The 144,179-nt window shown below is 34.8% G+C and overlaps 6 protein-coding genes across 8 annotated transcripts; 3 read left to right on the forward strand and 3 right to left on the reverse strand.

Moving 5' to 3' along the window:
* Window positions 1-10,879: 10,879 nt before the first annotated feature.
* Window positions 10,880-14,584, reverse strand: LOC131609646 (probable serine/threonine-protein kinase At1g01540). The gene is made up of 7 exons (XM_058881410.1): window positions 13,525-14,584; window positions 12,602-12,706; window positions 12,362-12,484; window positions 12,093-12,263; window positions 11,856-11,985; window positions 11,364-11,573; window positions 10,880-11,271 (listed from the first exon to the last, which is right to left on the reverse strand). Exons 1-7 carry the CDS (start codon window positions 14,115-14,117, stop codon window positions 11,110-11,112), a joined length of 1,494 nt encoding a protein of 497 aa, XP_058737393.1. The 5' UTR covers window positions 14,118-14,584; the 3' UTR covers window positions 10,880-11,109.
* An 8,990-nt stretch (window positions 14,585-23,574) lies between these two features.
* On the reverse strand, window positions 23,575-30,923 carry LOC131609647 (CAAX prenyl protease 1 homolog). Its single transcript, XM_058881412.1, has 14 exons — window positions 30,789-30,923; window positions 30,449-30,596; window positions 30,211-30,295; window positions 30,032-30,127; window positions 29,133-29,198; window positions 28,866-28,964; window positions 28,548-28,661; window positions 27,359-27,469; window positions 27,184-27,246; window positions 25,585-25,677; window positions 25,092-25,205; window positions 24,165-24,236; window positions 23,956-24,021; window positions 23,575-23,865 (listed from the first exon to the last, which is right to left on the reverse strand). The coding sequence occupies exons 1-14, from the start codon at window positions 30,817-30,819 to the stop codon at window positions 23,749-23,751; spliced, it is 1,275 nt and encodes a 424-aa protein (XP_058737395.1). The 5' UTR covers window positions 30,820-30,923; the 3' UTR covers window positions 23,575-23,748.
* A 3,305-nt stretch (window positions 30,924-34,228) lies between these two features.
* Window positions 34,229-36,359, reverse strand: LOC131612116 (large ribosomal subunit protein uL5c-like). Its single transcript, XM_058883937.1, has 3 exons — window positions 35,959-36,359; window positions 35,507-35,707; window positions 34,229-34,775 (listed from the first exon to the last, which is right to left on the reverse strand). Exons 1-3 carry the CDS (start codon window positions 36,220-36,222, stop codon window positions 34,428-34,430), a joined length of 813 nt encoding a protein of 270 aa, XP_058739920.1. The 5' UTR covers window positions 36,223-36,359; the 3' UTR covers window positions 34,229-34,427.
* A 17,668-nt stretch (window positions 36,360-54,027) lies between these two features.
* Window positions 54,028-69,169, forward strand: LOC131609648 (uncharacterized). Of its 3 annotated transcripts, none has more exons than XM_058881413.1 (10): window positions 54,028-54,965; window positions 55,075-55,173; window positions 55,283-55,485; window positions 55,684-55,877; window positions 56,077-56,182; window positions 64,372-64,607; window positions 65,687-66,100; window positions 66,269-66,350; window positions 66,545-68,104; window positions 68,852-69,169. In XM_058881413.1, the coding sequence occupies exons 1-10, from the start codon at window positions 54,904-54,906 to the stop codon at window positions 68,998-69,000; spliced, it is 3,105 nt and encodes a 1,034-aa protein (XP_058737396.1). In that variant the 5' UTR covers window positions 54,028-54,903; the 3' UTR covers window positions 69,001-69,169. The 3 variants fall into 3 exon arrangements, with proteins under 3 accessions (XP_058737396.1, XP_058737398.1, XP_058737397.1); XM_058881415.1 differs by having other exon boundaries at window positions 68,858-69,169; XM_058881414.1 differs by having other exon boundaries at window positions 66,272-66,350.
* Window positions 69,170-76,998: 7,829 nt separating this feature from the next.
* On the forward strand, window positions 76,999-79,866 carry LOC131612117 (F-box/kelch-repeat protein At3g23880-like). The gene is made up of 2 exons (XM_058883938.1): window positions 76,999-78,303; window positions 79,033-79,866. The coding sequence occupies exon 1, from the start codon at window positions 77,063-77,065 to the stop codon at window positions 78,299-78,301; it is 1,239 nt and encodes a 412-aa protein (XP_058739921.1). The 5' UTR covers window positions 76,999-77,062; the 3' UTR covers window positions 78,302-78,303; window positions 79,033-79,866.
* Window positions 79,867-83,411: 3,545 nt separating this feature from the next.
* On the forward strand, window positions 83,412-85,365 carry LOC131612118 (F-box/kelch-repeat protein At3g23880-like). The gene is made up of 2 exons (XM_058883939.1): window positions 83,412-84,722; window positions 85,150-85,365. Exon 1 carries the CDS (start codon window positions 83,425-83,427, stop codon window positions 84,718-84,720), a length of 1,296 nt encoding a protein of 431 aa, XP_058739922.1. The 5' UTR covers window positions 83,412-83,424; the 3' UTR covers window positions 84,721-84,722; window positions 85,150-85,365.
* Window positions 85,366-144,179: the final 58,814 nt, after the last annotated feature.

The following is a 144,179-nucleotide window of genomic DNA, read 5'->3' on the forward strand; positions in this document are numbered from 1 at the left end:
CCTTCAATCTAATATTATCAAAATTTTGTCAATAATAAATTAGCATTTATAATTTCAAGCTATTAAATATCTTTTCTTAATAATTAGAGTTATTATTATATATCTAAGTGTATATGACTTTTTAGAATGCACCTGAAGAGCAAAGATCCAGTACCAAACAAAAATCTATGAGGAAAAGATTTACGATTTGGAAATCTTGAAGAATTTAGAAGTTTCAATATAGAGTCATATGGATTAGATGCATTTCATTCTCCAATCTATAAAAACTCAACAACAAAAACATGTTAACTAATAAAATCATCTAAAATAAAGTAATTATGACTCAACTAATATTATTGTGTATATGGATATATAAGCTAATTAATTTAATCAGAAGCACCTGTGAAATAGATAAGTCATATTTGGTTGTCTTCTGCTTGTGAAGTAGATCTATAGTAATAACATAATACAACCAATTATGAAAACAAAGATAGTTAAATAATAAACATTAGAAAATGAAGAGCACAAATTTCATTGCAATTATGAAGTAGATCTATATTATTACGCTGTCTGAAATTTATTTGACCTTTTTCTAACCACGAGTTTATTTGATCTTGGATGACACAAATCTTATTTGATCTTGGTTGACACAAATCTTACTATATAAAGACTTGTTAGTATAGTATACCTTACTCTTTGTATTTGTACATATTAGTTGAGTATTTGTATTGTAGAGTAGCTTATGTACATATTTTGCCATGTCATCATTTGTAGATAAGGTATATAAACCAATTGTAACTATTGCAAATCTAAGAAGAAGAAGATGAATATTATCCATAACAGAATTCTGTTATGCGCTTCTTCCCCAACCTGTTGTTGTTATTGCACTTCACTACCTTCATTGCTTTCACCATGGATTCATGGCGTCACCATCAACATGGTATCAGAGCTTAACAAGCTCTGGTAGCCATCGTTTTCTCAGGTTTCTTCCGATTTCATTCTTGATTTCTTTTAATCCTCTTTGCTTGTTTCGATTCTTGATTTCCTTTTCAATCGATTCTTGGATTTTTCTGTTTCGATCGAATCTTTGCTCCATATTCTTTTCGATCGTTTACGCTCTCTGCGTTTCTCTGCAATCTTCCTTTTTTTTTGTGAATCGGATTTCTTGTTATTTCCACCATTGTTATGTTTTCTTTCATTGATGGCATACCAGAGTTTCACGGATTTTTCCACCATTTCCTCCAATCCTTACTACTTGCATCCCAATGAGAATCCATCTCTTGTTCTGGTCACTCCTCTTCTGGATGATAAGAACTATCATACATGGGCTCGATCAATGCACATTGCTTTGATCTCAAAGAACAAAGAAAGATTTATTGATGGCACACTCCCAAAGCCCCCTGTATCGGATGTTCTCTATGCTCCTTGGGTTCGTTGCAACACAATGGTATTGGCATGGATCCATCGTTCTATCTCTGAGTCCATAGTCAAATCTGTTCTTTGGATTGAGACAGCCGTTGATGTGTGGAGAAATCTGCAAACTAGATTTTCACAAGGTGACATTTTTCGTATTTCTGATATACAAGGAGACTTGTATAAATTCTGCCAAGGAAACCTTGATGTTTCCAATTATTTCACCCAAATGAAGGTCATGTGGGACGAACTTGAAGCATATCGACCAATCACTACATGTTCATGTTCCATTCCTTGTTCATGTGGTGCCCTTGGTTCTGTTAGAAAGTATAGGGATCAAGACTATGTGATCAGATTTTTGAAAGGATTGAGTGAGAAATTCACACAGGCCAAGACTCAGATCATGATGATGCATCCTTTGCCTAGTATTGATCAAGCCTTTTCCCTGATAATTCAACAGGAACGAGAACTCAATAGTTCTCAATCCACCATTTTTTCCAGTACTGGAACTGATGAATCAATAGCTCTCCACTTGAATGCAGCATCGGGTAACAATCATCCCAAGTCTAGCAGCAATCCCAACAAAGGCAAAAGCAATGGTTATGGAGGAAATAAAGGTCATAATAGAGTTTGTACTCACTGTGGCAGAACCAACCACACAGTTGAGACATGTTTTCTCAAACATGGTTATCCAACTGGTTTCAAAGGTAAGGGAAAAGTTCCCAATTCTAATGTTTCCTCTCAATCTGTAGCATCTGTTGAAACAGGTCAGGCATCTTCTGGGCAGCAATCCACTCAATCCAACTTTGGTTTTACTCAAGAGCAGTATCAAAGTATCCTGGAGCTAATTCAACAGTCAAATCCCAATGTCAAAGCCAATTCAGTATCTACTTCACCCTTTGTCTTAAACACTCATTCCACTCATGAAACTGGTAAGAACAAATCTCTGTGGATTTTTGATACTGGTGCCACTGATCACATATCTTTTGATCTTGCTAATTTCACTTCACACAAAACAATTGTTCCTATCCATGTTAGCCTACCTAATGGATCACATGTTATTGCCTCTATTTCTGGAACTGTTCCCATATCCTCAGCCCTAGTTTTACATAATGTTTTATACATTCCTAGTTTCCATGTCAATCTAATCTCTATTGCAAAACTTGTTCAAACTAATGACTGTATTGTACATTTCACTAATAACTCATGTACAATTCTGCAGAACCATTCCAAGGAAACGATTGGTTCAGCTAAACTGCACAGAGGTCTATATGTGCTTGATTCTTCTCATCTTAGCCATGCTTGTAATACTTCCATACAAGATCCTTCTTTACTTTGGCATTTAAGATTAGGACATCTCTCTTCTATAGGATTACAAAATGTATCAAAAATATTTCCTTTTATTCCTTCAAAGTGTAGCAATAAATTTCCATGTGATCCATGTCATTTTAGTAGACAAAGAAAACTTTCATTTCCTCATAGCAATACCATAAGTAATTCTCCTTTTGAGTTGTTACATGCTGATTTATGGGGACCTTTCTCCACCATTTCAATGTTAGGTCATAGATACTTTCTAACTCTTGTTGATGACCATAGTAGGTTTACTTGGGTTATTTTCTTAAAAACCAAGGATCAAACCAAGCAAAGTATAATTCAATTCATAGCCTACCTTGAAAATCAGTTTAACACTACCTTAAAATGTTTTAGGTCTGATAATGGAACAGAATTTCTTACATTATCTACATTTTTTCTGTCCAAAGGCATAGTCCATCAAAAGTCTTGTCCGTATACACCCCAACAGAATGGGGTGGTTGAAAGGAAGCATCAGCACATACTAAATGTTGCTAGATCCTTGTATTTCCATTCAAAAATTCCTCTTAATATGTGGAACTTCTGCATACAACATGCTGTCCATCTTATAAATAGACTCTCTTCTCCTTTAATCAACCTCAAAAGCCCTTATGAGCTGTTACACCACCAACCTCCCACTCTTATTCATCTTAAAGTCTTTGGTTGCTTGAGTTATGCTGTGTCTAACCTCACCCACAAAACAAAATTTGACCAAAGAGCAAGAAAAACTGTGTTTTTAGGCTTTAAGGATGGTACTAAAGGTTATATCCTCTATGATCTTCAATCCAACAATATTTTTGTTTCAAGACATGTGATATTCTATGAAAGTGTTTATCCTTTTAACTCTGTCACATCTTCTTCTGCCAAATCTCCCTCTCCTCCAAATCTCAATCTTTTTCCCACATATGAAGATCATATCTTACCACATCAAAATCCCAATTCTACTGACATATCTCAGTTCTTTGATGACACATCTTCCTCCCTTAGCCTACACCAACAACAGCTTACTAGCCATAGTCCCAGCACTAGTGAAAATGACAACTCAGCTCAACAGCTTTTTCATAATCCTGCTCCCTCTGATAGTGACAACTCAATGACAGAAAGAGCATTTGTTCTGCCTTCCCAGCCAGTCATCTCTGCACATCCTGTCAGTCCTTTAACCTCTCATGTGCCCTCAGGTCATTTTCAGGCCTCTGAACCTAATCACATTCCTAGCTCTTCTGATAACAACAATCCAATCAATTCTCCCTATTCTGATCATAATAGTCCAGCCAATTCTCATACTACACCCCAAGAAAATAACCTCATTCCTACCATTAGACATTCCACTAGAGTGTCAAACCCTCCTAGTTACTTATCAGAATATCATTGTTATCTTGCCACAAATTCCAATCCTTCATCTCATTTACCTTCCACTAATATTCCATATCCTTTATCATCTTTTCTCTCATATGATAAATGTTCCCTGCCTTACAAAACCTTTTGTTGTGCTATATCTTCCACAACTGAACCAACCACATATAAACAAGCCATAAAACATGACTGTTGGATTAAAGCTATGGATATGGAGCTTAAGGATCTTGCAGAAAATCAGACATGGACTATTGTGGATTTGCCACCTGGTAAGATACCTATTGGATGTCGTTGGGTTTACAAAGTCAAACATAAAGCTGATGGGTCCATTGAGAGATATAAGGCCAAACTAGTAGCCAAAGGCTACACTCAGCTAGAAGGCATTGATTACTTTGATACATTTTCCCCTGTGGCTAAGCTCACTACTGTTAGAGTGCTATTATCCATTGCAGCCATCAAAGGTTGGTATTTAGAACAGTTAGATGTCAACAATGCTTTCCTACATGGGGATTTAAATGAAGAAGTTTATATGCATCTCCCTCCTGGATTATCTGGTTATGACTCATCCAAAGTTTGCAAATTGCAAAAGTCATTATATGGCCTAAAACAGGCCAGCAGACAGTGGTATTCAAAGTTGTCTAATTTCTTGATCTCTCTTGGCTATAGACAATCTCAGGCAGACTATTCACTATATGTTAAAACTGACTCTGCTCATTTTACTGCTCTCCTTGTATATGTTGATGATGTTGTGCTGGCAGGTAACTCATTGACTGAGATCAAACATGTTAAGTCTCTCTTACACAATCAGTTCCAAATAAAGGATCTTGGCCAGCTCAGGTATTTTTTGGGTTTAGAAATTGCTAGGTCTACTGAAGGCATTTTCTTAAACCAAAGAAAATACACTCTTGAATTGTTACAAGATGCTAGAGTATTGGCAGCTAAACCTTCATCAGTTCCATTTGATCCCACTCTGAAATTATCTGTTCATGAAGGTGATTTGCTGGAAGATCCTTCTTCCTTTAGGAGACTGATTGGTAGACTAATATATTTGACAAATTCTAGGCCTGACATTTCTTATGCAGTACAACATCTTAGTCAGTTCATGTCACAGCCAAGACAACCACATTTTCAAGCTGCCATTCGTGTCCTCGGGTACTTGAAGTCTGTTCCCACCACTGGTATTCTTTTCTCTGTTTCAAGTGAGCTAAAATTGCTTGGATTTGCTAACTCTGATTGGGCAAGATGCCCTGACACTAGGAAGTCAATTACTGGCTATTGTGTGCTCTTAGGTTCTTCACTTCTATGCTGGAAATCAAAGAAACAGCATACAGCTTCTAGATCATCCACTGAGGCTGAATATAGGGCTTTGGCATCCCTTACTTGTGAGATCCAATGGCTGCAGTATCTCTTTAAGGACCTAACTGTTGAATTTCATCAGCCAGCTAATGTCTTCTGTGATAGCAAGTCAGCCATCTATCTGGCTCATAATCCAACATTTCACGAAAGGAGCAAACATATTGAGTTGGATTGTCATGTTGTTCGAGAGCGCCTTCAATCCAAACTCATTCATTTGCTACCTATTTCCACTTGTGACCAGCTTGCAGACATGTTAACTAAGCCTCTACACTCTCCAGCTCTAAGACATTCTTTGCTCAAGTTAGGCCTTTGCAACCTCCAAAGTTCAACTTGAGGGGGGTTGTTAGTATAGTATACCTTACTCTTTGTATTTGTACATATTAGTTGAGTATTTGTATTGTAGAGTAGCTTATGTACATATTTTGCCATGTCATCATTTGTAGATAAGGTATATAAACCAATTGTAACTATTGCAAATCTAAGAAGAAGAAGAAGATCAATATTATCCATAACAGAATTCTGTTATGCGCTTCTTCCCCAACCTGTTGTTGTTATTGCACTTCACTACCTTCATTGCTTTCACCATGGATTCATGGCGTCACCATCAACAAGACTTTTCAACAAAATGACATTGGTAGTTAGATTTTTTAGATATTAAATATAGTTAATTTGTTTTGTGTGTATATCATGACGTTAATAATACATTTACATATATTATTTTCTTTCTAATATATATATATATATATATATATATATATATATATATATATATATATATATATATATATATATATATATATAAAGATTGGCTAAATTATAAACTAATTAAAAATAAATCATAACTATGATCTACACTTATGCATCATCATTATCAAGATATTTAATTATTTTTAGTTAATTTTAATTATTATTTTTTAATTATATTACTTTGTGACACAAAAATGAATTACATATGTAGTTAATAAATTGTAGAAGTTATATAGCATTACGAGTGTTCACATTGTCATACTCCAAAATTTATTCTACCAAAAAAAATGCTCAAGTCATTAACCATCTCCTTCAAAAATATGGTTAGAATTATGGTCAACACATCAAACTAACTAAATGTAAGCTTTATGATGGTGGTATTTCTGGATCTAGGTTGAGACACATTGCAAATATATTTGGATTTACTGTAGGACATACACCATTTAACTATATTGGAATTCCTATATTCAAAGGTAATCCTAGAACTCATCGTCTCCATACCATAAAAAATAAAGTATTGGCCAAGCTAGCTACTTGAAAAGGACGCCTTCTTTCTATGATGTGTATGATTCAATTGGTCTGGTTGATCATACAAGGCATGCTTCTGTATATTCTTAGGATTTATGAATGGGAGTCAATCTTCTTAACAGACTAGATTCTTGCATTCGAAATTTTGTATGGACATCAGTGGCGGAGCCAGAAATTTTAGGCAGCCTGGGCAAAAACTTTACACCATTTATTATTTATCTGGTTTAATTTTCACACCTTATTTTTGCTAATTTTTCCCTTAATCTCATCCCTGATTTTATCTAAAAATCGACTATTACATTGGAGGAGTACAAAGAAAATAGGGGTTGAGCCCGGGCGCCTGCCCGGGCTGGCTGGGCCTTGGCTCCGCCCCTGATGGACATATAGCATAGACATTAGAAAGTTGATTACTACATTTTGGAAGGTTATTTGCTCACATTTGTCTAAAGAAGGTCTTGGTCGACTGAGAGATATTAAGACAATCAACCAGTCTGATTGTCTATCTCTTTGATGGAAGTTGTTGACTATAAATAACCAATGGTCTTTTGTGCCTTATTAGTAGATATTTCATGCACAAAAAACCAAAGCATGCATCCTATTTCTTCTTCAATATGGTATGACATTAAGCATTCCATTTTCTTTCTGGAGAAACATAGTAGATGTCAGGTTAGTAATTGAAATAACATTGATTTAAGGACTGACAATTGGTTGGGAATTGGGATACAAAATTAAAGATTTACACATAGTATTACTAGTGGATATTAAATTTATACAAACTCATAGCGTCAATTCAATTATCCAAGACATGAGTTGGAACATTCCTCGTGGATTATTCATTTTGGATTCTTAAATCATTAAAGATATTTTGAAGATTGGCTTGTCAGTTGATAATACTACTGTTGGTAAACTCATTTAGACAGAATCTGCAAATAGTTATCTATCTTTTAAAGATGCATGCAATTATATTAGGAGGGATCACATTGAGCCTTCTTTGACAAAGTTTATTTGGCATCCCTACATACCATTTGCTAAGTCATTAGTGACTTAGAAACTAACGCATAATGTTATGGCTATAAAAGACAGCCTAATTCGAAGAGGAATGCATATGATTTCGAGGTGCTATCTTTGCAATTATGATGTGGAAACCGCAGACCACGTATTTCTTAGATGCAGGTACAGTTTACTTTTCTAGAAGTAAGCTCTCAAATTCATAATCTGATCATGACTATTATCATAATAATTCTTTGAAAACCTTGGGACACAAGAAATAATATCAGGTTTCAAAATGGTAACATTGACTTTGATCGAGACATTCTTCATGTTAAACATTTGGTCTATATGGCATCTACTTATTTCAAGGGGCACATGTATCCTTCAAAATTCACGAGTTTACAATTATTAAATGTTTTGACATCAAATGTCGACCTCCTCCCGCATCTAGAATCATACAAGTTAATTTGTATTTTTTCTAATCATAATTGGATTATGTGCAACATGAATGGAGCTTTAAGAGGAAATCCTAGAATATCAATTTGTGGTGGCATATTTATGGATAATTTAAGAACATTCTTGGGAGCTTTCTCAGCTAAGGTTGAAGTTTACATATTCTTTCGAGCTCAATTTTATGGAGTCATGCTTGTTATTGAATATGCTAATAGGAATAATTGGAGAAATTTTTTGCTTGAAACTGACTCAATGATGATCATTTGTGTATTTTCTTATTTGAATATTGTCTCTTGGTATCTTTTAAATAAATGGAAGAAAATTTTGTACACTATATGTTCTTTTAGATTTAAGATATATCACATCTTTCGTGAAAAAAATGTCTGTGCAGATAGATTAGTCAATATAAATTTTTTTTTATTATGACACTTTATAAAATTCACTTTTTATTTGTGCTTTTGAAAAAAAATTGAGAGATAGATTTAGCATGTCCAACTATTATTTTTGCTAATTTTCTTATGGGTTAGGTTTTAAGTCACCTCGTTCATTTTTATTTTCTTTTTTATTCAATAAATTATTTTATTAAATAAATTATATTATATCGATGGAATATTTGAATACTATTATATTATTTAATTACAATTTGTAACTTCCCGAGCCAAAATATCAGTCTAAATTAAAGTTAATATCTTGTTTTCTATCACTATGGCTACACGTTACAAGAAGTGATCAAATTGGAATTGATACTAGAGCCCAATAATAAAAATATCTCAACAACCCTGGAAAATCTAATGGCAGAAAACTAAGAGGACATAAGTTAACCTTACTACACAACCTTAAAATTAGAGCATCTCATATAGAAGCTTCCAACTTGATTCTCCATATGGTATGATATCGTTTGACATACAATACAAACAAATTACTTAGATAATAATAGAGTTGTGTTATTTAGTATGATAATTCTTTAAAATATTAACTAACAAAGAAAACACATGGAAGATAAATACAAAATTACATTTTGTATCAAATAACATTAAGATTAAGAATAACATAAGTACTCATTGAAGCATCTCACATATTTATTGTGTGATACTCATATTTACATATACAGAGTCTTCCTCGTATACAATTTCATCTGCAACTATACATAACCACAATTGATACTAGCTATAGTAATCAAAAAATATTTTACAACCTGGTGCTACAAAACTCCGCTACTGAGAGGTCAATGAAAGGATTGGACCTAAGTCCATAAAATAAGTCATATATATCAATTCTGCATAAACTATAAGATTTTTATTTTATTTTTAAAAAAAATCAATATTGTTTTATCACACACTTTTGTAATATTTGGACTGAGTAAATAGCAGAGTTCCATTGTTTTGAAACTTGACTTCAATGCCTAAAAAATAGTTAGGTATCATTCAGCTCTTTCCGATCCTTCGCACTCCCTAACTCTGCATCTAGATTTCATCTCCTTTCTCTATGCATGCATAGTTGAGTTTTCACACAATCGGTACCACAAAGCTCATTATTGGACTCAACACAAAATCAAGCATCTGTGGTCAAAGATTCAGTGCAATCACAAGAAATCTCGAAAACGATTGCTTCATCTAAAACCAGACTCTGATACTATGTTGAAAATGAATTTCATAGTTCATCTTCTTCTGTTAAAGCAGTTAGATGAGAGATAGAAGCTCAAGAGTGAAATAAAAAGAATGGTATATTGATTTTGTTATGAATTTACAGTAATGCAAGTCTTATATTATCAGAACACTTACAAGTTAAGTGATACCGTTAGTCAACCACTAACAGCCATCTAACCAAGTGTTAACTATCAGTGTTACAAAAGAAAAACAAATGTGAAAAAAAAGTCTAAAGTAATTCTATCTCTAACATTCAAAAGTTCAGTGAGATCTCTATAATTGAAATCAAAGAAAAATGCTATGCACACCAAAATATTTTCTCGAAATTTTCGATAAAACTCATGAAAATTTCTAAAAATCCAGTATTTTTTCGAAATTTTTGGTACACCCCCAATTTCCAATAAAAACGCATATTTTTTAGAAATTAGTGACTTGAGTCAAAGGTATAATGGTAAAAACATACGGCCCTTAATGGGTGGCAGGGATAATTTGAAGGGTGGCAACTTAATTCCTCCCATAAGAGTCAACCTTAACTAGTTGGACTAAGGTAATGTTTTTATTTTTTTTTAAAGACATTTAAATTAGTCCTGAGGAGAAGGTAATTGAATATTGAAAGAAAATAATAGTAAGAAAAAGTGTGTGTAACTAACTATAGTGTAGAGTGTACGGTTTGTAACATTATGAGAATAGAACATATGCATTCTCGCATCAAAATCAACACAAAACAGAACAAAAAATACATGTGGAGTTAGCAATGATGTTGTTGCTTTCTCTCAAAATAGCTGGAAGATGGGTCTGTTGCTCAACGAGCATCCTAATTGGGACCAAGGAAAAAATCTCATATTATAGTCTAAATATTCCAAACACATGTGCAACATCATAAACAGTCTGTCTTTAGACTGAACCAAGATGTAATATGCTAAAGTCAAAATGTATAAACTGTAGGGAACTGATTCTATTTTAGTTAACACTTGGAAAAGTGTCAAGAAACAAAGGAAAACAAGAACTGAAAGAAGTGCTTAACAACACTAATGAAAGTTACATAGTATTCAATTACAAAAAGCTAATTATAATAGACTTTTTTATTTTACAATAACAAATCACAGTATACACTTGACTATGAATCCCAAATTGGGGTTGGTTACAACAGGGGTAAAATTTGTGTAATGAGAAAAACAAATAAACAGATACAGATTTCATTTTATAAATTGAGATTAAAATAAATAACGGCAAACTAATAAATATAAATAAAAAAACTAAAATACATAATTCTATATAATTTATCACACTATTTTCATCTCTCCCTAGTAGGTTGATGATTACTTCTACCACTACCATGCTCACTTTCAACACTGATTCCTTCATCTGTTGTTCTCTTGTCCAAACTCGAGTTCTCGTGCTCTTGTTGAAAATCGTGAAGGGAGGATCGTGAAGACTCTCCTCCAGTTTTGCGATCCTATAATCAAGATGGACAGAAAAAGATTGGTGAGTCTCAGATTACACAATTATATCGAGAATGTAATTTTTAACAAGGTAAGAAGAACATACATTGTGGAATAATAGGTCGTCTGCCTCGAGCATGTGAATGACATGTCCCATTTTAGGCCTTTTTGTTGCATCTGGATCAACACATCGAAGAGCGATTAGTAGAGCGCGTTTAAGAGCCTTTGATGATGGCAACTCGGGTAGTTTAGGATCAACTACTTCTTCAGCTTTTCGATTACCAACCATGGTCTTCAACCACTCTATTAAATTAACCTGTAATCACTCCAACAAACATAGTTAGACCAAATAATAGAGAAGACTGCATCAATAAGTGTGGTAGGAACCGTCTATAGACCTATAGACCTATGCAGCACCGACATTTCAAATTGAAGGTGTATCTGGTGGTGTTTGACACCGACACGACACCGATAAGGTGGTTACGTCCAATAATTTACATTTTCTCAAACTATTATGGGTGCCAACGTGTTAGTGTCGTATCAGGTGTCTTTGTGTCGGTGTTTCATAGCTCTAAATTGTTTAGTGGTCGTCTCTAACCTCTCCTTGGGGTCTAGCATAATCAACGGGACTTCTCCCAGTAATTATCTCCATGATAAGTATCCCAAAGCTATAAACATCACTCTTCTCAGTCAGCATTCCAGTGCAAGCGTATTCTGGTGCAACATAACTACAAAAAGAACAAAGAGAATCACGATCTTTTGACCTTCAAACACTTGAGAGTAATATTGAAACAACAACAAGGAATAGCTTAGCTTAATCATACTAACTACTAACCCAAATGTCCCCATTACTCGAGTCGTGACATAACTATTCTCAGAACACAAAAGCTTGGCAAGCCCGAAATCAGAAACCTTGGAATTCCATTGACGATCAATGAGGATGTTGCTTGATTTCACATCTCGGTGAACAACCTTCGGTTCAAGACCCTCGTGAAGATAGGCCAAGCTGAAAAGATACCAAAAAAATAAAATAAGCACGGTGATCAAAACATTCATGAATCAACATGAATTGCAATGTGTGTAGAAAAATCACAAATATGATACCCTCTAGCTGTTCCCAATATAACGTTCATGCGTATTTCCCATGTCAAAGGGCTTACAGGTCCAACATCTCCATGCAACCACTGTTCTAGATTGCCATTGTTGACGTATTCATACACAAGCATCCTGCAAAACAATGTCATACCTCAAATCATGCATTTCTTCAAAAATCAAAACAAAACAAAACAAAATTGGTAGCATCAATTTTTCTCTTCCAACTTATAAGAAAAACTTATTAAGTACCTGTAGGCCCCTTCAACACAGTATCCAAGCAACCTAACAAGATTTTTGTGACGTACTCGACCAATTGCTTCTACCTCGACTTTGAATTCTTTTTCAGCTTGGCCCCTGAGAAGAAGTTAAACATGAACTACTTATACTGATTTCTAGATAAAAGACAATGCAAGACCCTACCAAAGAACCTTCAATAACCGCAATTTGAAGCAATTAAAAGGTAAAAACTCCAGCCATGCGCTAACCAAAAGCCGAAAAGAAACTTAACTACTTTCCTCACTTGGATCCCCCACTTAAATGATAACTCATAAGAGTGTAAGATAAGAATAGCACAAAAATAAAAGATAGTTACAAAGTGGAACCACTAGTTAAAGTAAAAAAGAAAATACTGGCCTACATCAAAAAAGTCGACATCGCTGCCCAATCCATATACTGCCCAGAATATATCTTGTTAGTTGCCAGCCAACAAGAAAATAATTGAAGATTTAAAGACAGCAAAGAACACAACTATATGTCTTGGATAATTTAAATAATAGAAGACACAATTATTTAAGAATTTCACAGAAACATTTTCACACAAACATCCATTTATCTTTCGTCACGGTGCGTGATTTGAGCAAAAACTTAGTTAAGCATTTCAGAACCAAACAAAAACATAAAATTCATTTGTTTTGTCCTTCCATGTAACAACAATGGCAAAATTATTGAAGACTTTAAAGACAACAAAGAACTTAATAACCATACTGAGATAGTGAAAAACATGTTAACAGAAACATTTTCACACAAATAAGAAACTGAAAGATCACAGCTATGAACAAAAGACATAATATTAAATAACAGACACAAACATAGAAACATGTTTTTTATTCAGTGTACAGAGACAAAAACACAAATAAGAAACTGAAATGAAAAATCTGAAAAAGAAGACATACTTGTTATTCAAGAGGTTTTTGACAGCAACTTTAGTACCATCAGTGAGTACTCCATGATAAACAATTCCATAGCCACCTTCACCAAGAACATTTTCTGGACACAACCCACCAGTAGCATCTTCAAGCTCTCTCAGAGTGTACCATCTTCCCCAACCAAGATGTGACACCTCAGGTCCAATTCCACCGACGCTACCACTTCCAAACGACGACGTCGTATCGCACCCACTTCCCGCTGTTCCTCTACTCTCACCACTTGAAACTTTATCCGATTTAACCACCACTCTGTGTTCTTGCCTCCCGATGTCTACGTGGATCTCCGGTACTTTGGCCGGAGCTGGTCGCCGGAGCATGTGGGGACCGGGAATGTGCACGATCTGTTGGATTTCCTTTGCGGGAGTGGTGCCGGTGATTTTGTAGTCGCCAGTACGGCGGTGGTTGCGGCGGCGGGAAACTACACAGAGGGAGATGAGGAAGAGGATGAAAACGATGGCGACCCCGATTAAGATTCCGATGACGACCCATAAACGGAGACCGAAGATCGATGTGTGTTTGGAGAGCTGTGTGTTGATGAAAGCTCCATCGAAGATCGACATTGTTATTAAGCAAGATATACGTAAAATGCACTGAGAGTGAGTTTCTTTGAAATGGGTCGCCGGAAAATCCAAAAAAGTTGGTTTTTTTGGTTGAATGAGGCTCTCGGAGTGATGTTCTGTAAACAGGGTCGTATTGGATTCGCCGGAATAATAGAAAAGATAAGATTTTCCGGCGAGGGAGGATCTAACAGTGCGATTCTAAGATATGGGTCGCATTGATTTTGCCCAAAAAAAAGTAAAAAAGAGTAGGATATTTTCTCCGGCGAACTAGTGAAGCTGTGAATTCGCCGGGAATTCAGAGAAGAGTTCACTTGGGCGGCGAAGGTATTGGCTAATTATAAGGTTGAAATTCAGAGGAAACAGTGAAGAAAAAAATTGAAGAAAGTAGAGAGAGAAGGATCAGAAAGAGAGGTGGTGAGAGAGAAAGTGGGGTGTAATAAGAAAGAAGTGAGAGAGAAAAGGTAGGTGGTTAAAGCCAGCTAGGAGTTTTAAATATTTAAAAAGTAAAAACCTATTTAGAAGGTTTCTTTTTTAAATCAGTTTCTCTAAATAATTTTAAAGTTAAAACAGGGTGTTTTGATTCTCAATTTAGCTTTTGACTTTTAAAAAGAGTTACTAATTGTAATCAGGGCCGGCCCTGTGCATGTGCAGGAAGTGCTACAGCACAGGGCCCCCAAATTTTAGGGGCCCCCAAATTTTAAAAGGTTTAATTTTTTTCCATAAATATTAATTGAAATAAATAAAATATTATGATAAAAATTCAATAAATCAAAAAATGCTATAATAAAAATTCAATACATATAAAAATTGAGATAGATCAAAATTCAAAATAATTTTAATTAAATATATTATTGATTAATACATAAATATAATTTTTGTGTGTCTTTTTAAATTATTATAATTGTATTTATATTTTAAATTTGGGCCCATTTTTAAAATTAGAACGGGGCCTCTGTGTTGATTGGGCCGGCCCTGATTGTAATTCTTAGCTGAAATTTCCTTTATTCTAAATAATATATTTCATTTTTATTTGCGGATATTATATGCACATACCAAAAATGTAACTTTTTGTTTATATGTAATCTTACTCACATGAAATTTTTGACTAAATAACACACTTTCAAATAAATATTCAAACTAACTCATTTTTTTTTTGTATTTTTTAAATTAATCTAATTTAAACAATAAAAAAATTTAACACAAATTCACGGCATCGTATAACATATTAGAGAAGTTGTCAATTGAATTGACAACTTCTCTTATATATTATGCATTCTCAGTATTTAAATTAGCATCTCTTTTATATTAAAATTTCTTTGTTTGAAAATAAATTAATTTGAGATATACATTAAAAAATAGATTAGTTTGGATATTTATTTGAAAAAGTAATTTATTTGAATAATCTTCACATAACATAACCTCACTAATGTAATTGTTATAATTTTTTAATTAGATCATATTAATTTGTGTTTTAAAAATATAAATTTCAAAAATTAAATTATAATTTTACCAATTTTAATATTTTTATATATGTTATAATAAATAACTAAAACAACTTTTATTATCATCTGTTAAATGTTAATATTTTTCTTTTTTATTTAATAATTTATAAAAAAAATAACTAAAATAACTCTTAAAGGCAAAATCTAGCATTAACACTTCATCATTTTAAAAAATAATAATAATATAACTTTTGTTGGTCTAGAAAATACACCTTAATAAATATTAAATTAAATATATTCAAATTCTGTTTTAGTTTTGCTATTTATAAAATTAAGTTTTTCTTAGTTCTTTTTCTTTAGCTAGTAGTATTTAATTTTGATAATTTATAGAAACTAAAATACTATGTCATCATTGAAGAACTAAAAATGGACTTTTTTTTATAAATTTGATAAACACTAAAAACACATTGAATATTAGAAAATATAGATAAACTCAAAATCATATTCAATTACCCAAACTTTGAAAACTGACAAAATACACACCAACCAAAATTATTTCTTAGCTAATGTTTTGAGAGCATTTATTAGTATTTCTAAAACAAAATATTTATAGAAAAAAATAAAAGGTACAGCATTGCAATGATCACACACAGTGGATAAACATGTTTTTAATATATAAAAGTATATATTAAAAGGATGAGAAAATTCCAACAAGATTTGAAAGCGAAAGAAAAAAAACAGACAGAAGAGAATTAGCAACGTTCGAATTCTGAATTGTTGAATCCGGCAGCGTGCACATGGCAACGTTTGGAAGCATCTGATGCTACGTTGAAAAATATTATTATTTCTTGAATATGGCGCGGGGGGTTATTTATACTAACTTATTTGCTCTTGGCACACATTTTTAACAATTTATTTGTTTTCTTTAATTTTATGTGATGTTTATTTTATAAATAATAGATAAAGTTATTTTTTGCAACCAAAAAAAATCTTTCAAGTAGTTTATTTTCCGCTGCTTTTTTTTATATTATTGTATTTAGGATTTAAATATTCTAGCATATTAAGAATAACATTTTTAAAAATTAAGCAAAATATTCCTTTTGGTCCCTTAAGTATATCTCTTGGTTCAATTGGGTCCATCAATTAATTTTTGTGTCATTTTGGTCTTTTAAATTTCATAGTGTTTCAAATAAGTTCATTTTGTCATGTTGCCTCAAACGTCTAATTTGTATATCTAGCAGGTGAGTTGTCATGGTGTCACCTTCTTCTTTATATTAGGGTTGTTCTCCATCGCTTCCATCTCCTTCTTCTTTATAGTAGACAAAGTTATTTTATGCACCCAAAAAAAAATATTTCAAGTAGTTTATTTTCTGCTGTTTTTTTTATAATATTGTGTTTAGAATTTACATATTATAGCATATTAAGAATAACATTTTTTAAAATTAAACAAAATACTCTTTATTTTCCCTTAAGTATATCTCTTGGTTCAATTTGGTCCCTCAATTAATTTTTGTGTCATTTTGGTCTTTTAAATTTCAAAGTGTTTCAAATAAGTTCATTATGTCATGTTGCCTCAAACGTCCGTCTAATTTGTCTACCTAGCAGGTGAGCTGTCATGGTGTCACCTTCTTCTTTATATTAGAGTTGTTCTCCATCGCTTCCATCTCCTTCAATATTGTTGAGTTACCATCGTTCATACTTTTCACCGTTTCCACAATCCCACCATCGTTCTCTTCTTCTTCATACCTGTTGTTTCTGGATTCTCTACCATTTTCGTACGTATTGTTCCATCAACGATGAAGGTCAGTCATGGTTCTGAGTTTTTGAAGGAGATCAAATCTGAAAGTGGTGAGTCGTATGTTCTCAGTAGGGCATGAGCTATTCCAATTGTCATTGTGGAGATGAAGTTGTGCTTCGTAAGGAAAACACTGAGAAGAATTTCAGAAATAAATTTTGGGATTGTCACAATTATAAGGTAAGCCCTAATTTTGGGTTAGTATGTTAAACTAAGGTAAAGAGCATGTGGTGTTGATCCAAATTTTTTTGCTGCAGGGGTCATTGCAAAGAGGATGTGGTTTTTTCAAGTGGTTCCATGAGGAATTTGCAGAAGACAAATGTCAAGATTTGTTGAATAAATTGGAAAGCTTATCAAAGGATTTTGAAAAAATGAAGAATAGAAATGAAGAATTAGGGAATGCTGTGACTGAAATTCAAGTTTAATTGAACAAGATGTGCAAGTGGAAGATTATGTGTTTTGTAATGTTATGTGATTGGTTTTGTAGGATGTTTTAAAAGTGGCTATAAATTATTTGAATGTGTACTTGTAACACAGTTTATGAATGAAATGAGTATTATCTTTTGGCATATTTTTTGCTAGCAACATATTATTTTGTTGCTTATTTGGTTTATAAATATTTGGCTCAAAGACATATGAATATGACACAACAAACCCAGTATAACAAATCAGACTAACACAAACTGACATTAATTGATAATGTTGATAGACATAGGGACATTTCCACATTGTTCCAAAATGCATTTGACAGGTTACATAGACATGTTCAAAATGACTTCAAAATATTGTAGGATGTTTACCATAAACCAAATTGTTCAAAATGACTTCAACAAACAGTACAAAAACCATAAACTAAATTGTTCAAAATGACTTCAAAATACAGTACAAAAACTAATTAAGACTACGTGGTTTTCTTTGATGGGAGCCTCTTTGTTGGTGTAGTCCTTCTGGTTGTAGGGACAATCACATTCTTTGAAGAAGATAATCTTGTTGTTGGTCCTGGTGCTATAAATGGCCTTCAACATTATTTGAGGCAATATTAGCATTACCACCATTCAGCCCAACTTCTCCTTCCACAACAATATTTCTTCCATTTATCTCAGCATCTCCTTCTTCCACATCAACATTTTCACCATTCATCCCAGCTTCTCCTTATTCCATAAACATTAGCATTATCACCATTCAGCCCAGCTTCTCCTTCTTCCACAGCAACATTAGCATCATTCATCTTATCCAATTTATCAACTATTTCATCATGTAACTTATAAAGAAACTCTTCAACCTCATCTACACGCTCAACAACAACATCATCCACTAGTCCATCACAATAATCAGGTTGAGACAATGTGTGTTGAATTAAAAAGTCAACAGTTTGGTGCATCATGTAAAGGTCTGCAATTTCTAAGGCACTTGTGTCATCAACTAGGGCATTCATCCCAAATTGTGGATCCTTGTAATACATTTTCTCAAAGTCCTTATAACCTAATTCCTTCAGAACACCTACTAACTCAAAATAACTCCACTTATCAACATCTACTTTCAACTTATCTGCCACGCCTCCTTCATACATACCAAGTTCAAAATCAACGAATTGACCTCTATGGTGAATTTTGAGCTCCAAAATTTCGCCCATGCTCACCTAACACAGTTCAATAACAATATTTCAAACCCATCAATCTACCAAAATCTAAACCTACATAAATCCTTAAAACTAACAAAACCCTAAATATTGTTGAACCCTAAATTATAACAAACCCTAATAACGTGCAGAAATTACTTATCTGGTATTGTGTCTTTGTCTTCAATCGATTGTCTTCTTTTTCTTTGCAGTCGTTCCTTCTTCGCAGTCGCATTCTCTTCTTCTTCTTCTTTGCAGTCGCCTTCTCTTGCTCTTATTTCAGACTTAGATGTTTTTACGTTTTGATACTACTTAATGAGGATAACTCTTACATTAGGGTGTACACATACGCATTTCACTGCCATCTATAATCCACTTGCCCGCGTCATTAAACAAAATGCCAGCTGGACACTTTTTTTGAACTTTGACTAACGATTCACTAACGGAGAGACAAACGTGGATATTATAAGAAACTTAAAGGACCAAAATGGCACGAAAATTAATTGAGGGACGAAAGTGAACCAAGGGGTATACTTAAGGGACCAAAAAGGGTATTTTTCCTAAAAATTATTACATTAGATGAAGTTTGTTTCTCACAAATTTATTTAATTCATCTTATATCGTAAGATATCAATGTTCGTCCAAGAGAGTATCATCAATTTTCTTAGATTCAATTTGGGAAACAAAAATTCATAGAGTTATATATATATATATATATATATATATATATATATATATATATATATATATATATATATATATATTGAGAATGTTGATTCGTGACCCTGTTAGAAATATCCTTAAAAATGTTTTGGATTGGATAGGATGTGTAAGGGCGGAGGGAATTGGATGCATTAATAGATATATTACGTTGTATAGTGATTAGGACTTACTCACGATGGCGAGAAGCCTTGTACGGTAGTGTTTTACGGTAGTTTTATGAGTCTTACACACGTGGGATGAAAGGCTCTGTATATGGATGTTGCGCTCAAGTATAAGCGTATGAGGGGTGATTTGTAATGCCCTAAAGTGCTTTTAGGATTACCGATTGACCACACAAACTAACACGGGTCTTTTCAGGATTAACTATGGAGTTCTTATTGAATATGCTACCGAAAAGAAGATGCATCTTGTTGGTATAGGTAGTATCCATCAATCCTTATAAGCTTTCTTTCAAGTGTTTTTTGTAAATCCATATTGTCTCTCCTTAGTGAATTTATCAAGTGTGCTTTGTAAATCCATATTGTCACTTTTCAAAACATCACATTGATCACACTTGATGGATTCATCTAATAATTTGTGATGAGGGAAAAATATTTTAGTTAAAACATTTTGCCTTTCTTTAATATTTTCTATTTCTTCCAAAAGGTTTTATTTTCAAATTCGATGGAAGAAATAGTGTTTTTAGGAGTGGAGACAATGTGTTTTTACTTACTTGTATCTTTATTTAACTTCTTGCAAAAGGAAAATATATCATAATAGAAGAAATGTGAATTTACCTCGTTTTATTCATAATCTTCCATGAGACATATGTTACCTTATTCATCATCTGAAGATTCCATGTCATTGTCATCTCATACGATGTATGCTTTTTCTTCTTCTTTTTGAAGTTTCTTGAAATTTCTCTAATTCTGGTTTCTTCTTTGGTTTTAACTTTTAAAGGCAATTTGATCTTATGTTCCCTTTATTTCCGCATTAAAAAGTATGTAGGAATGAATGACGACCTTCCTTCATATTTTTGTTGATCATCTTGTTCTTTTTTAAATTATGCGTTTGTTTTTCGTGCCTCAAAAACTCTTTAAATTTTTGAAACATGAAGTTCATGTCTTCATCACTTTTTCTTTGTTGGTCTTCATCTTTTGACTCCATATTTTTTTTACATTTATAGATTTTAGAGGAATACTTTTCTTTTTCTTCTTGTCACATTCTTCAACATCGGGTAGCCTCTTCAACTATATATCGTGTTCATGCAGTTACCAAAAAGAATATCCAAGTCCATGGATGAAAGATCCCTAGATTCAAAAATCAGAATGACTTTAAGTTGTCAAGTATGGTTTATCTAAGGACTTTTATAGCTAAGTCCTCATTTTAAAAAACTTTTCCAAGAGTTTTCATGTGATTTACAATGTAGATAAAAAGTTTATGCATATCATAAATGTTTTCTTTATGTTTGATTATGACGAGTTCACATTCTTTAATTAGTAAATTCATACAATGACCTTTAACCGCAGTTCTACTTTTCTGGACAACTTGAAAGGTGTCGCACAATTCTTTGGTCAAATCATCTTCCTCTTTGTTTACCATAACACTATTAACTTGGTTATGGAATCAAAAAGATCATTCTTTAGAGATTCCCAAATATCAAAATTGTCCCTTATAAAGATTTCCAGCTTCTCTATTAAAAAATATTGGTCTAATTTTAATCTATGTAGCATAAGTCGTAGGTCCATATTATTTAACCTTGAAAAAAAAAATCAAAATAAATGAATAATTCCAATATGTAATATATATTAATTAATATTTTTAATTATACTCCTTAATTAATAAATCTTTTTATCTATACAATTTTTTAAATATGTGTAAAATGATCAATTTTTTCACTCGTTGTGAGCTGGAGTGAATATTCCTTACTATCCAATTGAGTGATTATTAAATGTTAATATTAAATGGCTTTACCTATCATTTATTGTTATATATTTTTGGGTATAAAACCAATATGATTAGAATTTTTATTTTAAAGCTTCATGTGACTTTACCTCTGGAAGAAGATTTGTGTAGTCCTAAGATTTGAACACAATGTTTATATTTAAGTTTGTGACCAACTAAGTATTATATTTGCTAATCTGTAAAATTCTATTATAAAAACCAAATTGCCTGTTCACTCAAGATAAATATTATTTATATATATATATATATATATATATATATATATATATATATATATATATATATATATATATATATATATATATATATATATATATATATATATATATATATATATATATATATATAGCTGGAGCATTTTAATATTAAAGAATATAATCTTTCATTTTTTTTTAATTATTACTGTACAAATATAGGTGAAGTCAATGATGGGACCAAATTGAATCTCACTTTTTTTCTATGCATGCCTATGTATGCTCTATGTATGTATGAGTGATATTAAAGATACTTAAATAATAAACTTCCTCCCCCTTTCCCTCATTATTAGTGGATAATGTGAGAGAACCAATACATATTATAACTTCGCCAAGAAGAATAGTACTTTTTTGGTTTACTTTTCGACTAAGAAATAAGAATGCATGATAAGGTGAAGAAAAAAAATACAAGAACACTATGATTGTAAAAACACTTGCTTTTCTGTCACTGAAAAATATAAAGTGGCCAAGAATCAAGAATGTACAGAATCTTAACAAACCACTAAAATGTAATAATAAATAAAATAAAGCACTTAGCATATAGTAATATGAACACCACCATGAAAAGGCATTTAATTTGTTTTGTTGTTTTGTGTAGGGATAGTTAGCATTTCTTAAAGTACATGAGTTGAGAATTGTTTACTCTATCCCATTACTTCCACTTATTTCTAAATTAGTTATGAATTAATTCGTTGGATACAAAGCATAGGATATGTATGAAGCCGTTAGTTTTTTAATTATTGCAACTACATTTTGACTTAAGTGTGCATATTATCAACAGGAAGTGGATTGGAGAAAATTTATACAAGTAACAAAAGAAGACAAAAATGGATTAATTAGGGAGCACACAAGTGGTGTAGGGTATGTCTTTGGGTTGAATTTTGTATAGTTAGGTTTTGAAAATAGAATATTGTTTTATAGTAATTACAGGGTCAGTCATGTGCAAGTGTGTGCTACAGTAGTACATGACCTCAAATTTTAGGAGCTCCAAATTTTAAAAAGTTCAATAATTTTTTTAAGAAATATTATTTAGGTATAACAGTATTTAATTTTAAGAAAGGTCCAAATATCACCACCATATTGAAATTCTATATGACAAGATAACACCTTATTTATAGGTCCTACTTAAGAATTTTCATTGCCAGAATAAGAAAATGACTCAACTAACCATTTGAGTATATATCATTGTTGCAATTTTTGTTCCAAATTCACTAATATTTTTTTGAACACATCTTTTTTTAAATAAGTCTAATTTAATTATAATCTTGTTCCTCAAAAGATCACATTCTATAAAAAAAAAAATTAAAAAAATTAAGCTTTACGCTTCTAAAACAGCAATCATTATGTTTTTCTCCATTAAGAAAAATATTTTGATTTTGTGTGAAAGATTTATTCATGAAATTTAAACTGCATTCAATTTTTCCCTTATGTTAAAATCTATAATTCATTTCTTAAAGTAAATATTACTATTATAAATGTTATCTTAATACAATATACAGTTTTATCCATTTAAATTGATTAACAATAGTTAGATTAATAGTAGAAAAAAAGTTGTTGCTTAAAACAACGAAATATTTGTATTTTGTAGAGTTGTAATTGAAAAGTTTTCATATCAAATTCAAAAACCAAATCAAATAAAGGATTTAAAAGAAAAGCCTTATACAATATATTACTACTCATATGATAATGTAATGCATATTGTATTGTATTAAGTTATAATCCGGTGAGGCTTAACTGGGTGTGTGCAAAACAAACAACTAAACACAAATGTGATATTATAGCATTCAAATCATTGCAAGTTGCAGTACAATCATACAACGATTTTTGGCTACTCATTGTCTATAGTTTGCTTGCACTAGTCTGACTTCTTATCTGATAAGTCAAGTGCAGCCAATCTTTCAACAAGGGGAGGATGAGAATAGTGATAAGCAGAGTACCATGGATCTGTATTCATGGATGAGAGATTCTCCTCCTATAACACAGCACAATGAATAACGTTATTATAGAACTAAACCAAGATAACTATAGTATTATAGGCAAAGCACAGATTTTGAAATGTTACCTGTAGTCTCACAAGACCAGCTCGCAGCGAAGATGAATATCCAAGCTTATTAGCGAAGGCATCAGCCTGCATAGGATGATACAAATAAACAAAGTCAAATGGAGAAGGAAGTCCATGCTTGGCTTTGGTTGAAATAAAAAGAATACCGTGAAAAAGGGCAATGTAATCGGATTGTATAACATGAAAACTTGAATGAAAAGAATTGTAACCTGAAACTCGAATGATCTGCTCACAAGGTTCATACCAAAGCTGACTAATTGCTGGACCGGGATTACCGTATGCTGCAAATAAGTAAGAGAAGAGGATTTTAAAGCTTTTGAAATAAAATCTTCCATGATGAATGAAATTAAAGGAATACTGGCATGGAGGTTCAAACTTTGAGCCTCCTGCAAGCTGGCTGCAGAAATGAAACACTCCTGGTATTCATGAAACTAGTGTACTAATATTAGGGGATACCCGATAGCATCATAACAAGTATTTACAGTTGTGATGCTCTCTAGAAACAGTCAATGCCACAAGTGCAATAGCAAGGATTTATATGAAGACTGCAATACTACTATCTATTGAAAAAAAAGAAAAGACTGGAACACATTCAGCATTTGCACTTGCTGCCCTTAATGGAGATTCCATTTTTACCAGGCAGCTCAATATATACAACTTGTCAAATAAGCTGAGGATTATAAGTACAATGGTTCTATTGGAGACTTTAACCTAGTGGGGTTAAAGTATAACCATCATATGTCCAATATATGTTGCCTTCTATAGTGTCAAAAACCACAAGTGCATATAAACCAATTGTGTGTGTGTCTATAATAAGAAACTTAGACAATAAATTAGTGTGTATAAATCAGCATTTACACTGCAGTTTTTGACAGTATAGTAACTATGAAAGAGAGCAGGCAAAAAAATGCATCTTTGTAACCTGCATAATCTTTGTGGCATTAAAATTCGAATGCTTAAACATTATATAAATTATGTCAAAAGGAAAAAAACAACATCATTGGAATGTTAGCACACAAATTTGACAGTGTATCTCAGTCATATCATATGCTATAGTAAGATGTTTATTGAAATAGAAATCAGGAAAACATTTTTTCCTTTCATATAGATAGGTAAACCATAATGTTAAAATGTACCTGGAATAGGATGAGTCCAATGAGAACTGGCTGTGAATCAAACCCAAAACTTTGGAACAGATCAGTTGAATTCCTCACTATTGTGTATCCTCCAAATTGCAAGAGGGTAAGAATCTACATCAGATTTTAAGAAAAATATGCGACACAAACATCAATAAATTAAATGATTAAACATTATCTCGTAACCAAATATTGCAATGCCCTTTCCTTTAATATTAACTCTTCTTGACATGACGAAAAAAGACTAGAGCAAAGGCTATGTGTTTGACAGAGACAGAAAACAAGAGAGGGGGACCATCATTGAATTTATAAGTTCATAGCACAACCTGGCCTAGCCATATAAATTGTTTAGAGTTATATCAAATGCAATCGTAACGAGTCGTATAAACTGTTTACGGTTAGTTGCGCAAAGTGAACAGCACAATTTATTTATCATGGCTAATGGCTAATCATTAAGTTTTCATTTTCAATTCATGAATACTATTATACAAACCTGCATAGCAATGAAGGTGAACACAGTATGGTTGAGCTTCCAGTGTCCAAGCTCATGGGCAATAACAGCAACAATTTCCTCATCGTCTTTGCACTGCATAACAGCAATTTTAATGTAAAGATCAATTGTATCTAAAAAAATAGACATGTGCATAAGAACATGTGCACAATAATTTCCTGGAAAACAACCATATATATTAACTAGCTTTTCCCCTTTGGTGATACTTTGATAGCTCCATTCTTATAGATTAAAAGAGAACCATTGTGCATATTAAGAATCAATACATAATATATCAGAAAACAATAGGCAAGACAGTATTTTATTGCCTATTAGGAGTACAAACATCCAGTTAGGTATAGAAAAACAAATTTGGACACCAAATATTGAATTTAAGATAGGATTTGAGTAAACAATGTATTAAACCAACGTTGCCCAGCATTCATAATTGGAGTGATAAAATATAGGTATTCATTTTGTAAGATTTAGTAGAAAGATAATACAACATTCACAAAGAACCAGCCCACTATAGCGGCGGTGGAGCATAGCGGAACCGAACCTCACCACGACGCTTTTGGGCTGCTAAGCCCTATCCCCGATAGCGTGAATAGCAGCCGCTATTTGTGTAGTCATGGCGGAGCAATCGCAGTTTTGTAGCAGTTTGTAGACCGCTATTGTGAAGATGAGGGTAAATTTGTAAACTCAGATTTTTTTAAGGGCAACTTTGTATTTTTCACCCTTTTATTTGACCTAGTATAAAAGCACAAGTGATAGCTATAGGACATTTCACATGTTTTTCTGCCTTTTCCCTCTTCACTCGCGTGTTCACGATTTAGAAAACCATCTTCTTCGCACAACTTCGACATTCTTCGTTGCAAATCAGCAAGTCACCTATCATTCTTCCAAAATCATCACTGTTCTTCACATATTCATCTATTTCTTCACCTTTCTCATCAATTCACAACTGATTTCTTCTCTGTTTTGCTCTATGCCTTCTCCTTTGTTTTGCTCTGTGCCTTCTCCTCTGTTTTCCTTTCTTTTGCTGTGATGTTGTCTCCTTTTATTAGCAACCATGGCATCATCGTCTGGAAGTGTGACACACTTTCAAGTTCAACAGCAAAGGTTTTTCAAACTATTGGTGACAATATTGATATAGGTTGGCAGTGGAACTCCTATAAAGAGTTTGAATAAGTGATGAGGAAAATGATATTAATGTGGTGGAACTTAGAAGTGAAGATGAGGCAGACTGGGATGTGATTTAGTCATTTTGTTTACGTTTAAAACTTGGTTTAATCATTTTGAGTACATTTATAATTTGATTTTAATGGGAACTTATATTGATGGTGTTGGAATTTATGAATGTTGTTGGAACTTACTTTAAGTATTTATGTATTCATGTTAAGTATTTGCCCTGGTTTTTAACGCTCACAATAGCGGTCATCCCGCTATCGGCTATGCCACTATAGATTTTGGGGGTCCGGTGCTACGCGCCGCTATCCGAGATTAACAACCTAGGAACCACTACTCTTCTAAAACTCTAAACAGTATAATAGTCTGAAAGATGAAACAAATGTCAGTAGTGACTAGTGAGTATTTTCTAACCTGTTGAACTAATGTGTCATAGAGCACGATCCTCTTGTTCTTGAAGAATCCATACATATAGGCCTGCAGAGTATTTATAGAAATAGAGAAGCAAAGAATGAACATTTAAGCTATATATGAGTGAGAGCATATTTTAGAATAAAGTATAAATATTGGATCTGAATTTATTCCTTACATTGCTGTGACTTGATCTAGTGGATCCATCAACAACAAACAACTTCTTTAATGGAAACTTGAGGGAGGAAGCAAGTTTCTCAATTTTCTCCCTGAGTGGACCATCTGGAAGCTGTTTACGAGAAAACCATATGAGGGAATAGATAACAAATTAAATCAATCAAAAGACACATTAATTACAATCAACTCTGTTAATTTCAATGTTTACTCAATACAGTTACACCATCCTAGCTTCAAAATTTACAATCAACAGTTAATTTCAAAAATTACATATGCAAACATGTGAATTTCGTTTTGTATTTTTTAGTTTTATAAAAAAAAAGTAAAAGACTTTTGTTCCTTTGCACCTCGGCATCTCCCAGAACCTCCCTGACCCACCGTCCCAAATTCCCACCCTCTCTGTTGCTTAAACATCTCGTGCAACAATATACAGCACAGAAATTCCCGATATAAAAACAACATTGCCCCCTAACGTTAGATGAATCAGACCCACGTCATCTACCCAAAAAGGTCATAATGATTTCCCAGCAACAAGCATAAAACAGAATTTCAAAACCAAGCACCAGCATTCCATCGGAAACAACCACTCTAACCAACCCCGGCGGGTCACTGGTCTTTGCCAATGCTGAGAACTGCGTGCCATCAAGCCAAAGGATTACTGTCTGTTCTCAACTCTTTATGTATATAAAAAACCCTTCAAATTGAACTAGGTGCCTTACTGCAAGACAAGTGTGCCATAATTTTCAGACTCCTAAAAAGTGTTATTCCTAATCTTACAATTGAAAACATAAGCTCCCCATATCCTCCAAACTCATGACTCAAGACTAAAGACCATTGTGCTACACAATTAATCCATCAATCCAAAATTGGTACACCACCTCTATAAGTCAACACAAACTCCACCTAAACCAAACGGAAACCTTTTGCAACGGATGAGAGTGAGAGTGTCTGGTGTGTGTTTTTATGATGGGCTAAAATAGACATTTCACTCAAATGACCAAGTATTCCTAATGTCTATTTTAAGGTGGTGTGCGTGAGTAATTATTCAATCACGGAGGGTTGAGTGTAACTTCGATGAGAGTTAAATGTAATAAACCATATATCATAATCGCAATATAAGCAAATAAAGAACATGCAATATTATATATCATTCTTTTGTCAAAAAAAATTGAAAGTTTAGCAATTCTCACAGGAGTGAACTTATTGAAGAGTGGAGCAATTATAATTGGATAAATAGTCAGCATCACAAGAGAAAGAACAAACATAAATGCCCAGAGATAGATGGCCAAGTATGGACCTCCTTTCTGCAAAAATACAAACGAGCGTTAGAAGAGAATACAAAGATTCCAGGATGACTAATAAATTGAAGAACGAACACACAACAGAAAGTAGTAAATATCATGACAAGGGTAACTGTAAATAAAGAAGAGCTAAGACAGACAAAGTAAATTAGTTAAAGCTCGGCATTCGAGTAGGTGACAATTAATTTCATAAGCGTGGAATTTTACCTGTACTATTACAATGATTGCAGCCACAATAGGAGGGCCAATAATTATGGAAAGAAAAATGCCTTTTATCATGTCCCTGAAGAATAACCATGGTGTTTGCTGTAGGAAAGATGATAAAAATGTAAGGTTGCAAACAAATATGAATTTTACAACAGATAAACTTATCAATATCAGGAAAAAGGAGATATTAAATCAAGTCAAATGTAGTTAACTTGAAAGATAGATGAGATCATAGATAGAAAGTAGATTTGAAAGAAGGATGTGAACCTTATTAAAACCATGACGGGCCTCAATCACAAAAGTTTTGTACAGAGAAAAGGGCAAATCAGTTATCTGCACAAAAGGTAGAAGAGCACAATAAATTTCTTTGAAAAAATATATTAAGATTGATAATGATAATGATTTCCAATGGACAGTTATCACAAGCACCAGAAAACTAGTCTGTAGCCATCCATCCATGAACACTTCCATGGAACACTCTATCCTCCAAAACACAAAATTTAGTAAAACAGGAGAACATCAAGTAGAGGAATATTGGATAACAGAGCATCCAAATATTCCTGGTGAAGCTGAGAATATCAAGTACAGGAATATTGGATTACAGAGCATCCAAATAGTCCTGGTGAAGCTGAACATGTAGTAAAACCGGTAATCTCCATTACAAATGATAGACCAGTTTAGAATTTGAGTTAGGTCTAGAAGCTAAGCTAAGCTAACTCAAGGGGTCAAATTGCTCAAGTTTTGTAACAACTTCTTAAACTATAACTCTAGTCAATGTGGGACCAAAAGACACCAGCTCACGCCTAAGATTAGATATCAGGAGCATGGATAGAAGTGGTGGTCCAATACCAGAGATCTCAACATAGTACTAACTCATACCTAGAGGCGTGGAAAAAAGTGGGTGGTTAAATAACAAATTTAAAATAGGTTTTGATGCCATCTTAGAATGTGTTAAACACTAACTGAATCCTAAAAGCAAAGTTAAGGGGAGAGAATTCTCAAGCTCTATAAGGACTACTTCAACTATATCTTTAGTCGATTTAAAATCTAAAATCTCAACACCAACCTCATGCCCAGAATTGGATTTGGAAATGTAACCCAATAACATATATGTCATTAAACCCAGAGTCACTTTAGTCTAACAATAAGAAATGTCAAAAACGTACCTGTGACCAGATCATCAAACCAGCTAAAAAGCCAAGGGTGTGAAGTATTTCATTTTCAGCATCGAGACCGGTTAGTGTCACAAAATCTCCTGATTTCTGCAATCAATAGAAATCAAACAGAAATTATACATTGAGAACATATGAGTTCATACTTCACAAACACCGCACCAAATCCTCACCTTCCAAAGCCATGGTAACACTTTAAAGTACAAAATCGTAGAATCTGTCACTATTGTCACAAACGAGTGAACAAAATGAAACCGGCTGCAAGAATACAGAAACAACCGTGTAACAACACTAATAAAAAACACAGTAACAGAAATTTGCAATTGTGAGAAAGCTCCTAATAGAAACTTCAAGATTAAACCACGATACCATCACCCAATGAATAAAACTCATACGCGAAAACGAACAAACCTCTTATCAAGACTATAGGCTCTAGATTTCTCAAACTTCTCTTGGCTGATAACTCCTTCTAAAGACTTAGGAAGAGAAGGAAGTTTATGCGCAGAGTGTTGTCGCAAATCCAAGTAAGTTTCAAAAATGTACATAAACACCATAAACCCTGAAAACAAAACAGCACATCAGATACACAATCACAATTGAAATTCCAATTTAAAACCCTATTCAGAAGCTAGATAAACCCTAAACTCTAAATTATTGCAAAGTGAAACCATTTTGAAGAAAGATAGAAACTTTATTGGCAAATAACATGACCCAGATTGAAAAACGGAAAGCATGAAACGAAGATGCTTACCAACAACAGCTTCCATGTAGGGAAACGCCATGGCTGACAGAGTCGGTAATGTACTCAGCTTAGCTATTAAGAAAACGAGAATGGGAAAATTGAGAAAACAGACTGAGAAATCGCTTATATATAAAACTAAATCAATTTTTTTTTATTTGTTCAAATTAGTAGTACTATAAAAATAGAATATATACATTTTTATTTTTATTTTTATTTTAAAAAAGTGAAAGAATAAAATATTTATTAGTATATTAAGCTAAGAATAGATGAAAGTTTATTAAAAAACTGGTATTAAGGGAAGAATAGATTAAACAATATAGAAACAAAGACTCACAAGTAAAACCACAAGACATAAAAACCCATAGATACACTATTGGGTTACAACACACTTTTATCTTAAATTTTATTTTATAATATACTACCCTTAAATCTATAAAATAAGAAAACAAATATATTTGAAAAACTCATTTTGTCTTTTGTTTTAAATTCGGCACTTATTAAAATGAGGATTAAATTGTGTTCAAATATTACTTTTTGTAATTAAATTCTGACATGGTCCAACTGTAACTATTGATTTTTAAAAGTTGTTTATCGTTTCCCTTTTGGCCTTGTAACTACTTATCTTTTTCATTTGTAAATAGTTGTTGATCATGATTTTTGGCAATTGCTTTTGTTTCTTTTGGTTGTTTGTTTTATGTTTGAGTACAAACAAGTCTAGGTTGGGAAAAGTTTGATGAGTGCTAAATTGTTGTGAATTTGAGTATGAATAATTAGCACTCTTCGGCTTAATTCATTTGTTTTTCGTCAATAAACCTCAACTTTAGTGTATATTTGGTATAATATATGTTATAGTGTATATATTGCCTTATCATGTAAATATCATTGAGTTTGATTCTTCTTCCATCTTCTATTTATATTCTCTATTGTTGAATTTTGTATGTAAGTTTACTCTGATTATATGTATTTATTGATCATGGTGTTGTATAATATCTATTTTACGAAGTTGGAGCTGCATCAATCGTCCTGACACCGCGAGAGATGTTTGATTCTTCTTCCCTCTTCTATTTGTATTCTCTATTGTTGGATTTTCTATGTAAGTTTACTCTGATTATATGTATATTTATTGATCATCAGGGGCGGAGCCAAGGCCCAGCTAGCCCGGGCAGGCGCCCGGGCTCAACCTCTATTTTCTTTGTACTCCCCCCAATTTAATAGTCGATTTTTTAGACAAAATCAGGGGCAAAATTAGGGGAAAAATTAGTAAAAATAAGGTGTGGAAATTAAAATAGATGAATAATCAATGGTGTAAAGTTTTTGCCCAGGCTGTCTAAAATTCCCGGCTCCGCCACTGTTGATCATGGTGTTGTATAATATTTATTTTACAAATCTATATCGACGTTATCCTTAGTTATTTGCTTTATGTTTGGATTTGAGTTGCTATAGACATATACTATTAGATTAGATGAGAGTTTTATTTAACTTAGAAATACTAGCATTTAATTTTCACGTTAAATGACACTACTTATTAGGTTAAGATGGTTTACACAATAGTGTCCCTCTATATCTCTTGTCAAATGACATTACTTATTAGGTTAACATGGTTTACACAATAGCGTCACTCTATATCTCTCAAATTTTCATAGTTGAAAATTTTCTACCATCTCTCTAACTCATTAAAATTTAACACCGCAATTATTTCTTCATATCACTCAAACAAGACAACTTAAAACTAACAATAATCATCATGTTTTTCTTTTTCTTTGACTTCTTTCTTTTTCTAATGCTTCTACTTCTTCTCTATTTAATTTCTTTTATTTTTTATTTATATTAAAATGTGGCTATTTATTTATTTACTGAACTATTGATAATATAGATTTGATATGAAGTTAGTATAGATTTGATATGAAGTTAATAGTACTAAATTTTTAATTTTTATTGATTTGTGTTGAAATTTTGTTTATTACAACATAAAAGTAGGTTATTCAAAAACTTGCAAATTCGCACCCTTCGAAACCTGATCAAATCAAATGAGAAAATAGGAAGAACTGGACTAGGACTAGTGCATAACCACCCATGGTTGGAGTTGGACTGATGTTTTAAACTTGAACTACATGAATCGGCCCGTTGTCCATTCCTATATACATTAATATCACTTTGTTTAAATTATTGATGCGTTAGAAAAGTCAAAAAGTCATATTCTTCTTATACACGATTATTAAATAACTTATATATCCAAAATGTATTCATACAATAGAGTTAAAAAAACTACGCCAAAAATTATTTCTACAACAGGAATCAAATTTAGATTCTCTCAGACTATTCGTTTTAGCGGAATTTATTAACCACTTGAGCTCAAGTATTTGGTTTACTCCCTTGATTTTATTGTAAAATGTTTTAGACTTTTCACACATATTAAAAAATGTAATTAACCGTTAGATGCAAAAGAGAAATTATAAAAAAAAAATTATAAAATTATTTTTCATTAATAATATGCAAAGATAGAATGTTAATACTAACATATAAAGCATGTTAAGAATTAAATGTAGTAAATTTGTTTTATTATATCTAATAATAAATATTTAAAAGTATAATATAAATAACATTATTAATTCTTCAATATTGTAAAATGACTTATATTTTAATATAATTTTTTTACTCAAAGCCACTTATAGAAAACGGATGATTTTTATTAAAAAAAACTTCTTTTCTTATGGCAATGCAACTACAACTTCTTGCATAATTTTACCAATTTTGGCATAAAATTTTAATTCAGAAATAGATAGTAAAAACTGCAATTTGTAGAAGAATTAATAGAAAATAAACAGAAAAAATAGTAGACCACTAAGCCAAATTAAAAATAAATAAAAATTAGTAGGGTGGTAAAATGGATATATCATAGATAAAATAAATTTAGATTTGGATAATAATAATATCTCAAACAATCTATTAATTTATTACAAACTATTTAAAAAATTATAAAAATATATAATCAAACTCATATATTAATCATTAAAATGACTCAATCTATTCATTAGTATATCTGCAATGGATTTACATTGATCCAATTTATCTAGAAATATTTATGTAAAATTATATTTTATAATAAACAATATCTTTTAAAGAGTAAATTTTAATAGAATTATGTATTGAATGATAAATATATATTTTTGAATAGATTAAATTAAATTTAAAAAAATAAGGGAAATACAGAAAATAAATTTAATTATATTTTATGAATAAAGAATAAAATGTCAAAGCAGAGCTCTAATGTTGATAATCATCCTTATTAAATTATAAATTAAATTAAGTATTCTTTTTCATTTTTTTATTATAAAATTGGATCTTTAAAATAAGTTGAATTTATTTTAAAATGATGAATTATTCAATCTATTATGTAATTTATATTTAATATATAGATTAATTAATTGATCAAATTCAATCCTTGGGGCTTAGTAAGCAAGCATAATCTGCATGCCCATAATACATACAACCTTGTAATATCATGACAATATGAAAACATTGATATCTCTTACAAAAAGAATCAATAATCTTCCATTACATCTAAACAAAACAAGTGGTACAACATAGTCTCTTCTGGTTACAACCTTAGATCACGATTCCTCTGATTTTGCATTCATAAAAATGATTTTACTTCCTTGCTCTATCTCCTCTACCCTTTGATTTTGCATCAAAATGATGAGACTTCAACTTCTTTTTGCGAACTATTTGAGTAGCTTCAACTGCCTCTCTGAAGGGCATACCCATGAGAGCTAGTAATTTCTGTCCTTCTTGATCAGTTTTAGCAGTTGTTGAGATGCATACGTCCATTCCTCTAGGTGTACCAAGAGCAGATTTCAGCTCGGGGAACACGGTTTGGTCCTTAATACCAATGTTGAAATTTCCATTCCCGTCAAAGCTGCTTATATTCACACCTTGAAAATCTCTTGTCCTAGGAAGTCCTAAGTTGATAACGCGGTCTAGAAATGAGTACATTATCTGTCCAAAATCAAACAATAGGTATTAGATTTCGGCTTTATATCAAGAAGTTCAAACTGATGCCAAATTCACATACATTGCCACAAATAATCAATTTGTTTGACACAATTGAAACTCCATATATAGTCTCATTCAGTAAATTCCTAGTAAGCACCCTTTTTCAACACCAATTGTTGAAAAATCTATACCCTTCACAACAACAGCACAACAATCAAATCAAGTCATATCCTAGTAAGTGGAATCGGCTACATGGATCAAACAATGTCATAATGTTCTATCAAATACCATACTTCTATCCAACTCAATAATTTCAAGGCGTTTCTTAATAGTTTCTCTATTAATTGTTCTAGGTCTTTTTCTACCTTCAGCGGTTTGTCTACCCTCCATTTGATCTACTCTACTTACTACATAATTTACAGATCTTCTCTCTACATGGTCAAACCATATAATCCTAGCTTCTGCATCTTTTTAGTATAGGTGTTACCCCAACTCTCTATCTAATGTTGTCATTTCTCATTCTATTTCATCTAGTCTTACCACACACTACACAGAAGAAAAACCAAATTTAACTTAACTTTTTCTGCCTAATGTCAAAAATCAAAATCTCAACGACATCACGATTCATGGTATCCACATTGATCTAAATATTATCAAAAGTGAGAAAATGTCAAGCAACTCAACTAAGTTATCATCTAATTCATGCCAATTTCAAATGAATACTAAATGCTCACTTTTCCTCGCAACGTCACAGCAATTCCAAGTGGTTGACCTTCCCTGATCTTGAAGGTGGCAACAGCCAATCTCGCCCGAGTCTTAACAGGTCTTTGCCCAGTGATAAGTGCTAGATCATTAATCGCCGCATCCAAACCTTTTGCATTCTGTGCAGCTTCTCCAATTCCACAGTTTACCACAATCTTATCAACTTTAGGCACCTGAGAAACAACAATATTCAACAATCTTACATATTATCATGCCTAAAAGAACCACATTTTTCACTTTAAATACCAAAGTTGAAAAACCCCATCAACCAAAACAAATTTACATGTCTCTATAACATTCTCCCCCAGCAAATGTACCAAAACCTAAAAAGGCTAAAGATTTCACTGATAAACCAAACAAAAGCGCAAAATTAAAGAATTTCAAAGAACTCCCATTACAATAAAGAGAGAGAATTTCACAAAACCTGATGAATGTTGGTGTAAGAGAACTCTTCAATGAGCAAAGGAACAATTTTCTCCTTGTAAGTTGTTCTGAGTCTAAAAACCTTCTCTGCTTCAGACTTCTCCACCAAGACAGCCCCAGAAGCCGAGGCCTTCACGGACACCACTGTACTTCCAAACCGGTTGTTAGAAAGTGATGAAGAGGGAGAGAATTGGGTTGGAAAAGTTCGAAATTGAGCGAGAAAAGGGGAGGCGGAAGAGTGTAGAAGCGAAGGAGCTGTAGCCATTGTTGTGGATTGAGGAAATATGGATAGCGTTGGTTGAAGGAAAACGGAAGGGGGGTTAGTATGGTGTTACAAAGTGGCCTTGTTTTGAAATTTATTTACGAGTTTAGCGAAAGAGTGAATGAGATGTGGGACAAGATGATAAGAGACGGTGGATAAGGGACGCAAAATAGAACTTTATATATTTTGGTAAAAATACTTGTATTCAAATTATTAAAAATACAAATAATTGAGTTTTTTAAGGTACAAAAATGTATGTTATATTGAAAATACTTGTATTCGTTTCGATGAATTGAAAATTGAAATAATTTATTTATTTAGACAATATTTTATTTTATTTGAAAATCTTAAAGAGTGTTTATGGAGCAATTGTTAACCTGACTCAAAAATAATTATAAATACAACATAATTAAATATAGGGTAATGCTAACGAGTGCCCCCAGGGGCACTGGTTAATAGTTTAAAAAGGTAAGCAATACTTATATTTAATGTTTTAGAAATGGAAATAACTCACTCTTTTTAAAGAATAACAAAGTTTGTTTTATTGAAATTACTTGTATTCAATGCATTGGAAACTGAAATAAATAATTTATTTAAGTAATATTTTCTTTATATGGAATGCTTAAAGAGTGTCTCTGGGGCACTCGTTAGCATGACCCTTAAATATAATTAAAATCAATCATACAGCATAATTAAATATAATTAAATATTAGTATTAAAATCAATTATACATGATAAGTGTTATGAATAAAGATAAAAGTGGATGTTCATCCTTATTCTTCTTTTTCATCTTCTTATTCCCTATTAATAGTTGTGATTTTTCATCTATCTTGAGTCCTATAAATAAGATCCATATTGCAATGTAAAGTGTACTTTTGAAAAAGATAATACAATATTATTTTCTCTCTTCTCTTCCTCTCTTTGGTTTCTATATTGTTTTCTTTAGTTTTATAACACGTTAGTTGCATGAAGCTCTCATGTATGATTATTTCGCTCCCATCTCAAATTAATCTTGAACCATAATTTGTTTAGAATCATGGAAATAAGAAAAATAGATGAGTATGTGATATACTATTATTGATGACTTTTTGTAATTTTAAAATAGATGAGTATGTCATTGCAGAAGACTGGTTATAATTTTTTGTAACAAATCATTTGTATAGATCCGAAGAACTTGTAACGCTCTATTTGCTATCTTTCGGTTAAGATGGAGCATGAAAATTTTTGTTTCTCATAAGAAAGGAAGTTGAGAATTTTCTTTTTCTATAAAAATAACTTAAAATAAACAAAGATGCATATGCACTTGTATTTGAGTGATCTCCACTAACTTCAAAATTTTCCACTTAATGCATAATTTAATAACTTCCACTTCACACCATTGTTGTATATTCTTGGCCAGTTGCTATTTTAAAAGAAATTGAGAAAGTTGCAAGGAACTTCATATGGACTGATTTTAATGTCAAGAAAAAGTTTTGTGTGGTTGCTTGGCATAAGATGTGCAAGCCTAAAAACCATGGAGGTTTAGGGCTAATATCTTTGCTACAGCTTAATGATGCAGCAAATTTAAAGTTGGTTTGGGATCTTAGGACTAATGTGGAGCAGTAGGCTATTATTCTCAAAGCTAGAGTTTTGAAAAACCTTGGCACAATCAACTAATAATTAGAATAACAAGTAATTAGGGAATAAATGGAGAGAAGAGAAAAGATAGAAATGATTCTATGTGAAAAGAGAAAGAGGAGAGCTAAGGCAGGGAAGAGAGAAGTAATTACTTTCACCATTGTCAATGGAATCAAATCTTGAAGTTGATGTAAGGGATGAGAATGGGTTCTTTTAATGGTGATTGTACATGAGAGGGCAGTGATGGTTCCTTCCCCTATTAGGATTTTTAGTAATATGCTTGAATTATGAAATTGCATGTATGTTCGTGTAGTCATTGGGTGAATTCATTGTTGTGTTATGTGGGTATGATGAATGGTGTTGTTGAATTGCAATTTCATGTTGTTCCTCTTAATATTTTTGAATTGATGTTGTGTATGTGCAAAGAATGAAGAATTGGATGTATGAATGAATATATGATTGTTGTGTGTTGATAGAAAAACAGACCCGTAATCGAATTTGTGTTTTAATCTGATAAAATCGGGATTTTGGGACGTGCCGGGAATGATTTCGTATTTGAAAAATATACAGAAAAATGCCTTTTTGTGTGGGTTAACTACAATAATGGGTAGTAACTGGTTACCAGTTTTGAGGTAACCGGTTACCACTGGGTTGGACAAAATAATTTTAAACTTCAAAAATTTGGAACTTGAGTTGTATATGTCCGAATGACGCGTCGTGGGAACCATTGGGAAGCTGATTTAACGTACTTTTATTTGAAAATATTCTCATGTCAGAATTCCAACGCTTCAACATGTTTGTGAGTGTTATCGTAATTGTGAACTACGGCGTGTTTATGGGTGAATTGATGAACTTGTGATATTCAATCGATGATTCTGCAATTATTTTGTGGTGAATTTTGATAGCTCGAATTCTATAATACTATTGTGTATTGGAGTAATTTGGAGAGAGAATTACGGTGATCAATGAGGATTGTGGTGTGCATAATGTTATTATGCTTGTGTTTATGGTGTATCATGCATTCATATCATTACGTGGAGATGAGCCTAGGTGGGAATCCATGATGGGTGCCTAGTCTCGTCCAGACTCTCGGGATAGAGTCGTGTGGAGATAAGTCGCAATTCAGGGGAACACTTAAAAATTATCTGAATTCCGACGGGAATCAGGTTCACATATTTGAACCGTATTATTTGTGTTGGTACCACATGCATAGTGTCGTGAAGAACGAATCACTTTGCATACATAATTGAAATGTGGATTGTGCATAGTGTATGTGCGGGATGTTGTTATGTGAATTAATTGTGTATGTGATTATTGGGTTGTTTTGTGAATACTAATCCTTAGCAAGTGATATACACCAAAAATTATTTGAATGGAATTCTGACCCCTTTTTTGTTGTTGCGTTTGTGCTTCTTCGGAAGTAAATAACAAGTGAATTAGTTTTATAGAGCTTGTGAAGATATACATTTACTCGGAGGTTAAGAATATTAAATGAGAATAGTTATTTTAGTCTTTAAAAGTGTATGTTGTTGTTAATCTAGTTTCTCCTTAGTCACGACTATCTCGGGTGTTAGATTTCAACGTTAAAATGGCTAGAACGTACACATTAACCCATGGGTATGAATTGTTTTAAATGAAACATAAAAAAAATATTCAAGATTTGAATAAATAATTTATTCACATTGTTTATCACTTAAGAACTCTAGACAAATTTTTTACAAATGAAACTTTACTAAACAAAGTCCTTAGATGCCTAAATTGCAGTTGGAAACCTAAAGTCACTATAATATATAAGGTTTTATCTTCTATAACTACTCTGTTTGGCAAATTGAGGGAACATGAGGTTGAACTAAACATTCTAGCTGAAAGTGAAAAAAGTGATAGGAACAATAAAATTTTTGCACTAGAAGCTACGAATGTCAAAGACATAAAGTCAAAAGAAGAAGACTGTCAAAGTGAATGTGATGAAGACATGTATCTCATGTTTCTCAAATTCAACGAATTCCTACAACATGAAAAAACATCTTCCAAATTTCTAAAAGCAAAATAAAGAAAGATCAACCTTCATCTTAACTTGCTTCCACTATGGACAGAAAAGTCCCATAAAACCAAAATGTCTACAAAACTAAAGAAAATTTAAAAGATACAATAAAGCACGTTTTTTTAAAGAAATATTACATTTCATGGGACAAAAACTAAATCGACTCCTTTGATGAATATGAAAAAAGTGGAAGAAAACCACTTATGTCATATGACAAACCACAGATAAAATGAGGTAAGAAAATAACTTATGAATGTATCTATAGTGAACTCTTTCTTATATATAAAAAGTTAGAAAATGAGTTAAGTAAGTTAAAATACACCGTTTATGTCTCTAAGTCAACTATATACTCTCTTGAAAAAGAAAAATAAAAACCTATCAGAGGAAATAGATTGACTTAGATAAAAACAAAGTCTTTTAATTCAAAATTCTCTTCACTCTTCTTTTCTTTCTTTTGGAAATTCTGGTGAATATAACAATTATGAAAAATGAATCCTTTTAAAAAATAAAAATAATAACTTTCATAACACACTTGATAAGTTTACCAAAACGAGATATAACTTGAATCTTAATCTAGGTATTCAAATAGAACCATATAACTAAGTTGGTTTATGAGGTTATGAACCAATAAAACAATGCTAAGATTTTGGTAATATTTATCATGTTAATAGGACTTCTAAATATATAATGTCTAAATGTAACTATTATGGTAAAAGTTGTAATATTACTTTATCATGATTTATCATAAAGAGTCATGAAAACAAAATCACTTTTTCTTCTTCATCTCATTTCTATAAGAAATACAATGAAAATAAAATAAGAAATATTTCTTCTTCATCTTACTTATATGATACTAGTTATGATGGAACTTATAGAAATATTTTTTATTCTACTATGCAAGAGGACCCAAAATTTTTTGGATACCGAAGGTTAAAAAGTTAAGTTAATGCAGATGTGCACGACAACTCAAAATGATATCTTGAAAGTGGATGTTTAAATTACATGGCTAAAAATAAAAATATTTTTTCTTATTTTACTCATAAGAAATAAGACTTTTCTTCCTATGGTAACAATGGTAAAATTGTTGATTTTGATACTATTTGTAAGAGCCTTGATCCTTTCTTTGAGTTATTTTAATTTTTGAAAGTTTATAATCAAATTTACTTAATGTTAATATTAAGTAAATAATGTGACAAATAATAGAGTATTATTTAATATATGCAAGGCATTCAAACTATAAAACAAATGTATATCAAAGTCAAATACCATGAAATACGTTTCAATTATATCTTTTCAATAGTTAAACTTTTCTCCATCAAACGTAGGAGGTTTAGCACTATAACACTCTTTATCGTTATTATCAACAATAACATTGTTGGTAGGAGTATCTGTGGGGGTAGCCATTGTTTTTCACACAATCTGGATTGATAGTGAACACTATTAGGTGCTTGATAAAGATTCAAACTCTTTATCACCACTCAGAATCGGAACTCTGATGCCAACTGAAGGTGTGAAAAACACTAGAAATGGGGGGGTTTGAATAGGTTTTTAACATCAAAACGTTTTATGGAAAACAACTCCCCTTAAAAACCACAAACTTTTCACTCTTAATAATAACAATAAAGTGTAGGAAGAGAATTAACAAGTTATGTTTATACTAGTTCACTTGAAAATTATCAAGCTAATCTAGTCCACCTGCCAATGTGATTTCGCCTCTCTTAAACGAGGTCTTAATCCACTGAAACTAAACTGATTACAATTGTATAGGCTAACTGTCGATGACTAACACTGCACAAGCTACCTCCAAGTGACTAACAATACAATGCACAAGCTACCTGCAAGTGACTAACAACCTTTAAGACACACTAGTCCTAAACTTCCCAAGAATACTGACCAACTGGCTTTTGAGGAACAATCAAACAACTATTTGAATAAGAGTTTGTTTACAAATAAATAGTTCTACACAAGCTGGATGTAAACAATATTTTTTCAGATCCGAGACTTAAAGATAATAAAGCTATGAACAGTCTTTTAAGAATGGATATGATCATGAATTAGCAGCTTCCTCTTCAAGTCTTCAAGTCTTTACATACCGAATATAATAATATATTCGTTTGAGGGAAGTTCTGGAATTTCTAAAAGTTTGGTGACTTGATTGTAGTGGGAGACAAGATAGCACGCAACGCCAATCTTTTCATAGTAGTGGAACGAAACATTCGTCTATACCTTGTACCTCGTACTACATAACATTATCTTCTATTCTTCTTGAACTTCAGAGGCTGACAACATGAGTTGGAAGAAAAGAAAATAAGCTTTTGGGTCTTCAGAACTTCAAGTTTTTAGAGTCTTAAGAGTTACGTCTTCAGAGTATTTAGTTCTTGGTATTCAGAAATATGAATCTTCAGAGCTTCGAGTCTTCAAAGTCTTCAGAACAACGTCTTCAGCACTTGGTCTTCAGATTGGTTTCTTCAGACTTTGTACAAAGTGACAAATTCAGAGGTTTCTGAAGCGTTTTACTATTGTTCATCAGAACTTATGTAGTGCATATGCGAAAATTGGTATCTTCTGATGTATTGGTCAGAGCCAGACCTTTCATCAGATTCAGAACCTATTTGTTGAAAGCTCAATGTAACAAACATTAGAGTACCAAAATTGTTCATGCAAACATACTCATTGTTATCATTAAAACTCATAAATATATTTCTGAACCAAATCTTGTTCTAACAGAGAGGAATATGGTCATATGTTTAACTTAAATGCGCCTTTATGTGCTTATTTTTCTCTTTGTACGAGGCAACTCATCAACTTTACTTTATACGGGTTAGTTTATATATATTCTACTATTTTTGCCTTGTTATATGGATATATGTTACCCCACTTTTTGATAATGGTAAATGGGAAAAAGTATACCATCTATATGTGCATGCTCCAATCTTCTTCTTTTTAACCTCTCTTTTAAGGCACCTCCCTGGAAGATTCTTTATCACGATAAAAAAGGGGGGGATATGGTTTATGTTCTTAATGAATATAATATGTTTTCATAATGACAAAGGGAAATAAGAAAAATTATCACGAGCATCATCAAGAAAGGGAAAATTCAAGTAAATCAAATAGTGAAGTTGATCAAGTTCCAATGTTGAGTTAAGTCATGTTAAATTCAAAGATCAACATTGAAAGGAACTAGCAATGTAAACGCTCATGTGGTTTTGTACTTTAGTGTTTAATCTTATAATATATTTTGATAATGACAAAGGGAAATAAGAAAAATTATCACGGGCATCATTAAGAAAGGGAAAATTCAAGTAAATCAAATAGTGAAGTTAATCAAGTTCCAATGTTGAAAGCTAAGTTAAGTCATGTTTAATTTAAAGATCAACATTGAAAGGAACTAACAATGTAAAAACTCGTGTGGTTTTATACTTTAGTGTTTAATCTTATTTTAATAAGATAACATAAAATACGCAAAAGTAATTATTGAAGTACTGAGAAAATGCAAACATACACCAAATAGTTTTTCCAAATAATGCTCAGTTAGAAAAGGTCCCTGAGTTATCACATTCCTTTGTCATCACCATTACCGTAATATGACACTCGTAAACGCTTCTTATGATGAGGTCCGTCACTGATTGCAACTCTCAGGTTGTCTGGAGATGTTTTCCTGTAGGACTTTATCCACAAGAGGTTCTCCCTCACGAGATGTCTCACCTTGCCTCTTTTCTCCAACCACAATTAAATCTCTAGGGAATGATGAGAGCATAATCCCAAGTCATTGTGTTGCTTGCATCTGAACCAACCACTTTCTCCTTTCCAATCATATCCTATACAAAAAGGTGTTGTTAATACATATAAATCAGTAAATAAGGGATCACGCCAAAAGGTTCATTTTATACCATACAACTTACCCATATGTTTCTGTTTCTTATCACGGTCTTCTTAGTGGTAATTATAACACGAGAATTCATGAGCTAGAAGCAACACAAAACCTGGATCATATTTTGTTCAAGGGGAGAAAGGCAACTGAAGTATATCCCTTTGATGGGTTGAGGATCTGTCGTCTATGATAGAGCGAAGCCAATGGAATCTTTTGCCCAAGTGGTTACCAAAGAGGAGTCATCTCGCCCTCTAACCCGCACAAACCTATCTTTCTAATTCTCGAAGGGTAAGGGGTTCCAACAAACACCTACATGATAAGACGTGCAAAGTTACCCAACAACAAATGGACAAGATATCTATGCCAAAGAAAGAAAGGAATACCCCAAACAATAGAGGACACCCAGATTACAATAAATTATTTGGAAAGCCCTAAGAATGCTTCACATATTGGGTGTGACTTGGTAAGAGGCAAAATTAAAGGTCGTAAAGAAGTCAGCCTCAAAAGGTGTAAAAGGAATTAGCCCCTCCAACTCATGAATAACAAGAATGATCAATCTAAGATTGATATTGCTCTCCATCTTTCATTATAAACTCTTGTATAAATTCAAAAGATTATTTCTCCTTACTATCCAGGATTGTTGGAAGTAAGTGTTGTGTTTGAAGAGGATTGTTCTTCATTCACATTAGTGTTGCTTGATCTTAAAGGTGTTAAGAACCTTTGATCACCCTATAGGTTAGATAGTAAGCATAGGCTTGTACAATAATTCTAACTATAGTGAAATCTCTTTCGTGTTTGAAAGGGGACTGGAGTACTCTCGGATTGTGAGGGGAACTAGTATATATCCTTGCGTTCTTTACCTTTCCGCATTTTATCACTTTCATAACTATTACCAAGAAAAGAAAAGAACCATCCAAAAACCTTCAAACACTTAACCAAAATTGTTATAAGTATTCTCATAAAACCGATTGATTTTTGAAAAACCTAATTCACCCCCCTCTTAGGCGTATCTGATACTTACATTTGGCATCAAAGCAAGTTATAGGTAACTTGTTCCTAAAGATCCAGAATGGCTTCTGCAAATCCGGTTTTCAAAGATAGTGGTAGTAACAACAAACCTCCATTGTTTTGTGGTGAATATTTTGATTTTTGGAAAATCCGGATGAAGGCTCATTTAGAAGCACAAGGAGAAGAAGTATGGGGGGCTGTCCTAGAAGGTCCTCATGTTCCTGTAACTGTCGTCGATGGTGTTGGATCAAATAAACCTAAATTGTCATGGGATGATAACGATAGAAAGAAGGTTCTTGTTAACAAGAAGGCTATCAATATTCTTCAAAGTGCTCTTAGTATGGATGAATTTTTCCAAGTATCAGCATGTACATCGGCAAAGGAAATATGGGATACTCTTGTAGAAACTCATGAAGGTACCACTGAAGTTAAAAGATCAAGATTGAATACATTAAGTCAAGAATATGAACTATTTAGAATGAAGCCCGAAGAAACTATTCTTGATTTGCAAAAACGATTCGTACATTTGACAAATCACTTGAAGGCACTTGGTAAGACCCTCACTACCGAAGAACTTAATCTTAAAGTGCTCAGATCTTTAACAAGGGAGTGGCAACCAAAAGTGACGGCGATATCCGAAAAGAAAAATCTGTCAAAATTGACTTCCGCAACATTATTTGGAAAGCTTCAAGAATATGAGACGGAACTTGGAAGATTGGAAAAGCATGAGAACTTAGAGAAGAAATTCAAAGGCATTGCATTAAAGGTAGATTCAAAAGAAAGCCAAATGAAAGATGCATCAGATGAAGATGAAAACTTCTTGCTTCTTGTAAAAAGGTTAGGCAAATTTTTTGGTCATAAAAATAATATTGATAATGCTAACTATGTCAAAGGAAATAAATTCTCAAAGCATAAGGATAAAGAAGCATCCACTTCAACACAAGAAGTTACATGCTATGAATATGGGAAACAAGGACACATAAAGCCGGAATGTCCAAAAATTTCTAAGAAAAATGGATTCAAAGGCAAAAAGGAGTTCAAAAACAAAAAGGCCTATATAGCATGGGAAGATAATGAAGTAAGTTCCTCATCTGACTCCGATAGTGACGAAAGTGTAAATCTAGCACTAATGGCATCACACCACTCAGATGATGAAGAAGGCGAGGTTAGTTATGATGATTCTCTCTTTGATAATGGTGCACAAGGTGCAATGGATGAATTATTAAAAGAGTGCAAAATTCTCTATAAAACTATTTCATCTCAAAAGAAAATAATATCATCTTTAGAAGAGAAGTTTAAAATAATTGAAGAACATAAAGATGAAAAAGAAAAAATGATTAGTGTTCAAAAAGATAATGTTGCATGCAAGAATTGTGAATCACTTTTCTTCCAAGTTGTCCAATTAAAACGTGTTTTAGAAAGATATGAAAAGAGACAAATTGGATTGGAAAATGTTCTTAGCACACAAAGATACTCCAATGATAAAAGTGGACTTGGCTTTTCAAAATTTGATCAACCAAGTTCCAACAAGACTATCTTTGTCAAGGCTAGTAACTAACCAATTCAAGAGAAAGTGAACAAGTCTAAAGTAATGCAACATTATCCTAAAAGGAAGAACTTTGTTAAGAAGAAATCTTATCCTCCTAGATACAAAAGTAACTTTGAACCTACTTATTTTTATTGTGGTATTATTGGTCACACACCCAATGCTTGTTATGTAAGAAACTTTAGTGTACCTAGTGGACATTATGTATGGGTTAAGAAATGAACTAACTATGATGGACCCAAAGCCACTTGGGTACCTAACAAAACTTAATTTGTTTTGTAGGCTTGCTTGAAGACCACTTCAAACCTATGGTATCTAGATAGTGGTTGTTCAAAGCATATGACGGGAGACCTAAACCAATTTTCAGATCTAAGGCTAAAGGCCAAGGATTTTGTTACTTATGGCGATAACAATAAGGGAAGGATCCTTGGCAAAGGCAAAGTTGGTGCACCACCTTTCACATCCATTAAAGATGTTCTTTATGTTGAAGGACTAAAACATAATCTTCTGAGCATTAGCCAACTTTGTGACAAAGGCTTCAAGATCAAATTTACTAAAGAGGAATGCTTGATCATTGATGAAGTCACCAATGAGGTAAAACTCAAAGGTACAAGAATTAATAACATTTTTATGATTTCTTTAAATGATTTATCTTTGAAAGTAAAATGTCTTTTGGTAAACAATAATAATGAATCATGGTTATGGCATAAAAGAGCAGCCCATATTCATATGGATCATTTAAATAAGTTAACCAAACATGATCTTGTTATTGGCTTACCTAAGATAAAGTTTGTCAAAGATAAATTATGTGATGCGTGTCAAAAGGGAAAACAAACCAAATCATCTTTCAATCCAAAGAATATGGTGTCTACAACAAGACCACTACAATTGTTGCATATGGATTTATTTGGTCCATCAAGGACAAGAAGCTTCGGAGGTAATGTATACGCTTTAGTTATTGTTGATGATTTTTCTAGATATTCTTGGACTTTGTTTCTTGTACAGAAAAGTGATGTTTTTAAAGCCTTTAAGAAATATGCAAAACAAATCCAAAATGAAAAGTCACTAAAGATTGTATCCATAAGAAGTGATCATGGTGGAGAATTTCAAAATGCATCATTTGAAGAATTTTGTGAAGAACATGGTATCTCTCACAATTTTTCAGCACCAAGAACTCCACAACAAAATGGAGTAGTTGAAAGGAAGAATAGATTTCTCGTGGAACTTGCAAGAACAATGCTTAGTGATGCAAATCTTCCTAAATACTTTTGGGCGGATGCGGTTAGTACGACATGTTATGTTGGAAATCGAGTAATCATCAGACCTATCTTAAAAAAGACTCCATATGAACTCTTCAAAGGAAGAAAGTCAAACATTGCTCACTTTCACATTTTTGGATGCAAGTGCTTTGTTCTCAACAATGACAAAGACAATCTTGGTAAGTTTGATGAGAAATCCAACGAAGGTATATTTATTGGTTATTCTCTTTCTAGTAAAGCATATAGAATTTATAATAAAAGAACTTTAACTATTGAAGAATCCATGCATGTATCCTTTGATGAGACTAACACCTCTAAGGAGGAAATAATTGCTTGTGATGATGATGATCCTTTGGATTTACCCCTAGAAGAACTTTCAAATGATACAATTGTAAAGGCACCGGAAATTCAACAAGAAAGTGTACAACAAGAATCAAACACCAATGATCTACCAAAAGAATGGAGAACTCATAGATACCATCCTATTGATAAAGTTATTGGTGATATTAGTCAAGGAGTTTCAGCAAGATTAAATCTCAAAGATGCTTGCTTACACATGGCTTTTGTTTCTCAAATTGAACCTTCTAAAGTTGATGAAGCCTTAGGAGACGATCAATGGATAAATGCAATGCAAGAAGAATTAAATCAATTCAAGAGAAATCAAGTTTGGGAACTTGTTCCTAGACCAAATGATAAACACATCATAGGTACTCGATGGGTGTTTAAGAACAAGCTTGATGAGAATGGTATAATTGTTCGAAACAAAGCAAGATTGGTGGCCCAAGGTTACAATCAAGAAGAAGGAATCGACTTTGAGGAAACATTTGCTCCGGTTGCAAGGTTAGAAGCTATTCGTCTCTTACTTGCTTATGCATGTTCATTAAATTTTCAGCTTTATCAAATGGACGTCAAAAGCGCATTCTTGAATGGCTACATCAATGAAGAAGTCTATGTCAAACAACCCACGGGATTTGAAGACTTCAAAAATCCTTCACATGTCTTTAAGTTGAGAAAGGCTCTTTATGGCTTAAAGCAAGCACCAAGAGCATGGTATGATAGACTTAGCAATTTTTTGTGTGAAAAGGGTTTTGAAAAGGGTAAAGTTGATAAAACTTTGTTCATTAAGAAAATCAGAAGTAACACTTTATTGGTTCAAGTCTATGTTGATGATATCATTTTTGGATCGACTAACAAAGAAATGTGTGAGGAATTTTCATTGATGATGCAAGGAGAATTCGAGATGTCTATGATGGGAAAGATGAACTACTTTCTTGGATTACAAATTAAGCAACTCAAAGATGGAATCTTTATCAATCAATCAAAATATTGTAAAGAATTGTTGAAAAAGTTTGATATGGATAACTGTAAAGCAATGAATACTCTAATGGGCTCCAGTACATATATGGATCAAGATGAATCTGGTACTCCAATTGATATTACTAAGTATCGAGGTATGATTGGTTCTTTATTGTATTTGACAGCAAGCCGTCCTGATATAATGTTCAGTGTTTGTCTTTGTGCTCGCTTTCAAGCAAATCCAAAGGAATCACATCTTATGGCGGTTAAAAGGATCATGAAGTATCTAAAAGGAACAACCAACGTTGGCCTATGGTATCCTAAAGGTAGTGTTTGCAATTTAATTGGTTATTCTGACGCGGATTATGCTGGTTGTAAAACTGATCGTAAAAGCACAAGTGGAACTTGTCACATTCTTGAGAATGCATTAGTATCATGGGCTTGTAAAAAGCAAGCATGTGTTGCTCTTAGCACGGCCGAAGCAGAATACATAGCAGCAGGTAGTTGTTGTGCACAAATTCTTTGGCTTAAGCAACAACTTCGTGACTTCGGACTTGATCTCGGATGCATTCCTCTTTGATGCGACAACACAAGTGCAATTAATATCACAAAAAATCCGGTCATGCATTCAAGAACCAAACACATAGACATTCGACATCATTTTCTCCGAGACCATGTCCTTCAAGGAGATGTCGAAGTAACGTTTGTGGATACTCATAACCAACTTGCAGATATCTTCACCAAGCCTCTTCTAAAAGAATCGTTTTACAAAATTCGACGAGAGCTTGGAATTTTAGATGAAGGTGATATTTAATTGTTTTCTTCATTATCATAAATCAAAGGTACACATTTCTAAAAATTCATGTGTGTCAAAAAGTGCTTTATTTATGTTTGTGTATTATGTCTTGATGTTTTTATGTGTTATATATGCTTTCTCTTTCATAAAAACCAAGTTTTTGGACTTTTTCTGTCCCGGAACCGGTTCCCATGTAGGGAGGAACCGGTTCCCCATAGTAAATTCCAGAAGTGTGACTTTTTTGTGTTTCAGGAACCGGGTTCCATGTAGAGAGGAACCGGTTCCCACGTACATTTTCATTTCTTGCATTTGTTTTGGCTGTTACGTTTTATTTATTTTATTTTTATTTTTTCACTTAATTTTTATATCACTTAATTACACTTTATATCTCTTAACCACACATTCACTTTCATTTTATCACATTCACTTATCTTCATCTTCTCCAAAAACCCTTCCACCTCCATTGTCAAACCTCATAAAAGCTCCACTATCTCACTTTTACTAACAAATTTTTATTACCCACTACCTCAAACCTCCATATAAACCTCCATTCTTTCACTTATCTCACTCAAATCTTCCTCATCTCTCCAAATCCGAAAATCCCAAACCTAAACCCTAACTATCAAAATCCTCCTTCAACCATGGCACCAAGAGCTACAAGGAATGCAAAAGGGAAGAACAAAGTTGGTGAAACTAGTGAAGAACCTCAAGAGCTTCCTCCAACGGTCAAAAGTCGGAGAATCACTTTCAACACCCGTAATCAGAATCTCCTTCCGGCAAAGTACGGTAAACTTCATGATTTTCCAACTCATAGCTTCAATTTACCTGCTAGACTAGCTAATGCCGGTGTCGCTAATTTTGTGAGTGACCATGGTGAATATTATCCGGATCTGGTTAGGGAGTTCTATCATAACCTTAAGATTGTTACAGATGAATTTGGTGATTTTATTTTAACTTCGGAAGTATCTAGAAAAGATATCTGTTTAGATGTTGAAGAATTTGGAAAATTGTTAGGAATTCCATATGAAGGTTTAGTGCTCATTCAAGGTAATATTCCGGAGGATTGGCAACCTTATAGTAAGGTTGACGTTTTTGTTAATATGTGTCGACCAACTCAACGTGATACGGTTTGACAACAACTTGCCACAAAATACAACATGTTTGGTTCAAGCTTATCGGTTAGTGATAGGATGCTACATCTTATCATTGGATATGTTTTATTTCTGAAAAACTCTAACCATTCTCGTGTTAATGAATTTGAATTAATGGTTTTGGTTGCTTTGACTCGTGGTATTGAGGTAAATTGGGCTCCCTCCATAATGCGTCACATGCAACTCATGGCTTCTCTTAAGGGTGATTTACCGTATGCAAGAGCTATCTCTCATATTGTTAGGAATGCCGGTGTCCCTCTTCAAAGGGAACCTAAGAAAACCATGGATGAACAAGAATGTGCAATATCCTCCACAACCGCGCTCAAAAATACCGGAATTGTAACGGATAGAGAAGGAAGATTCTTCTACAAGGTAGATTTTGAGCCAACCGTTCCCCGTGTTCCCCAACCTCCCGAAGGTGGTTATACCATGGAAATGATGTTTACTAAACTTTGCTCAATCCAAACCTCCATCGACAACAACCAACGGGAAAACAACTTTGAACATAGTCTTATGAGGAGGCAAATCCGTGAGATTCAAAGAACTCAAAGACGCATCTTGGCTCACTATGAAGAAGAATAAGCAAGTGAAGAGGAAGAAGACCAAGATGATGGGAATGGAAGTGGAGATGATGAAGAGCACATGAATGAAAGTGACTAATAATTGTTTTATTTCGATGTTATGTTTTTATTTTTCTTTATATGTTTATGTTTCTCTAGACAATGTGTTCTTTATGCTTTGTGATGTTTGAGACTAAGTATTTGTTTTTTGTGGTAATCGTTAAAACTCTGTATCGTTCCGTACTTCTCGTATCGTTTAATCTATGTGTGTTATGTTATTCCATTTATGTTATGTTTAAGTTTCATATCCATTTCTCTTTTCCTCCATCCTTTTTGATAATAACAAAGGGGGAGAAGAATATGCATGTTTGTTGTTTTGTTTCAAAGAAAATGCAGGCCATAACTAAAAGCATCAAATAAACTCACTCCATTTACCAAAGAGAAATCATGGATTTAGGGGGAGTCACTAACATAGGGGGAGCCTTGCATTTGTTCAACAAATTTCAAGCACAAAACAACTTTTCAAAAACTTTTCAAGACTTGGTTGTCATCATCAAAAAGAGGGAGAATGTAATTGCAAGCTTCTCAATTATACTTGGTTTTGATGAAGACAATTTGGATATCAACCTTCATAAAAGGATGTGCAAAAAGAATATCAAGCTTTGGCAAATCCACACCATTTCAAGTCTTGAAGAATTGTGAAGATTTACATCAAGTCAAAGCGTCAAAGGTATAAATAGTTCTCACTTTGATATATAAATGTTCACAAATATATTCTACATGCATTACATAACATTCTACAAAGTTTCATATCATATTAATCATTTGAAACCTTTCTCAAAAGTAAAAACCAAAGAAAAGTTTCCAGGAACCGGTTCCTCCCTAGCTGGGAACCGGGTTCCAGCCTTCAGCATATTTCAGGTTCTGGTTTTTACTACTAGGAACCGGGTTGTCCCTTGCTGGGAACCGGTTCCCATGTGTAAAATTTCAAATTTTCTGCTGTAACGTTCAGCAGGAACCGGGTTGTCCCAAGTAGGAACCGGTTCCTACTGAACCAGTGTGTTTTTTCTTGCATATTTTCACCCAAACGAAATACTATTATTTTCACATAACCATTGCATTGTTTCATGGAAAAATAACCTTTCCAAAGGGTGTTTAACATACTATATATTCTACAACTTTCATATTCATAATTCACCTTCTTCAATAACAATTCATAAGCATTAAAATTCTTCATCTTTCAATATCTTCAAGTGTTCATATAAACCAGAATTTTTGGTGAAACTTATCATACACATTTTCATTGAGAAATCTTTACAAGTTTCATACATTCATTTGTGAACACTTATATACTTATTGAGAATTGTTTTACTTGAAGAAGAAGATCAATCTAAGATTGATATTGCTCTTCATCTTTCATCATAAACTCTTGCATAAATTCAAAAGATTATTTCTCCTTACTATCCAGGATTGTTGGAAGTAAGTGTTGTGTTTGAAGAGGATTGTTCTTCATTCACATTAGTGTTGCTTGATCTTAGAGGTGTTAAGAACCTTTGATCACCCTATAGGTTAGATAGTAAGCATAGGCTTGTACAATAATTCTAACTATAGTGAAATCTCTTTCGTGTTTGAAAGAGAACTGGCGTACTCTCGGATTGTGAGGGGAACCAGTATATATCCTTGCGTTCTTTACCTTTCCGCATTTTATCGCTTTCATCACTATTACCAAGAAAAGAAAAGAACCATCAAAAAACCTTCAAACACTTAACCAAAATTATTAGAAGTATTCTCATAAAACCGATTGATTTTTGAAAAACCTAATTCACCCCCTCTTAGGCGTATCTGATACTTACAAAGAAGGTGAAAGTAAAAATAGGGAGCAGTTAAACCGCCAGTGGTGGCCATGTTGACTCTTTCCATTTTCGAACAGAGCTTTAGGATTATGTTCTCCTCACCGGTGCCTGCCCCCTTACTCGTCGCCCGAGCTATAACCCTCACGAGGTGGGGGGCTTGTCTCAAAGGTAAACATGGGTAATGAAATTTATCTAATTCATAACCACACTTGTGAAGTCATGCACACGTCTCCCTAAGAAGTAGGCAGTAAAAGATTCCCTTAATCAAGAGGAAACAATTACCGCTTCTTGGGAGCTCCTTGAACCCTAAGCCTAAAAGCCTATTACATACCTCAACCTTATAATTTAGAAGGACAAATCATAACATGCACAAAATACCACGTAAACCCATAGTTTTTCGCCTCATGTGAGCTTGTTCTTTCCATAGCCACAAAAAATACCAAACAGGATCTCTCACTACCGTGAGCAAGACCTACCACCTCAAAAAACTACTATTTTTCAATAAAAATATTATAAGACATGAGTGTAAAATTTTATACATTCATAATTTTTTTTTTTAATTTTCACTCTTTAAACAATATTAAAATATAATTTTTTATATTAAAAAATAGTTTAAAACACACCTAATTTAGATATGAGTTTTCTAGAAAGTTTAATACAATGTCATAATATTTAAGAAAAACAAGATTTCAAATAAATTCAAATTACTGTAAAAAAAATTCTAATTATTATCTAACTAATAATTTGGTTAAAACCATAGGTTGTTTCCTAGTTGTTCTATCTAATAGATAAACAAATAAATAAATAGATAATAATAATAACTCCATAATAGCAACAATCTCTCTCTACATTCTCTCTCTTCAAATCTCTTCTCCTCTCGCTCACTTCCTCTTCCTCAATCGCGATCCATTTCTGCAAAATCACCCCCAAATTATCAATTTCACGCTATTCCATTCACAAATTCTATACCTAACCTTCGATCCGCATCCCCAATCTTCAGAAATTCCTAACCCTAGTTTCCCCCCCTTTTTTATTGCACAAACCCTCGATAATTGTTGTCCCTTAGTTTTTTCTCGGAGCATAAATTCATGGATACTGCACAATATTTTTGAATTGAATCTCTATCTCCCGTGAATCCGTGTTCTGAATTTTGCTCAAGGGGTGATGATTTGTATATACCAATCTTTACGTTTCTTTCGGGAATTTCATTGAAGGAGAGAGTAGTTTTTTCAACTTTTTTCCGGGGTGGTGTTGCTCGATTTTCGCAAAAGAGGAAGCTTGAGAGGGTTTTGGATGACGGGTCTCGTTGATTGAGCTGGATCAGTGAGTGGGATTGTTTGTAGGTTTTGGGTTTTTTGATAGCTTTGGAGATTTTCGTTTAAGGTTTTTTTAGAAATAAATGATGAAAAAGCAGGGATTGTTGGTCTTATAGTTGAACTAGAACAATAATACTGATATTTTGGGTTTTTTTTATCTGTGTACTGTACTGTGTTTGGTGTTGAAACAGAAATATTTGGTCAAATATAGTTCTCAAGAAAAGTGTTGAACATGTGTTATGAGTTCTATGATTGATGAGGGCTAGTGCTCTTTGTGGGTTGTAGTAATACTCTGCATTGTTCATCGGTTGAAAATATTTGACATTGGTTATCGACTTTGTTAGCATAAGTGTTGTGTGGAGGGAACAAAATGAGCTTAGAAAACGAAGATCAGAACTTGTTGGATCAGGCAACTGATAATGGATTGCAAAAGTAACCTTCTATATTCTATGATTAGCTTATTGTTTATAGTATTTTTTATGATGTTTTTAATTTAAAATGTGATGAATGTTATAATGCTTACTTGTTGGGGTTTGCTCAGGAAGTTGAAAATTTCATACACAAGAGAGTTTTTGTTATCTGTTAGTGGATTGGATGTATGCAAAGAGTTTCCTAGTGGGTTTGATCAATCACTTTTAAGGTATGTATTAAGCTATATTGCCGGTGTGCTAACATTTTCCTTTTAACCTTATATATATTTAAGCTCTATCTCTTATGTGTCTTGCTTTGCTTTTCTGCATTGAAAACAGTGAATTTGAAGATGCTTCCCTGGATCGACATAGAAGTACTGGTGCTCTATCAACACATAGTTTCAGACGCAATGAGTACAGTTCATCACCTCCAACCAGAGGGGATACAAATAACTTTTCGCGGGGAACTCATGGAAAATGGGATTCTCGCTCTTCTGGACGTTCAGACAGAGACAGTGATTCTCAATCAGAATGGGATTCAGGTGTTTACACTTGATCTACAAAAATACTTAATTTCTTTTTAGTTTCTAAAATACAAGAATTCTAAATGCCTCTACAAGTGACAAACATTTGGATAAATATGAATTATTCCGTGCTTGCCATTTATATGGATGTTGGGGTAGAAGTTTTATGTAAGTCGAGTTATATGTTGCTATTTCATTGTCAATGTCAATTTACAGATTCTGGAAAACGTATTGGCAACCAGTCTCGGAGATCTTTGCAAGGTCCTGAGCACGATGGACTTCTTGGTAGTGGCTCTTTTCCAAGACCTGCTGGGTATGCACCTGGGTTGTCTGCTCCTAAGTTTCGAGCTAATGACAATTACCAGCCAAATCGGTCTAATGAGCCCTATCATCCTCCTCGTCCTTATAAGGTTATTTCACTTATCTGTAGTTACATATTTCTCAGACAGATGTATATTCGCCATAGTTTAGTATTGATTACTTCCAAAAATTCTCAAATCTCAATCATGTATGTTTTTTTGATGTGTTGAAGCTATGGACAGTGTTGAGAATATAAGCAATTTATTATCTCTGAGTCTGTTATAATTTGTTAATTTTGATACTTGCTAGGCACCTCACTCTCGTAGAGAAACTAATGACACTTTCAATGATGAAACTTTTGGCTCTTTGGAGTGTACAAGTGAGGACAGGGCAGAAGAGGAAAAAAAGAGAAGAGGTACATGTTATTTTCTTGAAGATATTGTCTAATTGTTTGAATGATGTCTAATACTCTATTTGAAATATATAGAAAATGCACAGAAACAACTTAGGGGGATTCTTCCCATTTATGGACGCGATTTTCTCCTGTTTCTTACGATCTACATGCTCTATTTTAAGAAGGCTAATTATGTCGAAATGCATGTTGTACTGCGCAGTACATTGTATTCTGCACTACACAGCATATAAAATCTGTTAGAAAATCGCTTCAAAGTGTGTTGGGGCCTGAGACAATGTTGCTGTAGCCCTATTTAGGGTGATTACATGGCCCACTAACATCCCCTTCAAATTGATTAGCTTTACTGCACATATATTTTCCTATGAGAAACTGATGACTGGCAAGGCCGAGAGGCATGTACTTGTTTAAGAAATTGACAAATTGAAGGGTTGATATATGAAAAAGAGATAACATGAATGATAAAAGCATCAATAGTAGAATATGGCTCACTACACACCTCAATATTTTTTGGCATCCTCATGAAAATTTGGATCAGTAGGGTTTGATGAACCTTACTATTATCTGAGTTGGGAGGTGTCGGATTGAGTAAGTTAACTCAAGCATAGCTAATAAACTGCAAAGTTAACTAATGCTCCCAACAATTAGTAAACATAGCACAATATTTATAGTGCACAGAATATTTTAACGTGCAAAGGAAGCGAATGGTGTTGCATTCAGTTTCAATTCCACAGTTCCCATCTCAAACCAGAAAACACGAACATACACATCATTGTAAGTTTGCAATGAACCCAATAGGACAATGAGGTGAATGAATCCAACTCTGATTGAAATTCTGGTATGACAGTCTCAGATGTCAAGCACGATGTTAAGACATCTAGCTGTGCAGATATATTATGCAGGGTATTACAACTGATCTCTTAAATTATCTTCTGACCATGATTAATCTGAGATCATACAAACTACAGAACCATTATAAACATTGCATAGCTGAATTATGCAGAGTCACCTCTGAACTGGTTCTGTTACAGACTGCTTAACAATTGAATACCGGATGTCATCCCTGATGTTGTGACATCGTATAATTAACACAGCAGAAAGTAAATAACACACAGAATTGTTCACCCAGTTCGGTTCAAACAACCTACATCTGGGGGCATACCAAGCCAGGAGAGAAGTCCACTATCAGTAGTATTATTTTCTTACAAACAACCTCAGGTTTGCAGGCAACTGCCACAGTATACCTAATAACTACCCAATGATCCTTCTATCTAAGATACCACACTTAGATACGAGATATCACCATCTCTCTTCCTAGATCAATACTGTACCAGTTATTCTTCAAATAGAAGTTACACTTCCAGCACAATTATCCTAAGACTAAGAGCCGTAATACTCCCACCTTAGAACTATCTTGAAGTTGCTTAAAAGCTTCCTTCAAGAACAATACTCAACTCATACCTAATGGCTTAGAGTGAGAACAATAATTCTCTTACTTAACAGTTTCGAGAATAACAACACATCTCCTGCCTACGGGCTTTGAGATGGACAATGGTGACCTTCCCACAACTCGGGAGGTTCACTTACACAACAAATCCTAATGTCTACATTATGATCGTTAGGTTTACAAGGTTACAAAGAATCCTATATATAACCTAATTCTAGTTGGACTTGGGCTTGAAATCACAACACTCCTTGCTGTTACAAATCAGCAGATTTCTTCTGCTACAAGCAAGGTCTTTTAATCATAAGTTACCTAATTTATCTCCTAAATTAGTAACAGTTGAATCTTCAATCTTCAGATTTGATTCTTCAATATTCTGACTTGATTCTTTGACCTTTAAAACTGCGCCACATAGGATTCCATAAGGCTTTGTATCTTTAAAACCAAACTGAGCCTTCCTTCCTTAGTTCTGCAGGCGCGATGTCATGGTTGATGTCATGACATTACTTGTAACATCTTGCTTCAGTACCTGTTTTGAACTTATTAATATATGCAAGAGTACACAGTATGACATGCAGCTGCTTCTATGTTTTAGCCAAGCATGAATGCCAATAAGACAATAAACAAGTACTTTCAATCTCCCCCTTTGTCTTATTGTGGCTAAAACTATACATACTATACATTTAAACAAATAAAAACAAGTAAGAAGAAAACTCAAGAGCAGCTGCTTCAACTTTCAGCCTTCAGGTTTCAGAGGTTGGACCACATCATAACATCGTCAGTCTGATTCTACTTCTGTCTTCAGATCTTCCTTTGTTTCTTTTGACAGTAGCAAAATCAGCATCAACCTCTCTCCCCCTTTTTAGCCATAATATGACAAGGATGAACACGATGTCATAATATGCAGTGGAAGAACCTGTAACTCCCCCTGCACATGAGGAAGAAGATACGAGAACAAATTCTTGCCACTGTAGTTCTTCAAGAACTAGCCCTTGTAACTCAGAACACAAATCACAATTGTGTTCATAACTCAGATCACAAATCACAACTAAAGTCTTCCTTCTTAAAGGCAGAACACGAGGATGCATGTAATTGTTATTTCTGTAACATCTTTGGTACAGATCCATGATTTCCCCACCCTGTGATATACTGATTAGATTTTGATAGAGGAACCCATCACAATACCAAATCTGGACACACCCAACACAAACACATAGGAAACACATCTTTGAGTGATCTGATAACTGAAGCCTGCTGCAGATATGCTTATTTATAGCCATAGGAGGATCATAGGAAGTAACGATAGTCAAGGCTTTTAATAGAGTGGAGCGCTTATTGAGGGCAGGAATTCTGTTACACACTGACCACCGCCCAGCCTCTTTTGACTGTTTCTAAAGACAAGAACAGTTTCAATGAATAACCAATGACATTACATGCAGGAGAATCTATTCTTTAATGTCCCGACATCAGATCAGACATTGTCATTTCAGGTCTGTTACATTGGGAAGCACACTTTATTTCTTTGAATATAGGACATAGACTATCCCACCTTTTTGACTTCAAAATTCCATTCAACGACTCTATTTCCTCTATGGAACAGAAGAGGATACTTACTGTGACAATGCAATAACTTGGCCCATCCATTTACTAGTATAGAAAAACCAGTTTTCTATGTTGGATGACTCAGAACACAAGACAGTCTATGTTCAAGACTATAGACACCCAAGACATATTCAAAATAGACAACACATCTATATTGAACAACAGAGAATACAAGAAGCAACATGTATTCAGACTAGAATTAAAGACTCTAAACAAAGAAAAGACTCAAAATCTTATGCAAAACAACTGCAAAGATTGACCTTAGATTTGACAGAATCTGAACACTACCCTTAATCCCTGTGTTTATCACAATTTGATAAACATAACCTAAACTCTAGACTTATATTCAATAATAGCTATAAGAGACTCAGAAACTGAAAGTAAAAACGAAAACAAAGGACTCAATAAACCTGAGCATAATGCATAACATACCTAGATTTTAACAAATGTCTTGATCAAGAGATGTTTATTTGAGAATTCTGCTTCAGGTGTACTTGTGCAATGGTTGGATCATGCACCATATCAGAACAAGTGATACACACCATCAAAACATATTTTTTAGTTGATAAATCAATGAATGTTCCTTGCTGGTTTCAAGGATAAAACATGTTGTGAGTTATGTCCTGACATCTTATACGACATTGTTTATCTGCTTTTGAGATTAGTCATAGACTTTTCATAAAGATTAAATGCAGATTAACTTTGTCATTGCTGATCTTCAAACTCCTTTACTCCCCCTCACTTATACAAACAGAGGATATCTTTGAACTTAAAGCTTCCTTCACTTGGACTTGCCACAGTTTCCAAATTTAGAATACTTAGTTACTTGCTATACAATATACAGTCTGCCACTTACTGTAGCTTGTAGTAGGATAACTTGGAATGATTAACATCTCTAATAACTTTGTTCATAACCGATTGGTGGAGATAGTAGAGTTCTTTATCAGCATAACCAAGGAAAAAAAATAGCCAGCATCTCAACATACTACTTCAGACTCTCACTCTGATTAAGAGATGGTGGATGCCATAGTCTATACCTAAAGAGGAGATTCCCTCAAAAGATATCTGGAATAGACTTTAAGGATGGCATGACACTGAGTTAGTCAGACCTTCTGACATCCTTGATTCTTCAACATAACTTCCTTCTATGAATATAACATAAGGAGGTTCACAACTCATAACCATATTTCACTATGTATAAGACACAGTATTCAGTTCCAACAACTGTTCTATGGTAATGAATCACAATATACATCTGGTTCCTTTGATCAGAAGAAAATACCAGATATAAGCTCATCTTGATTTTATTTGTATAAAGGGATAGAAAGGTATACCTTCATAAATCAGTTATGGCACTTTGAGCAAAATAAGTAATTTCCACATGTATGAACATTGTTGTAGAATTACTAATTGATCGTGTCCTGATCAATCATAGTCAGATGTCTCCTCTTCCAGGTCAGGAGTAGGTTCCAAACATATGTACTCACACTACATTTGTTTAGCACCAGAACATCTGTTCTTCAACTGGTAGCTGCATACCAGCACAGATGTCACAACTTTTAGTGTGACATTTATTCCTCCTTTCAGGAAACCGCATGCAGATTTTATGAATGGCTTTGATCAAGAGTCATTCATCAGCAATAATGAACCATGTCAAAAATGAGTGGACTTGAGAGATTACTCAAGTATCTTTGACACTTCAATTATGGCTGTAGGAATCTTCTTAAAATACTTTCTGTTGAAATAACTTAGACTGTGATCTATAGATTAAGCAGCGGAAAACAGTCTCATTTTAACAGAAAACACATTGCTTACTCCACATCTTATAATAGTAAGCAACACACATAGGGCATAACAACGGTTTCACCCTAACAAATAGCTTGCTTCATCTTCAAGCTACATACTAGACCCAAAAACCTACTCATGATCAGATAGTAACAGATATTACCTTATCATAGTCTTTACTGTGTTGAATGTTGAACAAGGCGATTCAAGGATATTCACTCCCGCTTGAATCTTCTGAATTTTACTTTCTTGGACAACATCTACTGGTCAATTTGGTCTAGCAGACCTACAGTTTGGTCCATCCTTCTCTTCTAGGGACCAAACAATATGAACACCCCTATGTTCACACAACAAACTGGTCCTGGCACCGGTCAAACACACCTAGTTACCAAGATCTTACAACTTTAAGATCAAGTAACTCTCTTCATGTCATATGAAGTCTTCAACATGAAAGTAGTTTAGAACACTACTGCCATCCAGATTGGAATCTGCCCATTCCAATCCACACTAAGTCAAAGCTGCCACTTTTGACAATAGTGTTGCTCTTCAAGCTTCAGTACCTTGTCTGCTTTCACTTCCAGATTAAGCAGAGCAAGTTATCACATGAGGTGTGACATCACACACATCCTTGGTAATCTCACCTTCCACCAAGAAAAACAACATGTTGGAAACACAATCAGCACAACAACAGTAATACTTTCCCCTTATCCAGGACAACACATGTTTCCTTGTACTTTGATGAATGGAAGACATAAGACGCATCTTCATGTCTTCAAGAGCGCACCCTCTGTTCAATTCCTCATTGAACACAATCTTTCTCAGTACTCAGACTTCATGCTCCCTTCATGGTTCTTTATTAATGTTGTATCACAATCAAAAACATTCAGCACACACAATCAACCAGCTTAGAGCACACACATCTTCTTGAGTCTTCAATCTTATCACCCTTCTGCCCAAGAGTGATTTAATCCAAGACAAGAGAAAAGCCAACTGCCACTTGTTGTCTTCCTCTTCTATCTGTTGATTACATCATCTACCTTGCATAAAACCAGAAAGTATCTCCCAAAGATCTCATCCAGAAACAGACAGGATGCCAGCTCTGATACCAATTGAAATTCTGGTATGACAGTCTCAGATGTCAAGCACGATGTTAAGACATCTAGCTGTGCAGATATATTATGCAGGGTATTACAACTGATCTCTTAAATTATCTTCTGACCATGATTAATCTGAGATCATACAAACTACAGAACCATTATAAACATTGCATAGCTGAATTATGCAGAGTCACCTCTGAACTGGTTCTGTTACAGACTGCTTAACAATTGAATACCGGATGTCATCCCTGATGTTGTGACATCGTATAATTAACACAGCAGAAAGTAAATAACACACAGAATTGTTCACCCAGTTCGGTTCAAACAACCTACATCTGGGGGCATACCAAGCCAGGAGAGAAGTCCACTATCAGTAGTATTATTTTCTTACAAACAACCTCAGGTTTGCAGGCAACTGCCACAGTATACCTAATAACTACCCAATGATCCTTCTATCTAAGATACCACACTTAGATACGAGATATCACCATCTCTCTTCCTAGATCAATACTGTACCAGTTATTCTTCAAATAGAAGTTACACTTCCAGCACAATTATCCTAAGACTAAGAGCCGTAATACTCCCACCTTAGAACTATCTTGAAGTTGCTTAAAAGCTTCCTTCAAGAACAATACTCAACTCATACCTAATGGCTTAGAGTGAGAACAATAATTCTCTTACTTAACAGTTTCGAGAATAACAACACATCTCCTGCCTACGGGCTTTGAGATGGACAATGGTGACCTTCCCACAACTCGGGAGGTTCACTTACACAACAAATCCTAATGTCTACATTATGATCGTTAGGTTTACAAGGTTACAAAGAATCCTATATATAACCTAATTCTAGTTGGACTTGGGCTTGAAATCACAACACTCCTTGCTGTTACAAATCAGCAGATTTCTTCTGCTACAAGCAAGGTCTTTTAATCATAAGTTACCTAATTTATCTCCTAAATTAGTAACAGTTGAATCTTCAATCTTCAGATTTGATTCTTCAATATTCTGACTTGATTCTTTGACCTTTAAAACTGCGCCACATAGGATTCCATAAGGCTTTGTATCTTTAAAACCAAACTGAGCCTTCCTTCCTTAGTTCTGCAGGCGCGATGTCATGGTTGATGTCATGACATTACTTGTAACATCTTGCTTCAGTACCTGTTTTGAACTTATTAATATATGCAAGAGTACACAGTATGACATGCAGCTGCTTCTATGTTTTAGCCAAGCATGAATGCCAATAAGACAATAAACAAGTACTTTCACTGATGATCTGAAACCTAGCTCTACTGAACTGAATCCAACTGCAATGAGGGGAACACAACCCACCCTTTTTACATTCTAGCAATATCAAACCAGTGTAAGTTTGCGATGAACCCAACAGGACAATGTTATTAAAGAATCCAACTCTGCTGAGCTGAATGAAACCTAGCTCTACCAAACTGAATCCAACTGCAATGAGGGGAACACAACCCATCCTTCATAGTTCTTACATTCTAGTTATATCAAATCCTGTTTTGTCATTTTATCCATTTAGAAATTGCTATTCTTTGTAAGGTTGTGCTGAGTTGTGAACCAATCTAATGATTTAGGAACATGTCCATCAACTCTGAATAAACTGGCTTGGGTAGGTCAGATCATAATGAGTCGAGTCTATAGAGATTTTAAATAATAGCTGAATGCTCAATGCAAAAATCATCAAACAAAACTAGTAATCATGAATTGGGAAGTCACCCTGGCTGTTTTCCAGGAGGTAATCTGAACCTCTTTGTGCGACACAAAAGCCACCGATATGATCCCACTAAAATAAACACTGAAATTTTCTGGTGCCATGAGTTTTGCATCATAATTATTTCAAATATAGAAACTTTACAGACACAATTGAGGGTATTCTTTTTCATTTAAAGATGACATCTTCTGTAATTCCCAAGGTGGTACACTCTACTTTGGGAAGGCTGATCTGAAAATCGAAATAGAAAGCCCATTGTCTGGCATACACTTAAGTGGAACACATTGTCTGCCGCTGTACACAACATAAAATCCATTAGAATTTTAAAAGATGCCACAAGGTTTTAAAGGGCTGGGCTGTTTTGCAGTTGTCAGGCTTGCCTCATGTCCCACTAACAAGATATTGTCGTACTTGGGAGACTGTATTTATTTTCATTATTTATTACTTTAATGTTCTGTTAAACATTGTAATTTGGGCCATTTGTAAAATCATGTATAATAAATTTAAATTCAATGATTGACAACTTTATTGCCAGCCTCTTTCGAGTTGATGAGAAAAGAGCAAACTGAAAAGCTTAAGATGAATCCAGACAAGAATAAAGTGGATTTTGACCTTTCTTCACTCATCGACGATGATTCAAAAAGTAATGATGAGAAATCTTCTTCCCATTCACATGCTTCAGCAAGACCACTTGTACCCCCTGGTTTTGCAAACACAGTGTTGGAAAGGAATATGGGTAGCAAAATATCCTCCAACACTCATGTAGCAGAGGTAATTAGTTGACACTTTTTATCTACCTTGTTTGTGGCCTTTGATGCTGTCATTTTTAGAATGTTAAACTCAAAAATCAATTGCCTGAAGCGTTCAACTTGGCATACAATTTGCTATTAATTTTTTAAGTTGTAAATGTTGATATTGTCTTTTATAAATGTTATGTATCTGAATAGAGATTTTTTTGATGTTATTATTCAGATTTATAGTGTGGAATGTTGGTACTTTGTATTGGAGAACCGAGTCCTTAGCATGTCATGTTTTTGGGATGGTAATCATTAATATGAAATTTTGTAGTTTAGTTCACAATGACTTCTCTGGGAGCATGAAAATTTTGAAATTTCAAATGCCTTTGTGATTCCAAAGTGTGTTTATTGAATAATATTTTTGGTGTCTTAAGAGAAATCTTAATCGTGCAAAGTTCAATAGTTTGAAAGCAAAGTGTAGCTTGATTCAACGACACACTAGTTTTCTCTGCTGAGAATTTGAAGTCAACAATAAAATTATAGTCTCACAGAACAGCTTGTTTTGACTGTGATGTTGTTTCAAATGTTGGGTTATTGTCTAATATCAAAGAGAAAGTTATAAAGGAATTTTTAGGATTTTATATAGCAACTTCCATGTAAGAATTAAATGGACATAGAGATGGTTTATGGTCATGAACTGTAACTCGACATATTGTTATCAATAATGTAAGGGAGGAAACAATTAGATTGTGATATAGTATTTGATACTACCCTCTATTAAAATTGTTTAGCATTCAAGATCCAATTTCAAATCTCGACATTTAAATTTTGTATGGTAAAAGTTTTCTATTGAGAGTCTTAATCTTAAACTGGATTACACTTTTGGTCTTTATTTTACTTATTGGATGCCAAATCAACATGGAAGATATTATAGAATATTGGTGCATTATTTCTTGCTTTAATGCTGCTTTTCCCCATATATAGACAGGGAGCTTGGGCATTGAGAACTACGTTTAAACTTAAATGAAAAAAAAAGGATTTTTAATAACTTTCGCTACACGCAACTATTCACAGCTCTTTTATAAATGTTTGATGTCTCCTGTTTTTCTGCAGGCTGGAAAACCTGAGCCTGGAGATACCCGAAGTAGCCATGTATTCAGTATAAATCCTGAAAATAAAGAAGGAAACTTATCAACCATGCAAGTGGATAACAATCAACAGAATCTTCAAAGGGCAGATATAAATTTTTCAATCAACAATGAGAAAGAAAATACTTTTAATTTATCATCTTCTGTGGATATCCCCAATATTAAGATTGGAATTAATGATCAACTAAGAAAGAGATATGCTCTTTCAGAAGCCTTGGAAGCATCAGATGACAATACATTTATTCCACTTAAGGCTGAAGTGAAAGGAAAGGAGGCCATAGGATCAGCTTTCAATCCTGAGAGTTCCGAGTCTATCCTATACAAGCTTTTTGGTAATGCTTCAACGCTAACCAGTGGCATATCTACTAGTATTGTTGAGGTAATTTAAGAAATTATTGGAATTTCTTATACTTTTGATGCCAAGAAAGTTTGACAGATATACTTCTAAAAATGAATACTTTACTTATTGGGCTAGATGTATTGTGATTTGGATCAAAGTTTTGTTCTGTTTTACTTTACTATGAGTTGACTTTTTATGCTCTTGTAGCAGCCTGATCATAAAGCAGATGAGACATGGAGTCCACATGCCATCCAATCTTCGAAGTTTGCTCATTGGTTTGCTGAAGAAGGTATGCGTGTAAATAAATATATGTGTCAGTGCTTCAAAGTTTTAATGCATTACAGTTGTACTTCGTAACTGCTTCAAAGTTTTTATGCATTACAGTTGTACTTCGTAAGTGCTTCTAATTTTTTATGTGTTACAGTTGTACTTTGTAACTTTATGTTAACTTGTTTTCTTCATTACCCATTTACCATAATGCAGAAAAGAAGTCAATGGATGACTTGACACCTAAGCCAAATGACCTGCTCTCGCTTATTGTTGGCGGTGAAAAGAGTGGGTTGCAGGCTTCCAATGTAGAAACAACACATCATGTTGCACCAAATTCTAGTTTCCAAAATCCTGAACCTGCTGGTGAGCGCGTACCAAATGTAACACATACCACTATTAGTAACTCTGAGCTATCTTACAAGAGCGATGTGCCTGAGATTTTACCTGCAGTTCTTACATGTGAAGATCTCGAACAGTCAATTCTATCACAAGTTAGTGAAAACGGTTCGTCATCTCAGCAGCGCATGCAGGACAAAGATTTTGGTGCAAAGGCTGGACAGTCCAATTCAATTGATGGTCATGCTTCCGAGCACCTTCTTTCTTTGTTACAGAAAGGACCCTTGCATAAAGATATGGAACTATCATCTGTTATACATTCTACTGACACAGTGCACAACACTGAAAGAGCAACTACTGGAAAATTTCTTGATAATCCAGAGGAAGTAAATGCAGATGCTTCTAATTCATCAAAAACATTGACGCTGGAAACACTTTTTGGATCAGCTTTTATGAAGGAGCTGCAATCAGTTGGAGCACCCCTTTCTGTTCAAAGAAGTTCAATTGGATCTGCAGGTGCTGATTTTTCAGAGTCTCAGTTGTTTCCTTTCCCTACCTCAGACAATGTCAATCCTCCTACCGGCGAGCTTGCACCGAACAGACATGGAAATGGTGGTGCCTTTCCTTCAGAAAAAACTCATCAACCCAAATCAAATAGATTTGAAGAGCAGTGGTTAGGTTATGGTGATTCTCATGGAGATGTTAATTCATCGCTACTTCAAACTGGAATTTCCAAGGCTAGTGGTTTCAATCGATCTCACGATTTTCGCCTCCCTGAAGAAGATAATTTGATTTCTGCTGGCGATCCTCTGCAAACCTTTTTATCTGTTGGAAATTCAGCTAAGGCAGATTTGTCTCAAGACACACCTGCTGAGATTACTAGAAAACTGGCAGCTCTGAATTCTGCATTTAGAGACGAACGACTTATGATGAGAAATCAAGGTCAAGCGTACCCTCGTGGTCCTTATGATATAAGGGAACCCGGTAATCCATATCAAAATCTTAACGCCCACCGACCTTCACAGCTCCAACCCCATCAGTTGAATCACATTGGTCCAATGTTCAATCAACCGGACTCTCACTCTCCTCATATTAGTTCTTATATGAACCATGCAACTTCTGAAGGCATGGTTCATCATGATTCTCCATCCAACCGTCAATTTCCAGGAAATATGCTTCGTCCTCCTTTCCATCAACCAAACAGTGTTGTAACTGGGTTTGATCCTCCTGTTCATCACCCTCTGTTACAGCAGATGCATATGCAAGGGAACCTTCCTCCACCTCATCTATTACGAGGTTTCCCGAGGGGCGGGGCTATGCCCCCTCATCTCAGTAATCCGATGTCTGGTATTATGCAGGAACCAAACCCAATGCAAGGCTTCCCATTTAATGGCCAGCAGCATCCTGGTTTAGGGGGCCCTGGAATGCAATTGCAAGGTAAAGCATTATTTGATATGCATTGCTACTATGTTTGCTTCTTTTTTTTTTAATAATTTTTTAATATTTTTATATTTATTATTATAGCTTCAGAGTCAGACAGATATTAATCCTGAATTGTTTTTCAATAATTTACTTGTAGAAAAATGTTATTGGGCATGGATTAATTGATATATCAATTCTGCTGCAATTCATTTTTGGATACTTGATCAGTGGTTATAGTTTTTTTTTCATGACAAGGAATTTAGCGGTTGTATTTTATGCTTATTGGGATTGATTGATCTTAGTATTTTAGATTGAGCATTTATAATCTTTTATTCTTTAGTTGAAGACAACATGAATAAAAGGGGGTTATTTGACAATGGGTCATTTGCAATTCTGATTGCGACTTTATTTTCTAATCACTATATTGTTTGATATTTTGCTGCTTGCACATGTTTCACTGACCTTGAGGACTAACGGACTATCAAAGTTAGTTCAACAATCTCTCCTTTTCCTTTTGCACATTCACAGTTACACAGTTCCATCAGATAATGTATTAATTAGTTATTGCTTGTTCCGGTTTACATGATTGTGTTTAGCTGATTATATGTAATCTAGTGCACTAGTGTGGAAATATAAATTGCCCGACAAACTGTTGATTGTTATGTTATTGCTTTAAAACTGCTTTAGGATCATACAACTGAATATTGATCATCAGCTCTAATCATGTTCAGTTTCTGATATGTTTTTTGGTTATTTTATTAGCTCCAGGAGTTGCTGGTGGAAGGAATCATCCAGAAGCACTTCAGAGGCTTTTTGAGATGGAGCTTAGGTCAAACTCAAAGCCAATCCATAGTTCAGGGCACAATCAGGGGGGGATTCATGAACTAGACTTGGGGTTTGGATATAGATAGTGTATTATCATTGTTGATGTGTATACTAACTAGATTGTATTCTCCAAATGTTGATCTATAACCCTCTCGTGCATGAAAGATGATAATGGGTTTACTGTGTTGTTTTTCTTTGTTGTAATTAATGAATGCTCTTCAATTTTCATCTTAATGACATTTCAACTCGCCGCTATCTTTTTGTCAAACAGACAATCATAGTGCTCCCATGATTTCGCGGAGGAAATTAATTTTATACTGGGGATATACACATAAATCATAATTGAAGTTGAATGGTTTATTTTTTATTTTTTTATAGAAGTGCATATGGAGATTGAAATTCGGACGGAATTATTATACAAGTAGAGACACCACTATTTTTGTCAAAAAAAAAAATTAAATCAAGATTTTAATATTTGGTTTTACCCTCAGCACCGGCTGAAGATTAAAATTTGGAAATATCAAGCAGGGAAGTGGGTTTCACATTACATTGTATGTCCTTTTTATCATATTATCAATATTAAAAAATTCTACCAAATTTTATTTTATTTTCATTCAAGATTTTTATTTGTATGGCCTTTTTTGATGTCAAAACACTAATGTGTTTTGAAATTAAAAAGAAGATGAACGTGCCAATAATGTATATGTATTCTATTGATCAGTGATAAGGAAATCTGGTTTATTTTTGTCTGAAATATGAATGTTTTGTCTGAATTTTAAAATCAAGATCCTTTTACGAATGTCTTGGAAATTGAAATTCTAATTGTTTTAATGGTGAATTTAAATTGTCTTTTTTTTGTTAGTTGCAGTTATGGTGCATCATAATGTCAATAGAGTTTTTGTATCTTAGAATGTTAAACCATGTGATGTCCATTTGGATGTTAGAAAAATGATACCGCTGCACACGGACATATGCTTCAATGAGTCCGATATGGATTTGTTAACTTAGGATTCAACATTGTTATCGATAGGTCGGTTTCTTCAATGAGTCCGATATAGATTGTTAACTTAGGATTCAACATTGTTATCGATAGGTCGGTTTCTGATTATAATAGAATACAAATATTTGCTACGTTGAGATACGAAATAAGTAGCAAATATAAAAAACCGGTTCCTTCATGGAACCAGGAATAAAAGTGAGAGTTACGAAAGTTGCGGAGGAGAACTTCTGATGTGACGAAGCGGGGGTGGAGATACAAAGTTAGCACTCTGACGTTCTAGTCAAAATGTGAAAAGCACAGGAGAAATCGGCTCTGATACCAACTAACGCAGTCTGAAGTCCTAAAGAAATAACAAACGCTAAATCTAGAATGAAAAACAAGGTGGCAAACATAAAATCTGTCGGATAAGCTTTGGAGTCAACCAAAAATAAAGAAAACTTTAAATTTTATTATAGGAAAGATATCCCCTGTGACTACGCCAAAAGTCTTTAAATACATAAAACAAAATAACTTTAATGGGTTTAAGAAGACCCTAATTGATTTTTAATCAAAACAAAAAATAAAACTCTTATAATCTGAAACGAAATCAAATCTTTTAATCTAAAACTAAATCAAATCTCTAAAACGAAATCAAATCTTTTAATCTAAAACTAAATCAAATCTCTAAAATTAAATCAAATCTTATAATCTAAAAGAAAATCAAATCCTAAACAAAATCAAATTCAAAATAGAATCTATCCTAAATAGATCCTAAATAGAATCAAATCCTCAATATAACCACATAAAACAAATAAAATAGAAAATAAAAGAATTAATGATAAAAATGGAAATAAAGAGTCTTTAAAATAATAGTAATGCTAACCAGTGCCCTCAGGGCAATGGTTAAGACTTTAAAATAGTAAATTTATTTCGATAATTTGCGTATTTAATACCTTAAAAATTGAAATATTAAATTTTCTATGAAATATTTTCTTTTTTTAGAATGCTTAACCATTATCCTGAGGACACTGATTAGCAAGATCCTTAAAATAATGGGAAATAAATCTATTATTAATATATAAAAGCAAAAGTACCTGGAAATACCATTTAAAGCCCTCTGCTAAAAGTACTAAAACTTTTTTAATTTCATGGGTATAAATGACTTTTAGCAAAATAACTCAACCATATTGATTTGGCATTTATTGCTGCTGATGTGTCGCTCTCTTAATTTTTGTTGTTATTTTATATTTATTTTTATTTTATTTATTTATTTACACAAATTACAAAACCCTAATAACTCTTATTAAATGCTAATGTTGAATACACATAATTATTTCATAATTTGGATCAATATTTAACGTTTTTGAAAACACAAATTCCTCCCCTGCCGAAAAATACATTTACTCTTGGCCTTACAGATTTTTATACGGTTTCTTAGGTTATATATCTACTGAATCAATGGAATTCCACTCTTCAATTTATCTTTTTCAGGTTCTCAATTCTTATCCATTTCTGTTTTGCAATATGTACGAATTTACTTCATATATGTTTGGTCTCTTTTTTATTTCGATTTTAATTGGCCAAGTGAAATCTGTTTGCAAAAATCTGTTTGTGTTCTTGCAACATTTTAAGCATTAATCGATTATATGAAGGACATCAATGAGTCGAAGGATTTGTTAGTATTTTGTTGCCAAGTTCTATTGGAACTTGCAGCTGGAAGTTCTTATACAATGCAGAATTTCAAAGCAATGATTTCTATGATTCTACGAATCATTCTTACAAATTGGATTTCTATGGATCAACTTTTGTTTCTCTTTTAAGTCTACGAATCATTCTTACAAATTGGATTGGTTTTCTGTTGAAGGTTTGAGTCCAATGTTTTAGTTGGTAAGTTAATTGTACTCTTTGTGATAGAAATGACGGTAATTGGAATCAAGAATTACAAAATCAAATCCACATCTCTTCTCCTTCCAAGTCTCTCTTTTTTATTCTCCATTTTTTTTCTTTCTATATCTCTATTTTCATTTTTTTCCATCCATTTTGGTTAATGGATTTTTTTCAAAATCAGATCTATGATGCAAATCGGAGATGGGAAGACAGTTGAAAGAACTCGAACAACAAGAAATGCGAGGGGTGAAACTGATTCAACTTCAAATTAATTCGTTTTTGGCTAATGGATTTTTTTCTCCAATTGTTTTTCCTCTTTATCTCTATTCAGTTTCAAATTAATTTTGAGATTGTGTTGATGTAGGGTTTATAGCTCTCACCTCTTAATCCCTAAACAATGGCTCCATGTTCAAGTCTCTTTTTTATTCTCCATTTTTATTCTCTTTATCTGTATTTCCCTATCTTCTCTTCCAATCGCTTTTGGTTAATGGATTTTTTTTCCACAATTACTTCTTCCGTTATCTATTTTCCTCTGATTTGTTGTTTCTGGTTTGTAGGATTATTCAATTTGTAGATCAATTGTTTGAAGACCAAATGATAGTGAAAATCATGGTACTGTTATTGAAGATCTACCATTTGTCACAATAAATGATATTGAAGTTGCTTTGATGCAGTCGATTTCAACAAATATATTGAAAAACAAGATGATGCTTAATGATAATTGGAGTCTCCCTATCTATTTTTTTTAAAATTTGTTTTCTGGTGTATATATGAATTTAGTGTGAACTAGATACAATATGATAAAACAGTGTGTGTTGTAAATACATACCAAAGAGAATGTATATATGACTAAGGTTTAAAATGCACATTCCCTTGGAATATGGAAAATTTAAGCTTAAAATTTGAATTTTTGCAATTAATGGAAAAATATCTCCAAAATAAATAAAAAAAATAGAAAGATATCATCTGTAATACGCCCACTTTCATAACTATTATATTTAATATTTATATTTGTTGTTTAGTAATTAAAATCTTACCATTAAATGATACCTTAAAACTTACCATTAATTATTATTATCATATTGATTGTTTTTAAAAGATTCATTGATCCATTAAAATTTAATTAATGAAAATAAACTATATAATATTGATATAATTTTAAATAGCATTCAGAAAGTGTTTTAAGAAATCTATATGATTTTGAATACTATTGATATATTTTTTAAAAAATTGAAATATTATTTCTCATATAAATTATGATTTTTGATTAGTTGATAAAATGATTAGAAATATCTTTAAAATTATATAAATTATGATTTATGATTTATTCCAAAATGATAAAATGATTTTTTAAATATATAAAGTGAGTAATGATTAACTTGAAATTAAATATACGAAAATGAGTAATGATTAACTTGAAATTAAATAAATAAAGTGAACAATTGAAATTGATAAAATTTTCTATCATTTTTAAACAAATTTATTAAAAAACTATTAGCGAAATTGTGATTTGTTTACAATTTCAAGTAAGTATTATTATAGTTTAAATAATATTTTGTTACTAAAAAAATATTAAAGATCATAATTTTTTATGAAATATTAATAAAATCATATTAAGAGTTATTTTTATTTTTCAATTTGTTTCTCAATTTAATAGATGTTGATTGTTCATCGTAATGAAAGACTTTGCAGGCATAGATCCACGGGTAGATGTGAACGTATCTATAGATATCAACTGTAAACTGTTCATTTTAATATCCATCTTTTAAATATTTTTTTTCTACTGTTTTGTAATAATTCAATATATAATTCATTTTTTATTAAATTGTAAAATATTTTTAACAAAATCTAATTAACATTAAAGACTTAATACTCTTTTGGTTAAATATATTAATCTAAGAGTTCTTTTTATTTATAAATTTAAAAGTCGATGCATGTTATTAGTCTATATTTGTAACTATGTGAATGTTAATCAACTGAAAAATAAATTCAAACTTGACAAATGAGACTGCACGACATGTAATATGAATTCAGACGGGACCCGTGCGATAGCACGGGTATCCTACTAGTATGACTTAAAATTGAATTATTGACGTTATATGAAATTATGGAAAATAAAACCAATTTGAAAAATTGATGAGTAAATAATTAATCGAGATATAAGTCATTAAAAATGGAGAATGAATGATCATTAAGAATTTGATCAAATTATAAATTATTATGTAGATGATTTTTTAAATATTTCCCTGTCTCAAATTATAAACTATTTTGAATATTTCACATATGATTAATTTTGCATAAAAAATAAATATTGTATATATAATTTTATAATATTGTCTTTTATTAATTATAAATAATAATAAAAAATTATAAAGAGAAATCCAAATAAATAGTAGATTATATATTAGAACAAAATTATAATTATATAAGTTGTTAGTTAAATATAAGTTAATTAATCTTTTAATTATAAATAAAATATTTTTTTATTGTAAAATCAATATGAAATAGAAAATACAGAAATATTAATTCAAATTTTAAAAGTAAAATTTCTTGATAATTTCTGTAAATATATCAATAAATGCGCGACTAACATCAATGCACGCTATAATGCATTTTATACGTGTTATTGTCTCTTTTCCATAATGAACGACCCAATATATTAAGAATCATACTGAGTGACCCAGCATATTAAGAACCATAATGTATTGGAAATAATGAAATTTTTATTTATCTATAATATAAGAAAATTAATGGTTGTGGAAAAGTCAAAAACACCCTTATTTAGTTTTTTGCCACCACATTAAAATTGTGGTTTTTTGGTCTTTGCACCAAAAAGTTCTTAATTTTATTATTAAAATAATACAACTCTTATATTTTATTAAACTTATCAAATCTCTCTCCATTCTCTATTTTTTTATCTTTCATCACTTTCTCACTTCTTTCTTCCACAAAAAATATTTTATTATTGATATATATTTTTCATATACGAAAAATGATATTCATGATCGAAATATTTTTTAGTCAAAAATGATATACAGGAAAAATTTATTTAAAAAATCTATTATTGATCTAAATATTTTTATATACGAAAATTTAATATTGATCCAAATATTTTTGTAAATGATACCTAAATAAAAATAATATTTGTATACAGAAAAATTATATTACTTACGAAAATTGGTATTTATGATCTAAATATTTTTTATTTAAAAATGATATACAGAAAAAAAAAATCTACTATTGATCTAAATATTTTTATATACGAAATTTACTATTGATCCAAATATTTTTGTAAATGATACCTAAACAAAAATGAAGTTTGTATACGAGAAAAAAATCTATTATTGATCTCAATATTTTTATTTACGAAAAATGTTATTTATGATTCAAATATTTTTTATCCAAAATATGGAATAGGCCAAAAATCTATTATTTTCTAAATATTTTTATATAGGAAAATGTGATATTGATACAAATATTTTTGTAAATGACACATAAACAAAAATAATATTTGTATATGGAAAAAAATCTATTATTTACGAAAAATGGTATTTATGATCCAAATATTTTTATTCTATAATGGTATACGGGAAAATAATTTACTATTGACCTAAATATTTTTATATACGAAATTTACTATTGATTCAAATATTTTTGTAAATGATACCTAAACAAAAATGAGGCTTGTATACGGGGAAGAAAATCTATTATTGATCTAAATATTTTTATATACGATAAATGGTATACGGGAGAAAATCTATTATTGATCTAAATATTTTTATATACGAAATAATCAATTAATTATCTAACTTTTTTCTATTTTTTTTAACATTTTTATTTAAAATAAATTATGTATCCAAATTCGTCTAACTGAACAATATTGAATATTAACGGAAACCTGAAGTTACTGATTAAAATATTTTTTTATTAACAAGAACATGAAGTTACTTATCACAATATATATATTGAATATTAACGGGAACATGAAGTTACTTATCATAATATTGAATATTAACGGGAACATGAAGTTACCGATCACAATATTGAATATTAACGTGAACCTAAGTTACTGATTAAAATATTTTTTATTAACAGGGACATGAAGTTACTGATCACAATATTGAATATTAACGGAAACTTGAAGTTACTGATTAAAATATTGAATATTAACGGGAACATGAAGTTACTGATCACAATATTGAATATTAACGGGAACCTAAAGTTGCTGATTAAAATATTGAATATTAAGGGAACATGAAGTTACTGATCAAAATAGTGAATATTAACGGGAACATAAAGTTACTGATCCGAATATTAAATATTAACGGGAACCGGAAGTTACTGATTCAAATATTGAATATTAACGGGAACATGAAGTTACTGATCACAATATTAAATATTAACGGGAACATGAAGTTACTGATCACAATATTGAATATTAACGTGAACTTGAAGTTACTGACTAAAATATTTAATATTAATATGAAGACGAAGTTATTGATCAAAATATTGAATATTAACGGAAATATGAAGTCACTGATCAAAATATTTTGAAATTAACGGGAACAAAGTTACTGAGCAAAATATTAAATATTAATGGGAGCATGAAATTACTGATCAAAATATTGATTATTAACGGAACGTGAAGTTACAAAAGGCTATTTAGACACAATTTAATTTTGGTGATTTCAATTTTGTTCCTTATTTTTTTTAGACACAATTTAATGTTAATTGTTCTTATTTTTTTCCACAAAATGTTAATTACTTTTAATTTAATTTTTTTCTATTAAAAAATATATATGTGAATCAAATGCGCGTCCCGTACCAGAACCCGTGCGAACGCACGGGTTTGTTACTAGTTAGAGAGTAAAGTTGGAAAAGCTATTGAAAATTGAAATGAGTCATTGATTTTAGAACATCATTTTATTTCAGACGGTAAGACCATCTCCAATGGTGCAACCCATTTTTGAGTTCTTTATAAGTCCCACCAGCCACATCATCTCAAAATAATTTATTTAATATTTATTTTATTGGTGTAATTCATATGGGTCCCACAACTTTAACTTATAAATTAATTTGATTGGGTACCACAATTTTTTAGTAGTTGCATTGCAATGCAACTCTACTATGACATGACAAATTGATTCAATATTTTATTATTATATTAATGTCTAGTTGGAGAACTCATTGAAAAGTACTACCATTGGACAGAGTTCATCAAATTGAAGACATTAGTTTTCCAAATCTCAAAATTGAAGTTAAACATTAGTTTTCCGTCTGCGATGTTTATCCCTGACGATCTCATCGGCGAGATCTTCTCCGGTCTTCCCGTGAAATCTATTCTACGGTTCAGACACGTTAGTAAGTATTGCGGTAACCTCGTTTCCGATCCCGATTTTGTAAAATTTCATCTCAAGAGATCATCAAAACGAAATCCGCAATTCATACTAAAGACTGATCACACCATCAAAATCCTATGCGATTCCAATGTCTCGCAGGTGGATGAAGGTTTCATTCCCTACTCCGTCTGCACTTTAATCCAGAATCCCTCTTTCTCTATTCAAGTCGATCCTTACTTCACGGTGAAAAACTATGAATACCGTTTCATTGGTTCCTGCAACGGATTCATCTGTTTTGTTGGTGAAAATCTCACTAGCGACTACTATAACTTCTGGCTCCAATTATGGAACCCAGCCACCCGGACAAAATCTCAAAAATTAGGGTTCATACGCGTATTTCACCATCATCCCAATGATGGTTATTACAAATTCAACTTTGGTTATGATAATTCTACCGGAACTTATAAGGCTGTGGCCTTACGTTACAATCAACGGGAACTGAGAAGCAATGTCAGAATTCTAAGTTTGGGTGATAATGTTTGGAGAGATATTGGAAGTTTCCCTGTTGATCCTATGTATTTGAACTCAGCTTATCAAACTTGTGATGTTGGTGTGTATTTCAAAAGCACTATTAACTGGCTGGCCATTCAAAATCATTTTTGGTACGATTCTAACGATATTAATGATATTAGTGTTGAACAATTTGTTATTGTTTCGCTTGATTTAAGGACTGAGACTTACAATCAATATTTATTGCCTCCTGATTTTGATGAGGTGCCTCCTATAGCTCCTATCGTTAGTGTGTTGGGGGATTGTCTTTGTTTTTCTTATTGTTACGAGGAAACTGATTTTGTTATATGGAAGATGGAGGAATTTGGAGTTGAAGATTCTTGGACTCAATTCCTTAAAATTAGTTATCGCAGTCTTCAAATTGATTATGACTATAGTGACGAAGATACAAAGTATAATTTTGAATTGGTTCCGCTATTTCTTTCAAAAGACGCTGATACACTGGTACTTAAAAGCAGTCATGAATACCAAGAAATTCTCTATAATTGGAGAAATAGTAGAGTAGTGCGAACAAATATTACTGCAAGAAAAAAGATTACGGATGATAGAACCATCGATTTTGTGTCGTGCTCGGCCAATGCCTATTTTGAAAGCTTACTTTCAGTTATTTGAGTGTAAGTTCCTCTTCCATTGTTTACATATTTGTATTTATGTTAAGCTGTATTTGTTGTTTTCACATTTATGATTGTTGAGATTGATTGTATTTTATTGAATATAAACTTAAATGTTTCACATTTAAGTTTAGAAGAAATAGATGGAAGAAAAAGAACAGATATGATATGATATTCAGTTGGTAAATGCACCTATTTACTTATCATAAGATCTGATGAGCATTGTCATGTGGACTTAGCTGAATAGGACTTAGTTTTGTGAAATGAATTACAAAAAGTAATCCTGTAATTTCCTCTAGGTTCTGATATCCCGCGTGTCTCTGAATCAACATATTTTCTTTCTAAAAGTTATACCAATGTCATTTTTAATAGACAATCTTGACATAAAGATAAACAGTATTGAAACTTTTGTCAATAGCTGTTCTGCAGGCTACATTAAATTGCATTATCTTTCACTACACTTTTTTCCCCTTCCTAAACTAGCATACTAGCATTTCAGTAGGGATTTTGTACTTGAGAATTATTCAATCTTATTTCCATAAGAATGATATACGTCTATTCTTTAAATTTATGCCCCTTTTCCTCCGGTCTTCAGCCGCCCATTGTCATAAAAATTTATCGTATTACTTTCCACACTAGTATAAAAGCCAGCATTCATATTTTGTGAAATCATGAAGACATGTCTTGGATGTTGAAATGAGTAATTTATTTGATATGGAACGAGTAATATAGGACTGCAGAGAGCTCATACACTAGCATGGGGGATGATTTTGTCATTCATATCAGAAGGAAGCTGAATCTGATCGACACAACCTTTAGGATATGGGTACCAAATATATTTTCAAGTTTCAACAACTTTAGCATCTCTTTTCAGGCACTTTTGTTAGCATCAAATTTTATAATTTCAGAACTATGTACAGGGTTTATGTCTGACTGTGTTATCAAATAACTAACTTATACTACAAACCATGTTCATGCTAATAGATATAAACACTTAGAGTTTGTTCTTTGTTAAATTGAGTTCATGTGATTCTCCTCTACTATAGTAATACTAACTGAGTGAATGTCAATGGAAACTGAATGAGAATTCGATTACTATGTTTCTTCTTCCCTTTCTGAAGGTTGGGTTTTAAGAAACTTTCAGTGAAGTCTGATTATAGTAGTGTAAGATAACAATGATGCATGAGCGGCGGTATAATACATTTCCCTTTGCACAACTAAAATCATAATCGATAGCCTTAGATAAACAAAGTGACAAAAGATAACGGTACTTGACAATTGGTCTATGTGGATTCAACATTTTTTATATTACTACAATATTTCTATATATTTGCGGACCTATCAGGGTGTTACATCTAGCGCCATGTCCTCTAGTGACGATTCTTACCTTGTGACTATGTGTCGCACTAAAGTAGAATTCATGACACACTTGTAAATTCCATCTCTATAACTTTGCTTAGGCGTTGGAGCGTTAATATTGTAATACACCTTATACAAACGCTGAAGCCATCCTCTGTCATTTTGAAGAGCTATCTTAATGATCTTCACCAATTTACCATCTATTTTATGTCCTCATCAAAAAAATTAATAATAAAAATAAGTATATTTATTTAATTAATATAATAAACTAAAAATGTTTTTTTAATACTGTAGAGCCTACTTTTTTTTAATAAAGTAGGCCTCTAAATTTTTTTTAGACTTTTGTATTTTATAAAATAAAATTTATAGGAAAAATATGAAGATTAAGTTGTTGAATATTTTCACCAAGAAAAAATTAAAGAAAAAAATAAAAAATAAAAAAGAGAAAATAATTTTATCAGAGGAAACCCTAGATATAAAGACATCAATAAATACTTCTTCCTTCGCGGAAGAAGAAAATATCACAACTCACACATTCATATACCCAACGCACAACACTAAGAGAATCTTCAAAATACCCCCAAAATTCCAACATGCATATCCGAACTCACCACATTACATATTTTGAGGGGATTTTCAGATATGAATGTCCGAAACAACCTTTTGTCAAGATTAGGGGGTTTCGGAGATGCATCTCCGAATAAATCCACTTATTTTAAGTTCAGAGACTTTTCGGAGATGCATCTCTGAATTAGGTTAATTTACTTACACGACACAAACCCTTTATTTTGTCTCATTTCAAACACTCAAACTCTCAAATACCTACAACCCAAAAATCCAACTTCCATACTTTCCAAACTCATTTCAACTCATATCAACTTCTCATTTCAGCTCATTTCAACAACTCTCAAAGCTCCAAGTTTGAGTAAGTTTTTCGAATCCATTGTTCTACTTTGCATATGTATAATAGGTTATTTAGAATCATTTAAATTCATTGTGTTGAAGCATAACTTGTAAAATGTGACTGTTTGGGTGTGAAAATGAAGTTTTTGGGTGATTTAGGTTGAAGGTCCGAAAATAGTGAAAATGGCAGTCGTAGATTTTTTCGGAAGTGCATATCTGAAAACCCCTCTGAGGAGTTTCAGATATGCACCTTCGAAAATATGCCTGAGTTGATTTTTTTAAAATTTTTCAAACTTGTTCTTGTTCTTTCCCTTTGAATATTGATTATTTGTTTTTCCATAAAAATGACTGAGAACCTCAACAGATTGAGACTTGGCAGGCCAAGCCAAAATGCCTCCACTCGACGTGAGAGAGTTGAGCAGTCTGCGTGAGTTCGAGGACGCGGTCGGGTTCTAGCACCCGAGGAGGTTCATGTTCTGGCAAATGCTACACAAACCGGAGTATCCAGGAGGGCCCTCTTGATCTATTATTATGATTATGTCGCTCGACATGTTTGGGATGAAGAGGTATATTTTTTATTACACTTTTTCATTTAAATGATTTATGCACAAATATGTTAACGACAAATGCAAAAATATGCTATCTTTACAGGAACACTTGCCATTAAAGTTCGTGAACTACACGCAGAAAATATTTGATCTGTAACATCCTAATGCGGATTGGTTCAGGGAGGCCATTCTTGGCACAGACTTGCCAGACTTTGTTGTTCCGGTTACGTTACTATCAGCCACGACATGTAGGGGGCATTTGTCAAGAGATCGCACAAGGAGACACTATCTTTCCACTTTCCTATTGGGATACGAAGATCACACTTGATGAAGTCATATGCATGCTACACCTTTCTATCAGAGGGAGGTTACTTAACCACTTCCGGATCACTGTTGAAGTTGTCACTGAATGGAAGGTTGACTATTTGGGTGCTCAACCAGAAAAGGCATTTGAGCAGTGTTCCTCGACTAATGGGGCTCATGCCAAGTTCTCATTCCTGAAGGACCTACATGACGACCACCTGGCTGCGACCGTATATTCCAAGACCGAGGGGGATGACTTCTTTGTTCATTATCACCGTCAGTGTGCTTTGAGGTGTCACTCCATGTTCTTGGTTGACACGTTCATTTTTATGGAAAAAAGTGAAAACTACACGGAGTACCCCATCTCCGGTACTTCATGGATTTGGATACAATGTAGGAGTGGAATTGGGGGACCGGCTGTTTGGTATACCTATACCAAAAGGTGAATGAAGCTTCTAACTAGAGGACGAGGTAGCTGACAGGCTTTTGTACACTGCTGGCGCTACCCTTCATTCCAACTATTAAATTTAATTTGCTATTAATAATTTGTTCTTGCATGACTTTTATTCGTTTTTCTGGGATTATAATTTGTTCATTGTGACATCATAAGGACGTTGTTCGAGGATCACAGGGAGAATATCCCATTCGACCCATCTTATTATACTCTAGGTGGCTGGCATGTGGGACTAGCACTATGGTCAAGTATCTTCCAGAGCGATGCATCCGACAACTTGGCTATGTGCAGACCATACCCAGATCTCCCTTTCAGGCTGCTCCCGAAACTATTAACCGTCGGGATCTCGATGACATCTTTTAGGATTGCGAGCATCATATGGTGCGAGACGAGTCTCAGATGACGCCGACATCCAACAATTGACATTGTGTAGAGGGATACATGACATAGTTCTACACAGTGTCACACCTTATCATGATATCAAATGCTCTTGGACGTCCACTAGAACAACTAGGAGATATTGGAGAACTAGTAGACCTAGGATGGCCATGCCACTATTGTCTTACCGATCTGCCAGCGAATGCATTTGATTAAGTAGTAGGCTTTGGACTTAGGGATCATTGAGAGGAGCGGTCCTGAGGCGGGGGCCATTATAGAGAGGATGGTTATGGAGGTAGCGAGTGTGGGAGGATACAGAAGGTAAAGAAGGGGTCAAAGGATGAGGATTAAGAATATGTATTAAGCTATGCCTTTTTTTATTTCAAAACAATTTATGAACAATTTATGTATTATTTTAGAGTATTTCAAACCAATTTATTTCGTTTATTATCGTTTTTATTTTGAATCATTTTTCATTTGCATTTTTATTATCGTTTTAACCTAATTACGTACCAAATCTTTGTGTTTATTACGTGCCGACATTGGTGATTTAAAAAAAACCATCATTATGTCCAGGTTTTCGCAGATGCATATTGAAACACCTTTCTCACGCATGAAAGATGCTTTCGGAGATGAAGTAACCACTTTATGGTGTGTTCGAATATGCATCTCCGAAAGTTATTTTGGGGTTTTCAAAGGTTTATTTCACCCCTACAAGATCATGTATTAAGAATTTCTCCAACACAAATATATAGAACCATTTACCACCGTAACATCACTATACAGGGCTTCCTGACACTGTGGACTAGTCCTAACCACTATAAATTATATTTCTTAATGCACCCTATATGATGGAAAAAATACCCTATTAATGCTCACCCAATTTTAAAAATGCATATCCGAAAACACTATTTTTATAATAAACCACGTCTTAAGTGAAACTCACTCTAAATTTATTTGAAAATGAGAAAAATAGTTTGGAAGCATATATTTCCGAAAAACTTTCAGAAATATACTTTCATAAATCTGTGCATTTTTTGGGTTTTATTCGATAACCATGAATAAAGATACTATACCCAAATTAACTTCATGGATACCAAAAAATTTCCTTTAAAATATTTCATAAAAATAAATTATATATAAATACAAACCTGGAGAATCCTTATAGTATATACAAACATGCCTCCATCCCCATTGCCGTTCTTACCCGATGATCTCATCGCCGAGGTGTTATCCTTTCTTGATGTGAAATCTATTCTGCAATTCAAATGTGTTTGCAAGTTTTGGAACACTCTCTTTTCAGATCCCACCTTTGTGAAACTGCATCTCAAGAAATCAGCAAAACGAAATACTCACTTCTTACTCATCACCCAACATGTAACTGATATCCCTGGTGTGTCATCCAATGGCAGTGATGATAGATATGTGCGTGACTATGGTGTCATTCCCTACTCCGTAAGCACTTTACTCGACAATCCATCTTTCACCCTTTCTGTCGATGAGAAATACCTGGTGCAATCCAAAGGATGCTCTAATATTGTTGGTTCCTGCAACGGATTGATCTGTTTGGTTGGTAGATCCGTCACCAGTCAGTATTATGAGTACTCTTTCCGACTATGGAATCCAGCCACCAGGACGACATCTCCAAAATTAGGATTCTTACACTTATTTCACAGTAGTTCCGTTTTCCCTTCCTCTTATGATGGCTATTACAATTTCCTCTTTAGTTATGATAATTCAACCGACACTTATAAGGTCGTGGCCTCGCGTTATAATAGACGTGAACAGAGAAGTGATGTCAGAATTCTAAGTATGGGTGATAATATTTGGAGAGATATTCAAAGTTTCCCAGTTGTTCCTTTGCATTTTGGAGCTGGTTCAGAAATCTCTGTTAATAATTGTGGTGTGTATTTCAAGAGCAGTATTAACTGGCTGGCTATTGAAAATAAACTATGGTATCATCGTATGGATATTAAGAATATTACAGTTAAGCAATTTGTTATTGTTTCACTTGATTTGGGAACCGAGACATATCGTCTATATCTACCGCCTAGTGGCTTTGATCAAGTGCCGCCTTATGAACCAAATGTTGGTGTGTTGGGGGAATGTCTTTCTTTTTCTTATTGTTATAACCAAACCCATCTTATCATATGGCAGATGAAGAAGTTTGGGGTTCAAGATTCTTGGATTCAATTTCTTAAAATTAGTTATCACAATCTTCAAATTAACTATCAATATAGTGACGGATATATGTATATTTTTAATATTGTTCCGTTATTTCTTTCTAAAGATGGTGAGGCACTGATACTTCATTGCAATCAAGAGTTATCCCAAGATATCATCTATAATTGGAGAAATAACCGAGTAGAGCGAACAAACATTACTGCAAGAAAAAGAATTACTGATGATAGAACTAGCGATGATGCCTTGTGCGCGGCTGAGAACTATTTTGAAAGCTTAGTTTCAGTTTTTTGAAAGTAAGTTCCTCTTCCATTGTTTACATGTTGAATTTATGTTAGTTTGTAGATATTATTTTCATAATTACCAATTGTGTGAATACTCTTTTTTTTATGACTGGTTAGATTGATTTTATTTTCTAGATGATTACAAAACAGTATTATCATAAGTAGTAACAACATTCCCACATTGAATTATTTGAATAGGAATAGTTTTATGGAATGTATTGTAACTGGTAGACCTTTCATCTCGTCATGTTATAATTACATAATGGCTTTTTCTTAATACTTGGTATTCAATTTTATAATTTTGTAGATGGAACTATAGCAGTGAAATTATATTCTTTGATGTCATAAAAACATTGAGAGTATTTTCAATATGTATTCCTTCTTTTACATCCATTTGTTATTAACATATAAAATGTTATTTTTATGTGTGTGATTGCAGAATAAGGATAACCAGTAAGAGCTAATATAGTATGGGAATTAAGAGCTAATAAGGAACGACAACTATGGCAGGGTTGAAAGAGGAATCGTTCGGCGGAACTTGGTTAGAATTAGTTAGAATTTTAGAATGAAATTTGTCCAGTTACCCGGGGACATGAATTTTTATGTACTTTGTTATAAACCTCTTTTTTTGATAAAACTATGTTTATTACTTATATGTTGGCTTTTTTTATCTTGGTTTGCATATTCAAAAACTTGTGCTAAAGGCTTAGGCATTTCCTGCATTCACTACGCCAAATTTGGCTTTTAGCAGCACCCCTACGAAAGCGCTTTTAGGAAAAGCGCTGGCATAGGCTTCGCTAAAGACAAAATTAAAAAACACGCTAAAAAAGCGCTCTAATAGTGGGGGGGTATGAAAGCGCTTTTAAGAAGCGCTCTGGTAGGGGGGGGTTATGAGAGCGCTTTTCAAAAGCGCTCTGGTAGGTGGGGGGTACGAAAGCGCTTTACAAAAGCGCTCTGGTAGGTGGGGGGAACGTGGGGGGAACGAAAGCGCTTTTCAAAAGCGCTCTGGTAGGGGTGTTTAATGAGAGCGCTTTTTGTCAAAAGCGCTGGTATAGACCAGGCTATGAGAGCGCTTTCCAGAAGCGCTTTAGTAGCCTTATTACTAAAATTTGATATTACGCGTTCAGAATCCCTAATTCATCTTTTTTCTCCCATTGACGCTAACTTGCCCAGAAAACCCAGAAAACCCATTTTGTCTCCCCCATCTTTTTTCTTCCACTTCGTCTCCCCCACTTTGTCTCCCACAACTCAAAGTTCTTCACCGCCGCCGCCGCCGTGTAGCATCTCGCCTCCACCGCCGCCGTCATCTTCATCTTCATGTATGTCACCTTGTTTTCTTTTGCTTTATTTTTAATTGTTTTTGTTCGACTGGCTATGTTTCTTAATAGGTTATAATCCATGAACACAATTTCTTGTTGCTTTGTTGTTGGGTACTGAATGTGTTGTGCTGAAGAACACAATTTTTCAAGAATAGAACACATTAGTGCCATTATTTTAGCTAAAAACAGAACTTTGATATTTTTATATCTAAATTGCAAACACATTTGTCAAGAATAGAACACATTAGTGCCATTTTCGTTTTTAATTATAATGGGTTGTTTGAAATGAAAGCATGAAATGAAAGCTATAGTATATGATATGAAATGAAAGCTATAGTATATTATGAAAGCATGAACTACTTGCTGCATAATTTCTTCTTTGTCATATCATTGAGTTATTTGAATTGTAATGGGTAGTTCAATTGAGGGTTAATAACTTGTCTACACCAAATGATTATTAAGAGAAACTACGTTCACTTTAATGTTTTATGGTTTTACTTGATTCTAAAATATGAGTGAGGATTCTTTCATTTCTTAAAAGGAGTAGAGTTTTGAAAAATGGAGACCTTTGTTACTAAAGTTTGTTTAATTGTATAAATGCATATATATTTGAAAGTGATAATATGTATTTTGTCTAATTTGATTTCTTATAATCTCAAAGCATTACTAATTCGATATTTATTTCATTTCATATTAAAAGTAATGTATGAAAATAAATTAAGATTCTATTTTAAAAAGACCGTTAGTTATCACTTAATCCTACTGGTGGTTATGTTGTAAGTTAGTTATAAAGTTAGACTGTTAGTTGAGGTTAATTGTTAGGACTAATGAACTAGCCTCTCATTTACGAACCAATGTATGTTGAACAAGCCGTGGTACACATGTATGCATCTGTTCTTTCTCTTGTTTGTAGTTACTAGCTAATTGATAATTGATTTCATATCATTTTAAATAATTGAGTTCTAGATTGGGTTTATTTTGATATTTGTTAGTAGTGGTGTATTTAACCGCATGGTGTGTGTGTTTAATTTTACAGTTACTTTGAAGTCTCTGGTTTCTACTTGTACAACGCCGATTCAAACCTACCCATCTCCCACATCAAGTCTAACTCAGGTTACTATCCCTTTCTTCTTGCTTATAGTTTGTTATTTTCTGCTTATAGTTTATTGTTTATGGTTCTATTTAATATCAATTTAGTGTCTCTCAACCAATTTTTTGGTTTGTGGACTTATATTACCTTGAAATAAGGTAATGTCTTCTTTAAGAATTCGGGTATTCTGATTAGGTTTTCTGATTAGGTATTCTATTATGATGATAGCTATTTATTATCTTGACAGAATTCCTTAGTACCTGATAGAGAAACCAAGAAGCATTTGTTTAGCTTAATTAAGACATGGATAAGACATGGATGAATTCAAACCGATTGTCGAAAGAGTACGAGAAAGGGGTATGGGAATTTGTTGAGTTTGCGGTTGCGAACTCCAAAGACCCGCTTCGAATGCCGTGTCCTTGCTTGGGTTGCTGTTATGCCGGGGGTAAGGTTGACGGGAATCAGTTGGGATCTCATTTACTACGGTTTGGAATTGATAGAAGTTATACATGTTGGACAATGCATGGTGAGAAAAGTACCGGGAATGCTGGGTCGAGGTGTAATAGGAAGTATGCTTCAAACGACGATTGCACAGACACATACGATTGTGATCGAGTCGAAGAGATTGCAGAAGCGCTGGAAGAAGATCTAGCGGATTGTCCCAAAATGTTTGAGAGGTTGGTAAGCGATGCAGAGAAACCGTTGTATGATGGTTGTTCAAAATTCACAAGATTGTCTGCGGTGTTAAAGTTGTACAACTTAAAGGCGGACAATGGATGGTCGGATAAAAGTTTCACAGAGTTATTAGCCCTTATGAAAGATATGCTACCAGAGGATAATGTTCTTCCCAATCGAACGTATGAAGCCAAAAAAATGTTGTCTTCTATTGGAATGAGCTATGATAAGATACACGCATGTCCAAACGATTGCGTTTTGTTTCGAAACGAGTATGCAGCGTTGAATGAGTGTCCTAAATGTGGTGCCCCTCGATATAAGAAAAAGTTGTCTCCTGCTAAAGTCTTATGGTATTTTCCTATAATTCCGAGATTTAGACGCATGTATCGTAGTGAGACCGATTCAAGACACTTGACTTGGCATGCAGATGAAAGAATTATTGATGGAAAGTTGCGACATCCGGCAGACTCACCACAATGGAGTAAAGTTGATACTGAATATCCTGAATTTGGAAAAGAAGCAAGAAACCTTCGGTTGTCATTGTCTACTGATGGAATGAACCCGCATGGTATTCAAAGTATCTCGCATAGCACATGGCCTGTGATTCTTATGATTTATAACTTACCTCCGTGGCTATGTATGAAGCGTAAGTACATGATGTTATCTATGCTAATTTCTGGGCCTAAACAACCAGGGAATGACATAGACGTATACTTGGCACCCTTAATCGAAGATTTAAAGTTTTTGTGGGAGAGAGGTGTGGAGGTTTACGATGGGTATAGGAAAGAAAGTTTCAACTTGAGGGCGATGTTGTTTGGAACAATTAATGATTTTCCAGCATACGGAAATCTATCCGGGTACAGCAACAAGGGTCAAAAGGCGTGTCCTGTTTGTGAAGATGAAACCGATACGACACGATTGGCGCTTTGTCAGAAGAATGTCTTTCTCGGCCATCGTAGATTCTTAAATTCTAATCATCACTACCGTGGGTGGAGAAAAGCATTCAATGGAGAGGCCGAACATCGTACAGCCCCGCCTTTTTTGTCAGGTGATCAAATTTTTGAAAAGGTGAAAGATGTGAGCACTCAGTTTGGCAAGCCTTTTGCACATTCAATTGTCAAGGGTGGGTGGAAGAAGAAGTCAATTTTCTTTGAACTTCCATATTGGAAGTCGTTGTACGTAAGACATTTCCTGGATGTTATGCATATTGAAAAAAATGTATTTGACAGCGTTATAGGTACGCTACTCAATATACAAGGAAAGTCTAAGGATGGCGTTAACATAAGGAATGACATGGTAAACATGGGGATGAGAACTGAATTGGGGCCCGTGACGAAAGGAAGACGAACATATCTGCCACCTGCTGTTTACACTCTATCTAGAAAGGAGAAGAAAACATTGTGTAAGTTCCTCAGTGAAGTAAAAGTTCCAGAAGGCTACTCTTCAGATATTAGAAGACTTGTGTCCATGAAAGACCTCAAGTTAAAGAGTTTGAAGACGCATGATTGCCATGTTATAATGGAACATTTTTTACCAATAGGTATACGTTCTATTCTGCCAGAAAAAGTAAGAAGCGCAATAACTAAGCTGTGTTTCTTCTTCAGGTCTATTTGCAGTAAGGTGGTCGATCCCGCGATCTTACCAACATTGCAAAATGAGATAGTTGTTACTTTATGTGATCTTGAAATGTATTTTCCTCCCTCGTTTTTTGACATAATGGTTCATCTAGTCGTTCATCTTGTGAAAGAGACACAACTGTGCGGACCAGCTTATATGAGATGGATGTACCCTGCTGAACGTTATATGAAAATATTAAAAGGGTACGTGAAAAACAGAAGTCGACCGGAGGGTTGTATTGCCGAGCGATACGTTGCTGAAGAAGCGGTTGAGTTTTGTACTGAATATCTGTCAAATGTTCAATCAATTGGACTCCCCAAATCTCATATTGTCGAAAAAAAAGAAGGAAAAAGGCTAATTGGAAATAAAGTTGTGACAGTATCAATGGTCGAACGGGATCAAGTGCACTTGTATGTTCTGCACAATGAGATTGAGGTTGAGCCGTTTGTTGAAATGCACAAAGTTGTTCTCCGAGATTTAAATCCAAATAGAAATGAGAACTGGATAGTACGAGAGCACAATCGAAGTTTCATACCGTGGTTTAGAGATCATATTTATTCAAAGTATCGTTCAGATCCTGCTTCAGTAACAGAAAGGTTGAGATGTTTAGCCTATGGTCCATCTGTAATTGTACTTTCTTATAGCGCATACGCAATTAATGGATACACATTTTATACCAAAGAACAGGATGATAAAAGTACTATGCAAAATAGTGGTGTTACCTTGGTAGCTGAAGCTATGCACATATCAAGTGCGAATGACTTAAATCCGAAATTTGCAAATTTGTCATATTTTGGGGTTATCGAGCGCATTTTGGTGTTTGATTACGCGAAGTTTCAGATTCCTGTATTTGGTTGCAAGTGGGTTGAAAATAATAGTGGCGTACGAATGGATAAGTCAGGATTTTTGCAAGTGGATCTCAATAGGGTAGGGTACAAAGATGAGCCTTTCATTCTAGCCTCTCAAGCTAAACAAGTGTTCTATGTCAATGATCCGACAAGTACGAAATGGTCTATAGTGCTTTTATCTAACAAAATAGTTGATGAAAAAATTGAAGATCAAGGTGATATTGGTGTTGGCATTGAATCTTGTACAAGAAACGATCAAAATGAGAATGAATCTTGTATTAGAAATGATCATAATGAGGGTATTTGGATCAATCCAACCGTCCGCATTGTTAAGAGACGCGTAGTACACAAACCTACCAAGAAAAGAAAGAGACGTTAGTGATAAAGGTAATAGTATACATAGTCCGACTAATTTGTTTTATTCAATTTGGTGCATATTCTCGTTTTGTACATAACTTTTGAACCATGTATCCACTTGTCCGTATGCATATTCCGGTCTCCATAGCTACCTGGAAATCGAAAACGAAAAATTTAGAATTGGAGGAGAAAAAACAAGCGATTTGGGAAGAGCTTCAGGTATATATCATATATGGTTAATTGTTGTTATTATCTTGACGATAAATTGTTTAAATTATTTATACTAACACACTATGCGTACGTTTTTTTGCAGAGGACTTTTGAGATACCAGATGAACGTAAAAGCTACATACTTAGTTTGGCCGGCAAGAGATATAGAGGGTGGAAAAGTTTTTTGACAAACACCTATCTTAAGGATAAAGATGGAAAATTTCTTAAAGATGCACCGGGACGGCCAACAAAGTATGCGACCTTCATTGATGAAGCAGATTGGGCTGAGTTTGTAAAGCAAAGAGATGAAGCTTTTCAGAAAAAGAGTGCCACGAATAGGGAGAGAGCATCCAAACCCGCGTATCCATACAAAAAAGGGCGTTTGGGATATGCACGCTTAGAGGATAAAATTGTAAGTAAATAGAAATTCGATTTAATTAATTGTCTACATGTGCATGTTTTAATTGACGATTTTATCGTTTGTGTCAATGCATAGTTGGAGGAGAGTAAAAGTGAGGAAGCTTCACTTCCTGTACATGTGTTGTGGAAGGAAGCTCGTGTGGGCAAGAATCACGCTGTCGATCCCGATGTTCAGAGAGTTTATACTGAATGTGTAAGTATAATACTGTGTCTTTAATTAAATCAAATGTTTTTTAATATATAAATGACTTTTTATCTCCACTAATATTTATTTAAATGTAAATGAATTACAGGAGACCTTGTCGCAATCGGCATCCACCGGTGAGGAGAGCGTACTTAGTAGAGTACTAGATGCTCCCGAGTATCCCGGTCGGGTGAGGGGTAAGGGTCATGGTGTGACTCCAACCTCTTTTTACAAGAGTCCTAGGAGAAGAAATCCTTCAAATGAAGAAGTGTTGCAAAAGTTGGCGGAATTGCAAGCACAAGTCTCTGAATTGCAAAGAGATAAAGAAGTGTATATGAGAGAAAAGTGCAACACTTCATCGGTGAAAGAAACTAGTGATAAGGCTAGTATCAACTATCAAAGGAAATTTCCCGAGGTAATTATAATTTTTTTTCCTTTTAAATTGTTCTATTTTATTAATGATAATGACTTTATATTTACTTTTGGTTTAGGGCATTTCATCTTGCCAACTATACTTATCGGAACCGAATTATCGACTAGTTGGCAAGGGAAAAGTGCACAACACTTCGGGAGATTTACTTCACCACAGACCGCTCCCGGATGGACACCTGAAAGTATCGGTGGATGTTGTATTAGATCGTGATGCGATTCTACCGGTACCTGACATGGTCTCAGAGACGACATTGCTGCGAGATGCAATAGGATCGTTTGTTGCATGGCCCTCGGAGCTCATTACCATTAGTGATGAGGTAAATTGAAAACGATTATGAATCATTTAGTTTTCGAATGTCAATTCTAAACCGTTTATTAATTATGTTTTACATTTTATTTTTAGACTGCTCCTATAAAACCCGCAATTAAGGGTAAAGGGATTTTACAGGAGGAGGAGTCTGTTGCATCGCTAAAAGAGGTACATTTAAAGTGTTAATATATAATCTGAATCAAAATATGCATGATTTTATATTTTACCTAACTTATATGATTTTTAGGCATCCGCTCGGGAGTCACAACAAGTGACGCAGCAGGTTCGTAGTGTACCACCCAGTGGTCCTCCGAAGCAAGCGGCAAGAAAAGGCGGTGCTTTTGTGCCTCGATACCGGGCGACACTCGCAACAATGGTTGATATGTCCGATATGAAGGATGGTGCTTTACGGGAAATCGATATGGATGAAAGTGTCTTCGGTATTGAGTTCAAGTCACATATTACAATTGATGACTTGCAAGAGATTTTTAACCAAGATCAACTAGGCGTCAGTAATATGCATTCATACATCCGGTAATATTCACTCATCCGATATATTATTTAATTAGTCCCACAATATAATTTATTTACACTTTTTCAATGAAAAGAATCTAATGTTTATTATGTTTTTATTTAAGGTTGTTGTATGACAGAGTGTTGCGCGGGACTGCATTGTCTAACAGATTCCGGTTCGTGTCTTCCGCCCATTGTAGCGGAATGGAAATTGTTTCGGATCCGGAATCTGTTAGACAGCGCTTAGTCGATAGATTCATGTCCACCGGCAATACAGAATGTCTGCATCTTTGGGCGTATAATACCCGACCAGTAGGGTTAGTTTCTCATTCTTTATTCATCTAATCTCTGTTTCTTTAGTGTATAGCAATATTTTCATATAACCTATTGTTTTAATTTATAGAGCACACTGGTTGCTGCTTGCTATCAACCCGATAAGGGAAGTCGTGTATTATCTGAATTCGGTAAAGGGTGAATGGACCAATTATCCGGCCATGAAGGAAATCGTTGATTTGTAAGTGGGATCGTTCTAAATATATATTCGTGTATATTTATATATTTACTTATTTGTGGGATTGATCTAAACATATGCTTTTATATATTTGTTAATTAGATCAATACAAGTATTCCGTAGTCAACGGGACGCACAGGTATCCCGGACTAAATCAAACAACATCACCTGGATCGAAGTGCAGGTACATTACTTTTCACAAATTTGCTTATAATATTTATGCTACTTGGTAAAACAAGACAACTTATATAGAATCTTATTTGTTTTTCTATGTAGTGTCCGCTACAGCGTAACAGTTCAGACTGCGGATACTTTGTATTGAGGTTTATGAAAGAAATCATTCAGGCGAATCAATTAGAGATTCCTCCCACGGTATAAAGTTATAACTTAAGATAATTTCATATAATTTATTACATTTACCTAAATATATTATTCATATTATGTTTTTGTTTTATAGTACCTTGACGAATTCCGTGCTGCTGGGTACTCGAAGCTAAAGTTAGAAGAAATCAAAGAGGAATTGTGTCAATTTTATATTAAGCTATTTTTCATGCAGATTTGAACTATAATATTGTTGATTTTGTAATGATGTATATATATAATTTTGTAATGATGTATATATATAATTTTGGATATTATAATGGTATATATTAGTATATATATTGTCTTACTGATGGCTGAAATAATATAGTCGAAAATATATTACAGGTCGAAAATATATTACAGGTCGAAAATATTACAGGTCGAAAACATTACAGGTCGACTGGGAGGATTAAATTATAGGCTGCACATAAAAATACCTCATTTAGCAACTACAGCGCTTCTAAAAAGCGCTCTTAAAGGTCCACATACTAGAGCGCTTCTTAGTAAAAGCGCTGGCAAAGACCAGTAAATAAGCAAAAAAAATTAAAAAATTACGCAGCATACAAAAGCGCTTTTGGAAAAGCGCTCTGGTAGGCCCCCCTATGAGAGCGCTTTTTCTGGAAAAAGCGCTCTCATAGGGGGGCCTACCAGAGCGCTTTCCAAAAGCGCTTTTGTATGCTGCGTAATTTTTTAATTTTTTTTGCTTTTTTACTGGTCTTTGCCAGCGCTTTTACTAAGAAGCGCTCTTAAAGGGGGGTCTACCAGAGCGCTTTTTCCAGGAAAGCGCTCTAATAGGGGGTCCTACCAGAGCGCTTTTTCCAGGAAAGCGCTCTTAAAGGGGGGGTCTACCAGAGCGCTTTTAAAAGCGCTTTCGTAGCCTACGCCAGCGCTGGCTATGGCAGCGCTTTAAAGCGCTGTTAAAGGCCAAAAAAAGCGCTGTGAAAGCTGTTCCGTGTTGTAGTGATTGCAATGCTTATTACCTATTTGTCTCACTTTAAGCCTTGGTGAAAAAAGTGCATAACATTTATTAACTTGTACATGTTGTAGAAGGAGTTCTACTTTTTTAGTTATTATGTGTTCCTAATTCACTTATGTAACATAAGTTATGTATTAACAAGTGTTGAAGTTAGCACGCTCCTTTGGATCACGTAAACAATCCATATCAATGGAGAAACAATGCGAAATTTCTCTGTAACAATGTAAAATTGATGCAATTACTGTGATAATATGCACAATAGTTCCAAAGATCAAGGAAAGTATATGTATAATGTAGTCGAATTATATATATTCTTGTGAATCTTGTAGCAAATAGATAATTCGTTAGGGTGAGGGGAGCACAGCTTCTATGGTTCATTTCCAATTTTTTCCTTCCTATTAAATTTTGTGATTACCAAAGATCAAAACACCTTCGATCACCAATTGTCCAAACTATTTTTTTTATTACTTCCACACCGCCTTCATATTTCATTGAAATGATGGAAATGTGTCTTGGTTGAGTTGAAATGACCTAGTGCCTTTAATTTTTCCAATAATAGGTTTAAAGCTTTTGAAGCATGGCATAAACGTATTTTAAGCAAGGGAATTTCTTAATGTAACCTTATGGTTTTTAAAAGGGTTTATGGCGAAATTCCAGTTTTACTCTCTAAATTCAAAGATGTATCTTCAAACGCACCACATTTCATTTTTTTAGAGTTTTTCAAAAATGCATTTTCGAATAGATCCATAGGTAGGTTTCGAAAGTACATATCCGGAATAAACACAAAATGCTATTCAGAACAGAACCTTAAAACCAAAGCAACTTGGTATAAATTTAACATAGATAGTCGGAATTACATAGATATTGGAGCAAAATTTTAACATTACATGTTGTTATAAACGGGTATCGGCGAAAAGTACTTCACATAACCTTTAAATCGTCGTTCGTCTTCAGTGAAAATTGTGTGAACTATACATTTCCTTCAGTGTCAAGTGATGTGAACAATACTTGAGTTTGACCATTTTCTGATTTTCTGGATATTACAGGAGAGAATTCAATATGGTAATCAGCTCGGCGAGAGACGTGTCCTCGGAAAACCTATATTGAAGTGGCAGCTTCGCATCATTGAAGTAGACAAAAGCAAGGTGAGAATATGTTTGTGTCATCTCAGTTTTGTGGTGTGTGATGTTGAAGAAATGGATTGGAAACCCTATTTATAAAAGATTTAGAGCAATTTTGGATCCAATCATTCGTATCTTGTGTCAGAGTAATATTTCGGATATACACTTCCGAATTCACCCTTTTTTTAACAATAATATGGGTTTTCATATATGCATATCCTAAACATGTCCTGGCTGTCTTTTTAAATTTTTTTTCGGATATACATATTTGAATTATGCAGAGCCAATACCAAAATTTGTTTAATAGATATATTAGATCGATAAAAGAAAACAACGGTAAAATGTTGAATAAATATATTGTATATGTTTTAAACCGTATATAATTTATATTGTGTACGATAATACATAAGAAATGGTTCAATTACATTTTAAAATGTACAGAACGAGTTGTCACTGCTTAAATCTAAAGCCAATTCTTTTTTTGACTTCTCCCTATTTGATTCTCTCTCAAGCCCTATCAATTTAGTGAACTTTGTCATCCTTTCGAAAAAATGATCCAGCCAAATTTCCGCCTCTTTTACGGAATGTGTTGTCTACTCCATTGATGTATCCAAAATATGACGCCTCGATTTCAAATAAACCTGAACAAAATTGAGCGCTCTAAGCACTACAAGAAATGTGGTCCCCAGCGACGTAAAATAGCGACGTGGTAATCACGCGAGTAGTTGCGGCATGATTACCATGTCACAACCAATTTTTATATTAAAAAAATCAAGCCAGCGTTATAATCAAAGAAGTCAGGGTTTGTTTTTTTTAAAAAACAGTTAAGACGTGAGTATCACGTCGCTACCTAAAAGTAAAAAATAAAAAAATAAAAACTTTAACGTTGTAGTTGGAGGGAGGTTTGAATTTTTTTGAATTTGAGTTGTGACGTTACTCCCACGTCGCAACATTTTAGTGGGAAAATAACTCTGCCACTGACTTGATTGTTTACAGATGTGGCCGAGTGTGTAATTATTATTACGACCGTTTGGTGATAGCGACGTGCGTCTCACGTGGCAATGTGACGACCACGTCGCTGATTTCTTTATATATCGTTTCAAAAAACCAAAACATTTACGTTTCAGTTTAACAAGTTTTCATTTTCTTCTTGTTTCCCTCTCTTCTCCCTCGCCTCGCCCCTGGTTCTTCCCCACCACCATTACAACTCTCTCAATTGCTCTCTCAAATACCAAATTAACTCAATCAATCTCTAATATTTCTCCTAACAGGTAACTAAATTTATATTTTATTTGTATAATTTTGTTTTTTAATAATTTTTAAATTTCTGAATTTAATTTAGGGTTTTTTTGTTGAAGTTATATTTTCAAAGAAGATTGAAGAATTGTGAAGAAAAATATATTGGTACTAGAAGATTGAATGAGATTTGAAGAAGAGGTATTTTAGTAACTTTTTTTTTTTAATTTTATTGTGATTTATTTAATTGTTAGTTAGGTTTTAATTGATTTATATTTTTATTATATATATAAGTTTAATTTATATTTAAAACAGAATATATATACTTATATAAATTTATTTAGTTTTTATTGTGTTTTTTTTCTGATTTTTTGTGGTTGTTTTTTTATTTAATTTGATTTTTATTTTTATGAATTTTATTATTTTTTTAGTATAAAATATATTAAAACATAATATGAAATATTTTTTTAGTCTAAAATTTATTTAGTATAAAATTTATTTTGTGTGTGTGTGTGTGTGTGTGTGTGTGTGTGTGTGTGTGTGTGTGTGTGTGTGTGTGTGTGTGTGTGTGTGTGTGTGTGTGTGTGTGTGTGTGTGTGTGTGTGTGTGTGTGTGTGTGTGTGTGTGTGTGTGTGTGTGTGTGTGTGTGTGTGTGTGTGTGTGTGTGTGTGTGTGTGTGTGTGTGTGTGTGTGTGTGTGTGTGTGTGTGTGTGTGTGTGTGTGTGTGTGTGTGTGTGTGTGTGTGTGTGTGTGTGTGTGTGTGTGTGTGTGTGTGTGTGTGTGTGTGTGTGTGTGTGTGTGTGTGTGTGTGTGTGTGTGTGTGTGTGTGTGTGTGTGTGTGTGTGTGTGTGTGTGTGTGTGTGTGTGTGTGTGTGTGTGTGTGTGTGTGTGTGTGTGTGTGTGTGTGTGTGTGTGTGTGTGTGTGTGTGTGTGTGTGTGTGTGTGTGTGTGTGTGTGTGTGTGTGTGTGTGTGTGTGTGTGTGTGTGTGTGTGTGTGTGTGTGTGTGTGTGTGTGTGTGTGTGTGTGTGTGTGTGTGTGTGTGTGTGTGTGTGTGTGTGTGTGTGTGTGTGTGTGTGTGTGTGTGTGTGTGTGTGTGTATATATATATATATATATATATATATATATATATTGTAATAATTTATATATATATTGTTTTAATATATATATATATATATATATATATATATATATATATATATATATATTAAAACAAAATATATATATATATATATATATATATATATATATATATATATATATATTAAAACAAAATATAAAATATATTACAAATAATTAAAAAATGAAAATGTATAAATATATAAATAAAAAACATAATTATTTTTGCATATATAGAAAATAAATTTTTATATTTATAATAAAAAGATAATATTTTTATATTATGAATTATGAAAATAAAATATTAAAAAGAGAATATTTTATACATAGAAAATCATTTTTTATAATTATATTAAAATTTTTTAAAAACAAAACATTTTTATGCAATGAAAATGGATTTTTATGTTTATATAAAGTAAGTTATTTTTTTGAAAAATAGAAATATAAACAAACTATAATTAAAAATACATAATTTTTTATATATTTTATAAAAATAGTTTTATTAAAAAAATTTAATACAATATGTTTTACTATGTAATATATATTATTGTTTTTAAAAATAGAAATTATTAATAAAAATAATATACATATTAATCATAATGAATGTAGAAGTTATGTTTACAAAACATTATTAATATTTAAAAATTAAAATTAAAATTAAAAATAAAATATTATAAATTTACATTTTGTAAATAGAATATATTATATATTTAATAAAAAATTATATTTATTATCTTTATGAACTATTGTGTTATATGTGTAGTACTTTTAAATATGTAATATATATTTATATGGTACATGTTTAATAGTTGAATCAAAAATAATATTTTTAATAATAGTAAATATTTAATAGTAGTATTTTTATTAAATAATATTTTCAATATGTGTAGTTTAAAATGTGTAGTTAAAAAAATAATAACTTTATGGTTAACATATGTTCAATATAAAATGTGTAGTTAAAAATATTAGTAGTATTGTTATTAAATAATATTTTTAAGAATAGTAAATATTAACTAGTATACGTCTAAGAATAATATTAAGTTTATTAATATTTCTAACTCAAAATGATTGTATAAAGGTGCAGTATGGAATATTATCGGTATTATCGTATTTGAATGTACGATAGAACATTTCCAGGAAGAATGTGACTTAAACTCAATTTTATAGTAGGAGTTGAAGGGTTTATCAGTTGGGCGTTTGCTCAGGAATTATGTCGAAGTGAAGGAGGAGTTAGGTGTCCCTGTCTTAAATGTGAATGTAGACCAATAATTAGTGACCCACAGGAAGTAACTACTCATTTGCATAGAAGGGGTTTCATTGCAAATTATTGGGTTTGGACGTTTAACGGTGAAGAACTGCCTAGTAACGTACTAGAGACTAGCAACGCGCATGCTTCAAGTAGTCAACCGCCTATGGAGTTTAAGGAGAATTTTAATCTGATCGGTGAGATGCTTGAGGATGCTTTTGGTGTGAAAGTCACATATGGTGAACCTGAAGATTTTGATGGGGAAGAGTTTCCAAATGAGAAAGCGCAGAGATTTTATCAATTGTTGAATGAGATGAATACGCCGTTGTATGAGGGCGCGCCAGACTCAAAGCAGTCAATGTGTGTGAGATTATTGGCTGCCAAGGCAAATTGGAATCCTTCTGATCTGTGTCTGGAACATTTCACTAAAATGATCTTGGACTCCACCACAACGAAAGACAACTTGCCTACAATTTATTATGATGCAAAGAAGTGGGTGTCGAAGTTGGGTTTAAAAGTAAGAAAGATTGACTGCTGCGTTAACGGCTGCATGTTGTTTTATGACAATGAGTTTGGTACTCAATATGGTTCGTTTTAGGAATGTAAGTTTTGTGAAAGTCCAAGATATCAAGTTCGCAGTAGAGCCGTTAACAGCAAGCAAAATCCTGTAGCAGTAAAATCCATGTTTTATCTTCTGATAATACCAAGGCTAAAAAGAGTATTTGCCTCAATGCACAGTGCAAGTCAAATGACATGGCATCATTCAAACCAAACAAGTTCAGGCACTATGCAACATCCATGTGATGGTGCAACATGGAAGCACTTTGATCAGACAAATCCAAATGTTGCTGCCGAACCTAGAAATGTCAGGCTTGGATTATGCTCTGATGGTTTTGCCCCATACGCCCAAGAGTCGGGAACTGCGTATTCTTGTTGGCCAGTTATTGTAACCCCTTACAACCTCCCTCCTGAGATGTGCATGACAAAGCCATACATGTTTTTGAAACGCATCATACCAGGCCCGCACAGTCCAAAAGCCGGAATTGATGTGTACTTACAACCTCTAATTAATGATTTGAAGAGGATGTGGATTGGAGAACGGACTTATGATATATCTCGTAAACAGAACTTTACATTGCGAGCTTCCTTGATGTGGACCATTAACGAATTTCCAGCATATGGCATGTTGTCTGGTTGGGGTACGCATGGCAAAATGGGTTGTCCGCATTGCATGGGATACACCAAAGCGTTTACATTGGATAAAGGTGGGAAAAGCTCGTGGTTTAACTGTCACCACAGATTCCTACCACGAAATCATTCCTATAGAAGAAACATGACAAACTTTAAAAAGATGTACGAGTGAAAGATTTTCCTCCACCTCGATACACCAGGGGCTATATGGGAACAAGTTAGTGAGCTACCAAAATTTATAGATACTGGCAAAGCATGCCAAATTGAAGGATACGGAGTTACGCACAATTGGACAAAAAGAAGTATATTTTGGGACCTCCCCGTATTGGAAAGATAACTTGTTGTGCCATAATCTAGATGTTATGCATATTGAGAAGAATTTTTTTGATAATGTATTTAACATAGTGATGGATGTGAAAGGCAAAACAAAAGATAATGAGAAGGCTAGACAAGACATGGAACATTGGTGTAACAGAAGAGAGTTGGAGTTGAAGCCTCTACCGAATGGAAAGTTATTAAAACCCAAGGCTTGTTTCAGTATGACTTCCCAAGAAGATAAAGTTGTTTGTCGATGGTTAAAATATTTGAGAATCCCGATGGGTATTCATCGAATTTATTAAGGTGTGATGACCCTAACACTGGGAAGTTGCATGGAATGAAAAGTCACGATTGTCACATTTTTATGGAACAATTGCTACCAATTGCAATTGGCTTGCTACCCAAACATGTTCTTGATCCACTAACTGAAATTAGTCAGTTTTTTAGAGATATTTGTGCGTCAGCTTTAAAAGTGGAAGACATCATGAAGTTGGACCAAAACATTGCAATCATTCTTTGTAAGTTGGAACAAGTATTTCCGTCTGGTTTCTTTGACTCCATGGAACATTTACCTGTGCATCTTGCATATGAAGATTTTCTTGGTGGACCAGTTCAATATAGGTGGATGTACCCGTTTGAAAGGTTCATGGGTGATTCAAAGCGACCAATGAAGAATAAAGCAAGAGTTGAAGGTTCTATATGTGCACATTACTTGCATCGAGAAACATCACACTTTTGCAGTCATTATTTCAATCACTTGATGTTAACTCCTAGAACCATACGGAATCTGGTAAATGTCAACCAGAGGAGTCAATTCACCTTATCAGTATTCGGGTTTCCAGGTCGACCTTCTGGAAAGAAGAGTGTGCATTGGTTGACCCCGAAAGAAATGCAATCCGCACATGTCCATGTCTTGATCAACTGCGTTGAAGTTAAACCATATGTTGAGTAAGTTTACCCAAAAAAATTTAACTTTGTTGACATTGTCTGCATACCAAACTTATTAAACTTATGGTGTATATTTTGTAGGGAATTTAACAATGCCTATTTTCATAGTACCTGTGTACAGTCAACATCCAACGTCATTCATGCTCAATTTCCCTTATGGTTCCAGCAAAGATTGTCTAGCATGTTTCCGCTAACTCCAGAAATACTCCATTTGAGAAACTTGGCATAAGGCCCTATCCAAGCGAAAATGATTGGCACACATACTTCGTGAACGAATATAAGTTTCACACTAAGGCATGGGCCGAAGGGAAAAACCATAAACAGTGGTGTATTTGTAAAAGGAGTTACAGATGGCGGTTAATACGAATTTTATGGAGTTATTAAACATATCTACGAGTTGGTATACAATTACTTGGATTCAGAAAATAAAGTTGTCTTGTTTTAATGTGAATGGTATGATCCAAGTAGAGGCACAAAAATAGACAAGTCATACGGTACTGTTGAGATTCAAATGAACCGGAAATACAAAGAGTATGACCCTTTCATAATGTCACATATTGTTAGGCAAGTTTATTATGTACCTTATCCTTCATTTGTAACACGCAAAAGAGAATGGTGTGTTGTAATAAAGACAAAACCGCAAGGTCATATTGAAAATGGCGATCAAGTGGAAGATGCTGCCTATAAAGTTGATGATGTTGATCAAATTAATGAAGTGATTGCAGCTGAAGACATTACAAGTTTGTCTGATACAACTATTGAGGGACATCAAGTTGGTGCATCTATATTGTTGGTAGAAAATAATGTGGATGAAGAGAATGATGAAGAGTTTGAATCCGATGACAATAATGAAGAGAATGACGAAGAGAATGATGAAGAGAATGATATGGATAACGAAACATTGAATGCAATATCTATTAAATTTGTTAATGAATATATACTAATTTTTTAATAAATATTTATTTATGTGTTAATGATTATCTATTAAATTTGTTAATGAATATATATTGATCTTAATGAATTTATTATCTTTGTTGATGAATATAAAATAGGTAAAATGCCACCTAAGAGTAAAGATAGTGGAAAGAAGAAGTCCCAACGTCTGAGGATAGTAGTATGTGACGCGCCTCACTCTGCCATGTGTCCCCCCCTCAGAGTCATGTTGATCCTATGTCTTTAGCCAGTACTCAGGGTTTTATCCCATTACTCTCCTCCCACACATTCCCGTCTGGGGTACCTGCATTTTTTGTGCCACCTGGAGGATGCAGTTTCCCATCGACTCTGATGCCCTCATCCTTCCAACATACGGGAGGATCCAGTTTGCCTTTCCCATCGACTCAGATGCCCTCATCCTTCCAGCATATTGGTGTGCCCTCGTCCTTCTAGCAGGCAGGAGGACCTAGCTTTCCATTCACACATACTGGTGTGCCCTCGCCCAGATTTCCATTCGCACATACTGGCGTGCCTTCATTCTTACAACAGACTGGAGGATCTGGTTTTTCATATCCCAACCAGATGACTTCATCCTTCCAGCAGACGGGAGGCTCCAGCAGTACACGTCCGACACAGGCTAGACGATCTCCTAGTCCACATCCGACGCAGGCTAGACAATCTCCCCGTCCACGCCCCACACAGGCTGGAGGCTCACGCACCCCACATCCCACACAGGATGGAGGCTCACGCACCCTACATCCCACACATGTAGCGGCACGTGAGGTTGATGAGGAAGTTGATGAGATAGATGGAGCTGATCTTCGTGGGAGGGATGATCTCGATGAGATTCATGTCGTTGACGGTAGATTTTGGATTTGGCCCGAAGGAAGCAAGTAAGTTTCCTATTTAAAAACGTTTATAGTATGTATACATTTTCATTTTTTTTTATAAATTTATATTTAACATTTTCATTTTTTGTTTTAGTTTTGCGCCGAGTCGGACTACTGCTAGGATTGTAAATTATATAATTCAGCAGATGTATAAATCATCATTTAAGAGCTATGGCGATGTTAAAAATAAAGATGAATGATTTAAAATGTTTAAGGTATTGTTAGTTATTGTTATTTATTTAAGTTGTGCATTTAATTTATTTTTTTAGTTATTGTTATTTAATGTCATACAACATTGCAGGGAAAATGTGTGTGGGATCCGTTGAATGAAAAAATTGTTAAAAAAGTTTTCAATATCAGATGCTCTAAAAGATTGTCTGATATGCTACGGCGAGTTAGGGAGAATTATGAGCTTAACGACATCCGTCCTAGCTGGATAGGCGAGGAGGTTTTTCAGGAGCTTGTTACATATTGGAAGACTCCATAATTCCTGGCTAAATCAGAAATTTTTAAGAAGATGAGGGCATATGAAAAGGGGGGTTGTGTCAATACAGTTGGAAGTATTAGTACCGCGGAACATGCCCGACGATTGGTAAAAATTTTAAATTTTTTAAGTTACATGTTTATTCATAATATATTTTACTAATTAATTTTAATTTTATTATTTAGGCTAAGGAGTTGGGGAGAAAACCATTGATGCCTGAGTTGCTTTCGAGGACCCGGACAAGGAGATCAGGAGGTTTTGTCGATGAGCGCACGAGATTGTATCTTGTAAGTAATGAAATTTATGTGTTTATTTTTTTAATTTAATACAAAATTTATGACGTTATTTTCACGTGGCAACCTATAAATTGTGGCGTGAATTTCATGTGGCAACTGATAAATTGCCACGTGAAAATCACGTGGCAACTTTCTAATATATTTTAATATAGTATAATTAAATATGTATGTAAATATTTATTTAGTATAATTAAATATGCATGTAAATATTTAACTTAATTATTTTTATTGAATATGTGTGCAGGATGATTATAATACATTGCTTGCAACTTTTCTGGAAAATAATCCTCAATACATGTCAGCAGAAGGGAAGCCGGTTAACGCTGATGTTGATCACTATATTTGAAGTGAGGTTATTTAAGAAAAAAAGGCCTAATGGTTGCTTTTTTGGGGCTGGAAATTTGGCGTCCAGCTATATAGCTGGTGATCGCAATCTGTTTTAAAGAATTAGAGATGGAGAGGGTGGATCGCGTCAACCAATTCTGACACGGGAACAAGCTGAAACAGCAAGGCAATTGGCGTTAAGTGAGGCAAGACGCGAAAATGAGGCCTTGAGGTAGCAACAAGAGCAGCAGATGGAGATGACGCGGAAGATGCAATCTGATATAGAGCAACAACATGCGCGACAAATGAAGGACATTTTGAAGAGACAATCTGAGATGGAGGAGCAGATGAGACGATTTATGCAAGGTGGTGGAAATTATCGTAATGTTCCTGATCCAGAGCCGGAATATGACGAAGTGGATGATGATTTTGATCCTGATAATTATTTTCCGAATGATGATGATGCCTCATAAAAACATTTTGTATTTCATTTATTTTTAAATTTATATTTATGCAACTTATTTTACATTTTAATTCATTAAAATATTAGTTTTATCTAATTGAATTTATTATATGAATATATTTTATAAAATTTTATTATATGAATTTTATTATATAAATTTTATCATATAAATTATATTTTATAAATTTTTTTATATAAATTTTTTTATATTAATTAAATAATTTATTATATATAAATACAATTATACCTGCGTCTGTATTTAATTTTTTTTAAAAAATATTAAAGGTTGCGACGTGAAATCAACGTCGCTACATTATGACGTGGTTTCCACGTCGCTAATAAAGTCAATTCATCAGTCTGCCACACCTGCTTTGCGTGCAGGGACATGTTCCCCATATAAATTAATTGCGACGTGTGAATCACGTCGCAACCTTCTGACGTGTTTTCCACGTTGCTATTGCTTTGCCACACGTGCTCCTACGACATAGGAGCCCAAGTCGCTATATTTTGATTGTGACGTGATTTTCAGTGTTGCGCTGTGTCTTCCACGTCGTTGGAGAGCATATTTTTTGTAGTGTAGATACCCAATACAAATGATGCGGCCTGATGTGTCTTGAGGTGGGCGACTCCGAAGTGGAAAAAATATCTCTGAAAATCCATAACTCGTAAGATTGATACACATCCTGTTATATTCACTTGCTATAAGATGACCCATTTTAGGGAAGCACATCCACTTTACAGGTGGCGTGGAACCGCTAACACATGGAAAAAGAGCATTGTGAATTTTATCGAATTCTTCCTTTTTGCGATATATTTGCTGTTGCACCCCAAAATTTGCCCTCTTTATTTGAGCTATGAGTTAATAACGACGTTTATTTCGTCGTTAAAAAATTGAAGAAAAAATAATAAGGAGTTCTTGTGTTTTAAGAAAGTGCGGTGAAAAATGGTTAAACATTGTAATTGCGAGGAAATTCACAAGTCTTATTCTGAAAGTGATATGAGCTGAATTCCCGTGTTGGCCCGACTGTTTCGACGATATTTACAATTTTCGTTTTCGGCTCGGAAGCCAGTTCTTTGAGGAAGGTTGTCAGATTTGCAAGTTACTTGAGAATTCACGATGAAAAATGGTGCTGAATGTATGGTTTTGTGCCTCGGAAAATTCATATCTCCTAATCCGCCGGTCGGATTTGCTTGAAAATTTAACGGGAGATACGTGCCATCATTACCAAGATTTCATATGTTCGGACCGTCGACTGATTATGCACCAAAAGTGCCCAGCATTTTAAGGATCGTCATGTTGTTTCGGTAAAAAGAGTGATTTCGAGTATGTCGCACCGAGTTCAAAAATTCATAACTTCTTCGATTTTTATTGTATGAAGCCCATTCTGGCGGCATTCTTTCGGAAATTTCGTTAGCTTCGATTCTTCGTCACACATGCTTGTTCAGATTCTGAGCCGAAGATGGAGTTTTATCAAGTTCTTTGAGCGACACGCGCAAAATTCTGCAATCGCGCCTGTTGAATCGGCGTTTCTCGTCATTCAAACGCGCGTAATTTCTTCGTCGCTTGTCGGATGGAGGTGATTTTCGCGGCTATGATCTACAATTTTCGTCATCTTCGAGTGGACGTTGGTTTCGCTCCGAGGTTTCGCACCGATTCACGTTTCCTTGAAAACGAGCAAAAATAAGAGAATTAAGGGCGTTTTGGACATTTCGCTATCTCCGCTATATAAGTCATTTTTCTTCACAAACTCTTATAACTTCAATTTCACCCAAAAAGATCAAAAACATTTTCTCTCAATTTTCTTGGCTCAAAACTACAAAAACTCACAAAACCTTCATCAATCTTCATCAATTCAAGATCAAATCTCAAGAACAAATGAAGATCAAAGCAAGAATCAAGAGTCTCTTTCCTTGTTGATCATCATTTTCGGATCTCTCTCTCTCCCTAGTGGCTTGCGCCCCACTCTCTCCCTCATATCTCTCAGATTTTGTTCATGTTCGCGTAGTGTTCGCGTTCGTGTTCATCCGATCTCATTCTCTTTGTTAGATCCGGTAAATTCACTACAAACCTTGCTAGATTATCGATTTTGTTGCTTAATTCGACATTGATCATGATGATGTTTGATTGTGGATGATAGATCTATGATAATTGATGATGATAATTGTTTGTTGATTGATTGATTTATGTTGATCTTGATTATTTGATTGAATTCGAGATTTACCGGTGAATTGTTGTTGATGATACATACATGTTGCTTATGGTGCAAGAAATCGCATGCTAGGTGTTCGATCATTTGAGTGTTTAAAGCATTTGTGCTTAATTTTGAGTTTTTTGCATGATAAGTGTTTTTTGAAATGCTTAGTTGAGATCTTTGAATGAGAATTCACGGAACCTTGTGGTTTTTGAACCTTAATTGTTGCTACTTGTTGATAATGATCAAATCCGGAATCGGTGGAAATCTCGCTTTATCACTTGCACCATACTTGTTCATGTCTTGTAGCATGTCGCATGTTGACTTGTTGCTATTGTTTATATTTTCCAAAGCATGAAATGTTTATTAACAAGGTGTTTAAATTGTGCACTCATTGATATGTGAAGTCATGGTTAATCGTGAATGCTTGATCTTGCTTTCGATGCTCATACTTGCTAATTCATACTCTTGGTGCGGCACCTACGCGTCGATTGTTTGTGTATCATTTGATGTTAATTTTCATGCATGAATTGAATCTCATTCGTTGCACAAAATGAAGGATTTTGGCCCTTAAGTGCATGTTTTATCATTGCTCGCGTGACGGTCGTTTGTGGTGGTTCGTATTTCGATTGCTCGTGCGAGATTTTGTGTTTTTTCCTATTTTTGCCTAAGTAGGTCGACCTATGGCCCTAGTAGGTCCACCTATTGCCTTCATGTGACCCCCGGGTATGCGCACGCTGACCCTGTAGGTCGACGCAAGCTCTGTTCAGGTCGACGCATGCTTTCTGCAAGTCGACGCATGGTTTCTTGTAGGTCGACGCATGTTTTCTGCAGGTCGACGTATAGCCTTCTTGCCTATCTCGGGTATGCACACGCCGACCAAGTAGGTCGACGCATTTCTCTGTTCAGGTTGACGCATGCTGTCAGCAGGTCGACGCATAGTTGTGTTTTTGCTTGTTTTACTTCCTAACTTCAATCTTTCATATCTTTTGACTCGTAACTCCGATTTGCACGTTCTTTATATCGTTGGAAAGCTTGTGAAACGTGCTATCTCATGAGATGATTGGTATTGATTGATTTTAGTTTATTCATGTTTGTTTTCCCTTTGATATTTGTTTTCCATTTCGTGTTTGTATTAATCGTTCATTTTCTCTTAGCTTATAATGCAATAACGCAATTCCGATTGCGGTGTTTGTTATCTCTAACTTGTGTGATAATGTGCAAGGAATTTGGATAGTTTCCGATTGATGCTTATTGCTTGGGTGTTTCGCTTTACTTGCGGGACACAATTCTCTTATCTCGTGTTCTCATCCTGGAAACACATCCCTATTACTTTATATCTGCTTGTTTGGTTTGCTTGTTCCTCTTGCACGTGTATTGTGATTATGCTCGACGCGTATGTCGACCTTTGTGTGCTTTCATGGCTAATCGGTGTGCTGACTATTTGCTTTTGCTTTGCTCGCTCGCTCGCGGGATCCTTTGTTTCCTTGCTTTTCTTTGCTACAGTTTACGGATTGTCATCCGTTTGGTATTGATTCCGTTTCATTTTATTTTTCCCGCACTCTATCGCTTTTCGGATCATCCTTTAAAATGAGAAGTAGGATTTAGACATGCATCTGGCCAAGCCCTCGAAAGAGGCTCTGTTTTTGTTGGTGTGTTTATATTTGTGCTTTGCAGCAGGGAGTCACGGTGTAATAAATCCTATATGGCACTCCGTTAAGTCCTCATGGAAGGCACGCGGAAAGGGTTAGTAATCAACCCCCGCCTAGTTTCATCGAGTCCGTTTGGTATGCGCACGCTACGTGTTGCTCGCTTCTGAACCAGCACGAGATCTTGTTATCGAGTATGTCAGGAAAATGGTTCATGTAGTCGAACCCCCGCCTTTCCTATAGCTCGCATCGCTCGACGTTGATGCTCGGTATACGCACACACCGTTTTCCTTTACGATCCGTGACAACTTGGTTGTTGAGAGGAACTCGCTCCTCTTGTCTATGCCCCGATCATTTTCGCGAGGTCTGATGCTTGGTTGACTTGGGTTGAGTTGCTCCCCTTGGCTATTACGGGACCGCCTTTCTACCATTCGGCCAGTGCCGTTGGTTTGTTTGCTTTACGAGCAGAGCTCGTTTGTGTGTATACTTGTTTGCATTCGCTTCTCCCCGTAGGCTGATAGTTTAGTTTAGTCTGGTACCCTTTGTATGCTAACATTAGGTAGCAAGCTTTCCCCCTTAGTTTAGGTCTTCCTCATGCATCTTTTAAAACACAAACCACACTATTTGATCGAGCAGCGGAGTGTGAATGTAACTCGTTCACCTAAAAAACATAAAACAAATAGAAACTAGTTAGCCGAGCTACGGTACCTCTGATTCCGCAAAACGGATACGTAGGCAGCGGGGTAGGGCCCGTGCGAGTATAACTCTTTCTTTTCCCTACATTTTGCATGCATTTTAGTCCAGATTAGCGCAGTTTGCTTGCACACCCATAGTTTTAGACACAGGCGTGGATACCATCGAGTACGATGGGCGCGTGGGGTGCTAATACCTTCCCCTCGCGTAACCGACTCCCTTACCCTTTTTCTCTGGTCGTGAGACCGTTGTTTTGTTTTGTTTTGTGGTTTGCTAGCATTCCCTTCCTTTTCAGGGTAAATATGTTAGTGGCGATTCTGTTAATTTTCGCGGTAGCGACATTCGCGTGTAAAGTTCCCTATGCGCCGTCAACTCCGAAATAAGTGTTTCGCGCACAAGAGTGTGATTCTCCTCTTCTTTACAAAGTAATCTGGATACGGCCTGAAATCTGCAATTACCATCACCCTCACATCTACGACTCTTTTATTGTGTTTGTACATAAAAAAGCGGCATTTCATCAATGTGGATAATTGATGGTGGGATTGGTGGTTTTTTAATAAGAGGTGTACAGTGTGGTTTGGAGATGCGAGCTCTCTTAAAAATAATTTTTTGTGATTTAGTGGTTAGAAAATCCGGGAAATGTTGTAGCGGGGAAAATCTGACATCGAAGCCATGGGATTGACTCGAATCAATATTCCGTTTTTTGAAATCGCCACCGCGCTTTATTTTTTCAAAGGAAAAGGGAAAAGAACGAAAAACCCAAAGTTTTGTTTTAAAAAAACAAGAAAGAGAACTCAGGTTCGGGTGTTGATTATATGAGGGGAAGGTTTAAAGCACCCCTCATATCCGTGGTACTCCACGGGAACCTTTTTGAAAATCTGTGTTGTGTGTGCTAAAAAAGAGTTTGTTTTATTTTCAAAATAAGCTCGGCAAAGCGTTAAGCTTTGGGCCTACATACCTCCTCGGTGCAATGGAGAAGTCAGAGCTAATGTAGTTCCGCTTTTGGGAAAAACGTTTTAAAAACGAATAAACACTTTGGTGTCGTTAGAGAGAAATACTCAGCCATTGATCTTGAGCATGAGAACAAACAAGTTCTTTGCATCGCAAATGAAAGAAGGGCTCCAACTCGGATAAAATCAACGAGTATGCCACTAGCTCTCTCACGCGGAAAAGATCTCGTTATTATCAATCAATTTCAAAATCGTGGGGTATAACCACTCGTTTCGACAGTTAACGGTGTCTAAACTTTTGAAGAAAAGCCACTAAGGGCGAAAGATATTTTTTGAAAAAAAAGGTTTTGAAAAGGTTTGCAAACATAAGAATGTTTTTGAAAAAGGGAGAAGATTTTGAAAATTTAAGAAGTTGGAGGAGATGAAGAGGCTAACCTAGTGCATAAAATAAAAGCTAAGGAAAGAAACGGTCTAACCAAATAAGAAGCCAACACTCGACATTAAGAGCCAAGGTAGTTTTCCCATCCTTTGGATTTATCAATACCAACACATTAACACTTGGGGATCCAGATGAACTTATTGTTTTAGCACCACTTTGCATTAAGCACATTAATATTCTGACGAAAATCGGGCAGAGTAACGGCTGTTTTCGGGTAAAATCCTTATTTCAATGCCTTGGAATTAACCATCAAGGGCTTTCAAGGAAATACCTGCACACAAAAACATACAACAGCACAATGCCAGACAGACAGAACAATCACAGGATAATAATAGAATGAGTCCAGAGGTACTAGGTCCATAAGTCCGAATCTCCAAATTGCTAAGGATAGTAACCGATAGTCCAAAGAGAGCCTTATGTATTTTTTAGATTTTGGTTATTTATTAGTGTTTTAGCAAGAAAAATAGAGTATGGTCCAAGTGGACAAAAGAAAAATGACGGAAAGTAAATATGATGAAATGATAAAATAAAGCGATAAAACGAGAAATATAAAGAGCGGTAATATAAAGAGCGGTATAGTAAAGGTGCGGAAATTAAAGTTAGTTGTTAAATGTTAAAGATAACCATCTTGAAACTTGTCAAGTATGTTATCAAAGTTAGTAAGAGATCGATGGTGAGTGAATGATGTACTCGGATTTAAAGTCAATGGGGCTTATCAGAAGCTTGATAAAATCATAGCGACTACACGATAAAAACCTCCACAAGTCTTAAATCAACCGCATACAATTCTCTTCCATGTTTGATCTTTTTATTCGGGACACGAAATATTGCGCTATGTTAAGCAGATCGCCAAGTGATTTATGTAGAAATCACCCTACAACGAGGCCGGTCAAAACTTTATGTGCTAATGCATGCGAGAAGAACGATATGTAGATCGCCTTCCGAAAGCAATACCGCACGAAAAGAAAATAGGTAACGATCTAGTCTTTACTAAGAATCCATAAGAATTCTCAAAGTATTAAGACTTTCATTGATCAAAAGAAAAAAAAAGGAGAAGGAGAAGATAAAATGCATAAAGATAATCAACTCACACTATCATTAATATCATTCATCTAATATTATGGATTTGGTTCTTTCAAACCTATCAACATCCTAGATCCAATGATATTAATGAAATGGAGGAATAAGAATAAAATTCACAAAAGATAATCACAAGAATGAAAACAAATTGATCTAGTCTTTATCAAGAATTCATAGAATTCTCAAGATGTCAAGACTTTCATCGATCAAAAGAAAACAAGATGAAAAAGATAAGAATAGAAACAAATTGATCTAGTCTTTATCCAGAATCCATAGAATTCTCAAGATGTTAAGACTTTCATCGATCAAAAGAAAACAAGATGAAAAAGATAAGAATAGAAACAAATTGATCTAGTCTTTATCAAGAATCCATAGAATTCTCAAGATATTAAGACTTTCATCGATCAAAAGAAAGATAAGATGAAAATAAGAATGAAAATATAAAAGATAATCAACTCACACTATCATTAATATCATTCATCTAATATTATGGATTAGGTCATTTCAAACCTATCAACATCCTAGATCCAATGATATTAATGAAGTGGAGGAAGTAGGAAGCCAAAACAAGCATAAAAGAGGCAAAAAACCACATTCTGCCAGCAGGAAATCGATTTCATGCAGAGGGAAATCGATTTCCATAGTGCAGTTTTCAAAAAAAACAAGTTACGTTCAGCAGGAAATCGATTTCAGCCTTAAGGAAATCGATTTCCTCAGTGCAAAATCCAGCAAAAACAGCATTTAGAGGCATAAAACTTGACTTGAACAAACATACAAACACCTTATGATCACACATCAATTGGAGCACGAATTTTCCATCAAATCAACAACAAATAGCACCAATATAGCATCAAAGATGCATTGAACACAAACCACAAAGGATCTACATCATGATACACAAAAAGGATGAAGAAAATTTACCAAATCTTGCACAAACTTGGATCTACTTCAAGAATCACCAACACAAATCTTGATCTCTCAACAATTGAAGAAAAAAGAGTGAAATGGATGGTGGTTTAGCTCAAAGTTTGTGAGGTTCAAGATGTGACTCACAAACTTTATGAAAGAAAAAGAGCTTTGGTGAATTTGGTAGGGATGAGGAGAGAAATTGCAAGGGATTTGTTGGCTCTCAAAGCTTGAGAAATGAGAGAGTAGTGGGCTCTATTTATAGAATTGGAGCAAGAGTAGTGGCAATTTGGTCATTTTGTGTTTGGTAATTAGCTTGTGTTTAATTGATGATTAAAGTGGTGTTTAAATGGTAAGAAATGGTAAAATGAGGTTAAAATGGGATTAATGAAGGAATTAATTTTGATGAGGTGGAAAATTGGTAAAGTGATCAAAGAAAAAGGTGCCAAAATGATGTCAAGCTTCCCTCCTTATATTTTTTGAATTTTGCCTGAAGGAAATCGATTTACCCAGGAGGGAAATCGATTTCACTCTGTTCCAGAAGAGAAATTGGCGCAAAAATACACTAGGGAAATCGATTTACCCAGGAGGGAAATCGATTTCATGCTGTCCAGAATGTGATTTTGGTGAAGATTGCTGCAGGGAAATCGATTTACCCAGTAGGGAAATCGATTTCATCAGTCAAAAATGTGAAAAATGCCTTGTTTATTGCATGTCTTGGCTTGGTACCTACAAAACAAAAGCCTACAAAGAAACAAAGCAATATTTTTGGTATTTGGGTTAGTATAACATGCATACAAGATAAACAATCATTGGTGCTTGATGGTCCCTCTTATTGATGAGGTGAGTGCAACACCATAAACAAAACTTTCAATTGAAGCTCTTGATTAGTGATTGAGATATGAATGATATAGGATCTTAGGGTCAAAAATTGGGGTATGACAGATGCCCCTATTTAAGTTTCTTCGATTTGGAGATACGATGATTGGAAATCTTCGTTTTTGACAAAAATCGAAGAGACTTAAATATATAAAACACAATTTTTGATCCTAAGATGCAATGCAATGTTAATGAATGCATGTGATGATAATGATAACACTGGGGAGTATCAGGTGATCCACTGGGGAAAACAACTGTCTTGATACAACTCCGCTGGGGAAACAAATGTCTTGCAAGTAGGAACTCCTCTGGGGAAGGCAAGACTTTGTTGGAGACGGAACTTTAGTGGGAAAAGAAATTTCTCTGGGGAAAACACTTCGCGTCAAAGAGGTTATAGCATCCTCTTTCACTGGGGATGAGAAAAGGGGTCATCCTCTTTCACTGGGGATGAGAAAGTATGCATCTGAATATCCATCATCTGTTAACAGAAATCAGATCATCGTACCACTGATGAAGAGATGTACCGCCGTACCACTGACGATAACACATACCAACGTTCCAATGAAGGCATGAAAGAGATATATACCACCGTACCACTGATGATATAAGGAGATGTAATTCATCGACGTACCACTGACGATGAAAGAGATGTACCGCCGTACCACTGACGATAACACATACCAACGTTCCACTGGAGGCATGAAAGAGATATATACCACCGTACCACTGATGATATAAGGAGATGTAATTCATCGACGTACCACTGACGATGAAAGAGATGTACCGCCGTACCACTGACGATAACACATACCAACGTTCCACTGGAGGCATGAAAGAGATATATACCACCGTACCACTGATGATATAAGGAGATGTAATTCATCGACGTACCACTGACGATGAAAGAGATGTACCGCCGTACCACTGACGATAACACATACCAACGTTCCACTGGAGGCATGAAAGAGATATATACCACCGTACCACTGATGATATAAGGAGATGTAATTCATCGACGTACCACTGACGATGAAAGAGATGTACCGCCGTACCACTGACGATAACACATACCAACGTTCCACTGGAGGCATGAAAGAGATATATACCACCGTACCACTGATGATATAAGGAGATGTAATTCATCGACGTACCACTGACGATGAAAGAGATGTACCGCCGTACCACTGACGATAACACATACCAACGTTCCACTGGAGGCATGAAAGAGATATATACCACCGTACCACTGATGATATAAGGAGATGTAATTCATCGACGTACCACTGACGATGAAAGAGATGTACCGCCGTACCACTGACGATAACACATACCAACGTTCCACTGGAGGCATGAAAGAGATATATACCACCGTACCACTGATGATATAAGGAGATGTAATTCATCGACGTACCACTGACGATGAAAGAGATGTACCGCCGTACCACTGACGATAACACATACCAACGTTCCACTGGAGGCATGAAAGAGATATATACCACCGTACCACTGATGATATAAGGAGATGTAATTCATCGACGTACCACTGACGATGAAAGAGATGTACCGCCGTACCACTGACGATAACACATACCAACGTTCCACTGGAGGCATGAAAGAGATATATACCACCGTACCACTGATGATATAAGGAGATGATTCATCGACATACCACTGACGATGAAAGAGATGTACCGCCGTACCACTGACGATAACACATACCAACGTTCCACTGAAGGCATGAAAGAGATATATACCACCGTACCACTGATGATATAAGGAGATAATTCATCGACGTACCACTGACGATGAAAGAGATGATGTTCAAAGATGACATAATCAAGCATGTCCCAAATTGAACATCATAGCAGAAACTGCTATCAATCTTTTGAAGGCTAGGGAATATTGAAGTTGAGAGAACACAGTAACTGAGTTCTAAACCATATTCGAACCAGGCCAAAGGTGCATTGAGTGGAATACATTCTTCTGCATCAACATATTCATTCCTTGTAATGCACTCATGAATCAAAGTAAAAATTCTTTTATAATTTTCAAAAGGATTTTGCTGAAATCAATTTTCTTTTTTGTTTCAAAAATTATTATCAACAATAAATGACATTTTGAAGATATGAAAGAAATAAGATTGCCAAATGAAAGGTAAAGGCTCAAACTTTCTTAATAGAATGGTAGCCTGCAAAAGGCAAGACCCCATGGATTATTACAAAGTTTGGAAAGTGGTAATTTTGTGGAAAAGGTACATTGAAATGTAATGACCCCATCCTCTCTCTCAACTGGGAATTCCTGAGCAAAAGCTTCCGTTGAAAAGTGTCGAACTTCTTCATGATAAACAGATGACTGCTGATGATCAAGTCTTGTCTGATGTAGTTACTTGCCATGAATCCCTAACTTTTGCCTGGACCGCCCTTTCGGGTTTTCAGTCCACCGGGTATTTTATTCTGTTTATGTCTCTAATTTTTGCCTGGACCGCCCTTTCGGGTTTTCAATCCACCGAGACGCTCTTTTTTGCCTAAGCCGCCCTTTCAGGTTTTCGACTTAGCGAGCTGTTCTTTTATTATTTAGGCGAAGTATTTCTTGACTACATCAGCATTCACGGGACGCGGGAGCTCCTCTCCATCCATAGTTGCAAGAATTAATGCACCGCCAGAGAAGGCTTTCTTAACAACATATGGTCCTTCAAAATTAGGAGTCCACTTGCCCCTTGAATTGGAGGTGAAAGACAAGATCCTTTTGAGCACGAGGTCGCCTTCTCTGAATACACGAGGTCGAACCTTCTTATCAAATGCTTTCTTCATTCTTTTCTGATATAACTGACCATGGCATAAAGCCGTCATTCTCTTTTCTTCTATCAAATTCAATTGATCAAACCTGCTCTGACACCATTCAGCCTCAGATAACTTGGTTTCCATTAAAATTCTCAACGATGGAATCTCAACCTCGACGGGGAGCACTGCTTCCATACCATAAACCAAAGAAAAGGGAGTTGCCCCTGTTGAAGTACGAACAGATGTACGGTACCCATGCAAAGCAAATGGGAGCATCTCATGCCAGTCCTTGTACGTGACAACCATCTTTTGCACAATTTTCTTAATGTTCTTATTTGCTGCTTCAACAGCTCCATTCATCTTTGGCCTATAAGGCGAAGAGTTGTGATGTTCAATTTTGAAGCTTTCACATAGTTCTCTCATCATGCTATTGTTCAGATTCGAGCCATTATCAGTAATGATCTTGCTCGGTACACCATATCTGCAGATGATGTTGTTTTTGATAAATCTGACCACAACTTGCTTTGTTACATTAGCATATGAAGCAGCTTCTACCCACTTGGTGAAGTAATCGATTGCTACCAGGATGAATCGATGTCCATTCGAAGCCTTGGGTTCAATCATGCCAATCATATCAATGCCCCACATAGAGAAAGGCCATGGGGAAGAAATAACATTGAGAAGTGTCGGAGGCACATGAATCTTGTCAGCATACACTTGACACTTGTGACACTTTTTTACAAACTTGTAGCAATCAGATTCCATTGTCAACCAATAGTAACCTGCTCTAAGCATCTTTTTAGCCATCGAATGTCCATTGGCATGGGTACCAAAAGAACCTTCATGAATTTCATGCATCAACATGTCTGCTTCGTGTCTATCCACGCATCTGAGCAAAACCATGTCATAATTCCTTTTATACAAAACATCAGCATTGATGAAGAAACTGCCAGCCAATCTCCTCAAAGTTTTCTTGTCTTTATTTGATGCCCCAAGTGGGTACTCTTGAGTCTGGAGGAAGTGCTTAATATCGAAATACCAAGGCTTTTCATCTGTTGCTTCCTCAATTGCAAATACATGAGCAGGTCTATCAAGACGCCTGATTGTAATTTGAGGTTCCTCATTATGGAAATTCACTTTGTACATGGAAGATAACGTGGCTAATGCATCAGCCATCTGATTCTCATCTCGAGGGATGTGGTGGAATTCAACTTTGTTGAAGAATGTCAATAACCTTCTGGCATAATCTTTGTAAGGAATTAAACCAGGATGACGAGTTTCCCATTCTCCTTTAATCTGATTAATCACAAGTGCAGAATCTCCATAAACATCAAGAATCTTAATTCTCAGATTAATGGCCTCTTCAAGTCCCGTGATACAAGCTTCATACTCAGCAATATTATTCGTACAATTAAAACATATCCTTGCAGTGAAAGGAACATGCGATCCATGTGGAGTGATGATAATGGCGCCAATTCCATGGCCATGAACATTAGAAGCTCCATCAAAAATCAAACCCCATTTGGATTCAGGATCCGGCCCTTCTTCTGGCAATGGTTCATCCCAATCTTGAGATCTCAAATACATTATATCTTCATCTGGGAAGTCCATTCTGATAGATCGATGATCATCAATTGGTTGGTGAGCGAGGTACTCTGCCAACACACTTCCTTTCACAGCTTTCTGAGCTCGATATTCAATATCATATTCTGATAGCAACATTTGCCAGCGAGCAATCCTTCCAGTTAATGCAGGTTTCTCAAATACATACTTAATTGGATCCATTTTGGAGATCAATAGGGTGGTGTGGTTCAACATATACTGTCTCAGTCGGCGAGCAGCCCACACCAAAGCACAGCAAGTTTTCTCAAGCAGCGAGTATCTTGTTTCGCACTCGGTAAACTTTTTGCTAAGGTAGTATATTGCATACTCTTTTCGACCAGACTCGTCATGCTGACCCAACACACATCCCATTGAGTTTTCAAGCACTGTGAGGTACATAATCAGAGGTCTTCCCTCAACTGGAGGGAGCAAAATGGGAGGTTCAAGCAGATATTCTTTGATGTTGTCAAAAGTTTTCTGACAATCTTCATTCCACACACATCCCTGATTTTTCTTTAACAGCTTGAAGATTGGCTCACAGGTAGCAGTCATATTGGAAATGAACCTGGAGATATAATTCAGACGTCCGAGGAAACCTCTCACTTGTTTTTCAGTTTTTGGTGCTGGCATTTCCTGAATTGCTTTGACTTTATCAGGATCTACTTCAATTCCTCTCTGACTGACAACGAAACCCAATAACTTTCCAGAACGGACACCAAACGTGCATTTGTTTGGATTTAAGCGGAGACGATACTTTCTCAAACGCTGAAACAACTTTAAAAGATCTTCCATGTGCCCCTCTTCTGACCGGGATTTGGCAATCATGTCATCCACATAAACCTCAATTTCTTTGTGCATCATATCATGGATAAGAGTAGTCATGGCTCTCTGATATGTCGCACCAGCATTTTTCAACCCAAAAGGCATCACTTTGTAACAGAATGTCCCCCATGGTGTAATGAAGGTTGTCTTTTCCATGTCTTCAGGTGCCATCTTAATCTGGTTATATCCTGAAAAACCATCCATAAAGGAGAAAACTTCAAACTTTGCAGTGCTATCTACCAACATATCAATGTGAGGTAGAGGAAAATCATCTTTCGGACTGGCTTTGTTCAAATCTCTATAATCAACGCACATGCGAACTTTTCCGTCTTTCTTTGGAACAGGCACAATATTGGCAATCCATTGAGGATATACAGAAGTAACAAGGAAACCTGCATCAATCTGTTTCAAGACCTCATTCTTAATCTTTTCTGCCATATCAGGATGACTCCTTCTTAACTTTTGCTTGACAGGAGGACATTCTGGTTTCAACGGCAAACGATGCTCCACAATATCTGTGTCCAACCCAGGCATATCTTGGTAGGACCACGCAAAAATGTCAACATACTCTTTAAGAAGCTCTACCATCCTCTTCTTAACATCTTGACCAAGCAGTGCCCCAATCTTGACTTCCTTTTTATCCTCTTCAGAACCCAAGTTGATGACTTCTAACGGCTCTTTATACGGCTGAATAGTGTCTTCCTCGTGCTCAAGCAGTCGGGAAATCTCATCAGGAATACATTCATCACTTTCTTCTTCCGCCTCATACACAGGACACTCGAAGTTAGGAGAGGGCGCAGGGTCATTACTTTCAACGGTTTTATTGATTAATCTGCACAAATGATTATTATTTCAGGAAAGGAAAGATATATGCAAACATGTAATCGTGCAGATTATGGAAAATGAAAACATTTTTTAAGGTTTTTTGTGTTACCACTTTTCCAGAAAAAGCAAAAAGATAAAAAGCATTTATATGCAGAAACAAAATGACTTTTATTGATGATTTTAATGTTTAAAACAAATAGAAAACAGCCCCAACAACTTCACTTTCATCTTGGGCAGAATGAAAGGATTTTGAAAAACATAAAAGCAAATTACTTTGAGACATGAGTACACTCAGGAATGTCAATGGTGATCCAGTTCTTAATCATCTTTCTATGGGTCACAAAGCTTGGCATTTCTGGCTCTGGTTCGTCTTCAACAATAGCATCCACCTCTGGAAGAGTTGGGTGTAGAAACCCAGCACTATGAAACATATCTTGATAAGGACGAAAAGCAGACTCAGACTTCATCACAGACTTGTCTGAGGCAGAAAATCCCAGACCAGCTCTATTCCTGTTCTCTTGTAGACTCACCACTTGTCCCCAGACTCCTGAATGTCCATTCTGAACCACCAGCTGAGCATCTTTGAAGGAGGCAATGGAAGCCTCATCCTTTTTAAATTCATCATTAACAGACAGGGCTTGGAATGCAGTTCCAATGACCACTTCATCAGCTTCTATGGTACGGAACAAAGAGAGATGACTAATCAGCAAAGCTTGTTCTCCATTCACAACGACCATCTTTCCATCTTTCACAAATTTTAATTTCTGGTGAAGAGTTGAAGTAACTGCCCCAGCCTCATGGACCCACGGGCGTCCCAATAAGCAACTGTATGCAGGGAAAATGTCCATCACTTGAAAAGTAATCTTGAAGACAAATGGTCCAATACTAATAGGCAAATCAACCTCTCCGACCACTGATTTCTTCGATCCATCAAAAGCCTTGACGATCACATTGCTAAATCTCATTGGTGTGCCACCATAAGACAGCTTAGCAAGAGTGGATTTTGGCATGACATTCAGAGATGATCCAGTATCAATCAACACATTGGACATTGAGTCCTCTTTGCAACTGACAGAGATGTGCAAAGCCAAATTATGATTTCTTCCTTCCTCAGGCAAATCTTCATCACTAAAGCTCAAATTGTTACATGCAGTGATATTACTCACAACCCCATTAAACTGCTTCAAATGCAACTTGTGATCTACATAAGTGTTGTCTATTTCATCATCCAATAATTCCAAACCTATCAATGTCTGAACATCATCTTGGAGGGCAGCGCATCCCATAGGATCCTCATCACACAAAGGACAACCATCATGACTAAACTCGATCACTCCTTTTCTAACAAACCTGTCATGTATCTCTTTCAAAGATCCACGTAGAGCACAAATACTAGGCACACGACAACGTCTCAAATTATGTTCAACCATATTGACAGCAGACGCTTCATGAGTTGGTAACGGATTGTTCTTCACATTTGGACCAATATCACGGAAAGAGAGCATTCCAGAACGGACCAATCTTTGAACTTCATTCTTCAGGGCCCAACAGTTTTCCAAATCATGTCCAGGAGCATTCTGATGATAAGCACAAGTGGCATCAGCTTTGTACCACCAAGGGAGTTTCTCTGGCACAGGAGGTGGTGACCTTGGTTGAACCAACTTCTTATGAATTAGAGCAGGATACAGTTCAGTGTATGTCATAGGGATAGGATCAATATTAATCCGAGGATACGGATTCCGCCTTGCTGGTTGTTGATTAACAGGAGCTACAGGCACTGAATTCACAACAGGAGTCACTGACGCCACTTGTTGAGATTGATTCCTGAATCGACTATTCCTCCCATGAGAAACAGCATTAGCATCTGATTCTTTCTTCTTCTGGAGTGAGGAACCATACTTCTTCGCACCACCAGATGAATTGTCATTTCGAACCAAACGACCCTCTCGCACAGCTTCTTCCAATCTGACACCCATACCCACCATTTCGGTGAAGTCTACAGGAGCACTTGCAATCATCTTCTCATAATAAAACGGACCAAGAGTCTTCAGAAAAATCTTAGTCATTTCTTTTTCTTCCATCGGAGGAATCACTTGGGCGGCAACCTCACGCCATCTCTGAGCATATTCCTTGAAGGATTCCTTCTCTTTTTGCATCATAGCTCGCAATTGATCCCTATCAGGAGCCATGTCCACATTGTACTTGTATTGCTTCACAAACGCTTCAGCCAAGTCATTGAAAGTGCGAATATGGGTGCTATCAAGGCCCATATACCACTTAGAAGCAGCTCCAGTCAAACTATCTTGGAAATAGTGAATCAACAGACGTTGATCATCAGTGTGAGTGGACATCTTCCTTATATACATCACCAGGTGCGCCTGAGGGCAGGAATTTCCTTTGTACTTCTCAAATTCAGGCAGCTTGAACTTAGCAGGTACTTTCACATTGGGAACAAGGCAAAGATCATGCACATTCTTTCCAAACAGTTCTTTCCCACGCAAGGCTTTCATCTCTTTCTGCAGTTCTTCAAACTGATCTTGGAAACCATCCATTCTGTCATGAATCTCACTTGGAGCAGCATCATAAATGGGCTCTGGGACAAAAGGACCAGTATGAACAATAGGAGAGGTGTTGACCATAACAGGAGTCAACGGACGAGTCATTTCAGGAACAGACAAATAACCTTCAGGCATGCCCCAGGGACATCCATTAGGCATTCGTTGCTGAGTAGCACCAACAGGAATAGCAGGAATGGTTGTAGCATGTCATACCCCAAAATTTGCCCAACATATTTATTCATATTTCAAATCCATCTGACTTTCAAAGCTCAAGAACACTTCCATACAATAAAAAATGAAGGAGGTATGGCTCGCACAAGTTGGGCAAAATTCAAGAAGAACATGAAACCCTAATGGGATAATATTGGGTTTCTTGACTAATGGGCCTATGTGCTGGACTTCAAACATGATCTTGACCTAAATGAGGACCTATAAACCCACTCCCATATTTTTATAACTTTTACTTATATTTATTTGGATTTTATTTAATTAAAAAGCAAATAAATTAAATAAAAACATAAAATTATGGAACCAATTCATGTGGCTTTGTTATTAATCATTTGAAGGCCCACATAGTCACCATAAAAGAGTCCAAATTCGTGGAACTCTCATGATGAGAAATTTTGGCCAAAATAAGAAAGATTTGGTGTAAAATCTTTCTCAATTTTCCATGTCACCAAACAATCTTTTGGATCCAATTTAAAACCCTAATTCCAATCCTTATATATACATAAGGATACTCAGAACGTAAAAAGAGAAGGGAGGACACAAAAATAGGAGACGGAAACCCTAACATCAAGAAGCAACCACAAAAACTCACAAAAAGTTTCAAAACTAGGGCACATACAAAAAGTATTTTCCAGTCTTTATCAATTTGTTCCAATCATCCATTCACCCTCGGGAGGTTCTTAGGACTCGAATCAAGTCCTTACTCGAAGCCAAAGCATGTCAGAATCGCCTCATTCATCATTACGGTTGCTCATGTGTTTTCGTTTTCGAATCTTTGAATTCATGCATCATGGTTTGATTTTGTTTGTTTATAACTCCTAATATATGTCATTAGAACATGTTTGATGCATAATTCATAAGCTTTGACACAGGAAAACACACATGCCATTGTTAGGGCATGAATGTAACCAAGCTTCGGGTTCCCCTCTACAGGACGTTTTAACGGGAATAAATTCCACCATTCGATTCGCAAGGTTTTTTTAAGTGGATCTGGGTTTTCCTAATGTTCGTTTGACGCGTTTTGTTTTAGTTTTGAATTCGCAGGTTTAGCTACAAAAGATTTTGCAGAATTCGTAGCAAAATTGAAGCTGTGTTCGCAGCTATTTCGTAGCGTATTTTTATGCAGGCTGGGAGGAAGAAGACGATGGACGTGGCATGATGTTATTCGTCGGTCAAATGCTTGCGTTTCTCTCCCTTCTCCTCATTGGACAGTCAGCGGTTGTAAATCTCTCGCTGCCTCCCATTGGCTCACGCGCAATGCATAAGGGACCCACCTTTGACTTTTTGTTTGAATTTCAATATAATTTTGTTTTTTTTGTATTTATTTAATGCTGGTGATTTGTTTAACACCAACCAATTGTGATACAGATGGTCAGGGAGTCCATTAGCTGCCATAAAGTCCTCGGTTCGAGCTCTACTCCCCACGTTTTATTTTAATAAATTCTGTGTTACAATTGGTTTGCAGATCCAGCACGCATCTTCTCATGCATACTCATGTTGTACCTCCCATCATCACCATTAGATCCTCTTCAAAGCTGGATCCAACGCCCAGGATTGAGAGTGCATCTCAAAGACTTCCAGCCATATCACACCCAATCTGAGCTGAGTTTTTGTTTTTATTTTATTTTTAGTTTTAATTACATGACTTTTTTTATGTTATTTTATTTATTTATTTTATTTTCTTTCTTTTACTTATGTTATTTAAAACAAACTATTTTATAATAATAATCATTTATCTTATTTAATCAGAAATTCGATTCTTCCAAATTATTTTGTATATAATTTTAATTAATTAATTAATTGAAAATTAACAATTAATATTTAGGTTTGTTAACGTTAATGCATTTATAAACTAGGTAGGTGTTATCCACTAACGCATTTTTAGCAGTATAAATCTTTTGTGGGTCACAACAAGTTTTCTTAAATAACCCGGTTTAAGGATTAGAGTTTGTAAACCTTTAGGGTTTGTAATCAACTAGGGTTTAGATCAGTAAATGCACTAACACTTCTCTTCTTCGCACCTATTTTTCAGGTTTACCTCAAGATCTTCCGCCCACGCGCCATGGCGATCGAAAAGCTAAGTTCTAATTCTTTTTTTATTTAAATATAATTTTAATTTTAATTTTTGTCTTATAAATAAAGATAGGGTTTACTTCTACTGTTAATGAATTTCTCCTACACTCACCTTTATTTATTTTCCGTCTAATTTCTCAGAGTCAATAGAGGGTTCGAGGAAGATCAAGGCTCAAGATAAAGATAATTGAATTAATTATTCAAATTTCGTATTTTTTGCTTTTAATTTCCCCCATCCCCGCAGGTGTTTATTGTAATAGCGTAGGAAATTTTATTTCTGCCTTTATTTTATTTTAATTGCGTGGTTAGTAAAATAGGGAGTGCAAGATTATTAACTGAACCTAGATCACTAACTCATAAGATAAATGTCATGATTGTGCCACACACACACCTTTAGGGTAATTCCTCTGGTTGCCTGTTGCCTTATATTGTTGCCTTGCTGTCTTAATTATTGCCGCCTTTAAATAGTCAAGTCCCTCGATTCCGAGGATACCTAAAGCAATGTTGCCTTCAAAGTTATTGAAACTCCCTCGAGGTTGCCTTATAAAGAGTTGATTGTCCCTATTGCTAAGGTATCCTCGCATGATGCCTTAAATGACTATTATATCCTTCCCTTAGACTACCTGCCCTCTTTATGGCAAGGGACAGTCTTATGGCGAACGATACCTCGATGACCCTTCAAACATCCAATTGAAAGACTTCCTGCCCTTTATGGTATGGATAGATCCTTTCGCCTCGAAAAGCTAAAAGAACAAATTTTTAAACTTAGGGTAACTTGCTACTAATTGCTTGCTCTTTTCAAATTCAAATCAAAAATACTTTTCCGACTCAATTTCAAAAACTTTCAAAACAAGGCTATGTTTATTTACAAGCTAAAGTCCTTGAACAAAGTTTTTACTTTTTACACAATGCTCTTTTCAAACAAATCAAACAATTCAAACAAACAAAAGTGAGCTAAGCAATTAAGAGCCCATGGATAACCATGGATGCAAAGGGTGCCTTACACCTTCCCTTTGCATAACTTACCCCCCGAACTCAAAATCTTTTTAAAAGGTCTTTTCCTGTTCTTTTAGCCTTTCCTAAAATTGGATAAAATAAAAGTCGGTGGCGACTCTTGCTTACCGCGACATTTTCTAATAAAAGTCAGTTCACCGTATTACATAGCAGCAACTTCAGAAATCACAGTGGTCTGACCCTGAGCTTGGGCATTGGGAGGAGGAACCTGATTCTGATCCTGATTCTGAGCAGCCATCAATGTCTCCACCAGAGTAGTGAGACGATCCACACCAGATCTCAAAGTAACAACCTCTTCACGTAACTCACGATTCTCTTGTTCAAGACCTTCCATCTTCTTCTTGCAGTTAGCTCGAGTATTATACCGGTGAGACAGCTTGATTCTGTATGAAGAACACCGAATAAGACCTCGGGAATACTCTCGGAAGCAAGACCAAAATGCAGAATGATGCATGAAATGCAATGCAAATGATTTTTTTTGGTTTTCCAGGAACTTTTAAGACATTAATTGTAAACATTAGCAAAAAATATCATAAAACATAACAATATTCTTTCATTAGTCATGGAAAAACATACAAAAGGATTCAAAGATCCAAAATTACAAAAGAAAAAGGCTAAAAACTAGAAGGGAACACTTCGGATGAAGATCCAACTCCTCTTTGCAGCTTCCTACGGAGCTTCTCCAATTCATCTTCATAAAAGGCCTTCAAATGAGCATTCTCGACCATCAGCTTATCAGCAACTTCTTTCCATGCAACTGAATCTTCTTGTGGTCTCTTTCGCTTTTCACCATGTTGTTGAAGCAACTCTTCTTGATGACGAATCTGATCTTCCTTTTCCATCAACCAACCATCTTGGATATCAAGCATTTCATCTTTTTCTTTCAAATGTATCTTCAACTCTTTGTTTTCAAACTCCAAAGCATCTCTTTCCGCTCTCAACTTAGCCACGAGCTCTAGATGTTCTTCACTACTTTCAACAGGAGTAGTGAGAGGCAAAGATGGAACAATGGGTAGAGAAGGCTCCTCGAGTAAATAAGGCATCTGAAAAGTATGAGCTCTAGCTTGAACCCAATCAGTGTAGTCTTTGAGAGCAACACATTGTTTTGTTCCCAAATGTCTCCTCCTATCAACATGGTGCCAAGCACGCATAAACCGATTTCTCATATCCGAATTTCCATCTTGATTAAGATAGAAGATTCCTGACACAAGAATACTAGCGGGTCTCTCCTTCATAGGATAACAAAATTAACGCCTTGCAAGAATGGGGTTGTAGGTAATTCCTCCTTGTATACCAAGAAGAGGTACATTAGGGAATTCTCCACAACTATCAATAATCTCACCAATGTCATAAGCAGGATTGTACCAATGGATATTCCCATTAGTAAGAGGCATGATCTTCTGAGACCACGAGAGACCATCAGGATTGTTCAAGAAACTCTTAGCTTGAGGTAAGTGCGAAATAAACCACTTATAGAGCAAAGGAGTACAACAATTGATGAGTCCACCTTTCTTATCATTCCTATGGTGAATGGAATGGTAAGTATCCCCAAGCAAAGTAGGCACAGGATTCCCAATCATGAAAATCCGAATAGCATTAACATCGACAAAGTTGTCAATGTTGGGAAAGAGTATCAAACCATAGATGAGCAAGGCCAGAAATGTCTCAAAAGCAATCATACTTCCTTTACTAGCCAACATAGAAGCTTTTCCAATCAAGAACTTAGAAGTCAACCCCCAAATTCCTCCTTTTTTGGTCATGTTTGCTTTTACATCTGATATCTTCAAATGAAGAAGCTCTGCTATCTCATCAACCTCAGGCTCTTTCTCCAGACCACTAAACGGTATGTCATTCGTAATCGGTAAACCAATCCAATAAGAATACTCCTCCAAAGTGGGCATAAGCTGATAATCAGGAAAGGTGAAACAATGATAAACTGGGTCATAAAACTGCACAAGAGTCTCAAGAATCCCCTTTTCCACTTTAGTCTTCAAGATAGAAATCAATCTCCCATAACGGCTTTTGAAGTTGTCAAGATTAGGAACCAAAGTTGCTAGCTCTTTCAATTCCTTTGCACTTGAATTTCTGAAAGTGTACTTCTTGATGCTTCTTTTTTTGATCCATGGTACCTGTTATGTTTACAAAAAATGTCTCTAAGTTCCTTGAAAACCATTTGTGAATGTCATTTTTATGAATGCATGAATGCATGGTTTATGCATCAATCACAATCAAGAGCACACAAGATCACATCAAATCACACAAAATCACACAGTCCAGGTTCAAAGGTTCGACGTCACGAGCATGGAGCCATGGGTCTACCCATACCACAAGGAGTGATCTAGGGAAGTTTGTACCTGCCAATCGGGTTCTACAAAGGTTCCCAGAGTTTTCAATCTTCTATCGGATATTACCGGCACGCACAATTGCTCATGGGCGCCAATAATATGCCTAAAAAGACCTCGTCTGAGCGTAGTATCGCATGACAACAAGCTCAAATTGGTACTTGATCTTGTTTCTGCACTACATCCTAAAAAGGCTTAGATTGGTTAAAAGGGTTCTAGGCCATTCAGCTTCTACGGACACTCACTATTGAAAGTAATAGCGTTATCACGATGATTCGTAACAACCTCTACTACCTTCCATGAGGCCTCCACTGATTGGGGTTCCACCATATGACGCTCATGGTAAGGATTGCTCCTGACATGCGACTATTGGTCTTACCACCTCCTATCTCAAGTTACTCACCAAAGTTCGGGTTAGAACTTTATCTCATCACAGAGGAACCATCGAGCACCAAAAAGAAAAAAAAGAAAATAAACAAACAAAGCACACAATAATATATACAGATAAAAACACACAGATAAACAAAAATAGGCTTAACACACTTAAAAAAAAAAACTGGATCCCCAGTGAAGTCGCCATTTTTCTGTAGCGGGGAAAATCTGACATCGAAGCCATGGGATTGACTCGAATCAATATTCCGTTTTTTGAAATCGCCACCGCGCTTTATTTTTTCAAAGGAAAAGGGAAAAGAACGAAAAACCCAAAGTTTTGTTTTAAAAAAACAAGAAAGAGAACTCAGGTTCGGGTGTTGATTATATGAGGGGAAGGTTTAAAGCATCCCTCATATCCGTGGTACTCCACGGGAACCTTTTTGAAAATCTGTGTTGTGTGTGCTAAAAAAGAGTTTGTTTTATTTTCAAAATAAGCTCGGCAAAGTGTTAAGCTTTGGGCCTACATACCTCCTCGGTGCAATGGAGAAGTCAGAGCTAATGTAGTTCCGCTTTTGGGAAAAACGTTTTAAAAACGAATAAACACTTTGGTGTCGTTAGAGAGAAATACGCAGCCATTGATCTTGAGCATGAGAACAAACAAGTTCTTTGCATCGCAAATGAAAGAAGGGCTCCAACTCGGATAAAATCAACGAGTATGCCACTAGCTCTCTCACGCGGAAAAGATCTCGTTATTATCAATCAATTTCAAAATCGTGGGGTATAACCACTCGTTTCGACAGTTAACGGTGTCTAAACTTTTGAAGAAAAGCCACTAAGGGCGAAAGATATTTTTTGAAAAAAAAGGTTTTGAAAAGGTTTGCAAACATAAGAATGTTTTTGAAAAAGGGAGAAGATTTTGAAAATTTAAGAAGTTGGAGGAGATGAAGAGGCTAACCTAGTGCATAAAATAAAAGCTAAGGAAAGAAACGGTCTAACCAAATAAGAAGCCAACACTCGACATTAAGAGCCAAGGTAGTTTTCCCATCCTTTGGATTTATCAATACCAACACATTAACACTTGGGGATCCAGATGAACTTATTGTTTTAGCACCACTTTGCATTAAGCACATTAATATTCTGACGAAAATCGGGCAGAGTAACGGCTGTTTTCGGGTAAAATCCTTATTTCAATGCCTTGGAATTAACCATCAAGGGCTTTCAAGGAAATACCTGCACACAAAAACATACAACAGCACAATGCCAGACAGACAGAACAATCACAGGATAATAATAGAATGAGTCCAGAGGTACTAGGTCCATAAGTCCGAATCTCCAAATTGCTAAGGATAGTAACCGATAGTCCAAAGAGAGCCTTATGTATTTTTTAGATTTTGGTTATTTATTAGTGTTTTAGCAAGAAAAATAGAGTATGGTCCAAGTGGACAAAAGAAAAATGACGGAAAGTAAATATGATGAAATGATAAAATAAAGCGATAAAACGAGAAATATAAAGAGCGGTAATATAAAGAGCGGTATAGTAAAGGTGCGGAAATTAAAGTTAGTTGTTAAATGTTAAAGATAACCATCTTGAAACTTGTCAAGTATGTTATCAAAGTTAGTAAGAGATCGATGGTGAGTGAATGATGTACTCGGATTTAAAGTCAATGGGGCTTATCAGAAGCTTGATAAAATCATAGCGACTACACGATAAAAACCTCCACAAGTCTTAAATCAACCGCATACAATTCTCTTCCATGTTTGATCTTTTTTATTCGGGACACGAAATATTGCGCTATGTTAAGCAGATCGCCAAGTGATTTATGTAGAAATCACCCTACAACGAGGTCGGTCAAAACTTTATGTGCTAATGCATGCGAGAAGAACGATATGTAGATCGCCTTCCGAAAGCAATACCGCACGAAAAGAAAATAGGTAACGATCTAGTCTTTACTAAGAATCCATAAGAATTCTCAAAGTATTAAGACTTTCATCGATCAAAAGAAAAAAAGGAGAAGAAGAAGATAAAATGTATAAAGTAAAATCAACTCACACTATCATTAATATCATTCATCTAATATTATGGATTTGGTCATTTCAAACCTATCAACATCCTAGATCCAATGATATTAATGAAGTGGAGGAATAAGAATAAAATTCACAAAAGATAATCACAAGAATGAAAACAAATTGATCTAGTCTTTATCAAGAATTCATAGAATTCTCAAGATGTCAAGACTTTCATCGATCAAAAGAAAACAAGATGAAAAAGATAAGAATAGAAACAAATTGATCTAGTCTTTATCAAGAATCCATAGAATTCTCAAGATGTTAAGACTTTCATCGATCAAAAGAAAACAAGATGAAAAAGATAAGAATAGAAACAAATTGATCTAGTCTTTATCAAGAATCCATAGAATTCTCAAGATATTAAGACTTTCATCGATCAAAAGAAAGATAAGATGAAAATAAGAATGAAAACATAAAAGATAATCAACTCACACTATCATTAATATCATTCATCTAATATTATGGATTAGGTCATTTCAAACCTATCAACATCCTAGATCCAATGATATTAATGAAGTGGAGGAAGTAGGAAGCCAAAACAAGCATAAAAGAGGCAAAAAACCATATTCTGCCAGCAGGAAATCGATTTCATGCAGAGGGAAATCGATTTCCATAGTGCAGTTTTCAAAAAAAACAAGTTACGTTCAGCAGGAAATCGATTTCAGCCTTAAGGAAATCGATTTCCTCAGTGCAAAATCCAGCAAAAACAGCATTTAGAGGCATAAAACTTGACTTGAACAAACATACAAACACCTTATGATCACACATCAATTGGAGCACGAATTTTCCATCAAATCAACAACAAATAGCACCAATATAGCATCAAAGATGCATTGAACACAAACCACAAAGGATCTACATCATGATACACAAAAAGGATGAAGAAAATTTACCAAATCTTGCACAAACTTGGATCTACTTCAAGAATCACCAACACAAATCTTGATCTCTCAACAATTGAAGAAAAAAGAGTGAAATGGATGGTGGTTTAGCTCAAAGTTTGTGAGGTTCAAGATGTGACTCACAAACTTTATGAAAGAAAAAGAGCTTTGGTGAATTTGGTAGGGATGAGGAGAGAAATTGCAAGGGATTTGTTGGCTCTCAAAGCTTGAGAAATGAGAGAGTAGTGGGCTCTATTTATAGAATTGGAGCAAGAGTAGTGGCAATTTGGTCATTTTGTGTTTGGTAATTAGCTTGTGTTTAATTGATGATTAAAGTGGTGTTTAAATGGTAAGAAATGGTAAAATGAGGTTAAAATGGGATTAATGAAGGAATTAATTTTGATGAGGTGGAAAATTGGTAAAGTGATCAAAGAAAAAGGTGCCAAAATGATGTCAAGCTTCCCTCCTTATATTTTTTGAATTTTGCCTGAAGGAAATCGATTTACCCAGGAGGGAAATCGATTTCACTCTGTTCCAGAAGAGAAATTGGCGCAAAAATACACTAGGGAAATCGATTTACCCAGGAGGGAAATCGATTTCATGCTGTCCAGAATGTGATTTTGGTGAAGATTGCTGCAGGGAAATCGATTTACCCAGTAGGGAAATCGATTTCATCAGTCAAAAATGTGAAAAATGCCTTGTTCATTGCATGTCTTGGCTTGGTACCTACAAAACAAAAGCCTACAAAGAAACAAAGCAATATTTTTGGTATTTGGGTTAGTATAACATGCATACAAGATAAACAATCATTGGTGCTTGATGGTCCCTCTTATTGATGAGGTGAGTGCAACACCATAAACAAAACTTTCAATTGAAGCTCTTGATTAGTGATTGAGATATGAATGATATAGGATCTTAGGGTCAAAAATTGGGGTATGACAAATGTGTATCAACAACTTCATTATAAGATGGAGTCTACTTTGTCGAATTGTCATCTTGTGTACTTTTTTCCTTTTTAGGAGCATCTTTGTTTTTTATCGATTGTGAAGGATGTTTCATATCAGTGCTTTCTAGATATGCGATTTTCCCCAGCTGCTCTTTAACGTGCAATCTCATAGTGTCATCCGCTTTAGAAAAATTACCCATGATCACTTCCAACTCAATTACAATGGTTATACTCGATGTACCGTCATTTGTCGGACCGTAGTCATCAATTTATAGTCTTTTTCAATGAGTGTTGACCTCATCCATACATATGGAGGAATTTAGCTTCAATTTTTTAGAGGGTTTTGGTTATGGGGTGAAATGAGGAGAATGAAATAGTTCATGTAACAAGTTGGTATAATTTGAATATTTTCGGAAATATATATCCGAAAATATCACTGAATATTTAAATTTAACGTTCTAATATAAATAGAGTATTTTTGGAGATGCATTTTTAGAGATGGCATTTTGAATTTTCAAAGGTTTTTTCACCCCTATAAAATATTTTACGAACACCTGAGATGTTAGAATTTATTTGTACTAGACTTTGTTGGCACTTCAATATAGGTTGTTGTATATTTTTAATGGACTGATTATTTAAATTCAATCTTTCATGTCAACACATTTTCACTAAGCACTTAAAGGTATATTATGGCAAGGGCGATGAACCAAGTTAACAAAGCTTGAGTGGGTAATTTAAGTGTAGATGAAGTAACAAAGAAGGTTATCAAACAATTTTGGCGAACTTAACCAAACGATATGCACTTATATGTTCCCAAAATGTGTATGTATTTGCTTGTTAATGTCCAATGAATCGCGGAGAGTTATGGTGTACAAAGTATGGTCCTTTTCATTAATTTTATTTCAAGAATTTAGAAAATTTCTTTACCCACCTCCCTATGGGGGGTCACCCCCAGCGAAATTCCCAAACTACCCCTGCTTCGGAAATGAACTTCCGAAGCGCTTTTTTTTTAAAAAAATTTCCTTGATTCGGAAGTTCATCTCCGAAAACACCTCATGGGGGGTGCGTTCGGAGATGAACATCCGAAAACACCTCATGGGGGGTGAATTCGGAAGTTCATTTCCGAATTATGCAGAAACTGTGTTTTTTTTAATGTTTTTTCTTAAACGCAACCGCATTTTAATTAAACGTTACCGGCAAATAAAATAAACAATAGATAGACTGAAAACACTAATATGATAAATAAAGAAAAAAAAATACTAATATGAAAATATTATATACAAACCGAAATAAATAAAAATAGTGTGCTAAATATACAATCCAAAATCAAAAAATGAATAAACCCCACCACTACTGGGTGTGCCTAACCCGCTCACCCTGGGCCCTCCTCTGCCGCCTGTACCCCGCCGCACGGCCCGCATCAGTGACGATGATCTCCATCACGGCGACTGCCTCTGGTCCTCCCTGATGAATGACACCTCGATCCAACGCGTCCCGCCCAAGCATCTCTATCCGCTGGCAGATCGGAAGGAGATCAATGGCGTGGTCATCCTCCACCTGCCGGTTCTCCAGGATCTCCTCGTGTGCTGGCCTAGGAGCGCCGGGAACGTCGGGTCTCAAGAGAGGATGGGACACCCGGTAGAACCATGTGACGTACCCCTCCACACTGTGCCAGTCCTGGGTGACCCGCATGCGACGGTACTCCTCCGGTACCACATGATACTGCCACTCCTCCCATATGGCAGTGAGCTGCACTCTGGTCACTGTGTCAGGAGCAGCCTCGAAGGGTGACCTGGGTATGATCTGCACAAACCCAAACTGCCGCATGCACCGTCCGGGAGATACCGGACCATGATGCCGGTCCCGCATGCCAACCAGCCTGAATATAGAGCAACCCCGTCGAAGGGGACAACCTGAGCATAGTCGGCGAACGGCCTCCAGGTGACGTCGTCGTGCATCGTGCGGTCCAGGTACAGGCGGTATGGTCCCACCGCATCGTTCCCCCTCTGGAGGGCGTATCTGGCGGCCCTGGGCATGGCGTCAACGTACGCAGGATCGATGTGGAAGCCGTGGATGCGTGAGAAGTAGGAGATGATCCAGCTCTGAAACACAAATACGATAATGTATTAAAAATAAATACGAAACATAAATAAATAAATAAATACGAGAATGTGTTAAAATCAAACGTACCGTAAGCAGAGTGCAGGATCCGACCAGCTGCCTCGTCCTCCAGTTGGAGGCCTCATTCAGCTTCTGGTAGAGATATGCCAGAGTAGCTGCCCCCCAACTCCACTGGTGAACGGTATCCAGGTCCATGAAATAGCGGAGGTAGGTCACGTCGACGTACCTGGCGCTCTTGTCCACAAAGCATGCAGCGCCTACCACATGCATGTACCAGCACCGAAGAGCGCATCCGCGGTGATACTGTGTGAACAGCTCGTCACCCGCAGCCTCGGCCTCGGCAGCCGCGTCCAGATGGTACTCAAAATAAATCTTCAGTGTGGTGAACCGAATATGAGGCCCAGATGTCGTGGCGCACTCAAAGTGAGCAACCTCCTCCTCCATGCCCAGATAGAGCGTCATCCACTCGATGGCCTCGACCCTATAGATCCGGGAGTGGTCCAACAGCGGCCCCCTAATCGGCAGGTGGAGAAGACACTGCACGTCGTGCAAGGTGATCGTCATCTCCCCAACCGGCAGGTGGAAAGATGACGTCTCCTTGTGCCAGCGCTCCACAAATGCCCCCTGCATGCCGGTGCTGATGGTGGTGTACCCGGTCATGCAGAGCCCGCTAAGCCCTGAACCTCGCACGTGGTCGTTAAACCACTGAGCTGCTGGTTTAAACAGGCCGAAAATCTTCCTGGAGTGGTTCACCATTTTCAATTGCTCTCTCTCCTGTTAAAAAAAAAACAAATAAGCGAGAAATAAATGGTAAAATTATAAAAAATGGTGACAAATAAACGACTAAGTTAAAAAAAATACCTCTCCCTCCCAGATCCGCCGAGCGACGTGATCTTGGTAGTGAATCAGCAGGGAAGTGTCAAAAGGCCCTCCCGGAAAGCTATCCACCTCCTGCTCCTCCTCCTCCCCGACTGGAGGGTCAACATCCGGTATGACCTCCTCCTCCTCCTCATCCTCATCCTCCTCCTCTCGCTGGAGGGAAGAAGATACCCGAGCCAGCCTACTCCTAGAGCCTGAAGCAGATGAACTCTCCACCAAGTCCTGTGGAACGCGGACACGGCGTCCCCGTCCCTGGGTCGACGCCAGCTGCGCCGCCGCCCGCTCGCGTCTAGCCGACGCAGTATGGGACTCTCTCCCCTGTCTAATGCGTGCTGGCTGGTCTGACATGATCCTGTAAACAATCGAAATCGATTAATATGCGAGACAAATGAAAAAACAAAAAAAATGAACTTCTGGTACAGTTCGGAAGTTCATTTCCGAAAACTGGGATGGAGGTGTTTTCGGAAATGAACTTCCGAAACACCCCCACGCAGAGCTTCTTTGCAACCTCCAATGGCAGACCCAAAAACCTAAACCAAATCCATTTTTTTGCCTACTAAACATCCTAATATCAGTACTAAGCTATCTTAATGTCATTTTTTCAGATTCTAAACACCCTAATATAGTTTAATCAAATAGATCTAAAACTTGAAAAAACAATGATAAACTTACCAATTAGTGTTTAATGATGAGTTTGGTTGAGTTTGGAAGAAGAGTTTGGCTACTTCACACTTGCTTCTGCAGAAATTTCGCCTATGGAAGTGTTTGATGATGATTAGGGTAAATGATTTGGGGGAGGGGGAGAGTTCTGCTTAATCTGCAGAACGCGTTTTATTTCGGAAGTTCATTTCCGAAATTGTTGTTTCGGAAATGAACTTCCGAAATAAGACATTTTTTTCAAAAAAAAAGGCGCTTTCGGAGATGAACTTCCGAAAACACCTTTTTCATGCATTTCGGAAGTTCATTTCCGAAGTCAGGGGTATAATGGGGTTTTCACCAGAGGTGGACTAGAAGATAGGGAGGTGGCCAAAGAATTTCTCAGAATTTATTAGGGTTCAAGCAAAATCCCACTATTTCTTAAAGCTTGTCATCATAACCTTAAAGGTTTTAGGTGATAGAATTTCCTATCCTTGAAAATTTCTCTCCTATGGTTTGTTCCAATTTCTTTTTTCTTTTTGCTATCCTGATTCTAACTTTCGCTCACTCTTGTATCAATAATAAGTAATTGGACATATGTACCTTTTGTACAAACTAGTAATTTCATCCCGTGCGATGCACGGGACAAATTCTAAAAACCTATTGCATGCCATAATTTTTTTAAAGAATTTTTGTTGATTAAATAGTTGAAGTACATAGAAATAAGTGGTGGAGTAATTAATATTAAGTACTAATTAATATTAATATATTAATATTTTTTGAAAAGAGAGAAAAAATAATGTGCTTATAAATTGCTTAGGCGGAATTTTACTTAAAATTTGGTGCTTAAATGCGTATTCTATTTTAATATATTAAGAATTAATATATTAATATTTGTTGAAAAGAGAGAAAAAATAATGTGTTTAAAAATTGTTTAGGCAGAATTTTATTTAAAATTTGGCGCTTAAATGGGTATTCTATTTTAATATATTAAGAATTTGGCGCTTAAATGCGTATTATATTTTAGGGTTAATACCTATTTTCACCCCTGCCATATGAGGCTGATTTGAAAACTCCCCCTGCAAAAAAAAGTTGCAAGAATTCCCCTAACATTTGAAGATTCTCTCGTTTTAAACCCTGTAAAATTTTTGTTTTTAAAACCAACCTTGCCATTTGAAGATTCACTCATTTTAAACCTTATAATCTTGTAGATTATGTCATTTTAAACCCTCTGGTATATGACAGGAAAAGTTGGTTTTACTAAAAATAATAATTTACAGGGTTCAAAATGATAGAGTCTTTCAAGTGGCAAAGTTTGTTTTCAAAATAATTTTTTTACAGGGTTTAAAACGAGAGAATCTTCAAATGTTAGGGGAATTCTTGCAACTTTTTTTTTTTGCAGGGGTTTTTTTCAAATCAGCCCCATATGGCACGGGTGAAAATAGGTATTAACCTTATATTTTAATATATTAAGGATTGGTTTAAAATTTGATTTTTTTTTAAAATAAAATAATTATAAAAAGTAGGCAAAATAGTCATTTTGGTCCAACTATACCCTTGGGTTCAGATTGGTTCTTTAATTTTTTTCGTGTCACATTAGTCCCTTAACTTTCAAAAAGTCATTTTTGCCTAATTAGTGATGAATTTAGCGACCGTCTTTCAAAGGTTTTCCGTCGCTAATTAGACCAAAAGGACTAAAATGAAATATTTCGAAAGTTAAGGAACTAAAGTGACACGAAAAAAAATTAAGGGACCAGTCTGAACCCAAAACCATAATTAAAGGATCAAGGCTTAAATGTACTTTTGGTCCCTGTAAGTTAGCGAGTTTTTGATTTTCGTCCCTGTAAGTTATTTTTTTAGGTTTGAGTCCCTATATTTCACTTTCGCGTTCGTTTTAGTCCCTAAAATCAAAATCTGCAGGAAATTTCACAGGAAAATCCGCAGGAAACCTGCAGATTTTCCTGCGGATTTTGGCTTTAGGGACTAAACCTCAAGTAAAAAGTAAGATATAGGGACTCAAACCAAAAAAAAAGTTACGGGGACGAAAATCAAAAACTCGCTAACTTACAGGGACCAAAAGTGCATTTAAGCCAAGAATCAAAATGAGTATTTTGCCTAAAAAATAACGTGCAGTTGAATAATAGTATTTGATTAAACAAAAATGCCAATATCCAACTAAGTTCAAGGTTACTAGAGTATTTTTTTTATTATTTTCTTTATTCACACAATTAGTTATTTATTTATTTATTAAATTCCATCGTTTAACCTCTTATTTCTAAATAGTTACCATTTTCTCCAATTTCTATTATTTTTCTAATTTATTTTAATAAATTCTATTTTATTTTACTAAACCCTCGATAATAACATAAATAAAATCACAAACACACCAAAAATTCAAATAAATTATAAGAAAATCCTAATAAAATCCCAATAAACAAAAAGTATGGGGTGTTACATTGACTATTCGATGAAAGATGGTTACCATGCCATTTTTATTTTTGAAGGTCAAGTTAATCCTGAACTAACGTGTGAGATCATTTGGAACAAAATCATGACGTTTAAAGCATTCATGTTCACGTGGAAGCTAATCAAAAATAGGATATTACTAAAGACAAGCTAGCGGGTGAAACAACCAGATCGACATCATCAAATGAAATTAATGAAGTCGTCATCGATTGTTTATTTATCCCAAGAGAAAGGGAAATGAAAACATCGAGTAAAACCTACAGGAGAAAACAAACAAACAAAGGTCTTACGACCAAGAGAAAGGGTAAGGGTGTCGGTTACACAAGGGGAAGGGGTTAGCACTCTTCACTGTAACACCCTTCTAAATACCCCGAAAAACATAGTACAAAATAAGAGTTAAACATGAATTCAAGGGCGTCACAATTTAAAACAATTATACATTCCAGGTGTAATCATGCTCTACTGAGAAAACAACATATAATTAATTCAAACTCATGTTTTATCACAGCGGAAAATCAATAATATTTGGATACTCCATGAAACACCATTCATTCATAAGGATCTAAGCCTTTTTATTCCAACAAAAGAGAATTATCCAAACCAAATAATAAAGAAATAAAATAGTATGATAACTCTAAAAATATGCATTCCCAGTGTTACAAGTATTCAGAGCATGACACCAACACCTATTTATTAGACTAAACGATAACTTCCTTAAAAGCCATCCTCACCAAATATCTAAGTCACTTAGCTTCAATCTGAAAAATAAGAGTAAGGGTGAGAATACATCATAAATTAAATAGCATTATAAATCGTCAGATATATCATTCATAAGCAATTATCCACCCTACTTAGCATATTCAGATTAATCAATTCATACAAATCACAAGCACAAGTCAAAATTATACAAAGACTATGAAGACTCTTATGCATGTGGTACCAACGACAAGTGAACCATGTCACCAACACCGATCCCTCAATTGGATACAGTCTCATCGATTCGTCTGCGTCACCAGAACAGAATCCAGTCTCACCTCCCATATCCCGGGCTTGGCTATTGACAATACACACCCGATTCCACACAATGGGAACCTGTGTCACCAAGATGCATATGCATGAAAACCACCAAGCATGCAACATCATTCATCAAAATAATACACACCCGATTCTACATAATAGGAACCAACGTCACCAAGATGCATATGCATGCAAACCACCAAGCATGCAACATCATTCATCAAAACACATGATAACAACATTTACCATGAATAACATCCGTTTGCATAACAAGCAGAAGCAATCACATTATAATAACACACACCATTGCATATATTCAATTATGCAAACAACAAACCATTGCACATCATCAATTATGAAAAACAAGAATAAACTACATTTGGAGAAATTGATAATTTTCAAAATAAAATCAAGTTATTGTTGTTTTCTTTATTTCATATGGTAGAGTATTTAATTTAAGAAACAACGTCTAAGACGACGTCTAAACTGGACTTACGGTTTGAAAGTTAGAAGCTTTTAAATTTAAGTGAAATTTAGGAAAATATGTGGAACCCGGTTCCTCCCCGTGTGGGAACCGGTTCCTGCTGAACAAAATCACCTCGTTTTGGTTTTTTACTATGGGAACTCGGTTCCTCCCACCTGGGAACTGGTTCCTGACGCTGCTGTAGCAGAAAAACTCCAATTTTATGACTTTTCTTCATTCCTACCTTCACTATCAACACCAAATACGAACCCACACATTATAGTGACCAATTTTCAACAATTTTCATGATTCTAACACAACAACAATGCAATATAACATCCATCAATTATAACAAACCAATTGCATCATATTCATCAAATTGGGCATGTCAGTGTCAGAATCTCATAAACCCTAACATCCTAAATAGAGGTTCAACTCTTAATCTATTCTACCATCATCAAAACTATAATACTATTTAATAAAGAATAGTCACCCCTTACCTTGATGGAGATTCTTGAATTCTCTTCCCTTGAATTCTGCAGCAATCCTTCCAGAGCCCCCTAGCCTTCTTTAGTTTTCCCCTTCAGAGCTCTTCTTACCAAAAATACGTGAAATCAGAATAGTGAAATAATTTTTCACTTTTTATTCTTATTAGACCCTTACTAATGATTTCTCAATTATAGCCTCACTTATCCCTTCACAATTATCACATTATCCTTAAGACCCTTTTTATGTTATTCCAACCTTATCCTCACTTATTCCTCCCTATTTTACCAACTTGCCTTTAAAATCTCTACTCACCCTTATTTTAAATAATAATAATAATCTAAATAATGCAATCTATATTATTATTATTATTATTATTATTATTATTATTATTATAAATCCCACAAAATATAATTAAAATTATTTAAATCTAAATAATCTCTAATTATATTTGCCTCTCACTAATACTCCACAACTTATCGTCATTCTCCACAACATATATCAATGAAACCACATAATATGTCATATAATTCATTACAATTCACCAATAATCATAAATAATTAATTAAATAATTAAATATGAATTTTGGAGTGTTACACTCACGTCCATCGTACTCGACAGGATTCGCTCTTGTTAGTCTAAATCTATGGGTGTTATCTAAAAAATATAAAGCCTAAAGCTAAAGGGAAATGTACGAAAAAGGAAGAGAAAATAAACACGGAGAAAAGAAAGAAATATATACAAGATTGTGCTCGTTCAGGTCCCACGACCTAATGCCTACGTATCCCGATTAAGGAATTAGAGCAGCCGTAGTCTGGATTACAAGTTTTGATGTGTTTTGTGTTTTTTAAAGGAACGATGTTAAATGTCGCATTCCACTGCTGCTCGATATTTGGAGACTTACACAATTGTCGTAGAAAGAAATTAACATGTTCTTAAAGAAAAAAAGAAAATTGAATTGGTTGGTGTTTTTTGATGTAGATAGTTGTGAACTAGATCCAAATGCAAGGATGCTCACTTTTCTCTACTTTTTAAGAGTCTCAATTTTTTTAGATGTTTTATGTGTTTTTGTTGGTATTTTTTAGGGAGAAATGTAGATAGTTGTGAACTAGATCCCAATGCAAGGATGCTAACCTTTCTCTACTTTGAAAAGTTATTAAGTATTTTAAAAGTTGAAAGAGAAAAAGAAGAGAAAATGGAAATGACTAAAGGGAAATTCTAAGTCCTAAAGTTATGTTTATTCTATCTAATATTTTTTGGATTTTTAATATAAGAAAATAAAAGCTAAATTAAAAACATGTTTTTATATTTTTGATATTATAAAATCTTAAAATAAAATAAAATAAAGCAATTAATAAGTGAAAATAATAATTAAACCAAACCTAATAAATAAAGGAAAGGTGCAAGTAGAAGTTGAGTGATGGCCCACGACAACTTGGCCCAAGAAAAGTAAAATCTGCCAACCCAAGGGGGTGTGGCACTGCATGGGTGATGAGAAGTAATAAAATTGCTTGGGCTTGAATAAGTCCGAATCAAGAATTTAAATAACAATAATCAACTAAAAGATGCGGTTGGTGGATCTATAGGGAGGTGCAAGATATGAAAACGAATTGGGATCTAAAAACAAGCCCATGTCACAAACCAAATAAACAATATAAACCCTAGACAACATGAAAATTGGCCGCCCCCTATACTTCTTCAATCAACTCGGTTCCATCTACCTACCCCTCTCACGACCTCGAACAAACAAAATGCTGTGACAAACCAAAAGGAAGAAGTGACTGCCATCTCAAAAGTTATTTTTGCTAGTGACCATCGTCATTATCAGAAGGTGCAATTCAAAAAGTCTCTTGGAGCCTGAATGCATAAGTGGAATTAACTGAGCCTAGGAATGGAGATCATCACGATGATGTGATGGGTACAATCAAATTGTGAGCCTTATATCCTTTGTTTCTCAAACCGTGAACCAGACCATGTTACAACCTTTAAAAGTCCTAATTGAAGCCAAATTTATTTTGAAAGCATACTACAACAAGGTTGAGTTAACCTGAATCCTAAGAGATTTACCAATCATTTGTCTTGATTCTTTGCTTTACATTTCACTTCAAATGCCATGCTTTACCTTTATCTTTGCTTTACATTTCATTCGTGTTGATTTCAAAAACTTGCATGAACTTTGCATTTAGATTAACAGTTTTAAACAAACATTTTTGCTTGTTAACAAAATTCCTCATCAAGGAATTTCAAACAGTTGAGAATTTGGTCCGTGATCTTATCAGGGGCATTTCATTTCAAGATTCAGTTCAAGATTTATCTCTCAATGCAAGCTATTCTCAGATTGGTTTATCAAAATATTTCTTTCAAGACTCATGTTGGGGCAAACACTTTCAAAGCCACAATAAAATAGTCATTTCAAGAATTACTCAAACTGAAGCTATGATCAGTTGTTCTACATCAATCAGTCAAGCTGGGGCATTTTTCTTCAAGAGAACCTACAAAAAGGATCATCATTTCAGTTTGTGAGTGTGATAGAAGAGTTTTTTTTGGAAGAGTTCCCGTTTTGAGGAATCAGATTGTCCCATTCTGCCGCACTAAAGAGTCTACTTCAGTTGCCACAAATAATTGCATTGCATTGATCCTTCATCATGCATAGAAAAATTCAACATCATGCATCGAAACAAAATTCATGCTCATTTACATTCTTCCGAAGTCCCGTTGTTATCAACATCTTACCTTGAGATCCAAGTCCAACTCACTTGGCATTTACCAAAATAGTTTTGTCTTGCATTCATCAGTACATTGGCTGATAATGTCCATTCCGTGTTATGCTCATCAGTACATCAACTGATGTTTCTCATCCTTTGTTGCTATCATCAGTACATTAACTGATGGTATTCACTTTTGTTTCCCCTCATCGGTACAGAGCGGCATGAAATAATACCTCTGCGTCTGATGGGGTGTACAAGTTGATGTAGAAAAGATGAGAACCCCAATATCTATTCTTAGAAAGTGATTTTTTTGTTTATATTTAGAGTTCTATCCTACAATGGCTGAGTGTTCTTAACGCTCATATGAATGACATCAATGCTTATCGATTCAGTGCTTATGGATTTTTTTTAGAAATCCATTATTTAAGAAGGAGGTTCGTGAGTGCTTTTAAGTTATTTGGTTGGCGAGTATCCGAGGTTCTTGATGGACTAACCTCAAATGCTAAAATTATTGGTTTTCATAACAACAACACAGTACATCCATAAGCCACAACGAACTTCTCTCTCAAAATACAAACCTCTGTATAACAGATGTATCATTGAATCTCAGTGGTGCAACGAAATCCTTCTTCCGCACGCCTCTTTAATTTTCCTTAGGGTCATTTTTTCAACCTCAAATTCTGGCAACCTCCATTCCTCCACTATTTTTATGTCACTTTGATATGTGGTGTTGGCTAGGTTTGGTGAGGTTTAGGGTTCATGTTTGGTACGGTTTTGGAAGCTTGCTTGACGTCACACGACATTTTTGTCTTCCTTCTTTTTCGACGTAATCTCTTACTCTACGATGCTGGTGTTGGTTTCAGTTTTATGAGGTTTTAGTTTGGAGTGGTTTAGGGACTCTTTTGGTGTTGATTCCTGTCAACTTTGAAATGGTTTTTGTACAGTTATGTTCTATATCATCGTCGTTGCTATCTAATACTATTGATGCTTACATGCCCAT

This window comes from Vicia villosa, linkage group LG6 (genome assembly GCF_029867415.1).
Source record: "Vicia villosa cultivar HV-30 ecotype Madison, WI linkage group LG6, Vvil1.0, whole genome shotgun sequence".
NCBI lineage: Eukaryota > Viridiplantae > Streptophyta > Magnoliopsida > Fabales > Fabaceae > Vicia > Vicia villosa.

Coding starts and splice junctions, on each gene's coding strand:
- LOC131609646 (XM_058881410.1), bottom strand. CDS start 14,117: ATGTCGATCTTCGATGGAGCTTTCATCAACACACAGCTCTCCAAACAC. Junction 12,264..12,361: donor ATATTGGGAACAGCTAGAGG/GTATCATATTTG, acceptor GTATCTTTTCAG/CTTGGCCTATCTTCACGAGG. Junction 11,272..11,363: donor ACGACCTATTATTCCACAAT/GTATGTTCTTCT, acceptor TCTTGATTATAG/GATCGCAAAACTGGAGGAGA.
- LOC131609647 (XM_058881412.1), bottom strand. CDS start 30,819: ATGGCGTTTCCCTACATGGAAGCTGTTGTTG. Junction 25,678..27,183: donor ATGACACATTAGTTCAACAG/GTTAGAAAATAC, acceptor GCTGTTATGCAG/TGCAAAGACGATGAGGAAAT. Junction 24,022..24,164: donor GCAGATCATTCGAGTTTCAG/GTTACAATTCTT, acceptor CATCCTATGCAG/GCTGATGCCTTCGCTAATAA.
- LOC131612116 (XM_058883937.1), bottom strand. CDS start 36,222: ATGGCTACAGCTCCTTCGCTTCTACACTCTTCCGCCTCCCCTTTTCTC. Junction 35,708..35,958: donor CTTACACCAACATTCATCAG/GTTTTGTGAAAT, acceptor GTTGTTTCTCAG/GTGCCTAAAGTTGATAAGAT. Junction 34,776..35,506: donor CTGTGACGTTGCGAGGAAAA/GTGAGCATTTAG, acceptor GATTTTGGACAG/ATAATGTACTCATTTCTAGA.
- LOC131609648 (XM_058881413.1), top strand. CDS start 54,904: ATGAGCTTAGAAAACGAAGATCAGAACTTGTTGGATCAGGCAACTGAT. Junction 56,183..64,371: donor AGAGGAAAAAAAGAGAAGAG/GTACATGTTATT, acceptor CTTTATTGCCAG/CCTCTTTCGAGTTGATGAGA. Junction 68,105..68,851: donor CCCTGGAATGCAATTGCAAG/GTAAAGCATTAT, acceptor TTATTTTATTAG/CTCCAGGAGTTGCTGGTGGA.
- LOC131612117 (XM_058883938.1), top strand. CDS start 77,063: ATGTTTATCCCTGACGATCTCATCGGCGAGATCTTCTCCGGTCTTCCC.
- LOC131612118 (XM_058883939.1), top strand. CDS start 83,425: ATGCCTCCATCCCCATTGCCGTTCTTACCCGATGATCTCATCGCCGAG.